This window comes from Neoarius graeffei, chromosome 9 (assembly GCF_027579695.1).
Source record: "Neoarius graeffei isolate fNeoGra1 chromosome 9, fNeoGra1.pri, whole genome shotgun sequence".
NCBI classification, from domain to species: Eukaryota; Metazoa; Chordata; class Actinopteri; order Siluriformes; family Ariidae; genus Neoarius; species Neoarius graeffei.
Window position 1 is genome coordinate 60,919,937 of NC_083577.1, and position 120,883 is coordinate 61,040,819.

At 42.6% G+C, this 120,883-nt stretch overlaps 2 protein-coding genes across 5 annotated transcripts; one reads left to right on the top strand and one right to left on the bottom strand.

Moving 5' to 3' along the window:
- The first annotated feature begins 11,477 nt into the window (after positions 1–11,477).
- Positions 11,478–26,456, top strand: pdk1 (pyruvate dehydrogenase kinase, isozyme 1). The gene is made up of 11 exons (XM_060930012.1): positions 11,478–12,041; positions 12,119–12,260; positions 19,791–19,862; positions 19,945–20,129; positions 20,320–20,415; positions 20,566–20,643; positions 20,733–20,809; positions 21,001–21,099; positions 23,654–23,764; positions 23,868–23,981; positions 25,733–26,456. Exons 1-11 carry the CDS (start codon positions 11,933–11,935, stop codon positions 25,871–25,873), a joined length of 1,224 nt encoding a protein of 407 aa, XP_060785995.1. The 5' UTR covers positions 11,478–11,932; the 3' UTR covers positions 25,874–26,456.
- Positions 26,341–120,188, bottom strand: ppp1r9ala (protein phosphatase 1 regulatory subunit 9A-like A). 4 transcript variants are annotated; one of them, XM_060930007.1, is made up of 20 exons: positions 119,993–120,188; positions 110,088–112,024; positions 51,149–51,281; positions 50,924–51,044; positions 44,542–44,646; positions 43,895–44,024; positions 42,631–42,786; positions 42,356–42,409; positions 40,631–40,860; positions 40,443–40,539; positions 40,241–40,346; positions 38,439–38,590; positions 38,011–38,299; positions 37,761–37,812; positions 37,602–37,673; positions 37,132–37,327; positions 34,432–34,476; positions 33,058–33,174; positions 32,113–32,301; positions 26,341–27,780 (listed from the first exon to the last, which is right to left on the bottom strand). In XM_060930007.1, the coding sequence occupies exons 2-20, from the start codon at positions 111,864–111,866 to the stop codon at positions 27,622–27,624; spliced, it is 4,182 nt and encodes a 1,393-aa protein (XP_060785990.1). In that variant the 5' UTR covers positions 111,867–112,024; positions 119,993–120,188; the 3' UTR covers positions 26,341–27,621. The 4 variants fall into 4 exon arrangements, with proteins under 4 accessions (XP_060785990.1, XP_060785991.1, XP_060785992.1 ...); XM_060930008.1 differs by lacking the exon at positions 34,432–34,476; XM_060930009.1 differs by lacking the exons at positions 33,058–33,174; positions 34,432–34,476.
- Between the last annotated feature and the right edge of the window lie 695 nt (positions 120,189–120,883).

The window sequence follows — 120,883 nt, forward strand, 5'->3', positions numbered from 1 at the left end:
AGCCATATCCTTTGTAAAAACATAAGTGTTAAATAAACATTGCGGTCATGCCTGTTTCTTTCATATTTCATTGTATGTCAATATTTGTAAATTTTTATAAAACAAGCACATATCTGTTAAGTACAGTATTTTTCATATTTTTTAAGAAAACGGGGATCCTATAGTTCAAAAACTTGACGTGATAGAGAAAAACTGAGATCAGTTTTGGATTCCGCACCCAAAAATCAGTTAAAAACAGCTGTCAGAACTAACTCAACAAAAATTGTGTTCCCCAGTGTTATCATTCAGTATGCAACAAGTGTACACCAAACGAAATTTTGTTGCAAATTGGCTCAGCAGAAATAAATATGAAGAGTATTAAATTAAGTCTGAGTGTTTAGTCTATGTCTAGTTCTTATCTAGTGTTTATACTGTTTATATTTATACTGTTTATATTGTTTGAGTGGCGGCACGGTGGCGTAGTGGTTAGCGCTGTCGCCTCACAGCAAGAAGGCCCGGGTTCGAGCCCCGTGGCTGGCAAGGGCCTTTCTGTGCGGAGTTTGCGTGTTCTCCCCGTGTCCGCGTGGGTTTCCTCCGGGTGCTCCGGTTTCCCCCACAGTCCAAAGACATGCAGGTTAGGTTAACTGGTGACTCTAAATTGACCGTAGGTGTGAATGTGAGTGTGAATGGTTGTCTATGTCTATGTGTCAGCCCTGTGATGACCTGGCGACTTGTCCAGGGTGTACCCCGCCTTTCGCCCGTAGTCAGCTGGGATAGGCTCCAGCTTGCCTGCGACCCTGTAGAACAGGATAAAGCGGCTAGAGATAATGAGATGAGATGAGATATTGTTTGAGTGTTTAGTCTATGTCTAGTTCTTATCTAGAGTGTTTATATTGTTTGTTTTTTTTCAATTATTCTATTTTTATTTTTTGCATTGCCTGTTTGCACCGTGGGTCAGAGAGGACTGAAATTTCATCTGTGCTGTATGTCGAGCATGTATAGCATATTTGACAATAAACTTGACTTGACTTAATTTATGTAGCAGCAGAAATATTATAAAGTGACCTGTGAAATTTGGAATGTTCAAGTTATAAATAGAAGTTTAGAGTTTGGGTTTGGAGTTCAGCAGTCTGGTGACCTGGGGGAAAAAGCTGTTACAGAACCTGGTGGTCCTGCACCGAATGCTGCGGAACGTCTTTCCGGAGGCCAGAGGGGAGAACAGTCCATAATGAGGGTGTGAGGGGTCACTGATGACGTTTCTGGCTCGAGACATGCAACGCCTTGGTGCAAAGTCCTGAATGGAGGGAAGAGAAGTCCCAATGATTTTCTCTGCTGTCCTCACCACTCTCCTCACATTCTTCCAGTCAGAGGCATTGCAGCCTCCAGACCACACAGAGGTGCAGCTGGTTAGAACGCTCTCTATGGTGTTTCTGTAGAATGTAGTGAGGATGGGTGGGGGCAGGTGGGCTCTTCTCATCCTACGCAGGAAGTGCAGACATTGCTGTGCCTTCCTGACCAGTGACGCGGTGTTCACAGACCAGGTGAAGTTGTCTGTGATGTGCACCTGCAGGAACTTGGTGCTATTGACCACCTCCACGGCCATGTTGCTGAGGAGAAGTGGAGCGTGGCTGGGTTGGTTTTTCCTGAAGTCAACAATGATCTCTTTAGTTTTGTCCACGTTCAGGATCAGGTTGTTTTCCCTGCACCAGCCCAGCTGCTCCACCTCCTCTCTATAGGCCAGGCCGTTATCGTCCCTGATGAGGCCCACCACTGTTGTGTCGTCCGCAAACTTCACTGCTACTACTACTACTACTACTAATAATAATAATAATAATAATAAGCAGAAGAAGAAGAATCTAAAAAGTTTCATTGCATATTTATTTTTCATGACCATAAGAGTTTTGTTGTGCAAAAGAAACCATTCTTATTCTTGGAAATTTTTATAAAACACAAAATCTAAGATAAGATAAGATAGCCTTTTGTTATCCCACAAGGGGAAATTTACATTGTTACAGCAGTAAAATATATAAAGAGAAAAAGATAAGGCAGTGAAGGAATAGTGCAAAAGTACTAAGTATACAAAAAAGGATATATATAAAAGAAATAAACTACAAATTTAGAGATAAAAAAATTAACAAATTTGCATAAATTAACAGGTTTGCAGATATACAGTTAACATAAGTGTATTACAAAGATGGAATTGCACGTGTAAGTATTGCACAGGTATTATTACCAGTATTACCCAGGTAGTATTGCACAAGTAAGTAGGTATATTGCACAAGAGCCATTTTAACCATGTGTAGCTAGCAGTTCGCTGTAAAGTACTGATGCTGATAGTCAGTGCACACAGTATACGTTCAGAGGGGTTTCTATGGATCTGGACAGTATTGTTCATTATTGTGAGGAGTGACTGGTGCTGTGCTTGGTGAGGTGCCGGTTGTACAGTCTCACAGCAGTAGGGAGGAAGGAGTATATGAAGGGGAATGCTAGTTTTTTTTTTAACCATAAGTTTCTTTTGTGGCGGTAAAAGAAACTTACTGTATTTTGTAGTGTAGTGTAGTGGTTATCACTGGGTGACATGGTGGTGTAATGGTTAGCACTGTCGCTTCACAGCAAGAAGGTCCTGGGTTCGAGCCCCGTGGCCGGCGAGGGCCTTTCTGTGCGGAGTTTGCATCTTCTCCCCGTGTCCGCCTGGGTTTCCTCCGGGTGCTCCGGTTTCCCCCACAGTCCAAAGACATGCAGGTTAGGCTAACTGGTGGCTCAAAATTGACCGTAGGTGTGAATGTGAGTGTGAATGGTTGTTTGTCTCTTTGTTAGCCCTGCGATGATCTGGCGACTTGTCCAGGGTGTACCCCGCCTCTCACCCATAGTCAGCTGGGATAGGCTCCAGCTTGCCTGCGACCCTGTAGAACAGGATAAGCGTCTAGAGATAACGAATGGATGGTTATCACTGTTGCCTCACAGCAAGACGGTTCTGGGGAGTGGGATAGAGGAAATAAGGGTCGATATTACTACAGCATTCAAAAGAAAGTAGAAGAAATGAGAGGAAGACATATCAAGGATGAGGTTTGGTCACACTGGTCTGAACAGTACATTAAACATAATGGATAAGCATGTTAATGATAAATGTGAACATCGTGGACTACAGGAAATGGTGGAGCATGCGATGTTGGATTGTCCTAGATATCAACAAGAGAGACAGATACTTAAAGAGACGCTTCCAAGAAATCATACGAAACTAGGTATCAGAGAGATGTTGCAGATGAGGTTAGATAATGTGGGATATAGGGCTATTTTTAGGTTTTTAAATGATACAGGAATTATTAGGAGAATTTAGTACAACAGGGTAGTAAACTTCTGGCTCACACTCCAGTCCAGAAGGTGGTGGTAATGCACCTAAAAGCTGTTTGCCAACCGCCATAAAACAATATAAAAGAAGGAGGTTCTGGGTTCGAGTCCAGCAGCCGATAGGGGCCTTTCTGTGTGGAGTTTGCATGTTCTCCCCGTGTCTGTGTGGGTTTCCTCCACAGTCCAAAGACATGCAGGTTGGGTTAATTGATGGCACTAAATTGACTGTAGGTGTGAATAATGTTGTTGGTCTCTGTGGGTCAGCCCTGCGATGATCTGGGGACTTGTCCAGGGTGTACCCCGCCTCTCACCCATAGTCAGCTGGGATAGGCTCCGGCTTGCCTGCGACCCTGCACAGGATAAGTGGTTATGGATAATAGATGGATGGATGTTGTAGCTCCCCCTGCTGGTGACTGTGGATGCTGTTCATTAATCCGTTTCACAGGAGCGGATTTGTTTAAATATTAGTTGTTAATTTTTACTGTTATTAAGAATAGAAAATCGACAGTGAAAAATGAAAAAAAAACTCAATAACATCTTTTTTTATAGAATTTATGTTTCATTTGCGGAAATAATCTCTAATCGTGTGGTGCCATCTATTACTCATCTCATCTCATTATCTGTAGCCGCTTTATCCTGTTCTACAGGGTCGCAGGCAAGCTGGAGCCTATCCCAGCTGACTACGGGTGAAAGGCGGGGTACACCCTGGACAAGTCGCCAGGTCATCACAGGGCTGACACATAGACACAGACAACCATTCACACTCACATTCACACCTACGGTCAATTTAGAGTCACCAGTTAACCTAACTTGCATGTCTTTGGACTGTGGGGGAAACCGGAGCACCCGGAGGAAACCCACGCGGACACGGGGAGAACATGCAAACTCCACACAGAAAGGCCCTCGCTGGCCACGGGGCTCGAACCCGGACCTTCTTGCTGTGAGGTGACAGTGCTAACCACTACACCACCATGCCGCCCGCCATCTATTACTGTATAAATAAAACATATATGGTGATAATTTGCAATCATTTTGTGTACAGTTTTTAAAATTACAAGCTGTACACATGCAGGGTATGGTATGGCGTTATTAAAACTAAAAACTGTCAACAAATGCAATCACAACCATCAAAGTGGTCAATAAAATGATAAAACATGGTGTGAAAAGTGTTTTCCTCGACTTTTTAAATTAACCATCCATCTTATTTACTGGGCGGCACGGTGGTGTAGTGGTTAGCGCTGTCGCCTCACAGCAAGAAGGTCCGGGTTTGAGCCCCGGGGCCGGCGAGGGCCTTTCTGTGTGGAGTTTGCATGTTCTCCCCGTGTCCGCGTGGGTTTCCTCCGGGTGCTCCGGTTTCCCCCACAGTCCAAAGACATGCAGGTTAGGTTAACTGGTGACTCTAAATTGACCGTAGGTGTGAATGGTTGTCTGTGTCTCTGTGTCAGCCCTGTGATGACCTGGCGACTTGTCCAGGGTGTACCCCGCCTTTCGCCCGTAGTCAGCTGGGATAGGCTCCAGCTTGCCTGCGACCCTGTAGAACAGGATAAAGCGGCTAGAGAAGATGAGATGAGATCTTATTTACTGATGTGCAAAACATCTGTGCACATTTTAGAAGGTAAACACAGTGGTGCTTGAAAGTTTGTGAACCCTTTAGAATTTTCTATATTTCTGCATAAATATGACCTAAAACATCATCAGATTTTCACACAAGTCCTAAAAGTAGATAAAGAGAACCCAGTTAAACAAATGAGACAAAAATATTATACTTGGTCATTTATTGAGGAAAATGATCCAATATTACATATCTGTGAGTTGCAAAAGTATGTGAACCTTTGCTTTCAGTATCTGGTGTGACCCCCTTGTGCAGCAATAACTGCAACTAAACGTTTCCGGTAACTGTTGATCAGTCCTGCACACCGGCCTGGAGGAATTTGAGCCCATTCCTCCGTACAGAACAGCTTCAACTCTGGGATGTTGGTGGGTTTTCTCACATGAACTGCTCGCTTCAGGTCCTTCCACAACATTTCGATTGGATTACGGTCAGGACTTTGACTTGGCCATTCCAAAACATTAACTTTATTCTTCTTTAACCATTCTTTGGTAGAACGACTTGTGTGCTTAGGGTCGTTGTCTTGCTGCATGACCCACCTTCTCTTGAGATTCAGTTCATGGACAGATGTCCTGACCTTTTCCTTTAGAATTTGCTGGTATAATTCAGAATTCATTGTTCCATCAATGATGGCAAGCCGTCCTGGCCCAGATGCAGAAAAACAGGCCCAAACCATGATACTACCACCACCATGTTTCACAGATGGGTAGGGGTGACACGAGATCTCACGAGATTAAAACATGACGATATTTCTCATCAAGCTTGAACCTGTCTCGCGGGAACAAAAAAAAAAAACCAGTTATCAGTTACAGAGGATCTTTGCTAGTAGGTAGTAGCAGCCAGTGTAATGTCGGAGTTGGAGGAAATTCGGGTAGAAGATGCTCCTGCTACTTTTAAGTTGTATGTCTGGCTGCATTTTGGGTTCCCAGTGGAAACAATAAACGGCAATACAGCGACAGACAAGACACGAACCATTTGTAAGCACTGTAAGAAAATCACGCCGTACACTGCGGCTAATACAAGCACTATGCAAAAACACTTACAGCACCACCATGGCTCTCTACTTAAGCCAGTCGTGGCTGTAAAGAAAATGACGAAAGGACAGACAACACTTAAAAATGCCTTTGGACCTCAACTTCCACAGTCAAGTGCCATGACTGTAACCAGAGCCATGGCAATAACAAGAGACATAGGCGTTTTCATTGCAGCTGATATGAGACCATTTTCTGTAGTAGAAAATGCAGGATTTAGGCGACTCATCCACACTTTGGAACCAAAATACACCATACCATCACGTTCGCATATTGCTCGCACAGTGGTGCCAAATATTTAAGAAGAGACCAAGGCTATGATTAAACAGACTCTAAAAGAGGCAGAAAGTATCGCCATAACAACCAATGGTTGGACACCTAGAGGTACGCTGAGTTATATCACAGTTACGGCTCACACAATTACTAGTGACTGGAAAATGGTAAATGTTGTACTTCAGACTCACCCGCTTTTCGAGTCCCACACAGGGACAAACATAGCCGAAGTTTTACAAGCAGCGATCACTGACTGGGAGCTTACAAGGCCAAACCATGGCATCGCTATTGTAACTGATAATGCGCGTAACATGGATGTGGCTGTATGCGAAGCAAGATTGGAGCTGCACATAAAGTGCTTTGCCCACACTATAAACTAAGCTACGCAGGCTGGTCTCAGTGTAGCGCGCGTCGCTCGTTTGCTCGGGCAGGTGAGACATGTGGCTGCTTTTTTCCATCGGAGTACTACAGCTACCACGGTGTTAATGTCAAAGCAGAAACTGCTGCAACTACCACCACACAAGTTAATCATGGACGTCACCACACGATGGAACAGCACCGTTGATATGCTGGATTGTTACCTGGAGCAGCAAGCCGCTATCGCAGCAACTCTTACCAGCCCAGAGATAAGACAAAATGCCCGAACCATCGATACACTTGACAGCTCCGATTTCAGAGATGCCGAAGACCTCGTGAAGCTGTTGCATCCTTTGAAGACAGCCACCACTGTCTTATGTGAGGAGAAGAGCCCCACAGTGTCACTCATTGTTCCACTGAAGAACATGATCGAACAGAGCATGACACCAAATGATGGCGATTCCACCACTGTGGCCGACACAAAGAGCGCAATCCTCAGTAATATTTCAGGAAGATATAGTGGAGATGCATACAACTTTCTGCTGGAGTGCACAGCGCTGGACCCAAGGTTCCGGACTCTACCTCAGTTAGACTATGATCAGCGCAACACTGTTTTCATGAGGGTACAGAAGAGGATAAAACAGCTGCAGCAAAATCAGGCAGATCACTTTAAATTGCTTCTTCCTATTGTATGTGTAACAATTTTCTGTCTAAATGTATGTTCTCAGTTCCAGCTGAAAAACAGAGTCATGGTGTGTGCATGCGCACTTATGTATGTGTTTAGAGGAAGAGGGGGTATTTTCTGGTTAAGATTAATGCCAATGTTTCTGCTGTTTAAAGGAACAGTCCACCGTACTTCCATAATGAAATATGCTCTTATCTGAATTGAGACGAGCTGCTCCGTACCTCTCCGAGCTTTGCGCGACCTCCCAGTCAGTCAGACGCAGTCAGACGCGCTGTCACTCCTGTTAGCAATGTAGCTAGGCTCAGCATGGCCAATGGTATTTTTTGGGGCTGTAGTTAGATGCGACCAAACTCTTCCGCGTTTTTCCTGTTTACATAGGTTTATATGACAAGTGATATGAAACAAGTTCAGTTACACAAATTGAAACATAGCGATTTTCTATGCTATGGAAAGTCCGCACTATAATGACAGGCGTACTAACACCTTCTGCGCGCTTCGGCAGCGCATTGATATCTGAGCTCCGCATCAATGCGCTGCCGAAGCGCGCAGAAGGTGTTAGTACGCCTGTCATTATAGTGCGGACTTTCCATAGCATAGAAAATCGCTATGTTTCAATTTGTGTAACTGAACTTGTTTCATATCACTGGTCATATAAACCTATGTAAACAGGAAAAACGCAGAAGAGTTTGGTCGCATCTAACTACAGCCCCAAAAAATACCATTGGCCATACTGAGCCTAGCTACATTGCTAACAGGAGTGACAGCGCGTCTGACTGACTGGGAGGTCGCGCAAAGCTTGGACAGGTACGGAGCAGCTCGTCTCAATTCAGATAAGAGCATATTTCATTATGGAAGTACGGTGGACTGTTCCTTTAAAGACCACTGCTGAGGAGAGGGCAGAGGAGGCAACCACCAGTGGAGCTCACTATCCCACACATGGAGGAAAAGGGTATCTGGGAGCTGATTCAGAAGTGACAGAACGTGCTTCCAAGAAGACTGCACTTGAGAATCTGCTAGGGGACTCTTTCTCTACAGAGACAGAACAGTCAAACAGATCACAACAGATTGATAGAGAAATTGAACACTACAGAAGAAAGGCCTCTATCCCACTCAGAAGCTGCCCTCTGAAGTGGTGGAGAGAAAACTGCACTCAATATCCTTTGTTGTCTCCACTTGCCAAAGCACATCTCTCTATCCCTGCTACCTCTGTCCCAAGTGAGCGAGTTTTTTCAACTGCAGGAGACATAGTTAGTGCCCAAAGGTCTCAACTGCTTCCAGAAAAATGTAGACATGCTCATATTCTTAAAAAAGAACATGACTTTATCTTAGGCAGTTGTACCAGTCTCTTAGCTCTGTGTTGTGTTGTGTTTGAAGAAAATGTTGTTCTCTGTTTGCACTTTAAGCATATGACTGGTTGTGGTTTCTACTATATAGGACAAAGAAAAGTTGTATTTATTTTTGTTATTTATGTTTCTATTTTTTAAAACATTTTTTTTTAATAATTTGTGGAAAATGCTTCAACACTGCTTCAATTAAAAGCTAGAAATTACATTTCAGGAGACTAAAGGAGAGAAACCAGTCTGTTGACTGAGTTTTTTGAGTTTGTCAAATAAAACTCTATTTTTCCAGACATATTTTTTATCTTTGAAGTTTTCTTAAAAATATTTTAAAATCTCGTCTCGTTCTCGTGTCTCGCCTCGTCTCGTGAGATGAGTGTCTCGTGACAGCCCTACAGATGGGCTAAGGTTATTATGCTGGAATGCAGTGTTTCCCCTTTCTCCAAATGTAACAGTTCTCATTTAAACCAAAAAGTTCTATTTTGGTTTCATCTGTCCACAAAACATTTTTCCAATAGCCTTCTGGCTTGTCCACGTGATCTTTAGCAAACTGCAGACGAGCAGCAATGTTCTTTTTGGAGAGCAGTGGCTTTCTCCTTGCAACCCTGCCATGCACACCATTGTTGTTCAGTGTTCTCCTGATGGTGGACTCATGAACATTAATCAATGTGAGAGAGGCCTTCAGTTGCTTAGAAGTTACCCTGGGGTCCTTTGTGACCTCGCCGACTATTACACGCCTTGCTCTTGGAGTGATCTTTGTTGGTCGACCACTCCTGGGGAGGGTAACAATGGTCTTGAATTTCCTCCATTTGTACACAATCTGTCTGACTGTGGATTGGTGGAGTCCAAACTCTTTAGAGATGGTTTTGTAACCTTTTCCAGCCTGATGAGCATCAACAACGCTTTTTCTGAGGTCCTCAGAAATCTCCTTTGTTAGTGCCATGATACACTTCCATAAACATGTGCTGTGAAGATTAGACTTTGATAGATCCCTGTTCTTTAAATAAAACAGGGTGCCCACTCACACCTGATTGTCATCCCATTGATTGAAAACACCTGACTCTGGTTTCACCTTCAAATTAACTGCTAATCCTAGAGGTTCACATACTTTTGCCACTCACAGATATGTAATATTGGATAATTTTCCTCAATAATAATAATAATAATAAACAACTTTATTTGCCAGGTATGTGAACACACACGAGGAATTTGACTCCGGTTTCACTTAGCTCTCTTAATACAAACAGATAAAAAGCGTAGAAAAAAACAAAAAGCTATGTACATGTAGAAGAGTAAATATATGTATAGACAGCATAGTGCAAGGACAAATTAGTAAATATAAATATACAGTGTGCACAGAATGACGGTATGAGTGTGCAGATATTTCACAGTTGATGTTACTGATATTTGAGTCAGTTTTAGCTTTTCATCACAGAGACAGCCTGAGGGGAAAAAAACTGTTCTTGTGTCTGGTTGTTTTTGCGTACAGTGTTCTGTAGCGTCTCCCAGAGGGGAGAAGTTTAAACAGTTTGTGACCAGGGTGTGATGGGTCTGCAGAGATGTTACCTGCCCGTTTCCTGACTCTGGACAGGTACGGGTCTTGGATGGAGGGCAGGCTGACACCAATAATTTTCTCTGCAGACCTTATTGTCCGTTGCAGTCTGTTCTTGTCCTGTTTGGTGACTGATCCAAACCAAACAGTGATGGAAGAGCAGAGAACAGACTGAATGATGGCAGAGTAGAATTGTGTCAGCAGCTCCTTAGACAGGTTGAGCTTCCTGAGCTGGCGCAGAAAGTACAACCTCTGCTGGGCCTTTTTGATGATGGTGACTGTGTTGGTCTCCCACTTCAGGTCCCGGGAGATTATGGAACCCAGAAACCTGAAGGTCACAGTGTTGTTGGTGTTGCTCCTCCTAAAGTCCACTGTCATCTCCACAGTAATAAATACACTACCGTTCAAAAGTTTGGGGTCACTTTGAAATGTCCTTATTTTTGAAAGAAAAGCACTGTTCTTTTCAATGAAGATCACTTTAAACTAATCAGAAATCCACTCTATACATTGCTAATGTGGTAAATGACTATTCCAGCTGCAAAGGTCTGGTTTTTGGTGCAATATCTCCATAGGTGTATAGAGGCCCATTTCCAGCAACTCTCACTCCAGTGTTCTAATGGTACAATGTGTTTGCTCATTGCCTCAGAAGGCTAATGGATGATTAGAAAACCCTTGTACAATCATGTTAGCACAGCTGAAAACAGTTGAGCTCTTTAGAGAAGCTATAAAACTGACCTTCCTTTGAGCAGATTGAGTTTCTGGAGCATCACATTTGTGGGGTCGATTAAATGCTCAAAATGGCCAGAAAAATGTCTCGACTATATTTTCTATTCATTTTACAACTTATGGTGGGAAATAAAAGTGTGACTTTTCATGGAAAACACAAAATTGTCTGGGTGACCCCAAACTTTTGAACGGTAGTGTAATAAATGACCAAGCGTAATATTTTTGTCTCATTTGTTTAACCGGGTTCTCTTTATTTACTTTTAGGACTTGTGTGAAGATCTGATCTTGTTTTAGGTCATATTTATGCAGGAATATAGAAAATTCTAAAGGGTTCACAAACTCCACTGGAGATGTAACATAAATACTGTTGTATATTTTACTTCATTGAAATATATTAATGTTTATTAAAATAGATATTTTTATAATTATATTATTTTTTAATAAATATGTAACATCTATTTTAAATGTTTATATAGAGTATATTTGGTTTTTGTTTTCAGGCATTTTATGGGGCTGACCGTGTGATGACGCAAACACTTGTGGGCCCTATTGAGTGTGTGCGCCGCTAGCTTACTAGCATACTAAATAGTGAGCTAGAATACTACAGGCGGCGTGGGAGAGCGACTATCGAGTATGTTAGTATGCAGTGAGAATACCTTCGACGTAGGATTTTATTAAAGCTGTTTTTTTATATTGACATTTCCGGAAATATTAAGGACATTTCCTTCCGTTACTGGAGATAAATGAGAGAGTTTTATAACATGTGGTAGTCGTGGTCAGTTTGTGGCTTGTTGTTTACCTGGGGATGTAGAGGCTCCTCATATGGCATACAGACAGTTGTATCCAGAAACAAACACACTACGTAGTTATCAGTTTATTAAAAGTTCAGGTTATCTCTAAGAACATGGTTCGAGCTGCTGCTGTATAGGATAGAAAGCAAATCTGTGCGACTGTGAGTATTTTCCCCGTGGTGGAGTGAATAGCATGCAGCTGTTGGTGTCATAGCTGATAAAACAGAAAATAAAATCAGACAAAATGAGGATTTTAAGGGCTTTAATGAGCAACGCATCAATCGGGAAGCTTGTTGATCACTACTCCAGGTTTTCCCCTTCACCTCTCTCTATGAAACAGTTCATAGACTTTGGTAAGATTCTGCATCACTAAACACAGTCCTCAAATACGACAAGCTGTCTGCAACACTCGCCTTTCCCCCCTCACCAGGTTCAGAAAATGCGTGTGAGAAGACCTCGTTCATGTTCCTGAGAGAGGAGCTGCCAGTTAGGTTGGCTAATATTATGAAGGAGATCAACCTGCTGCCTGATAACCTACTGAGGACGCCTTCAGTGCGCCTGGTGCAGAGCTGGTGAGTGCAAAGCTCATGTCGAGTCACTACACACTCAAAGGTCATAGAGATCTTGCAGTCACGTGACCGGAAAGTACACAACCGCCATCTTGTCGGTCAAAAACACCGCTGAATACTGCTGCACTCGTGTACAGAACGGATCAATTTCAACCGACGGACTACACGGCTCATTTTTCTAATAAACAGATAACTAGATATATGTCTAAAATAAACGATCTACAGATTAGTGACCCTTATGGCTTTCCGGACGGAGTTTTCACGACCGGATGTTGAACTGCCAGCGGAATACCCAGACGTGTATAATTACCTCATCAACTTTCCCTCGCTGTTCAGTGGTGAAGCACTGCGTGCCTATACATCTCTGGACAGTTATCTTTACAGAAATTCAGGATTTGTCAGCGACTCAGATGTGGCATCTTGTAAACAAGAATCCTCATTGGATGGGTAAGTCACTTAAGTATTGAGTATAGCACTGACCAGCCGATTATAGAATAGAATAAGGTAATTCCAGCTGTAATTCCAAATCGTCCGTCTTGTTTACCATGGATCTGGCGTTGGAGAGGTAAAGGCTTAGCAGTGGAGGTTTGAGTGGCTGTTTTCTGAGCTTAGTCAACAGGCCGGCTCTGCCTGCAGCCTCGCTTTTGCTTCCGCTCCCGGCGCCGCCTCCTTCGCTTTGCTTCCGATAACAATCCACGGAGACCTCGCTGGTCTCGCTATCTAGTCCGGAATGTTGTGCATGCAATGGAAATCGCTACAAACCGTCATTTTCTGCTGGAAACCAATGTCCAGTAAGTCCATACGGTTGTAGTGGATATTGAAGTCCGGTACAGACGAACAACACGCAAAAATACACACAAAAAACATAAAAAACGTGCACAGGTAGGGAGAGCTTGTAGCCACAGCCGTTGTAGTAGAATTGTATATCGTAGGGTTTTCCAGAAGAAAAGGCAGAAGTAGAAGGCGGAATATGGCGTTTGACCGACAAGATGGCGTCTGTCACAATCTGGATCGGCTGTGACGTCACATGCAAGTGCTCCATAGGCAAGGGCATACCTGTCAACTTTGAGGTTTGAAAAAAAAGGTATATTTCCCAGATTTTTAACTCAAAATAAGGGAAAATTTCGGAAAGTCATACCCTTCACCAAAAGTGGGTGTGTAGTTGAATGGGGGGCAATTTTCTATCTAGTATTTGTGATTTCCTGTACTCTGGTGCATGTTGGTGATAGCCAAGACCCAAACTCAATATGCTTATGGTTTATAGAGTGCATTTGTGAATAAACTATACATTTTATTTTTATTTGCTTTCAGTGGTACCAGTTATTTCCCAAATTAAGGGCTAAAATACGTATCTTATGTTAAAATAAGAAAGGTCATTATATAACCAGTCAATAAATTCAATTCCATTGCAATTTATGGTTTTACCATAGTCATGGCCTCGGAACACTAGATAGATAGATAGATAGATAGATAGAGTAATAAAGAGTAATACAAAATATTAAACCAAGAGTGATTTAAAATGGGTAAGTTTCAGATAGAAAATAAAATGGACAATGAGTGGATAAAACAGTTAATACACCAATTAGTTTACACTAGGCTATTTATGAGGTCTTAGCCAGGACATACTTGATGTAAACATGTGTAGCTTACCTTTGATTATTTGGGAGGCTTTCGTTTTCCCCATGGAAAATTTCTTTGCGAGGGAAGAGTCTGGGAACATTCCAGCCACGCACTTGTTGAAATCATCAAAGAAAGAGAGGCTAATTTTTTTCTTAGCTATTAGCATCGCCATCTTCACCTCAGACCTAATCAGTGTTGCCAGATACTGCTGACGTTTTCCAGCCCGAAATATGTTCAAAACCTGCCAAAATGCACTTGAAACCGCCCAATCTGGCAACACTGGACCTAATCATTTGTTCAGCCTCACCTCTGGACGTAGTTCTGTAATTACTGATGCCTGAGAGGGCGGGGACGGGAATTCATAGCCCGACTTCCTGCTCAGAGGCGCGTCATGAATTCTGGACCTACTGACTTTTTTTTTTATATTGTGAAAATACGGGATATTTTCGGGAAAATAAAAAAAACGGGAAGACAGCAGGAAATAAGTCAAAATAAGGGATTTCCCGGGAAAAACGGGAGGGTTGACAGGTATGGGCAAGGGTCGGAGGTGAAACGTAGAATATCAACTTTATTGTCTAGAAGAATGACCCAAAAAGCGAGTTCAATCTTCCTGGTGTCTAATTTGCACCCTAAAATTGAATAAGACGGTTAAAATATACTGTTTTGCTAGCCTAGTAAACTAGACCCACCCACCTAGCGGCCAAAAATATTTTTGCCTGCGAGTGGGTCTAGCCTCGCACCATATCAACAAAACACCCCGGGCATCAAATCGTGCCCGCCAATCACAACGCAAGGTTTCTGTTTGGATTCTTTGGGCAGGCTTTTGCAGGAGTGACGACAAAGCTGCGCGACGCTGGAGAAAGCACAACAGGAAAGATGGCTACCGCTAGTGAGCAGCGCACGTTTGACTCCGCTTTGGAATCAGTTTTAGAAGAATTAGACTTGGAGTTTTCGTTGAAACATGAGCAGGAAGAGGCTCTCCGCTCATTCCTTTTCAAGAAGGACGTTTTCGCTGTTTTGCCGACCGGCTATGGCAAAAGTCTGATCTACCAGCTGGCTCCGCTCGTAGCCAAAAGGATGGGGCTAGTTTGTGCAGTACGAAGAATTAATAAACAGCTTTGAAACATTACTTTTTGATTGTTTCTTATTTTCCCGTTATTTTAAATTTAAGGGAAATTATTTCACCAAACACCACTAAATAAAAACTCTCAAACAGTTTAAGCAAACCCTTGAAAAACCCTTGAAAAAAATGTGTATGTGGTACAGACTCCAAACTTGTGGTCATTATCTCCAAACTTATGAATATCTAGAACCTGTTTATTAATTAATACACATTTTGAAAAATTATTTATTTCAAGGCCTCCCCCACTGCTTTCTGTCGTTCTGACTACGTCACAGTCACTGTTGCGCTGATTGGTCAGAGCGTTGGCCTATACGCACAGAGACAGTTTGAAAGACAGCGGGTTGTTCCTCCCACACCCTTCGGAAATGTCTACGGATCGAGGCCAGACTAAATATTCACATTTAGTCTGGCTTGCCAGGCTACTGTTTTGCCCAATTTTCGAAGGTTTGTTTACATCTCACTTATGCGCACTTTCACCGCCAGGGGGCAGTCGTCATGACGTCATTTAAGCCAAACAGACCAGGAGCAGGTCTGTGTTTACCTGCGAACCGAGCACACGTGTACGGACTTTGGTCGTGAGAGGTTGTGTAAAATGTCTGAAAGCGAGAGTGATTTTGAAGTAGGAACTCTCCAAATTGAATATCGAGAGGTGAAACCATATATGTATGAACCTCTGGCCGTTGCAGAGCAATCGGTGAATGTGGCTCACTGGTTTGACCGTGCGGCCTCGGAATCGGACAGCGACTCGGCCGACTCTGATCACGGTGACCCCGGACCTCAACAAGACTTGCACCCAAACGGTTTATCCTGGTAGTTATGATAAATTCTTATTTTCGTCGTAATACCAAATAAGAGCCCTTTTAAAGAATAATTAAACCGCCCTCCCTAGCGGATATAGGGAACGATTACTGGACAGTGCGCTAAGCGAGGAAATATCCCCTTGTCTCATTTCCACAATGATTGTACAAGATCCCTCAGGATTCTTGACTTGTCAATTGCAAGCAAAAGTAAAAATGTTTACCTCCAATCTTCTCCTTTTTGCTTGAACATTGCTGCTCCATTTCTTCTTTGACTGCTCGATTTTGTTTCACGTGCATAATCCACTCTCTCCGCCTCGTCTCCTCTTTTGGAAAACGCCAACCCTCTGGCTTCACGCGCACAATCCACACACTCTGCCTCATCTCCTCTTTCGGAAAAAGCCAACCCACTCGCTCCGCCTCTTTCGGGGGAAAAACGCCAACCCTCTCGCTCCGCCTCTTTCGGGGGAAAAACGCCAACCCTCTCGCTCCGCCTCTTTCGGGGGAAAAACGCCAACCCTCTCGCTCTGCCTCTTTCGGGGAAAAACGCCAACCCTCTCGCTCCGCCTCTTTTGGGGAAAGGTAAAAACTTCTTCCTGAACCGGTCCCATTGTTGCAGTTCACTGCACAACAATAAGGCATGGTTTTTCTTTGGAAATTCCTGAACGCACGTCTGCACTCAAGCTGAATGGCAATGTAAGTAAACGGAAGTGGACTCAACTCAAGCAGTTTGTTTGTCTTAAATGATGTTACGCGCCAAGTGGTCACAAAAATAGCCAAACAGAAATTTGCCACGATCCACGCTAACTTATTTTATTACTTATTAACAATACTTCTTGGGACCAGAAGAAAATTACAGAGGGTTTTTTAACATATAAAGTTTAAAATGTGCATAAAATTAAAACCGTTGCCTATGACCTTTAATGGGAATCAGGGGTGAAGTGCTATTAAAGCTAGCCGCACACTACGCCGATTTTCAGCGTACCGAGCCATCTGAAGTCGCGAGTCAGGCGTAAAGACTAGTTTTCGATGGTACCGACTCATCTCACAGCCGATTCGAAAAACTAATCGGGAGCCAGACTGATCGGCGAGAGTCGCTAGCAATAGCCAATCATATCTTTCGCATATAACACGTGACATCATTAAACACAATTTCTAGCGCGAGAAATACGTGTTGGTAGCACCTAATGCAGGTATATACTGTAATTCCATAGACTGAAGCTTTATCCATAGACACAGTGGGCTGGAAAGCCACTCTGCTCAAGTTGTGTGGCTGAATTCCAAATCGCTTTCACTCCCCTATATAAGTGCACTATTTAAGGTTGGAAATAATAGCTCATGTAGCCTAGATAGTGTGCTACATATTCCATGTTGTCTCATTTGTAATTCAGCCTGTAGCATCTTCAAGTGTTGGATTTAACAGTAACTATATCCAATAGCCAATCACAAAGCTATTAAGTTGTCACGTGATATTTAGCGGAATGTTTATGATGCTTAGTTCGCATAATCTCGTTTGGTGTCGCTTCAATCGCGACTGCACTCGTCAACAGTCGGGGGATATGTGCGTGCCCTGTCGGGAGTCGGCTCTGAAATGGGTCGGTTCGGTACCGCGTGGATCGGCGTAGTGTGCCACTAGCTTAACACTTCCCTGTACCATAACCTGCCTAACCTGGCTTCACAGACTACACCACCTGTACAACGCTGGTGTGAAAAGCTGGATCAGATCAGGGGTGGGTTTCCCAAAAGCCTCTTAACTAGTAGAGAGAGCGTACATTGTGCTGCTTGCGCTACCATTTAACGATGATCTTTGTGATGCTTTTGGGAAACTCAGGCCAGATCGGATCTGGTTTGGTTTGACATATGGAGCAATCCACTGATCGATGACATGACTGAAATCACAGCTCTTGCACATGAACAGGATGCCAGTGATGTTCTGCACATGTTTGCAACAGAAGCATGCAGAGAAGGCCACTGTGTTATTTTAGTTAGTTATTACTGTGTACTACCAGTATATTGTCAAACCCCCCAAAAGCAATATGTTTAATTATTCTATCCACATTCACTGGATATGACCAATTGTGCACTCTGATTAGTAGAGTAGCCACTCTATCAGCTCATATACCGTGAGTAGAGAACAAAAAATGGCGGCACATGTTGCTGAACCAACCAAAGATGAAATAAAAACTCTACTTGAAAATAAAATCCCCCAAAGTATCAAATATTTAAAAGAAACAGAGGATAGTTTGCACTTTAGCTGGTGCAATTCTGCCATGTTGTTTACAATAGCAAATTTAAGTGGGGGTTTGGGGGCCGTAGTCCCCGTATTATCAATAATAAATAAAGAAAAGCTTACCTTGTTCTATTATATGCCAAAGTCATCAAAACTGGTGTTTGTCTGTGCTTTGGGATTGGTTGTTTGAGGGTTAGGGTTAGCGTTAATTTTCATGTATTTTAGCACCCACGAAAGTGCAGTGGTCCCAAAACAGAAATGGCTGAAAGAATTATAAGGTTGTTTACGTTGTGGGTTTTTTTTTTTTTTGGTCCGTCCCACCACCCACCGTCTCCTGTTCCACACTCCAGCCCAGTCGGATGCGATAAATAATGCACCTTTAACTTGGTTTGGCAACTGCCAAAAAATCCTGAAAAAGAAAAGCCCCAAAAATACAAAAAAACAAACAAACAAAATATAGAATGAGAGTATTTGATGGTAAAAAGGTCCCCCCCCCCCCCCCCAGAATTATTACAGCATTTTTCACAGATTACTGTCATTTCGCTGGTTTTTTTACATTCTAAGCAGAAATGATTTTGTCTGACGTTTTGCACAAAGTTTTTATTTATTGAATTTGCAGAAAATAAAAATGCTCCATTTCTCAAAATCCAGTGAATGTGGATAGAACAAAAGTTATTCCACTCAATCTCGTCATACATGGCTCATAGCCAACTCGGTGCTACGCGCCTCGTCGGCTATCAGCTCATATATATGACTCGATTTCGTGGCATAACAGTTAATTATACCCCGGTACTGTTGAATATTCTACAGGGTGTCCCAAAAGTCTCCATACATCGGGAAATGAACACTTTTTAGCAAAATGTCTTCCAAAATGATCAGTTGTTCACATGGTAAGATTTTAAGTGAAGCTTAGATGCTTTATATATATATATAAAAAATATGGGTCTGTCTCAGAAACTGGTCTCTCATTTGGGACATTATGGTCAAAAAATAAATTTTCTAATTTTACTTTTTTTTTTTTTTGCATTTGCCTAACACTCAATGTTTCTTTTGTCGTGTTTAATAAGAATAAAGATAGTATCTTGCTTTATCTGGCCTTTCCGTTTAGATTAAAACACACGATCGTATTGGTTTTGCGGAAAATGGAGTTACAACGGTGATCAAATATTTTGCATGATGTTTTATTACGGTTATGATTATTCTGTGAGCGCGCCAATCCTTAGGTGTATAAAGTTACAACTTAAAATACAATTAGTGATAACTGTAGACTTTCCAGTGGACTACAACCTTTTTACGGGAACGCGATGTAGTCAACCATTTATCACGTCCCAGATCAAGCCGCCATTTTTCCACAAATTTGCAGAATTTTGCCAAATTCTGAATAGAGTATTCACCAAGATTTAGTTTTATCTGTATTATTTTTATCATTTTATTTCAAATTAAAACCAACATCACCATTCAAAACCATATAGTTTATTGACTGAGTATATTTAGTGGGGTACCCCCACAGTACCCAGTTTCTGAAACAGACCCATACATGTAACACAAGTAAAGCTGTAACTTTGAAGGTCTTCATGGCAGAGGGCTTTGTGCTTTCCAGTTTCCTGGTAACATGACAAGCTGCTTTCTTTTTATTTAATAACTTTGCCAGACTTATTCACAACTCTGTTATAATGCAAGTGATGACCGGTACCACCTGTTTATAGTAATAAATGTGTCTGGTCTTCTATTGTTTGAACAACATATGTGATTTTTGTTGGCAGGTACATTCAGAGTCTCCTAGATATATTGGAGTTTAAGGAGAAAAATGCAAACAATGGAAAAGTCGTTTCTGAGTAAGTATTTACATTGTGTGTGTGTGTGTGTGTGTGTGCACGTGTTTCCCAACTTGATATGAACATTTCATTATGCTTTTAGTTTCACAGATGCAGTGATCAAGATCCTTAGCAGGCATAATGATGTCGTCCCCACAATGGCCCAGGGAGTGGTAGAGTATAAGGAGGCGTATGGTACGGACCCTGCAACCAGCCAGAACATGCAGTATTTTCTGGACCGCTTTTACATGAGTAGAATTTCCATAAGAATGCTCCTCAACCAGCATAGTAAGATTTTTTTTTTTTTTTTTTAAATCTGTTAGAATTGTCATTTTAATATTTTCCTGTTTCCCAGAGCATTAAATTATGCGGTTTTATAACATTTTAATTATACACACCTCCGCTGAAAACAGATTCACTTCAATATTAAGTTTTTCCTTTAGGGTTTGTTTATCTTTTTTGTTTATGTTCATTGTAGCACTGCTGTTTGGAGGGAAGATGCAGGTGAACCCAGCTCATCCTAAACAAATAGGCAGTATTGATCCTTACTGTCGTGTCACTGATGTAGTTAAAGGTAGGAGGCTTTAGAGGATATTGTACCATGCCAATGGGCTACGTCACCTGTATTTGGGACTGACGTCATTCATGCCTTGTTTAGCTGTTTTAGTCTTTAAAAAAAAAAAAAAAATCACTTTCATTTAAAGTGCGTTTTTCCCCCCTCCAGATGCATATGAAAATGCTCGTGACTTATGTGAACGCTACTACATGAACTCCCCAGAAGTAAAACTAGAAGAATTCAATGGTAAGGCAGAAATCTATTTCACCATCTGCCTTATAATGAGAGGTTGACTTGAGTAAAGCAAACCTTTCTTTCTAAAATTCTCTGTACAGGTAAAGAACCCAACAAGCCCATAACTGTGGTTTATGTGCCGTCTCATTTGTATCACATGGTCTTTGAATTATTCAAGGTACTGTGTACAGTAACTGGCTTATGCATATGCAGCAATTAAAGACATTTATGTTGAATTTATAATTAAGTCAAACAAAACTAAGCACAGGGCAATAATTGAAATCCTATGCTGTGTCTGAGGTCAGTATGTTAGTCCTCTGTGCCAGTTAAAGGGTTCTGATCTAATAATATGCCCCGTGACTCCTTTAGAATGCCATGCGAGCCACCATGGAGCTGTACGGCGATGCTATGGAGTACCCTGCAGTTCATGTTAAGATCGTCCTGGGTAGTGAAGATCTCACTGTGAAGGTACACACACCTTTTAGGCTTTTATTCATCTCTCTCTTACAGTTTTATCTGTCAATGTTTACATGCATACAGTGGGGCAAAAAAGTATTTAGTCAGCCACCAATTGTGCAAGTTCTCCCACTTAAAAAGATGAGAGGCCTGTAATTTTCATCATAGGCATACCTCAACTATGAGAGACAGAATGGGGGGAAGAATCCAGGAAATCATATTGTAGGATTTTTAATGAATTAATTGGTAAATTCCTCGGTAAAATAAGTATTTGGTCACCTACAAACAAGCAAGATTTCTGGCTCTCACAGACCTGTAACAACTACTTTAAGAGGCTCCTCTGTCCTCCACTCGTTACCTGTATTAATGGCACCTGTTTGAACTCGTTATCGGTATAAAAGACACCTGTCCACAACCTCAAACAGTCACACTCCAAACTCCACTATGGCCAAGACCAAAGAGCTGTCAAAGGACACCAGAAACTAAATTGTAGACCTGCACCAGGCTGGGAAGACTGAATCTGCAATAGGTAAGCAGCTTGGTGTGAAGAAATCAACTGTGGGAGCAATTATTAGAAAATGAAAGACATACAAGACAACTGATAATCTCCCTCAATCTGGGGCTCCACGCAAGATCTCACCCCGTGGGGTCAAAATGATCACAAGAACGGTAAGCAAAAATCCCAGAACTACACGGGGGGACCTAGTGAATGACCTGCAGAGAGCTGGGACCAAAGTAACAAAGGCTACCATCAGTAACACACTACACCGCCAGGGACTCAAATCCTGCAGTGCCAGACGTGTCCCCCTGCTTAAGCCAGTACATGTCCAGGCCCGTCTGAAGTTTGCTAAAGAGCATTTGGATGATCCAGAAGAGGATTGGGAGAATGTCATATGGTCAGATGCAACCAAAATAGAACTTTTTGGTAAAAACTCAACTTGTCATGTTTGGAGGAGAAAGAATGCTGAGTTGCATCCAAAGAACACCATACCTACTGTGAAGCATGGGGGTGGAAACATCATGCTTTGGGGCTGTTTTTCTGCAAAGGGACCAGGACAACTCATCTCATCTCATTATCTCTAGCCGCTTTATCCTTCTACAGGGTCGCAGGCAAGCTGGAGCCTATCCCAGCTGACTACGGGCGAAAGGCGGGGTACACCCTGGACAAGTCGCCAGGTCATCACAGGGCTGACACATAGACACAGACAACCATTCACACTCACATTCACACCTACGGTCAATTTAGAGTCACCAGTTAACCTAACCTGCATGTCTTTGGACTGTGGGGGAAACCGGAGCACCCGGAGGAAACCCACGCGGACACGGGGAGAACATGCAAACTCCACACAGAAAGGCCCTCGCCGACCCCGGGGCTCGAACCCAGGACCTTCTTGCTGTGAGGCGACAGCGCTAACCACTACACCACCGTGCCGGGACCAGGACAACTGATCCGTGTAAAGGAAAGAATGAATGGGGCCATGTATCGGGAGATTTTGAGTGAAAACCTCCTTCCATCAGCAAGGGCATTGAAGATGAAACGTGGCTGGGTCTTTCAGCATGACAGTGATCCCAAACACACTGCCTGGGCAACGAAGGAGTGGCTTCGTACAAAGCATTTCAAGGTCCTGGAGTGGCCTAGCCAGTCTCCAGATCTCAACCCCATAGAAAATCTTTGGAGGGAGTTGAAAGTCCGTGTTGCCCAGCGACAGCCCCAAAACATCACTGCTGTAGAGGAGATCTGCATGGAGGAATGGGCCAAAATGCCAGCAACAGTGTGTGAAAACCTTGTGAAGACTTGGAGAAAATGTTTGACCTCTGTCATTGCCAACAAAGGGTATATAACAAAGTACTGAGATGAACTTTTGTTATTGACCAAATACTTATTTTCCACCATAATTTGCAAATAAATTCTTTAAAAATCAGACTGAGATTTTCTGGATTTTTTTTTCTCATTCTGTCTCTCATAGTTGAGGTATACCTATGATGAAAATTACAGGCCTCTCATCTTTTTAAGTGGGAGAACTTGCACAATTGGTGACTGACTAAATACTTTTTTGCCCCACTGTATGTATTCACCTCCTTTAATTTTCCCATATTTTGTACTGTTACGGATTTAATGTGTAAGAAGTCTACACAAAATGGTCTATAACATTAAAATGACCTGGTCAGTGACTTTTGGTGGACAGCCATGGTTATGCCATATTCTTTCGATTTGTTAGTAATGGATTTAATTTTGCTCTGTGGGACGTTTTAAAGTTTAGGATTTTATTTATTTTTTAAACCGAACCCTAATACTTTTCCTAGACTTTTTCTGAGGACGTTTTTGTTTAGGTATGTTCTTGAACAAATTCTGGAGCCCTCCAGAAACAGATGCTTTTAATTTCATATTCATGATACATAATCCTGACTCAGTCCATTTCATATTCAGGTTGTAACATTACAAAATGTGGAAAGGTTCAAAAAAGGGGTGGGTGTTAGTTTTTGATTTTCCGATACATTTTATTCATTCAAATTTGTTAGATTAAATATATGGTAAATGAAATGCATCATTTCCTTGCACTTGTAGGTGAGTGATCTTGGAGGTGGGGTACCACTCAGGAAAATTGACAGGTTATTCACATACACGTACTCCACTGCCCCAAGGCCTCGAACTGACACATCCCGCGCTGCACCACTGGTGAGTTTAATCTGTAACTGTCCTATTTTGACTAAGTGTATTTTGGCTGTATCAGTTAAGTGCATGTAAGTATTACATTAAAATCGCACAACTCTGCCCTTAGGCTGGTTTTGGCTACGGTTTGCCCATCTCCAGACTGTATGCCAGGTACTTCCAGGGGGAACTGCAGCTCTACTCAATGGAGGGCCATGGAACGGATGCTGTTATATACATCAGAGTAAGCGTAAAAATACATTGTGTGCTTGGGAAATATTTAAAAGTCTAAACCCTATTTCCAGAAAAGTTGGGATATTTAAGTGCAACAACAACAATCTGATTTGTTAATTCATATGAACCTTGATTTAACTGACAAAAGTACAAGTTGCTTTGATAGCAGCCTTCAGCTTGTCTGTATTTCTGGGTCAGGTGTTTCTCATCATCATCTTGACAATAACCTATAGATTCTCTATGGGGTTTAGGTCAGGTGAGTTGGCTGGCCAGTCAAGCACAGTATCCTCATGATCAGCAAACCATTTGGTAGTGGTTTTGTCATTGTGGGCAGGTGCTAAGTCCTGCTGGAAAAGGAAATCGCCATCTCCATAAAACCTGTCAGCAGAAAGAAGCATAAAGTGCTCTAAAATCTCCTGGTCGATGGCTGCGTTGAATTTGAACTTGCAGATGAAATGGCAACCCAAATCATCACAGACGGTGGAAACTTCACACTGGACTTCATTTACCTTGGGTTCTGTGCCTCTCCACTCTTCCTCCAGATTACAGGACCTTGATTTCCAAATGAAATGCAAAATTTACTTTCATCTGAAAAGAGGACTTTGGACCACTGAGCAACAGTCCAGTTCTTTCTCTCCTTAGCCCAGGTAAGACACTTCTGACGTCTCTGGTTCAAGAGGGGCTTGATATTAGGAACGCGACAGTTGAAGCCTCTTTCCTGAAGACGTCTGTGTGGTGGCTTTTGATGCACTGACGCCAGCCTCGGTCCACTCCTCATAAAGCTCTCCCAAGTTCTCGAATCGACTTTTCTTGACAGTCCTCTCATGGCTGTGGTCATCCCTGTTGCTTGTGCACCTTTTCCAGCCAGCCTTTTCAGCAGTGAACTTTTGTGGCTTACCCTCCTTGTAGAGGGCGTCAATGATCATCATCTGGACAACTGCCAAGTCAGTCATCTTCCCCATGATTGTGGCTGCATGTACTGAACTAGAATAAGATGCACGGTATTTATACTGTTTGAATAGTAATTTACTCGAAATTCTAATATTTTTAGGTTTTTTTTTTTTGCCCTGTAGGCCATAATCATAGTTAAAATAGAAAAATGCTTGAAACATTACATGTAATGAGTCTAGAATCTATTAAATTTACACTCTTAACTGAAATATTGAACTTTTTCACAATATTCTAATTTTGAGATGCACCTGTACTTTTCGGGTGGCACAGTGGTTAGCGCTGTCGCCTCACAGCAAGAAGGTCCGAGTTCGAGGGCCTTTCTGTGTGGAGTTTGCATGTTCTCCCCGGGTGCTCCGGTTTCCCCCACAGTCCAAAGACATGCAGGTTAGGTTAACTGGTGACTTTAAATTGACCGTAGGTGTGAATGTGAGTGTGAATGGTTGTCTGTGTGTCAGCCCTGTGATGACCTGGCGACTTGTCCAGGGTGTACCCCGCTTTTCGCCCGTAGTCAGCTGGGATAGGCTCCAGCTTGCCTGCGACCCTGTAGAACAGGATAAAGCAGCTAGAGATAATGAGATGAGATACCTGTACTTTTCAGTTAAAAAGGTTCATGTGAATTAACAAATCAGACTTTTTTTTCAAAATGCAATCAAAACAAAACAAAAAAATCCCAACTTTTCAGGAAATGGGATTTGTAGCACAAAATACTGATCAGCAAGGAATCAGTTGTGAATGTTTTAGATAGAAGAAATGCATACTTGTATTCTGGTCAGTAAGTGGGGATTAAAATTCATACTCTTCTTTTTAAAGGCACTTTCTACAGAGTCTATTGAAAGGCTCCCAGTATATAACAAATCAGCATGGAAAAATTACAAGACCATCCATGAGGCAGATGACTGGTGTGTGCCAAGCAAAGAGCCCAAAGACATGAGTACCTTCCGCAGCATGTAGAGGCTCTGCACGAATGGTGGCGCACAAGACGCATGCTGAGTTTATAGTTAGAATAGACATTAGGATTATTTCTATAATGTATGAACAAGAATCACTACTAAATTAGTGTTTCACTGTTTAAATTAGTGTACTGGTAAGTTAGTTTGAGTGAGTTATTGATTATCAAGTGTCATAAATCTCAGTGTGAGATCCTATATTAGTTCAGTGTTTAAATGCATTTTGATTAGGTATTGGATGTTACAGTATTTGCCAATGTGTATGATTTGACTTGCAGCCTTTTTTTTTTTTATTTAATTCTTGACAAACTTGTAACAAGCAGCTCCTAAGTTTTACAAAATTAACAACACTTAAGTACATGAGTAGTTGTAGCCTTCGCTGACTGGTGGTCAGGATTAGATGGCAGTAGCTAATCACTCTACAATGTACGTAACTTTACGGAATGCTAAAAACACTAAAACACACCAAAAAAAAAGTGAAAAATTTATTGGTGCAGCTTGTACACTCGTACCAGAGAAATAACTATTAGGCTTTCCTCATGGTCTGACAAAGTCCAGTATTGAAATAAAGTCCATTTATACAGGAACTCTGTGGTGTGGCTTGGTCAATTGTACAACTAATATTCAGGAGGAATCAAAGCAGGTGGGATCAAGACAATAGGATGCAAATAAAAAGTGAAAATTATCACATATTACATCAAAATTTAGCATTCTCGCTCTCTTTTACCCCCCTCTTAAAACCAGCTGAAATTTGAAGTCTTAACTCCATACCCTTGCTTACCTTTTAAGATCTTGAGCAGATGGTCAATTAAGATAGAAAAAGTATTACCATAACCAACGCAGCCAAACAAGCTGCAGCACCTAAATAATTTCACTTTGTTTATAAATCGCAAAATGGTCTTCCACTATGAGCTATTCTACTCAGTAGAAAATGTGTCAAATTTTAATCTATAATGTTTTTCTTTTGAAGTTAACGTGTATAAAATTTTCATTTGTACATTTAAAAACCATATCACCACTTGCCTCTTAAGACAAATATAGTGCTTTCACTTAAAGACTGTACAAAGTTCCAGCAAAGAAGGTTTATACAGGGGGACAGGAGACAGGTTTACTATTAAAAATAGATTGAAAGATGTTTTAAAAAAACATTTGTTCCAAAATTAAAGGCACTTTTAAGAGAACAAGATGTTCCCATACAAGAGTCAAGAAATATTCTTTTGTTGTGCACATAAAATACAATAAAATCAGTTTGGTCTGCTAAAGGTAGCACAGAGAATTCACAATCCTGTAGATGCTCCACACGTTTCTCTAACCAATGCACCATGGCCCAAGATAGGTCTCAGTTTTGTCAGTGTGTTTTAAGAGTCCTGTTTAAGAAATTGTCTAATATTTGGCAAGAGTTGTACAAGGAGCCCTTTAGGTTTAAGGCATCAGCTGAAGAATTTGGCGGTGTGGTAATTCTTAAATCTGCTATTTTCTGTTATGAACTGTGCTTCTTTTATGTTAGGGTCAGGCAAGAGACAGACCTAATATACACCTGCTCTGCACATTAGTTCCTACTAATTAATGATGGATTGACTTTACATTGCCATATTGACTGCATTAACATGTCTCACCTGCACATAACTGTAGAATTAAACAGCAAAGAGTCATCAGCTGCCTGCTTGACACAAACCAGTGTGCGTCAATGCTTCGGAGAAGTAGAAATAAAGAGGAAGAGAGCAAGAGACCTAGAAAGAGAGGAGGGTGGCCTCAGCAGATAGAGTCATTGTTGCCTGGCAGTCTCCCGCTTCGTCTTGCTTCTTTGTCACGTTTCTCACGCTGTTTTTCCAGTTTCTCCTGGGCTTTTTTCATGTCCTTCAGCTTCTTCTTAATTAAGGCACGGTCAGTTTGGCTAGACACTCCAAGCACCTGAAGCAGAAAGGCAGATAATTTAAAAAAGGACCAAAATTTAGATTTTACATTTGCTTTGTGATGTTTAAAGGTCCCCTTGCATCGTTTTTTCATTAATTGTGCGGTGGTCTCTAGTATGAATGAATGCCCTGTGAGCCAGTTTTGGTGAAAAAAAAAATGCTGTGGTTCTCCTGTTTCAGGCTGTTCTAGTTTGGTGGAGGAGTGGGCGGCGGGAGAACGACAGGATTTCAGCTCTTACTCATTAATATTCATGACATGTAAAAGTGCTACCGCCAGTGGGTCAGAACAAGCGGACGTGGGTGTCTTTGTAAAAACTGTTTCGATTGGCTATTATGGTCTCGACATCGATGTTTTGACCAATAACAATGTAGATGTGGCAGCGGGGGCGTGGCCGAGCATCGGTCTGTGAATGGAGGGCGGAGTCAGGGAAGGTAAGTAGCAGAATCACTGCACCTGACGGGAATTAACGTGTGTTTGTGTGTCTTCCCCAGTGACCGCGCCCTATAGGAGGAGAGGGAGAGCAGAGGAATGGAGTTCTCTCCCCAACCAAAACGCTTGTGTGTGCGCACGAGAGACTGGGAGGGAGTCATTCATTCATTCACTTATTTATTTAATTGAATACTCCCTGCGGCTCTCATCGAGGCACAGAGCGGAGCTCGCCTCGGGGTGTGTGGGGGGAATGACGTCCTCTGGCTGGGAGCTGACTGGCCCTGGCAGCGCTGGTTCATTTGGGAGAGGGCAGGGGTCGCTGGCTGCCAAGTCTGGGGAGGCGGAGAGCTAGCCTGCCCAGGGAGCACTCTTTTGTTCAGGAAAGGGCAGAGGCCACTGGCTGCCAAGTCTGGGGAGGCTGGGACCTCCCCTGCCCGAGTTACGAGCGTGCAAAGTTGGGCTGGAGCCGCTGTTAAAAACGAAACTGATGCGGAGCACCGCGCCTCGGGGTGAATTATGTCCTGTGGCGCGGAGGCAGCACTGGTTCCTTTGGGAGGGGGCAGAGGTCGCTGGCTGCTAAGTCTGGGGAGGCTGGGACCTCCCCTGCCCGAGTTACGAGCGTGCAAAGTTGGCCTGGAGCTGTTGTTAGAAACGAAACTGATGCGGAGCACTGCGCCGCGCCTCGAGGCGAATTACTTGTCTCTCCTTGCACTTTCTTCCCGTGGGCGGTCGCAAGCCAAGGTGGGTGAGGCCATGAATACTAATTTTCGAAGTGATGCAACTTCGTATGGCTTTTGCTGATCCGCTCGTTTTTCCGACTATTTTCTTTCATAAGCTAATACAGGGAATGGGAGGAGAATTACATTTTCACATGCATATGCAACTCGGAGTGAACTATGGTATTTCAAAAAGAGCCAGTATTAAACGTTTTTGGTGGAAGGGCACCTTTAAAGCCAAACAAGAATATGTAAATCAAGGGATTAATAGAGGGAAATCTATGAAGAACTGAACTGCTGCAGAATGTAAAGATGTGACTGAAAATGGTGTCAAATTTACAGAAATATTAAACTAAAGCAATGAGCCCTACCTGAGCAGAATAATTAATCATGTTTACCACTGATAATCACTTTAAGAACCTCAGAATAGATGACTGTTTTTATGAAACAGTACAAAATAAATGATGAAACTTGTTCAATAAATAATTTAATATTCACAAGTAAACAATTCTATCAGTGTAATGTAGTCTGTTAACATTAAAGTGTATATCACGGGTAAATTCAGGAGCAAGATCAGTGTAATTCTCCTATTTTATATTAAACTTTGGTCAGATATCTGTCACAGTTTGCATTTTGTGCAATTTTTTTACCTTGCGCAATACCAGATAAATTCAGTTGAAATCAAGCCATTTGAGGTGAATTGGTCCGCCTCTGAAAAAACTTGGCATTTGGATTTCCTGGGAAACATTGATTTTCGTGACGTCACGTGCGGGACGCCTCCTTCTGAATCCTACGTCAGCGCTGGTTTGTTTATGAGAAAACGACCTGGTGGTTTTCTGCAAATTTCTTCAACGTTATCGCGTAATTATTAAAATGGTTAACAGATGTATCGTAGGAGGGTGTAGCAGCACCAATCTTGATGGGATTAGTACTCATCGTTTCCCAAAAGACCGGACAATGAGAGAGAAATGGGAGCGCTTGGTCTACACAGGCTGTGCACTGAAACCGTGCAAAGCTCGTGCAGCCTGCTGGCGCTTCCGCAGATAACGTCACGAATCTGGCTCCAGACTCCCTTGGGATTTTTCCAGACGCGTTTTTTTTTTTTTTTGCTGTAGACAGATGGCCTTGTGCAAAATTACCCTTCTGGATGAGTGTGTTAAGGGACATACTTTCATATAAAAAAAAAAAAAAATGAAATTGGTCCAGAATATGCCCTTTAAGATTTGCTTGCTAAGCAACCTAACAGGCAAAGATTAGGGTGTTATATGGATAGAGCAATGGGTTAAAAGGATAGTTCGGGATTTTTGACATGAATCTGTATGGCATCCCCATCAATAGTGTCGTGCAAACACACTGACTTACCCCCGACAGCATCCTGTGAGTCCAGTTCTTGTCCAGTTTTGGTCCAGACGAAAGTAGTCCGGCAAGTTTGTTGGGGTCACGAAAGTAAAACGTTTTTCGTCTCAAAACAGTATGTGTTCAAAAGAGTGATATATATTTGCATCACAAAACCGTTGCCAAATAAAAAGTCAGACCTCGAAATCGCTTGGCACTATTTTCTCTCCCTCGGTATCACTGCGCACTGCCGCCAGGTGACAGCCACGGCTGTTTCATTCATTGTTTTAGTGATGGGAGTTTCGGCTCTTTTGGCTCCCAAACAGCTCCTGAGATTTTATTTTTGATTCAACTGCTGCAATTAACTAGTTAATTAATTACATTATTATTTATATTTTATCAATAGGATGTTTTCCATTTTATTTTTGTAGCCATTGTAAAGCTTTGTAAAGTATAGCAGTGTAACAATCTTCTAGCTATAGAAATAAAACTTACCAATTAATAAATTTTCTCTCAAACAATGCAAAACTGTGTTATATTACCAATATAAAATACACAGAAGACATCAACTGTTTATCCTTTATGGCTTTATTTCACACTCGACCTTGAACAAAATGCCACAAAATAAATTATGAAGTATAAATCAGGAATAAGAAACTATGAAGCAAAGTTGGAAATTATTTTAACAAACACAGAACAATGTGCAACAAAATATGTGGCACCTTGAGCGCATGGAAAAAGAGAAAAAAGTGCCGCACTCTGCTCCACCAGTAATGAGAAGCCGCTGGAACAGCAAATATGCTCCTGTTATAATGACTGCTGTCTCGTTGTATACCGCAGATTAATCTGGCCATGCCAAGGCGGTTGCCGACCGAACCTGTCAATTTATGAGCGACAATTTATATCATGAGCTTTAGGAATTCACGGCAACAAAACAATGATCATGGTTGTCAAATAGACAATCATCCTTCAGCTGAGCTGAACTCTCTCTCTCTCTCTCTCTCTCTCTCTGAGGCACCTAAGGACAAAAAACTGCTTCGGCTCCCCAACTCGGCTCCCACCGAAGAGCCGGCTCCCGTCGTTCACTTCAAAGAGCCGGCTCTTTGAACCGGATCGTTCGCGACCGACACATCACTACATTGTTTACTGCTAGCAAAGTTAGCGACAACATGTCTGACTATGACAGTGAAATGTGTGCGGAGATTCAGCCACATCTTTGTTGCTACAGCCTGGATAGTCGCAAGTGCGCACCATTTTCACAAATATATTATTGTATAGGTTATAGAAGGTGATAAATTTGTCGCTGTTCTTGCTCTCAAATTAGCTTGTTAGCGCCACTGATCTGAACTCCTCATCACTGCCAAACAATGGGAAAGGTGTTGATTCCTGCGCAGATGTCAGCATGACAGCACGCAGTGACACCGAGGGAGAGAAAATAGTGCCAAGCGATTTCGAGGTCTGATTTTTTATTTGGCAACGGTTTTGTGATGCAAATATATCACTCTTTTGAACACATACTGTTTTGAGACGAAAAACGTTTTACTTTCGTGACCCCAACAAACTTGCCGGACTACTTTCGTCTGGACCAAAGCTGGACTCACAGGATGCTGTCAGGGGTAAGTCAGTGTGTTTGCACGACACTATTGATGGGGATGCCATACAGATTCATGTCAAAAATCCCGAACTATCCCTTTAAGTGTAAAGATTTTATTGGTTTAATACAAATTCAATTATTGTGATTCTGTCACAGATGCGTGTATATTGTGGATTGTATAATGTCTGACGCATCTCAGCCATTTTATAAGTGTTTTTACTTATTTAATTTGTTACATTTTAAACATACACCCACTTTTAGCCTGTCACTGTCCAGATTCATCAGCTGCAGTCCATCAACCCCCTGCACTGTAAACTCAGGAGTGTACTGGTCCATGTTCATGCCCATCAGCCAATGGCACACCTGCTGAGTTGTCCACTCAGAGACTGGTCGATTCTGCCACTGGTAGTCTTTCCCCAGTGAGCAAGGCTCATTTTCCAGCATCTACAAGGATCAACACGTGCATCCACCGACACACACACACAAAATATTATGGCTTTGCGATTTCAGCTACACTCTTAGGAAAAGAGGTTCCATCTAGGTTTCCATTAGAAACCCAAAACTATTAACCATCCAAAGAAACTCTGAGGAACCCTTTTTTTTCTAAAAGCGTAGTGATCATTCCAAGACTTTACATTTTCTCCATAACTATTACAGTCAGACTATTTCAGCCACACGTGCCTAAAAATACACACTTCCTGATAACCACAAAACAATGCACAATAGCATAGCAGCCGCAGCAGGAACAGATTTTTCCTTCTTCAAATGTTTAGTGCAAACAAAATATTTTAAAAGTAAAATTATACATGCCTACTTCAACTATTTCAAGCCTCCATGGCATGCAACATTTGATATGGAAAAACAAGACTTAAAAACAACATGAAGGTCATAAATAAATCAATATAGAATAAATAATTTAGGGAAAAGTTAAATAACAACCAGACAGATTCTCACTGCACATCAGGCCACTTTAAAAAATAAATGGCACAAGCAATATTGATCCAGCCCTTCAGATCTCACATGCAGCATCACACTTCATTCATAACTGGGGGAGGGAAAAAAACCCACAGGCAGAAGTCATTATGGGGCGTATCTTCCCCTTTGAAGACAACTGATGACCTTGACAGTAATTTTGTGTGACAGGCCTGATGCAATACAAACATACAGTATTTAGTTTGGTGGTCGCAGCGTGCCACTCACCTCACTGGAAGAGAAGATTAAAGTGTGAGCTCGGCCTGACAGGTTGGGCTCTGCCACTAGCCCTGCTAACTCTGAACTCGGACTGTCCGGTTTTGAATCATCTAGCACTGACATGCTCTGGAACGAGTGGGGAAAACATAACACACACATATAATGGCTAGGCTAATGACTTGAATGCAAAAATAGCAGGCGTTTTTCACTCAATGTGGGACTGACTCAGCATGACACAGAAGTGAAAATACCCAGACTATAAAAACATGCTGGCCCCGCTGATGTACTGCAAAACAGAGCAGACAGAACATCCAGACTTGAGTCACACATCCACTCAACTCAAATTTACGCTCAACTGATTGACAGTAATATAATATTTCATGGTTGGTTTGTTTTTTCCTGTTCTGTAAAGATAATTTTCAAGAATCTGTACAACCAGTGCTGTCCACAGAGGGCAATGTTCAGCGAGACCAACCAGCATGCACCAAACTAAAAGTACTCTCGTTTCCATCAACAAATATACAACTACTCGAACATTACAACGACCACACAAACGCTAACACATTGCAACTCGTGATCACAGCACAGACATGTTCTTGGGAGGGAAAAGCATTAAAAAGGGAGGACACCCACTTAGGATCACTACAGCAATGTAGAGTGTGGACATGCTGCTAAGTAAAGCTGGGCATACACTGTGCGATTTTTGGCCCGATTTTGACACGATTTTCACTCGTGCGACTATTTTAGAGATCGGGCCGAGTTTTGGCTCAATCGTGCATCTCGGATCGTGTAGTATACATGGGGTAACGACAAGCGATTAACACCTCACGACCTCCTCCCGATCGATCGGATGAAAATCAAACCTGTTTGAAATCCTGGTGGCCCATCGTGAGGCTATCGCACTGTTGAAGCAGTGTCACGAGCCGATTGACCTCAACCTGTCACACTACACATGCGCGAACACAGATACGGAAGAGAAAACAGAGACTTCCGGTCTCCTCTTCTTCTTCACGTTGCAGTTCCGGATACAAGAATCCGACGAGTGGTGTATGGAAGTACAGTGTGAGCAGTCAGATCGCGTGAGAACAGGAATCGTAAGCTGCGTGCTGTTTACCCCTGCGATTCACTCGTACAGTGTGAGCAGCAGCTGAATACCGCGATTGAAAAAAATCGCAGTGTACGTATGCCCAGCTTAACCAGATTTTATGGACATTCAAGCAATTTCAGACATGAACTAAAGGATAACATGGTCCTAGTAGCATGCATTAATTAAAACCCAACACAAACTACAACCACCATTCTAAGTGTATAATTAGGGAATAATAAATACTCCTCTAAATGTTGTTAGCTTGCATCTAGAAGTCAAGGTGAAATATACTGTACCAAATCTAAAGATCGAGTGAACAGAGAGGACCAGGAAAGATTTGTCTGTTTGGAAAAAGGGATAGTCAGTCAGTAAGAGCACTGCAATTATCGTGGCCAGACAGTTTCCCATATATTTCTGAAAAGCAAGAAAACGTTCCCAGAGTCATAGATTTCAGCAGCTTGATCTCAGGCCTTGAATCCGAGCTGATTGGTTTAACATGGCTGATTGCCTGTGAACCCTCCTCCTCGGTCTCACTTTCATCTAGCTATCCTGCTCCTGCCAACTGGCCTCCTCCTCTTTCAGCCTCGGCTTTCTCTTTGCCTCATCATCTCTCAGCCTCTCTATCCCTTTATCATGTTTTTTCTTCTCACCATTCTCCTCTTTTTCTTTCCTCCTCGTTAGTGACGTCAGATCCATTTGACACCTCTCTTCATTATACATCGCCCTGTTCTCGACCACACCATCTTTCTTTTATGTATTTATCTAAACTGACCAAGGTCACATACTGCCAGAAATGGGGAAACAGTGTTTCCTATTTTGGCTATGAAGCAAACTGGAGGCTGGGGTGGTCAGGGATAAACACAGAGCTACCAATCTCACATTCCATTATAAACATTGAACTTTTTATCTATATTTAGATGCTAACATTAACTGGAGAAAACCCACGGGGGTAATATTGTACCGTGACTCAAGCTTCTTTCCAAGTGAAGAAAGTCATTGTACTATATACATGTAGTCATGTACGCATGTTGAGAATAGTGTTTAACCGTGTATGGATTAGGAGATAAACTGAGACTAGGTAATATAGACTAATAGTAGTCCTTACAGAACTATTTAAAGCCCAAACAAGGAAACCAAATCACAAAGCTAGTTAAGCGAAAGCAAAGCAAGTCTTGCTATATCTTGATGTATTGTCTGATTTAGTGTATTTTGTGTGATTGTGGTACACAAATATCCTTAAAAGATTTTTTTTTAAAATTAAAATCTAATCTAGGGCGGCACGGTGGTGTAGCGGTTAGCGCTGTCGCCTCACAGCAAGAAGGTCTGGGTTCGAGCCCCGTGGCCGGCGAGGGCCTTTCTGTGCGGAGTTTGCATGTTCTCCCCGTGTCCGCGTGGGTTTCCTCCGGGTGCTCCGGTTTCCCCCACAGTCCAAAGACATGCAGGTTAGGTTAACTGGTGACTCTAAATTGACCGTAGGTGTGAATGCGAGTGTGAATGGTTGTCTGTGTCTATGGTGGTGTTTACATTAGACCGTATCAGCGGATCATCAGATTAACGTTTTTAAAACGATTCGCGTGCACACAGCATCGCCAATACACGATTCGCGTGCACACAGCAACGCCAATACACGGACACGCTAATCACATGACTAATTAGACGGCACGCAAGTTGAAATGTGTCAGTGCGGCTCAGCGCTTCCTCCTCAGCGGCTGCGCTCCAAATCACTCCGCCCTGAACAGCGAGTGCCCTCTGGAGGGTGCGCACTCCGGCCCTGCGCAGCTCACAGAGCGCGCGAGTGAAGCGCACGAGCAGTGATTCGGGACTGAGCCGCTGTGTGTGTGATCCCAGTGCATATCGGGCATGCGCAAGTCACTCACCACTTGCAAGTGGAAGGATGGCAAGCCTAAAGACAATCATAACTACACAATGGGCAGTATTTGCATCTTACCATGAACAACATTAAGAATGACAAAGCAAAGCATTATATTCATACTTTTATACTCTTTAATGAAAAACAAAAAGGTGATACAAGGCGGAAACAATAGCAGGAAGTGAAGTCCGCGCCGTTTTTCAGCAGTCGCGTCACATGACCAACGTGGCATGAACAACGCCAGCGAATCAGGAAGGTGGATGTCACAGTGACGTTGTCCAATGATGACGTCAGCTAGAGCTCAGCACTGCGTTTCCTCGTATCTCAATGTTTACACAGCACCGGATCAGATACGAACTGGGTTGAATACGTGGGTCCTGGCGGATTCAAGTTGTTCCGCCTGTGGAGTCGTTTCCCGGCGTTTTAATGTGAACGGACAGTGCATCCGCGACGAAAACGAGACGGATACGGTCTAATGTAAACACCACCTATGTGTCAGCCCTGTGATGACCTGGCGACTTGTCCAGGGTGTACCCCGCCTTTCGCCCGTAGTCAGCTGGGATAGGCTCCAGCTTGCCTGTGACCCTGTAGAACAGGATAAAGCGGCTAGAGATAATGAGATGAGATGAAAATCTAATGTGATTTCTTCATTATTCAAATAACCATTTACTTCTCCATAAAAGCTAACTTAGCACCTCTACAGCCAGTGCACGCTTCCTTTTGTACTTGTATCTTGTGTAGAACTAAACAACTACTGGAATACTGGAGCAATGAGCACAGTACAGGTACAGTTGGAAAGCTATAGCTACTGCTGCTCAGGATAGGTTTTACTTTCCTTCACCAAGCCAAAGCTGTTTGGATGGATTCCAAACCACTGATTTTCCCAATTTTGAGAAAATTAATGCAGTATATTAATGACTACAAAGCCTTTATTAAAATAAGGCTCTGGGACAAGTGATAGCATGTCAGATTTAGGTGGACAGTTAGCTACAATGGCAGTAATAGTGTCAGTGTGATATATTCACACATGTTTTATGCTAAACAACTCCACACTACACTGTCCTAAGCTTAACAAAGCTCATTATAGTAAAAATCAGTGAAGGACAGCAGAAGAATCTGCCTGCACCTTGTTCTTGCCGTCCTGCTGTTCAGTGGGTTCTGCTGCAGTTTGAGGGAGACTGCTGGTAGAAGACGAAGGCTCTTTGTCTCTCTCTTTGTCCTTATCACTGAACCACGAGAAAGGCATGCAAGTAGGGATGGACGCCAAGGACTCCGAGGGCGAGATGTTTGGCCCCGACTCTTCCAGCAGCTCTGCTGAGCCTCTGGACATGAGAAGAGAAAGCAAATTGTGAACAAAAGCAAAGATTACAGTGGATAAATTGCATTGGGGAAAAATGTTAATGAAAGAAAATTAACTGTGCAGATTTAGTTGTGAATTTGTGCATTCCGTACAGGATTCAGAGAGAAATTTAGGGGAGAATTGGGCCTTTGGAATGAACTGCATTTGCCGATAAGTTCAGCAGTTCAAAAGCATCATCAAGAAACTCATTATAAAAAGTGGTTTAATATGACGCAGATACAAGGCTGGTCCTCTACCTGCTGTCCAGTGACGCTCTCATTGCTTCTTTGTCATGTTTCTTGCCTTTCCCACCAGACTTCCTGAGACCACTAGATAAAAACAGAGTCCAGATTCACAGGAAATCCATTACTCACTGCTGATTACGTTAGAGACTGTTGTAAACATACTCCACTTACCCAAAATCAGGAAATCGCCTTTTAGATTTTCCTGCTCCATCACTGGAGTCTTCTAAAATAAAAAATAAAAAAAATATATATATATATATATATATATATATATATAAAGTTATGTGCAACCTTCAAAAGTTACAATTTTAATACTTTTTCAACATGGAATACACTAGACAGTATTGCAGAGAGTGGTTCCATACAGTACATGGAATCACATGGCTCAAAATCACATCTCTGTTTTATATGCAACATTTACCTTTAACCTCTTTGCCTTTTCCTTTGGACTCTCTCTTCTTGACATTTCGGAGAAAGCCAGAGGAGGAAGAGTCTTTTGTTAGGGAAATGGAGGGGCTCTCTGTACTGGTTCCAGTGGAAGACTGAGGGATGGAGAGCTCCATGGTGCTTCTGGAGGTGCCCAGAGCCTGGGCAGTGCCAGGTTCCTCTTTCTGGCTATTAGATGGCTGAGAGCTGGACAGTGGCATGGACAGACTATCCTGTAGTGACCTCCTACGATGCGGAGGACCCTGAGACTCCTCTTCTTCAGCCTAGAGATCAGACAAAGGCTATATCAGAAATAGTGTGTTCTGTATTTCATAATCAATCATTATTTGAAATTCTGCCATTCATGCATGGTATTGCTTTATAGCGTTCGAGTCATAATTTATTAGGTCACATGTTTCAGACCTGAGGAAGGCATGCTGGCGAGTTGCTAGTCTCTCTGAGTTTACTGCGAGATGGTGGCTGCCGTTTGGACTTCTGGGCTAGCAGGCCTTTGGCCCGATGGGCACTAGTGTCCAAAAGCTTAGTCTCTGGCACAACTTCATTCCAGTCAGTATCTGAAAAGAATGTTGTGAAATATGAATGGCACATTTACTTCCAGTATATTCCAGCACTTCACAGAAACTGTTTTTGTGGGACAGAATAACTCATCTCATTATCTCTAGCCGCGTTATTCTGTTCTACAGGGTCGCAGGCAAGCTGGAGCCTATCCCAGCTGACTACGGGCGAAAGGCGGGGTACACCCTGGACAAGTCGCCAGGTCATCACAGGGCTGACACATAGACACAGACAACCATTCACACTCACATTCACACCTACGCTCAATTTAGAGTCACCAGTTAACCTAACCTGCATGTCTTTGGACTGTGGGGGAAACCGGAGCACCCGGAGGAAACCCATGCGGACAACATGCAAACCCTGCACAGAAAGGCCCTCACCAGCCACGGGGCTCGAACCCGGACCTTCTTGCTGTGAGGCGACAGTGCTAACCACTACACCACCGTGCCGCCGGACAGAATAACTGATTCCGTTTAACTAGAGCATCTTAAAAGATGTTAACTGCATCAGCTGCTAGTCCAAATGTTTTTGGTACTATAGTTATTGCATGATGCAACTTAACTCCATCACCACATTTTATTTTTCTGTAGCAGCAAAGATCATCCCAAATGCAGGCTTAACAAAAAAAAAAAATTTAAACGAAGATATAAACAACCAACAACAACTATTATTATTATCAGTGCATAACACTGAATTTCTTTGGGTGTAGTCTTGCCACAACCCTATTTGAATAAATGCATGAGCAAAGTCTCAGTAAGACTCAAAGAGGCTTTGCAGATAACCCATGATTCACAACTGACCCAACTGACTGTGTACTATGCAAAATTTAACATGTACTGTATACTTATCAGCATTACTTTTAATATGCTAATGTTCCAAATAGGAAATTCTATTACCAAATTCTTCAATTTCTGCTGACTGACTTATTTGAACCATAAAAACAAGTAATTTATGCATCAAGTACTTCAGTCTTAATACCATATCATTATCCTAATTCCGGCCACATTTCCATAGTGGACCAAGTTCTGCTTCTGAGCAGTGAAAACACTCTTTTAAACCTTTCAATTAATAACCTAAGCCTTCTTCCCATGGTTGTGACAAATGAATTAAATAAATTATGTTTTGAATTGGGCGGCACGGTGGTGTAGTGGTTAGTGCTGTCGCCTCACAGCAAGAAGGTCCGGGTTCGAGCCCCATGGCCGGCGAGGGCCTTTCTGTGTGGAGTTTGCATGTTCTCCCCGTGTCCGCGTGGGTTTCCTCCGGGTGCTCCGGTTTCCCCCACAGTCCAAAGACATGCAGGTTAGGTTAACTGGTGACTCTAAATTGACCGTAGGTGTGAATGTGAGTGTGAATGGTTGTCTGTGTCTATGTGTCAGCCCTGTGATGACCTGGCGACTTGTCCAGGGTGTACCCCGCCTTTCGCCCGTAGTCAGCTGGGATAGGCTCCAGCTTGCCTGCGACCCTGTAGAACAGGATAAAGCGGCTAGAGATAATGAGATGAGATGAGTTGTTTTGAATTGTGTTTTGCACTGGAAACCAAAAATGGCTAAAGTTCTTTTTTACATGCTGATTAATTTGTACTCATGCAGTACAAAAGGCAGATACTGGTCCTTACAACTAAATGCAAATGGTGGCAAATTCATGTTTACCTAGTAGAAGCGAGTCTACAGGTTTATTGTCTAAATCCATAGACCCTTCACTGCAGCTTTCTGCTGCAGGGTCCTGAGGCTTGGTTTCGGACTCCAGAGCCTCGACCTACAAAAACAACAAAATCGATCAGATTTGGAGAGAAAATGGTTGAGAGTAGAGGTACGGGGGTAATTCCATACCTCAGACTGTATCCATCCTTACCCTCTTCTGCAAGTTCTCTAGCTGGGCTTTATAACAGCTTTCCTTCTCCTCCAGAATCTTCTTCAGTTCCTCCTCCCGCTTCACAAACTCTGATTCTCTGCGGAACAAAATAATTGAAATGCCGCAAAACCTCTGAAAGCCTCTTCCTCCATACACGTCTCTACTGAATGCCAGTGAACCATGCTTACTTTTGCTGGTGTTCCTTGAGCAGTTTCTTGGCTTTGCTGTATTTCTTGTCCAAAGCTTCAACCTGGCTCTGAGAGTCTGAGAGTTGCTCGTTGAGAGCTTTGCAGAGAGCCTGAGCATCCAGCCAGTTCTTTTCCATATAGTTGATTCTTTCAGAATTCTCCTCAATACATTTCTCCAGCTGCTCCTGCCGTTCCTCCCATGCTGTTCGCGCCTTCTCAGACTCCTTCAGCTAAACAGCAGCAATTCGTGTATTGTTACAAAAGTGTAAAATGCAGTTGTGCCCATTACATGATTCAGAATACTCCCACACCCCCTGAACTCCAAGATATGTCCAGTTCATTCCAGGAATTTCAAAATATGCGCTACCAAGAATGTGCATAATCCTATAGCTTGGAATTCAAAACAAACTAAGACTACGTTCAGACTGCACCCTGAAACGACCCATATCCGATTTTTTTGCCCATATGCGACCTGTATCCGATTTGTTACTGACAATCTGAACGACACAGATCCGATTTTTTTCCACATGCGACCCAGGCCGCTTGGATATGTGGTCCTAATTCCGATGCATATTCATTATTTTCACATGCGACTGCAGTCTGACCGGACAGGTCACATTCATGCGACATACACATCATCAACAAGAGACAAACGTCACTATTCTGCACTGGCTAATCCCGCCTCTTTGGTGGAAAACAACAACAATGGCGGACGACAACTCGGCAGGCGGCCATGGAGATGCTGCAGAAACCTCTGAGGGCACCCAATGGAGGGACTGTGAGGTGCTTGAATTACTTAACATTTGGGGGGATAAAACTATGCAGGCGAAATTGGAGGGGTCATACCGAAATCGCGCTGTTTTTGAAACAATAGCGAAAGCACTGGCCGAGCGCGGGTACACGAGGTTCTTGCCCTCCTGCTTCTCAATCGCCTCCACAATACCAGGTTATTGTGTGAGTTCCGCCGCCGCCACAAAAACCACATCGCCAGGTCTCGCCTCATCTCCATGCTTTACTTGCAAACTTGAAGAGTGCGCTTTTTTTTGGTTTACGTATTACGTAGATGTGCTTATTACGTGTCAATTTGCGCATGCGGTTCACTTTTGGGTCGTTTTCCATTCATATTACCGACTAGTGGCCTAGTGGTAGCGTGTCCGCCTCTCGATCGGGAGATCGGGAGTTCTATTCACGGTCGGGTCATACCAAAGACCATCATAAAAATGGTACCTACTACCATCTGGCAAGGCACGCTGCAATACAGATGTGCATGGGGAGTTAAACTCTTGTGGTTACCAGAGGACTAGCCCCCCACTGTAACCCTAGCTATATAATAGGCGAGAGGCCGAGGGCTACTGAAACGGAGATCGGCGCCGCCCGATGCGCCACCATCAGAGTTGGGCCTGGTTAGTACTTGAGTAGGAGACTGCCTAGGAATACCAGGTACTGTAAGGCGCGGGAAGGACTTTAAGCTTTTTTTTTAAGCTCCGTTCATATTGGAGATCGCATACAAGTCTCATATAATTGGTAATGTGAACGGCCTAACAAAAAAATCGGATTTCACAACAAATCGGATACGGGTCGTTTCAGGTTGCAGTCTGAACGTAGTGTAAATGCCAAATTAGTCTTTATTATGTGATGTGATATGCATGTACTTTACAAGAATGTGGATGTCTATGAATAAAAATAGAAATAACAGGTAGTAAGAATTTCATGGACAGACGGTACCTTTTCTTTGAGTTGATCGACTTCAGTTTCGGCTATGCTGTGTTTTATCTGGAGCTGGGTGATAAAGGAAGCTTACTGAAAACTGAATTTTAGGAAAAACTCACATTTCAGGATGATTCACTGTGTTTAAATTGAATATGCAAACAAGCTTAACCATTAAATAAAACTTATTATAAAAGAATACCACAAGGTGACCAAGATTGTAAGTCATGCCATAAATGTTACAAGTACTAGATTTAGCTTTCTTAAATGGCTGGTTTAGTTCTCTTGGTTACCTCTTTAAATTTGAAGCTGAGCTGAGTGGCATCCATATTTGATGGCAGGAACATCCTTTCATTCTCAGGCAAATCATACAGCTCCACAGACCTCCTTCCAAAACTTGAGCTTACAATCCCATCTTCGTCTCCTTCGTCCTCCTCATAGTGTTCATCCTGAAACAAGCGCACAGCAACGTCACCGGGTGAGTCACTCTCCAAAGCAATGACAAGGGAAGAGCAAATAGCAGGAAATGCATAATTCCCCAGTGGTAAACATTGAATATTTCAAAGGCCTACATACTCAATTAGTAGCTTACTGATAATTCCCCATCACTATATCTAGATTTACATACTTTTTACCAGAACACACACACACCTGATCAAGTATTCCAAATATTTAAAAAGAAAAGCGAGTCAAAACCTTCCTCATGTTCTATTCCTAATGCCTCGGTCACAACCGGCCGTACGTGCTCCTACGGCCGGTCTACGTGCAAAAAACGCAAGAAACGCACGGAGGGCGCGCGTGTGACGTGCCGATTTTCGAGCCGTAGACTGGCCGCAGAGGTTCTTTGTCATGTCAAATAAACTCTACGGGCGCTTACGGTTTTTTCAGGTTGCAAGACAAACTTACGGCCAACGTGCGTCTTTCTCCACGAACAAACAAACAAAAAAAAGCAGCGATTTGGGAAACGCCAAAAATCGCACGGCCAAAAAAAACGTAAGTCCGGTTGTGACCTAGGCTTAAGTGAATCTATCAGGCTTCAGATAAAAGCTTACAGGAGGAGAAACCTACGCAAGAGTAGCTTGTTATCTGAGCACAGTGAGCTAGTGTAATCATCTGAACTCAAAGAAAAATAACAGCATACATTCCTGCCCTTGTGCTTTGCATATGCCACATGACTACAGTGCAAAGAGCCATCTCTGTATAGACATTCACGCAACAGAAACCAACTTCACCTCAACCAGTCACTCCCCATTCAAATAGATCACAATATGCAAAACATTTGCTCTCCATTTCTGAATGAAAACTACCAGGCAACCAACACATTTATCTAAACAAAGACCTTTAGACATTCAGCGTTTAAAAATTTGTCAAGCCAAGAGTAACAGTAACCTTACCAACCTTAATCAGCACAATAAAGACAACATTACAAGCCAACAAAGAACCAATGTTACATCTGTGAGTCTGATGTGTGTACCGTATGCACTAAAGTGGCTATTAGGTGAAACAAGCTCCCTGAACTCTGTCTGCTTAATTTAAACTCCAATCCTCCTGACGCACCTCCTCTGTGGACTGTTCATACGGATCCTCAAGTCTCTGCTGCTGCTGGTGTCTCTCCTGCTCCAGCGTCTCACTGATCAGCCGGGCCACCTCACTCTGGGTCCCTGGTTTCTCCCGACCAATCAGGAAGCTGCACATGGCATGACTGATAGGTTAGCAGGAAGCAAGTAGGTGGGTTTGACCTACTTATCACTACAAGGTGTATGGTGGCCATCAGGTAACGTTACCACCTCTGCACACGGCTGTGAAGGTTAGAGGTGTATGTGCTTGTCTGTGTCCATGATGCTGGAGAGTGACCGTTGTCTTAGAATGATGCAATGGTGCAAACAAGGCTGCCTTGTTCATTATAGTTAGCTAGACTGTGTGCGCATCCCTCATTTGCCTGTGGTCAACTATTAACATACCAAGCTGAACTCCACAGATTACTGAGGCAGCGTGGGGGTGGCTGAACAGCCCGGCAATTCCGTTAAGGTAAACTATAATTATATAAAGTAATCAGTATTAAAAGTGTCTCTGCTAGCCCCACCTGTCTGTCTTCCATGCAGTTACTGTTTTACACATGATTACTGTGGCATGTGTGAGTCAAGGTTAGTGCTCACACTGAGCTGTCTGTTGCGGTCTCATAGAGGCACAAGCTCAGCACTCACCGAACTGTTCCCTTTGTGTTCTTCAGCACCGTAGCAGCAAACAGCTGGGTCACTCCTACCAAACTGATACCATCGACTTCTACAATCTGATCGTTCACTTGGATCCTGAACAAAATCGCCATCATTAAACACATCCATAGAGTAAAATGTACACTACAATGTGTATGTAAGCATTCATATGGTTTCCAACACTCAAAATGTAATATTAAGTTGGCTGTTAAAATTCCCCCTGGATGGCTAATTATGACTGCATAGGTTGGTATGTGGATGAAATTTGTTAAAATTTAAAGCCTAATGTTTTCCAATCAAAAAAAAAAAAACCCAGTAATTATCTGCTGTTTTACAAAACACAGTATTTGGACACTGTGCCCAGTCATTAAAGAAAAATAATAATGATTTCATTGGAACAAAACCAAAGTGAAATAATCCAAATTCAGCCAGTCATTAAAACAAAATAAACCCCTCCAGGATGTTACAAAATGTTTCTGCTTGCTGCTGTTGGTGCGAAAAAAAAAAAAAAAAAGAAGTTTGCATGGCTTAACATTAACCAGCTCATTGCATTGGCACTTACTAAAGAAACCCCTAATATGGCAGAGAATATTGATCTGAAGTGATAGTTTGCTTATGTATTATACATTTAATGTTTCAGTAATATTAAAAATGTTATACAAAAGATTATATCAGTAGTGGTTAGCGCTGTCGCCTCACAGCAAGAAGGTCCTGGGTTCGAGCCCCGGGGCCGGCGAGGGCCTTTCTGTGCGGAGTTTGCATGTTCTCCCCGTGTCCGCGTGGGTTTCCTCCGGGTGCTCCGGTTTCCCCCACAGTCCAAAGACATGCAGGTTAGGTTAACTGGTGACTCTAAATTGAGCGTAGGTGTGAATGTGAGTGTGAATGGTTGTCTGTGTCTATGTGTCAGCCCTGTGATGACCTGGCGACTTGTCCAGGGTGTACCCCGCCTTTCGCCCATAGTCAGCTGGGATAGGCTCCAGCTTGCCTGCGACCCTGTAGAAGGATAAAGCGGCTAGAGATAATGAGATGAGATGAAGATTATATCAAATTAAACGTTGAGAAAGAAACGTGTTGAACTTTTCTAGGAGGAGTCTCCAGTGTCAGAGCTTTGTAACACAAAGTTTTCTGCCATGGAAATGTCTAAGGACAAAAAAAAAAAAAAATTGTCCTTTGTGTTTTTTCTTTTCTTTTTTTTGGTAGAGAGCTGCATTTTTTTATTAACTTGTTTCTCTGACATCCCACAAGGTTAAACGTAAATAAACCATTACAACGTGAGGCACTGTTTTTCTAATTAATGTAAAACTGTAATCATTGAAAGCTACTGTAGTAGAAGAGGAATAAATCACTTTGGGACATGCTGTTTTGGGAGAATACTTTGGAACGGTCATTGATTAGTTTCCTATAACTAGGGGTGGGCGATATACACCGTCTGCGATAATATCGTCATTGTTATTTTAACGATGTGCAAATTTACGTTATCGAGTATTTAAATGACTTCGCCAAAAACAATGAAACGCACGGCGAAACTGTTCACATAATATACGGCGCAGCAGCGCTCCCCACAGTACGGCAGTATTCAGTCACACGACTAGTGGGCCTACGCGATCACATGACCTCTCACCTCCATTTTGCAACAGGTCAGCAGCGCATGGTGATGAGAAAATGCAGGCATCTCCAGTCCCTGAAGCTAATTCAGATGATTTAGTGCCGAGGCGCAGGTCTACCTCTCCGGCATGGAAATGGTTTGGTTTCAAAAAGACAGACGTAGATCAAAAGACAGTCATATGCAAGATTTGTCAAAAATCAATCAACGTGAAACAGAGCTCCACAACGAACATGTTTCACCACCTCCGAACCAATCATAGGAAGGAGCACGAAGAATTCGTACATAATTCGCCCCGAGGCGAGCCGTGGCGCTCCGCTTCGGTTTAGTTTCTATCGGCGGCTCCAGCCCGACTTTGAATGCTCGTAACTCGGGCAGGGGAGGTCCCAGCCTCCCCAAACTTGGCACCCTGACCCCCATGCCCTCCCACGAACGAAAGAGCGCTGCCAGGGTGGGCTATCTCCGAACCAATCATAGGAAGGAGTACAAAGAATATGAGAAACTTCAAGACTCTGCTGCTCAAGAAAAACCAAGCACAAGCAGGCCACCTAGTCAGCATACCCAACAGACGTTTGCTGAATCGTTCAGCAGAAAAGTGCTGTATGAGGAAAAAAAGTCAACGATGGCGAGACATAACAAATGCCATCACCAAGTTCATAGCCAAAGAGATGTTACCGATGCAGTTGGTGGGGGGACAAGGCTTTATAGAACTTGTGAATGTCTTAGACGCGTGATACAGTGTGCCTAGTCGTAAATATTTCAGCGAAACTGCTCTCCCCACTCTGTATGATTCAACTCGCAAAGTTGTGATGAACGAAGTGCAAAAGGTGACACACTTCGCAACAACAACCAATTTATGGTCGAGCAGAACATCGGAGCCATACCCCTCTCTGACCGTGCATTTCATTGACGAATCTTGGCTACTTCGGAGCTACTGTTTGCAAACGTCCTATTTCCCAGACGACCACACAGGAGCCAACACTGCCCTTGGTCTGAAAGATGCCCTCGCATCATGGTCGTTGAGTGAAGAGAGCATGGTTTGCATAACTACCAACAACGGTGCAAACGTCGTCAATGCACTCAGAATTAACAACTGGAAAAAGGTTACCGTGCTTTGGTCACTGGCTTCATATCGCAATTGGTGAGTTATCATTTCAATATTCTTATCTATTGCAGTTGATATGAAATAGCAATGTGTCATCAATGTCGAGAAAAGTGAAAATATGTATACAACATTTTCTTATAATGTATTTTTTATAGGCCTAGGTTTTTTGTTATTGGACACTCATTAAGCCTATATGAAATTAACTGCCATTTTAAACTGCAATGCATGGTATTACAAGGTCAACATACATGGGACTGAATGTTACATCATTACACTGTTAATTGGCTAATAATGATGTTCCATTTCAAATATTTTCCAGAGAGGAGCATGCATGATACTAGGATAGACCGAGCCATTGGTGTCTGCAAGAAGGTGGTTGGAACCTTTCCCAACAGCTTTAAATTGAGGAAAGCTCTGGATGATGCTCAAAATCAGCTGAAGCTCCCAGAGCATAAACTCATCACAGAATCACCAACAAGATGGGGCTCAAGACAGCGTATGATCGAGAGATTTATTGAGCAAGAAAAGGCCACTCGTCATGTGCTAAGTGCAGACAAGACGCGCAGACATCTTATCCCAACATGGCAAGATGTTGATGTGCTAGAATCAGTGAGCAAAGCATTTAGTCCGCTGCTTGAGTTTACAGATGCCCTTTCAGGTGAGCAAGTAGTAACAATCCCCTACCTGAAACCCGTCCTGTCATTATTTAACTCTGAGGTCCAGGCAGTGAAGTCTGATGTAGAGCCCTGCACTCCCGCGGGAGTCCCGCGGGACCCGGCGCAAAGCAATGCGGCGCGGGACAAATTTTGAAAGCTCATTGCGGGCGCGAGCGGGAGGGGGAGTGCACAATGCGGGCGCGGGCGGGAGAGGTGATAAGCTGCAGTCCCGCTAACTAAAAACGTGTTTAAAATAAAATTTATAAATTATTAATTTATGTCTATCGTATATAATTTGTGCTGGATATTTTATTTGGCATTAATAAAAACATTTTAAGATGCCTAAATTTGCGGATGTGGTCTAATCTCGCGTACGTTTCCGATTCCTTTCCGCTCTTCCGTGTTTGAGATCTCTGATCATGGCAGAAGAGCAGAGCTCCTCTAGTGAAGCTCACAGTGCTTCAGAAGTAAGTGCTGCTTTAAAAAGAGGTACATTTACCGTTAAAAAGTCAAGAGTATTAGTCCTAAGTATTAAAAAGTATTTTAAAAAAAAGTATTAAACAGTATTAACTAGTATTAAAAAGGACTGTATCGCACAGATTGTTCAATTTAAAGCTAGAAATAGTGTATAATCTGAGGAGCTGGTTGTGGTTGCGCAGCACTTCATATGAGAGGAGAATGAAATCGCGGTTGGAATCATAACACCACACACTCGGAAGTGGGAGTGCGCAAAGCGAGAGCTGTCAATCAAAGCGAGAGCTGTCAATCATGAGCACATGCAGCGCTCAACTTGGAATGTGTCAGCAGAATGTCAGAGTCTAAACAATAAACTTACAATAAATGAAGGATCGGTCAGTGGAGAGCTCAGCATGTTTAATTCCCCAAGCCAATGACAAGAACTTTCGTGAGAAATAACGCGAACGTCTGCATCATGCGGGATTTGCGGGCGGGAGTGAGACAAAATATGGCAGGCGCGGGCGGGAGCGGGACTGAAAATCATAATTCTTTGCGGGAGCGGGACTGCACAATGCGGGAGCGGTCCCGCGCAGACCTCTAGTCTGATGATACAGATCTCACAAAAAAAAAATATATATATATATATATATATATATATATATATATATATATATATATATATATATATATCAAGGAAACCACTCTGGATTACCTAAATACAAAATACAGAGATGACAATGTGGATGGCATTTTAAGTGTGGCATCCACACTTGATCCACGGTTTAAAAACCGTTACAATGATGATGATCAGATGATATCAACAATTTCCTCTGAACTTATGGCTATGGCAACTCAGGAAGAGCGCGATTCTCCAGGCACCTCAACTACCACAGCTCAAGGTGCCGCCGCTGAAGATGGAGCAGATGGTGGTGACACCAGTGAACCAGCCAAAAAGATGAAGTCTTTTGGCAGTTATTTCAAAAGAGAGGGGAGTCACAGGCTACTGCCATAGAAAAGGAGCTCAAGAGCTACCTTATGATACCGGACGTGGACAGTGATGTCAATCCACTTGAATGGTGGAAAACACAAGAGATAAATTTCCCTAGACTGGGAAAGTTAGCTAAAAAGTATCTGTGCATCCCTGCCTCAAGCAGCCCTTCAGAGAGAGCATTCAGCGCAGGAGGAAATATTGTGACACGTCACCGGGCTTCACTCAAGCCTGACAATGTGGACAGACTGGTGTTTTTGGCACATAATTTGAAGTAAAAAACCTGTTGGCCAAGAATGTTCAAAGTTCTGGCATCTGTCCTTAACTGTGATAATACTGGGTATTTTTACTATTTGAGAATTGTGGATTTTTTTTTTCTTCTCAACATTGTATTTTGGGCGGCACGGTGGTGTAGTGGTTAGCGCTGTCGCCTCACAGCAAGAAGGTCCGGGTTTGAGCCCCGGGGCCGGCGAGGGCCTTTCTGTGTGGAGTTTGCATGTTCTCCCCGTGTCCGCGTGGGTTTCCTCCGGGTGCTCCGGTTTCCCCCACAGTCCAAAGACATGCAGGTTAGGTTAACTGGTGACTCTAAATTGACCGTAGGTGTGAATGTGAGTGTGAATGGTTGTCTGTGTCTATGTGTCAGCCCTGTGATGACCTGGCGACTTGTCCAGGGTGTACCCCGCCTTTCACCTGTAGTCAGCTGGGATAGGCTCCAGCTTGCCTGCGACCCTGTAGAAGGATAAAGCAGCTAGAGATGAGATGAGATGATATTTTTGTACAATCCTGGACAGAACTTTAAGTTTAATAAGGCCATAAGCACTTGCTGCTGTTGATGTGCAATAATTCTCATGGATGCATGGAGCACTTTATTACAAGAGTTCAATATTTCTGCATTGTAGTTCAATTAAGTTGTTTTTGTTTAAAGACAATAAATGTTTTCCTTAAACAATGTGCCCATTATTGTAATCTCCAAGTAGGTATAAATCTGAGAATTCCAATCACATTTTTAAAAATATTGACTAATTATCGTTATCGTCAAAATCCAAAAAAAATATCGAGATGATATTTTTTGCCCATATCGCCCACCCCTACCTATAACACCATGTCCTGTTATGTTTTATACCCAACATAAACCACAGTTAAATATCTCACTTATTATGCCTCATTATAGTCCCTAAGCATGCGGGGTGGTTGTGTCCGTTTTGCCCAGCACCTACACAATCACTATGTGGTAAATCAGTGTTCTCTTCCAAACCCTTTCCCTCACCCAGACGCCTGCATTATTTATCCCTACAACCTGAAATAAAAGCAGGCAAAGCTTTAATCTGTTTCCCTTTGTAGATATGAGCGCGTTTATTCTGCTGCTGCTCTGTATGTGTCAAATACAGCTGTGTGTCTGGAATCAGTTTAAGCCCAGCAAGGTATTAAACATATCAGAGGCTTGGATCCACATGTATAAAGAGTGTTATGTTGTTAACTGCTGATAGTATTACCTTCAACCCATTAAGATATGAAAGGTGAAAACTAATCCCGATCCTCCGACAAGCCATCACACTGTGTCTCACCTGCCATCTCTCTCAGCCGCTCCTCCTTCTGTGATGGTCTTCACAAAGATGCCGAGTTTTTCCAGACCCTGATCAGCTCCCACCCCCATGCCTATGATGCTGATGCCCAACCCATTATCACCTGCAGGAAGAGAACTTCAGTCCTGATTGGAGAGCTTCTCCTTAACTGAAATAATACAGAGCATTTAATGTCATTCTACGAGGCAAGCTGTGGGAGTAAACTACCTTTCTCCATCTCCACTGGAAAGACATCCATCTTCTCCACACGCTTCTCCAGCTCGTACTCCGCAGAAGCTGCCACAGGATCCACCTCGTCATTGCGTCGGTCATAGTCTTCATTTGAGTATGTGGTATAGACCTAAAGGAGACGCACACCAACATGAGTATCTGTTTATAGAACATTAATCTGCCACAAAAACAATCCTTTCAACTATCATAACCTTAGGAGTAAAGACAGACTGTATTTACCTACCATTTCTCCCTCACCTTTAAAGGATATGGGACATGAAACATAAAAGCACACTATATCAGTTTCTTTCCATTAAAAATATGAATTAATTGCATCAACAAATACAAAATCATCTATTAAATTCAGCAAAATCGTTATATTCGTGATGATATGGCATTTCTGCTCGACTTCCGATATGCATTTTTTGCAACCGGAAGAGCCGCTGTCACGTGATCATACGTCACAAAAACTTTCGGGCACAGCACAAGCGGGTAGATGAATGGAGAAATGGATGACAAGAAAATTGTTTTTACAGTCTTTAAAGTACATTGGACATCATGGTGTATTGTGCTGCTTATGGTTGCAATAATTCCAATGGGAAATGCCCTGGAGTAAGTTTTTTTGCATTCCCCAAGGACCCGAAGCTGAGGAAAGTGTGGGCTCACCTGCGCATGCGCAGTAGGCTTCGCGCATGCGCAGTAGGCTTGGTAGGACAACTTTACAGAACACCTGTTGAAAAAAAAAAAAAAAAAAAAAAAAAAACTTTGCACCTACTGTTTCCCACAAACTGTATCCGGACCATTTCACTGAGGATTCTTTCAACATTAATACTCAGGTACTGAGCGATATTAATTCATGAAACAGGAAGCATAAGGATGAGAAAAAAAAAAAAAAAAACGTTCAAATCGGGAAGCCGCACACACCTGCGCCAGGCTGCACAAATGCGCGCAGCTTCCCGACCCAAACCGCCTCTCTCTCATCCTTACACTTCATGCCTCATGCTCTATGAACCAACATCGCTATTTTTTTTTTTAAAATCGGATCTGCGCGATTCAGCCGTGAAAAAGGCGGCATCCGCCGAAAGGCGCGCCGTTTGCATCCCTGCACGGAGGCCAGGGGACAGGGCAGGAATATTTTTGTTGATATGAGTGATCCGGTGCGATTTCGCAACCCCCCTGTTGAAGACCTCTGCGCTAAGTGACTGAAAGCCGAGGTAAGGATTAGTATTATAATTTTGGGTGTATCAATTATTGATTATCATAATTCTGACTCGTTTCGCCATTTTGAATGTTTTCATCTCGGACTCTGGAAGCATTGTATCTCAATCAATCTTGAAAAATATCAGCAAAAAAAAAAAAACTAGCTTGCAACGGACTTTAGCTAGATCTATGATGAACTTTCAATGTATGATACAAAAATAATACTTCTTTCAACAGATCATTAGCCTTTGAGCAGAATTGTTTTTAACTTACCAGGAAGTGTTATCGAGCCGACCGCTTTCAGTTTCATGGGGATTGAATGAACTCTCACTCTCAGAATCATCTGACTCGTCAGAATAAAGACAAGATCCATGTTCATGTGAATTTCCAGCTATCGGTTCGAATTGATAGGGTCTACCTTCACATCTCTGTGAAACATCGGGAATGTCACTGTCGATGGTGTCCATTTCGGTAACCTGTTTACATTAGATTCCCAAGCGCTGGCTCCTTGGAAAGTTTTTGTGACGTCACGGGTCACGTGACCACCTAGCTCATTAACGAATCCTTGTTTTACGCTGATGTATAAAAAAGTTGAATAATGTGATGATTTTCACATTTTTGACGCCCTGCAGTGATTTAGATGGCATTTCTTATGTCCTTTATACATGATTATGCCCAGGTAAAAATCCATGTCCCATATCCTTTAATATCATGAACAGTAGCCACTCACACAGACAGTACCAGTCAAAAGTTTGGGCACACTGTCTAATTCTATGGTATTTTTTTCTTCATTTTTATTACTTAAAACAAGCCACTTCATGTCTTGTAGGTGGTGTAGTGGTTAGCACTGTTGTCTCACAGCAAGAAGGTTCTGGGTTTGAGCCCGGTGGCTGACGGGGGTCTTTCTGTGCGGAGTTTGCATGTTCTCGCGTCTGCATCGGTTTCCCCCGAGTGCTCCGGTTTCCCCCACAGTCCAAAGACACGCAGGTTAGGTTAATTGGTGGCTCTAAATTGAGCATAGGTGTCAATGGTTGTCTCTATGTGTCAGCCCTGCGATAATCTGGCGACTTGTCCAGGGTGTCCCCTGCCTCTCACCCATAGTCAGCTGGGATAGGCTCCAGCTTGTCCGCGATCCTGCACATAAGCGGTTACAGATAATAGATGGATGGACTTCATGTCTTAAAGTAACAATGGATGTCGTTTCTCTTTACTTAGTTGAGCGGTTCTTGACATATGAATTACTACAGTTGTGGTATAGGGATAGTTCTTGTATTTTAATTATTTACTACTAACGGTTTGATCTCAAATGCATTAAGAGAGCATGAAATTCCACTAATTAACTTTTGACGAGGCACACCTGTTAATTGAAAAGTAAAGTATTCTAGGTGACTACCTCATGAAGCTGGTTAAGATAATGCCAATAGTGTGCAAAGTGTCATCAAGGTAAACGGTGGCTACTTTGAAGAATCCAAAATATAACCCCGGCTGACCCCAGTAGTGGCGTTGTGACATGGGAAAGGGGGCCGTGAGACAAATTTTGATGATGCATGAGGCGGCGAGGATCTGCATTAGTGTAACTATTGTTTTTTGGAATTTTAATTCATTTTATTTATTTCAATGTTAGAATATATAATTTTTTGACGGCACCCTGGTTGAGAAAGGCTGTCCTACAGGATTGATCGGATTTTGATCAAACTCGCATACAAATGTTCCCCAGGTGGGTGTGCGCAAAACTTGTCATGATGGCGCCACCTATCATTTTTACGATTTTATGGGCGTCTGAAATTTCAAACTCATACACAACAGTGCCTGGTATGAGCTACAGCCTCATTGACACTTTTTTTTGTACACTTTTTTTGCTGACCACATAATTCCATATATGTTCCATATGTTATTTCATAGTTTTGATGTCTTCAGTGTTGGTCTAAAATGTAGAAAATAGTCAAAATACAGAAAAACCCATAAATGAGTAGTTGTGTCCAGACTTTTGACTGTTATTGTAAGTTCAACATATAAACAAGACCTTAGATGATCATTTTATATTAGATTAGATAAAACCTTATGGAGCACTTGCATGTGACGTTGCAGCCGATCCAGATTGTGACAGACGCCATCTTGTCGGTCAAACGCCATTTTCCGCCTTCTACTTCTACCTTTTCTTCTGGAAAACCACACTATATACAATTCTACTACAACGGCTGCAGCTACAAGCTCTCCCTACCTGTGCATGTTTTTTATGTTTTTTGTGTGTATTTTTGCGTGTTGTTCGTCTGTACCGGACTTCAATATCCACTACAACCGTATGGACTTACTGGACATTGGTTTCCAGCTGAAAATGACGGTTTGTAGCGATTTCCATTGCATGCACAACATTCCGGACGAGATAGCGAGACCAGCGGGGTCTCCGTGGATTGTTATCGGAAGCAAAGTGAAGGAGGCGGCGCCGGGAGCGGAAGCAAAAGCGAGGCTGCAGAGCCGGCCTGTTGACTAAGCTCAGAAAACAGCCACTCAAATCTCCACTGCTAAGCCTTTACCTCTCCAATGCCAGATCCATGTAAACAAGACGGACGATTTGGAATTACAGCTGGAATTACCTTATTCTATTATCAGCTGGTCAGTGCTATACTCAATACTTAAGTGACTTACCCGTCCAATGAGGATTATTTTCTTGTTTACAAGATGCTGCGGCTGACAAATCCTGAATTTCTGTAAAGATAACTGTCCAGAGATTTATAAGCACGCAGTGCTTCACCACTGAACAGCGAGGGAAAGTTAATGAGGTAATTATACACGTCTGGGTATTCCGCTGGCAGTTCAATATCCACTGACACGGTCGTGAAAACTACGTCCGGTAAGCCATAAGGGTCACTAATCTGTAGATCGTTTATTTTAGACACACATCTAGTTATCTGTTCATTAGAAAAATGAGCCGTGTAGTCCGTCGGTTGAAATTGATCCATTCTGTACACGAGTGCAGCAGTATTCAGCGGTGTTTTTTACCGACAAGATGGCGGCTGTGTACTTTCCAGTCACGTGACTATTGATCCCTTTGGGAGCGTTCCCTCAGGGAAATTAAGATTCCAGCAGTATCATTACAGATAAACAGAGAAAAGAAATAGAGGAAAACTTCTAGATAATTTATATACGAATATAAAAAGAATAAGATATGGGGAAGAGAGGAAGGGGGAGGCGGCAGGAGAGATATTGCACTTTATATTGCACATTGTCCGGTATTGCTTATTGTTAGGCTAGGCTACTGCTCCTCCCTGTCCTCGTCCTCCTGTTCCCCCTCCTCCCCCCCAGAGAGGTGTTGTACAGTCTGATGGCGTGAGGGACAAAGGAGTTTTTGAGTCTGTTCGTCCTGCACTTAGGAAGGAGCATTCTGTCACTGAACAGGCTCCTCTGGTTGCTGATGACGGTGTGCAGAGGGTGACTGGCATCGTCCATGATTACAACACTTGGCACATAATTCAACTTACTGCTACAATATACAGCGGTTAGGGAAAGTGACCCTTTTACAGAAATCTGAAAGCATTCAAACTCAAAGTAAAGTGAGGGTTGACATATAAAGCCCTGTTAATTTCACTTAATCAAAGGAGCTACTGTCCTTTAAAGTTATCCATGTTGTGACAAGACAATATCCTTTAACATTTACTGCAGTGTAGCTGCTGAAGCATGGAGTTTTGCACACAGTAAAGGCTGATGTGTGCTACTGAGAAAATATATGTAAATATAGCAAGATAGTGTGACGTCCATCATGATGATTACTCCGATACTGAAAAGTCACTGGAACAGTAACAATGTCAAAAGTTTTCCTTTTTTTTTTTAAATTAATTTTTAAAAATATTATAAATTCTTGATTATCAGTTATCATTAATAATAATAATAATAAATAATAAACACTCTCAGTCATCAGACTTTTGTACAGCGCAACTGTGAAGATGCTTATCTGAAATTGCAGCTTTTAACTAATAGAGCTGGGCAATAGGACAATATGATACTGATATTACGATAATGAATCATAATACACTTCTGTGAGTATTTTCTACAGTGTCAAGCATCCATGCTTCCTTGTTACTCATTGTAACATGTATAATATCTAACTGGACATTAAAATACACTTTTGAAACTTTTTCATGCTTCCTTTTCTTCAGTAGGTGTGCAGAAACTATAGAACAGCCAGTTCCGGTTCAGTAATTTGATTGGTCGAGCAGCGTTCCAAAAGTTCTTATATTTAGTATATCTGCACTGGCACATTTTCCTGTGTGCATCACTCCACCAGTATGTGTTCACCATGTAAAATTCCACTTCCTAGTTTGAAACACTTATTACAGTAGAGTTATCGAAATCATCATCATCATCAGAGGCAGGGCTTTGAACCGGTTCAAGGAACGAAAACGAAAACCGGGAACTTTTTCCATTTCACGTGGAACAGAAATGAAACCAGAAACTTTATTATTTTTTATGTTCCGGAACAGAAACGCTTATTAAAAATAATGGTAACCGGTTAATACCGGTTTTTATTTCGTTCCTCAAAGTTTCCGTAGCCTACAAATAAAAAAGTCATTCTTCTCCTGCGCAAGTTTCTATGACCCGCTGGGGTTCACTTCCTGTGTGACGTTCGCTGACTGAATGGAGAGAGCGGGAGGGTGGACTACTATCACGTCTCCACATCTTAAATAAGAGGTAAATATTGCAGTCTATCGTTATTCAAAAACGTCAATTTCAAACACGATATCAATATATTTGTCCACGTTAATGAGAGGCTCGCGAACATTAAATGACGTTAACCTCTGTTAGCCTATCAATGCATAGGGCCTGACTAGCCTTTGGTAACACACTAAACGAATTCTTTCATTTTTGGCACTTTTTCTGTTTGTGTAGATGGGAAGACATACTAAGAATCCAAATCGCCAACATTTGAAATAATAATTGTTTTGAATTATTTCTTGTCTTATTTAATGAAGGTTGTAATAGAATTAGCCTACATTTGGCTTAAGCTGGATGAGACAGACATAATTTTATAGCCATTTGTTAAACAGCTGACAGGGAACATAATAACCGTTCCGGGAACGAAATCTTTTTGTTCTAACCGGTTCGGGAACGTCTATTTAATGGTGGAACCCAAAATCGGAAACGTTAAAATTCTGTTTCTGTTCGGAACGAACCAATAGGAAAAAAAATTCTGGTTCAAAGCCCTGATCAGAGAACATGGTAAATTATACTTTTCAGGAATATAAATTTTGAATTAAAATATCAAGGCTTATCAGCTGAAGATGAAACAGAAGAAGGGATCCCAATTTTACCGGAAGTGTCTTTACCAGGTGCTTTTATTTGCATGCAATCGCCTCACAAGTACAAAGAGATGCACACACAAAGCGCAAATCCATAATATGCCGAACCTGAAGTAAGTTAATTATGTTCTTTTATGTCCATCAATGTCAGCATCAAAGACGTGTAGAGTTAGGTTTGGGGAGACAAATTCAATGATTATGCCAGGAGCAGAGGAAAAATGTGACCAAAGCTCCATTCTGTGTTTTTGAAGTCTTTTTTCGTTCAAAATGGGAGTGGCTATTTTGACTAAATTGAAGCCTGAAACCACACAGCAGACACCTTGGAGCCAAAGTATTCACAGCAGATACGGCCAGACTGATCACCCCCTCTCACCTGTCCAGATTAGTGACAGATACTCGTATACGAGTGTGCACGCTATCCTCTGAACTGCAACATAACATGGCACGTCAGCTAACTCAAAGTGGTGAGTACAGCATTGTTAAAGGAGAACTGAAGGCAAATTTTTTATCATCAAAATTCTATTTCTCATTTTATTAAATATAGGAATGCATTTTTGATAGCTATTTTGTCACTGCTATAGCAAGTTATGAGTGTTTGAAATATGCTCTGTAATATATCAGTCCATATGTCAAAGCAATGGCCGTAAACGAGATTCGCTGAGACCTGTGCGAGACATCGTAGGACAGTAAAACGTACAGCGGAAATCAAAGTGACCAATGTGGTCAAAAGACGCATGCGCCCTCCTTCGAATGCTGATCTAATCAAGCCGGAAGTTTTGTTCGTTTTGATAGCAATCAGGAAAGTTTGAAAAAAGCAGGCAGTAATCGTCATTTAAACTCGTTTTTGTGCAATATTTCGTTTGGAAAACAGTTCATTTGGTGGAATAAATGTGACAAGATGCCGAGTACGTGTTTTGCACCTAGGTGTGGTCTGGCTGACACTTCATGTTTCAAAGTCTCGCACAAGTCTTGTGAAGATCACACGGATAAGCGACGCCTGCCGTGGACCAAACGAACTAAATTCAACATGGCTAAAAACCGAATAGGCTGATAAGTATAATATTTAATTGCAATTAGTTGCTAATACGAGTCACGATATGAGGTTACTAAAACCGAAAACGTAACTGAATAACACGTTAATTAAGAAATAAAGCAAGTTTAAAAATGACTTCAGTTCTCCTTTAATATGCAAAATGGTAACTTAAGGTCATAATTTTCACAGCTATATTGATTTTACTGTTGTCAGAAAAAGGTTTTAGAGCTTTGAGGGCCCGTTTACACGAGGACGCTGTCGGGTAAAAACGACTAAATATTTTATCGGAAGTGCCTTTTGTCTACACGGGGACGGCGTTTCCGAGGCTGAAAAACGGAAAGAATTGAAAACGCCTTCCAGAGTGGATAAGTTGAAAACAGCCCCCGTTGCATATCCGTCTAAACTACCCAATACGCGAAACTCTGCTCGGATCTGCTCACGTCGGGTACGCGTTTACGTCATACATGTGTCATATACTGTACATGCCAGCCCGGGAAGTAAGAAAGTAAGTAAAAAAGTAAGAGCATGTCTGATTACGTCGATCCAACGGACCTTCAAGCTGCTCTGGCAGCTTTAATAAACGTCCAGGAGTCCTTCAAACATCTATACCGAATCTGCACATATACCAAGACAGAGGCGGGTATAGTATGCCCTTACCTTTTTACTTACCACAGCCAGAGTAGTCAAAGTTTTCGCGGCGCAGATGTGCAGATCAGACAAGACGTTGCGCATGCGTGCAGACATAGCGGAGGTCTTTCACAGCACCACCTAGCCGCCTGGCATGCACATCCAATTGAATTCCACACATTTATGCGTCACCGTATAGACACAGATTTCCTCCTTGAAAACGGTCGTGTAGACGCGGAAAAAAGTGAGAATGAAAACGGACTTTTGAGTTTTTGTTTCAGACCGCCCCCGTGTAAAGTGGGCCTGAGCTACCATTTGCTAGCTGACATCCATCATTTTAATCAAAGTATTGCAAGTATAAGTAGCTAATGCATGGTACCAACTGAAGAGATACTGCTAAACAGCAGTCAACATTTACACTCAATACCACCTTTTTTTTTTTTTTTTTGAGGAAATAGGTCACTGCTCTTCTTGATGTAAATCCGACACCTGTAGTAAGGTACCCATCTGAATGGAGAAATGCTCTTGTACTCGCCACTTGTTCTGTCATTGCAGTTTCTCTAAAAAGGCGTGGCTGACTAAACTTACCAAGATTTCATGAGCGTTTGAAGGGTCATACAGTAAATTGTAGACTATTAAATTAAACTACTGTGAACTGTTTCAATGCCATCATTTTTTCCTCCGATTCATGTTGGTTTGCTAGTTATAATATCAGTACAATGAGCTAGCTTAGACATCAAAATGAGCAAAATACTGAAAAAACTCCAAAGAAGCACACTGAGGGCCTGTTTACATCAGAACAAGACACAGCTTTGCTACAAAACTGTAAAGAGCTTCAGGTCCGTGTTGTAAAGTATGTGCACATTCACAAGACTCATATCTGTGAAGATACTCAGTCATCCAGGTACATAGTAATCTGTGGTTGGTAGAAGAGAACAACTGGACTTGCTTGAAAAGTCTTGAAGATGTTTCGCCTCTCGTCCGAAAGGCATCCTCAGTTCTGTCTGTCTAATAGGGAGTATCAAGTATTTATCCTCTCATGGATCATCATAGAATCCGAATGCTGATGGCTGCATTGTAGGTGGTTGAAAGATGTCATAGACACCCACCTCGGTTCTACCAACCACAGATTACTATGTACCTGGATGACTGAGTATCTTCACAGATATGTTTCTACGCACTTTGGGATGAGTTCCCTTCGACTGGTGCGGGAGTATGAGAGGACTTCCAGAAAACTGGCAGACATCTTAGCCAGAGGGGATCGTTCATTTTTGTCAACCTGGAACGACCATCACTGAACAGAGGTGGGTGTCTATGACATCTATCAGCCACCTACAATGCAGCCATCAGCATTCTGATTCGGATTCTACGATGATCCATGAGAGGATAAATACTTGATACTCCCTATTAGACAGACAGAACTGAGGAAGCCTTTCGGACGAGAGGCGAAACGTCTTCAAGACTTTTCAAGCAAGTCCAGTTGCTCTCTTCTACCAACCACAGTTCACAAGACTCTGCTTCCCTGTACAAAACTGTCCATCGCCTCATTAACCACACCCTTTCATCATCAAATAACTCCGATAAAACGCATTTATCATGAGGAAAAATATTGGAGATATCCGGGTCAACCAAATTTGTAAATGCGACAAAACACCTTCCTGAAAATAATTTGTGGAGCTGTAACTTGTAGCGAAAGACTGCCACCTGTCCATTTCACTAACCCGAGAATGGGCAGGTCAGAAATGAGACTGCAGGCAGCCATTAGAGGGCTTCAGAGATATTTTGGCTTCACTTTTTTAATCTGTGCTACAATGTCCACCATTATACACTGCATACAGTTATCCATTTCCATCCAAAATGCTGATGAACTCACTGATGGCATGCCAGGTGAACTCAACACTTGCTTCATGTCTTCCTAAAAAGAGCGAAGCAGAATCATTTTAGTTCTTTAGTCTGTCCAGCTCGCTCACCTCCTCATTTATACACTCTGCTCAAAGAGATAAGGGTTGTTTTACAATCAGGGTACGCAAGCTAAAAATCACATTTAACACTTAGGATCTTCAATATCAAAAGGCTTGACTTATGGCCCTTTTCCACTACCCTTTTTCAGCTCACTTCAGCCCGACACGGCTCGCGTTTCGACTACCTCAGAACAGCACGACTCAGCTCGCTTCAGCCCTACTCAGCACCCAAAACTCGCACGGTTTTGGAGTGGGGCTGAAGCGAGCCAAACCAAGCCGAGTGGGGCTAGGGGCGTGAGGAGACACTCCCCTGTGCACTGATTGGTGAGGAGGAGTGTCCTCACATGCCCACACACGCCCCGCAAGCACCCTGGGATCTGTAAACACCGTAAACCCAGAAGAAGAATTACTACGAATTACAAGAATTTCTGAAGCCTTATGCGCCTCGCCTCATCTATACGCTCTTGCCAGTATCTGTTGGCGTTGTCGGTGACAACAAGCCACAGCACCAAGACCAGCAACACTAACGACTCCATGTCCTCCATGTTTATTGTTTACTATCCGGGTCGTGAGACTACCGCTTAAAAGATCACTGATGTCACTGTTTGCGCCGCTGAACGACATCACGTGACGTCCACCCACTTTCGCTAACTCCACCCAATGTGTCCACCCACTTCCAGCCAGCACGGTTCAGCGCGGTTGTAGTCGAAATGCAACTCCAACAGCCCCACTCAGCTCGACTCAGCACCGCACGGCTCAGCCCGACTCAGCCGCGTTGGTAGTGGAAAAGCGGCATAAATAAACTTGGTTGTTTTATTGTAGCCCTGTGATAGCTCCATTTACCATGCAAAAAAAATTTGGTGATAGCGTTATTTTTGGTGAATGTATGGCAATATGTGTCATATTTAGCAAAATTACTCGTGTCATTTAGAAAAAGTGCTTTTTTGACCACAGGTAGCTCCAAAAGGGATGCACTTACATCATTCTTTATACCATAAAACAAATATTTGGTTCCATATCATTGGAAACATACCGTAGTTAAGTTTTAATGTTGAATGCCAGTAAGTTTTCAGACTATTTTGATCAAATTATTATGTAATTGCGTCCAAAAAAAAGTCCTCTCCGAGACAGCTAATTTTTCAATATAAAATAACATATCTAAAATGATTATTTTCATCCTAAAATGTGGTCAAGATATTGGGACATAAATATTAGAGACAACTAACACAAAGCTTACAGCCTTATATTTAAAAGCACTATGGAAGTAGTGGATTCTGAATTGTCAAAAAAAAAAAAAAAAAGTCCTCTCCGAGAATCACTTCATTTGTTTCTCCCAGCCCTGCTTAAAGCTACACTTAATCTTCTTTATCTTATAGCAGATTACACAAAACTACCATACACACATGTCAAAAAATTACCTGAAATCTGTTCTTTAACTTGTCCTTCACTTAAAAACCGGTACAAGAACCAGTTTAAATCAATTTGAATTTTGGACCCCTGGGACACAAACTCTGTACCCTGATTGTAAAACAACCCATAAGGCTGCAAAGCTTCAACTTTCAAGCCAATATCACAGTCAATGCCATCGTGCTGATCATCGCTAACTAGCCGACCAAAGTCTCTTCTGTAACTCAGCAACAACTGTGCTGTAGTGCTGCTTGGAGTGATTGTTGTCTCCAGCATTTAGTAACATGGATTTTCTCACAAAGCGTGCGCGCACGCACGTGTGTGCAGACGTGAGTGTTTTATTGGGAAATACACCACTCGTATTTTTCATACGAACTACATCCGTGACACTGAGTGACATTTTTCAATGTCCTCACTCGTGAGGATAGCAATGAACTGTTTTGATAAATTTGGGTAATTTTTCTTATTATATAGACACATTCACAATCAATCACATGTTGGCTTGAAGACAGGAAGTTTATCTTCTTGTGCTGAAAACCTTTTATTTTTCATACAAAATACATCGCGGATCTCAGTGATATATTTCCCGATATTTCACTCAGATGACATCACTCCCAATGTTTTCCACCTAGCTAGAGGCACGCTGTCAACATGGCGAACTGGTTCAAGATTTAAATTCTTTTGATTAACTTGCGGTTTTTTGTGGATGTGTCTATATAATATAAAGAACATTACATGGTGGCACGAAAATATGAAGTTTATCTTATGCATGGGTTTCCCCAAAGCGTTTTAGCATATCGGGCCCGATACGCTTGCTCTGCCTGCCGATACGCTTATGCCGCTTTTCCACTACAAACGCGGCTGAGTCGGGCTGAGCCGTGCCGTGCTGAGTTGGGCTGAGTCGAGCTGATCGGGGCTATTGGAGTTGCATTTCGACTACAACCGCGCTGAACTGTGCTGGCTGGCAGTGGGTGGACACATTGGGTGGAGTTAGCGAAAGTGGGTGGACGTCACGTGATGTCATTCAGCGGCGCAAACAGTGACATCAGTGATCTTTTAAGCGGTAGTCTCACGACCCGGATAGTAAACAATAAACATGGAGGACATGGAGTCGTTAGTGTTGCTGGTCTTGGTGCTGTGGCTTGTTGTCACCGACAACGCCAACAGATACTGGCAAGAGCGTATAGATGAGGCGAGGCGCATAAGGCTTCAGAAATTCTCGTAATTCGTAATTATTCTTCTTCCGGGTTTACGGTGTTTACAGATCCCAGCGTGCTCGCGGGGCGTGTGTGGGCATGTGAGGACACTCCTCCTCACCAATCAGTGCACAGGGGAGTGTCTGCTCACGCCCCTAGCCCCACTCGGCTCGGTTTGGCTCGCTTCAGCCCCACTCCAAAACCGTGCGAGTTTTGGGTGCTAAGCAGGGCTGAAGCGAGCTGAGTCGCGCCACTCTGAGGTAGTCGAAATGCGAGCCGTGTCGGGCTGAAGTGAGCTGAAAAAGGGTAGTGGAAAAGGGCCATTAGTCGCTTTAGTTAAAATCCGATACGCTAAGATTTATACAGATGCATTAAATTTCCTACCCACAAGTAACTAGATACATAGGAGAGCAAATAACAGATCTATTTACATACTGATTGATATTTGTGTTAAACAAGCGGTCTTTTTTTCCAATGTTTGTGTTGAGTCTGTCAAAATAATATGTCCACGTGGTATGATGTAAACAAACTAATCTGTTGGCTATGTCAAGATCACGTGTTCAAACCGTCCAATAAAAATATCGAAAGAAAACAGACATCCCGGAAGTTTCCGATTCATTATAAGCGATCTCATTGGCTGCCCATGTTGTCCCCCACCAGACGGACAAAGCCGACTGACTTTAATAAGCTAGGAGAAGACTCACTGGACAATTTGATCAACATCAGCATGGATGACAGCGAGATGGACTATGAGAGGGTCGCCCAACATTGGGCCAAGCAAAAGCCAAGGAGAATTAATCTGCTTTAAAGGAGTAGAAAACTTAATTCATGAGTTTGGGTTTGCAGAAAGATTATATACTTATAAACACTCTCACAAAGTGAAGTTGTCCAAATGTGTCAAATACAGCATAATTTCAAATAATCATCATAAGCATTTTTGGCAGTGTGATGTCCCTGGGATCCATTTAACAAAAGGCGGCTCCGGATTATTCTTTTGTTAAAGGCTCACAGTGACATCACACTGCCAAATATGCTCATCATTATTAATCGAAATTATGCTACATTTAACACAATCTCTTCATTAATGTTTTTATAAATACATAATCTTTCTGCAAACTTAAATGTATGAATTAAGTTTTCTTTTCCTTTAAATATGTTTTAATCTTAATCTAGTCCATTTAATAAAGTGCCAAAATTTAAACTTTATAATATGCAGTTGCCTTACTTTTCTTTTCAGTGCATCTTAGTTATACAAATATTGTATATTGTAATTGCATCAGAAACTTTCTAAATCATTACAGTTATAGTAAAACAGCAACTTATTTTAAGGTGGCAGTTCTTAGGTTCAGATCCCTTTGTGATCAACAGGAGATCATGATGATCGATTCTCTTCATTGGATTGCATAAGATGGAGCAAAACCACTGTTTGTATTTTCATGCACATTTTTGTTACAACACTACTTGATCATAGATAATTAAGTGCAAGGTATCCCCATAGATTTTCAAATCTATCGTATACCTAATACCCCTTTTCCACCAAATCAGTTCCAAATCAGTTCTGGTTCGGGGCCAGTGCTGGTTCACGACTCGTTCAACTTGCGAGCCAGCTGAGAACCAGTTTGCTTTTTCATAGCTCGTGGTGCTAAGGGAAGCCACGTCATTACGTCGCTGTATACGTCAGTTATGTCGTTGTATACGTCAGTTACCTCGCTGTATACGTCAGTTACCTCGCTGTATACGTCAGTTACGTCGCTGTATACGTCAGTTACGTCGCTACGTTTGCATAAACCTTGGTGCGAATATCAAAGCAAAAAACACAGAAGAAGCAGCAGCAGCAACAACAACAATAATGGATGACTTCGCGTTTGTACAGCTGCTGCTTTTCGTCGCTTAAAAATGGCGATCTTTCGCGGTCTTGTTATTGTTGTTGGTCTTAACAACTCCGCCCCCCCCCCACTGACGTAAGCGGTTCTTTCCTCTGGCCCAGCAGAGAGTTGGTGCTAGCCTGGAACCGGTTTTTCTGGCCCCAGAGCCAGTTCTTTGTCAGTGGAAACAGAAAACCCGGTTCCAAACTAAGCACTGGCCCCGAACCAGCCCTGGAACTGCTTTGGTGGAAAAGGGGCATCAGTAAGGCCACACCAATTTAATTAGTTGGTTCTCGGGTTTTTTCAGGAAAAATATGAAGCGAGCGAGCGAAATAAAAATAAAATTAAAAAAAAAATGCTCTGATGGTAAAATTAGCGGTGGAAATAGAGGGCTTTCATAATAGAGAAACAAAAAAAAAAGACAATACATTATTGTTACACATTTCATATGGCTCTTTTAATAGCTTATCTTATTTCCACCCATATGCATTAAGGATAACTGAAAATAAAAGTCTGAAACAACAGTCTTCATTTTTTCCTTTGTCTAAACAAGCCCCCAAGGGGAACTCAAACAACTGTGCCTGACAAGTCAGAATGCCATCTCTCTGCACGTCTTTTATCAGGCAATCCAGTAAACAGATAGGCTAAATAAACGATTGAATTATAGTCAATTGAACATCTACAATGCACAGAAAAAAAGATTTGACCAGGAGTAGGCTACTTCTGATGGCTAAATACTTCGACTGATTTTTTGTTTGCCCCTCATATCAATCAGTGAAATATATAAATCAAACCCACCTCCACAGAGTTGTAGTCCAAGTTGGCACATCGCACGGAAACAAGCTCACGGCATCTTGAGTACAACTGTGCAAAGTTTCCCCCCTCTTGAATTTCGACACACTTGTCAAAGATTTTACGCTTCTGTTCGCTGAATATCCTAACAATCACAAACACAGGCTTTGCAGGATTCCCCTCCACAGGCATATTTCTTCCACAAGTCTTTATCTAAAGTGAAAGGGGCGATTTGATTGGTTTTCGATGTCACGTGACCTCAACCTGCAGTCTTCAGTATTTTTGAACCATCAGCCATGATGTTTTTCTGTTGGTGGGAGTTTGATTTCGATTTTTTTTTTCATTTTGCATTTTCTTCAAGCGGCAATTCTGAGAACCAACTAATTGAATTGGTGTGGCCTAATCTATAACAAAACAGCATAACTTGCATGTTGAACTTTAAGGTGAAATTTCAAATGTGTATACATTAATACTATTTAGGTCAGAAATCATTGAAGCACTGGTAAAATCTATCCTATAATCATGTATCTAAAACCTCTCAGAGACTCTGAAAATGCACCTGAGAGCATCTATTTTCAAAAAATTTTCCAGGGGGGGCATTCCCCGGATCCCTCCAAGTTTCGCTTCGCGCCGTTGGCGCTCAATTGTCTGTGTTTTATCATGCCAGAATTTTTAATGCCAGGCTTTAATTTTTTTCTGGGGAAAACACTTTTGTGAAAAATATTTCACCCATTTGCTTCGTTCACTCGTGAAATACGCATTCACCACTTGAAGATAAACGTCATATCTTCGTGAGACTGTTTAATATCCTCCACACACACACGTGCATATTTTAGACAAACAGAGAGGCCCTGCCTAAAAGCAGAGCTCCTGAAGAGTGCATGAACAAAATATTTACAAGGGCACAAAATCAATCTGGACAGAATAATATTATAGCACATTGATGAACCATCGAAGTGTATTTCATGTCAATAAATTGCTGTATTGTCTTGGGACAGTGAGACCAATAATGAGATATGCATCGCAGTTATGAATACATATTTATTCCTTTCTTCAACACCACCACATTTATTATGGTGCGACACTGCTGGGTGCCTGGTGGACAGCAGTGAACCAGCGCTTTCACTTTATATCATTACTATATAGTTACGATAGAATGTTATTGGACATAAGAACTAATCGATATCGATCCGCAGTAGTTTTAGATGATCTAAAACAAAGGAAAGATGCTCATATTTGCTATTGAACTATAGGATAATTACGTTTACATGAGTGTGCAGAGTAAGAAATCATTCAGTTAACCCCCCCACATACAATGCAAAAGATATGTTGCCCACTCGGCACGGTGGTGTAGTGGTTAGTGCTGTCGCCTCACAGCAAGAAGGTCCGGGTTCGAGCCCTGTGGCTGGCGAGGGCCTTTCTGTATGGAGTTTGCATGTTCTCCCCGTGTCTGTGTGGGTTTCCTCCGGGTGCTCCAGTTTCCCCCTCAGTCCAAAGACATGCAGGTTAGGTTAACTGGTGACTCTAAATTGACCGTAGGTGTGAATGTGAGTGTGAATGGTTGTCTGTGTCTATGTGTCAGCCCTGTGATGACCTGGCGACTTGTCCAGGGTGTACCCCGCCTTTCGCCCGTAGTCAGCTGGGATAGGCTCCAGCTTGCCTGCGACCCTGTAGAACAGGATAAAGCGGCTAGAGATAATGAGATGAGATGTTGCCCACTATGGAGAAGAAAAAAAAAATCCCCCCATCAATATTTTATGTAAAATGTGTTAATTAATAATCCCGCATTATTATTTTTAAAAAACAAACTAAAAATAAGTGCTGGATAATACCCCATCTATCTTATGTAAATAAAGATACAAATTTCGTTGTCTGGTGGTCAAATGTTTATGAGATACGTTGCCTTGCACTTATGATCAGGTTCCCTGTGGTGGTACACGTTCATCGTTTGTACAGATGTACATACAGACATTGTATGGCCGCAAAAGCCATCAAAAAAATGGTGGTGATTTGGGGGGGGGGGGGGGGGGGGGACGACACACTCTTGCCCCTTTATTTTCTGTAGGATCTGACAGCGAAAGCTCACTGTTTTTCCTAAAAAGATCTAAAGCATAAGGGAGAAAATTTCTTCTTTTAAACAGCATCGTCACTGTACAATGTGCAAACAGCGTACCCTGAAGATGCAAAAGCAGCACACAACCGCTAACCTCTCAGAGGAATAATGAAAAATACAGCTCCAACCAACAAGTTAGCAGCAGAAGCACTAAGAATATGCCAAATATTTAAAAATAATATAAACTAAAACAAGTTATTGCATTTGAGGGCGAAGGTTTCCTTTAAAGGAGAACTGAAGGCAATTTTTTATCATCAAAATTCTATTTCTCTCATTTTATTAAATATAGGAATGCATGTTTGATAGCTATTTTGTCACTGCTATAGCAAGTTATGAGTGTTTGAAATATGCTCTGTAATATATCAGTCCATATGCCAAAGCAATGGCCGTAAACGAGATTCGTTGAGACCTGTGCGAGACATCGTAGGACGGAAGTAAAACGTACAGCGGAAATCAAAGTGACCGACATCTGCCAACGTTGTCAAAAGACGTGCGCGCCATCTTTCATGACATATGCTGATATAATCAAGCCGGAAGTTTTGTTTGTTTTGACAGCAATCAGGAAAGTAGGCAGTAATCATCATTTAAACTTGTTTTTGTGCAATATTTTGTTTGGAACAGTTTTCAAAATAGCGGCACTGACGCCTGGCTGACACTTGACGTTTCGAAGTCTTGCACAAGTCTCGTGAAGATCGTGCAGATAAGTGACACCTGCCGTGGACCAAACGAACTAAAATCAACATGACTAAAAACCAACTAGGCCGATAAGTATAATATTTAATTGCAATCAGTTGCCAATACGAGTCACGATATAAGGTTACTAAAACCGAAAACGTAATTGAACACCATGTGAATTAAGAAATAAAGCAAGTTTAAAAATGACTTCAGTTCTCCTTTAAGCTTACAAAGGCTTTAGGAACCCAGATCTCTGAACCAAACCAAAGCCCAGATCCCTGCCTAGCCTCTCATTTCAGCACAGTGTCTCTGATAAGATCAAGTGCTCTCCAGTTGCTCAATAACCTCTGCTAAAGTAAATAAAACTCTTAACCGCATGTTACAAAGAACACAAGGGCAAGAAAGGAGTATGCATGTGTGAAAGAGAATGAAACCCAAATACTAAAGAGAAAAAGAATTAGTAGGAGTACAGGATGCGTTTGGAAGCTTTCAGAGGAATGATGTAATTCAGTAAAAAAATTTTCCCTCCAAGTCTGAGGGAGAGTTCCTTGGGCATGCCACGGCTTGAGCAATGCTCCACGTACACACCCTTCAATCTATGGAGCTTACCTGCTGATCTGAAGCCTATTTACCCATGTGGTTATAATGCTCACACGGACTATAGCGTTTTCATGGAACGGATTCTAGACCAGTCTGCAAGAGCACCTTTAATCTGCCTACTAATCCTCCTGCAGTGTACAATCAAAGCCCATGCTGACAAAGGCAGCCATGCTGAAGGAACAGAGCAGCTCACACACTGCCCGGTCAAGCTGTCTCTGTCCAACCCACTTGGCTGCTGATCCAAGAGCATTTTTTGTCCAAAATCAGGCCATGATGAATAATTTGCTTGTTAAAGATGAGGCCTAATGTTGTTCCACTGAACTGAAGGCTATGATTTGAGGGGTGGAACTGGTCCTGGATCAGCTGCCGTTTACAAAACTGAACTCTAACCGCACTAATCCATGTGAAAAGGAGAATGAATGCACTGGTTCAGAAAGAGAAAGAAGGAGAGAGACAGAGAGAGCATGAATAGTATAAGAGTAAGGCAACCCGAACTCAAAAATGACTTTTTTTTTCTTAAATTTTCATTGCTTATGTGCATAATTTACGAATATCCAGCTCTTTTTCTGTAGTCTTATCAAAAGGCAAGGATTTTTACATTTTGAAAGATCTGCTGATTTTGCAGCATGCGTGCGCACACAGAGGAAAAAAAAAATATGCATGTCATGTATCAGTCAAATGCTGTCAGATAAAATGCATTTTTCGATGTGTAAAATCTCCTTTTTCTCTCGTTAATACAAAACGGAGAATAAAAACGTGCCAAGCTTTCAGATTCAGTTTTCCATTAAATAACACTTTAAATGAGATGCATCAAAAACTCTCCTGCAGTCTTAGACTTCTATCTTAATGCTGTTGCTTCATTTCCTGCTCATTTAACTTACACTTGTGTTTGGGCCTGTACACATGCAAAATATTTGACAGGCAAGGTAGTCAATCAATCGTGTGGAGACGTTTCCTGACTGGTTGAAATGTTGTACTTGCTTCTGTACAGAGCCTGGTACAGTTACAGTAGCTTTAACTGTAGAAAATATAAGAGCTGTGAATATGAGCGCCTGATGATTCCCAGGCCTTGGCTGAACTCTCAGTAGCACAGTGGTTATGCTTGGCCTCACTCTTCCCTTCTACACTCACGCTTTCTTTCATTGCTTTCTTTTTTCTCCTCTTTGACTTTCCGGTTGCCATTGACTACTTCAGTAAATTGGAACAAATGTCCTTTTCTTTTTGGTAACCTAATCGCTGAGACTGTGTTCACAGAACGAAATGTGTCTCTTTATACGAAACTGAGTGCGTGAAAGAAAAAAAAAATCAAAAAGAGAGAGATGCAGGTTATCTCTAGCTCTAGTTACCTTTGAGGAAAACTCTCTTTTCAGTCTGTACAATTCTGGCCCCTGAGTCCATCCTTCCTTCCCTTGCACTGTGTGTGTGTGTGTGTGTGTGTGTGTGTGTGTGTGTGTGTGTGTGTGTGTGTAGCCTGCTGTCTTGCACAGTTCTGACAGTTCAAGAGGAAGTCTTTCACGTTGAATGTATTGCGTGAGTAATGATGGGCGGAATGCACCGTCCCCAAGATCAAAAGTTACATTTTGACGCACATGAGGTGATTCCATCATTTTGCCCATCAAGCACAAATTATGCATCACAGACATCATTACATAACAGTGCAACAACACGGAGAAGTTGTTTTATCCATACATCTGACATAATGAAGACAAAGAGCTGGATAGGAAATAACTAGCGTGGAGTGTGTGTTACTCCATCTCCTGATGTTGCACGAGCAACAAATCGAAAAGATACAGATGACTGGCTTCACATGCCTCAGAGGAAGACCTGATAATCTGTGCCCTCTGGTTGGTAGCTGATGTGAGATTGGGAGAGATTCATTATGCATTTTTCACCATTTTGTTATTAATCTGACATTAACTTGTATGGCAGATGCTGTACACAATGTGTATGAGCTGTTACTGAGCAATTCCAGCGTTATGGACGTGACACTTGAACTCAAAATGGCAACAAATGACCCAGTGCATGTTTTATTGTCTCCCAGTATTTAAACAGGTGTTGCATATTTTAAGGCTGTACCATACTGGAGAAGTGATAGAACAAGAACAATTCCCATAGTACATCTAGGGCATGCCAGAAAACGCCAATAAAAGATGTGTTATGGATGTGACAGAAAAAGTATCACTTTTCTTGGGTGACTGTACATTTTTATCAAACTCTGTGAAATTGTAAACCTAATGTCGAAATGGAGATATCCGTTTGATAGAGGGGTCCAAGGTGAATATTAAAAAATCTTTGTTTAAAATATTTTGTATTTCATGCAGAGTTTCGGAAGGAAAAGTCAGCGTTATGGATGTGACGAAATTCCGTTATGGATGTGACGCGTCTGAAATAGACATGGCATATGTTTAGAAAATCAGCAATTTAACCACCATAACCCTTTGAAAAACTCTCTAAATATCAGCTAAAACTATCAAAGTTCTTAAATATTTAGGATGGCTATTGTTTTGCTGTTTTGTGGATTTTAGCATACATTTCTGTGGCTTGTGGCAATAATATAGAATTGTACATGATCAAAGTTGATTTTAGCTTGGGTTTTACATTATAAGAAAGACTGACAGTGACATATTAGGTTGGTTACAAATTGGTTCAACTTATTCACATCTGTAAAATACAGGCCTAGGTGATATCTCTGGGAGTGGTTTTGATGTATTACATGTTGCTTTATTTTTGCATGGTGAGGTTGACATTTACATGGAATTGCCCTACTATAGAAACAATACCAGAGGAGAACAAGCGCATAAGTCACGGTACAGCCAGAACTACTGTCAGAGTTGTGTGGTTATAGAAAACAGTAACATTTTCTGATCAATCAGATTCAAGAATTCAACCATGCTGTGGTACCAGGACATTTATATAAGAATTTCAGAATCTTGGTGACAAATTTGAGACATCACTTCTTCATAACTTAATCAAGAGAAGGCTTGTTTTAAAATGTTGTAATATCAACTGTATGCAGTATCAGCCCCTCTTCATTTCAGGAGATAAAAGTTACACATCAAGGATGGAGGCACAGTGGTTAGCACCGGCATGGCCATAGCCAGCTATGAGGCCACCGAGGTCCGGACCTCGGTCATTTTTAAGAGCTGAAAATACATTTGTACGCCAAATATTCAACTGGATTAAAAAAAAAAAAAAAAGAATAACTGTGGCAGGGGGGCGTGGTCAAGCGGCGGTTTGTGACCGGAGGGCGGAGTCAGGGAAGGTAAGTGGCAGAATCACTGCACCTGATGTCAGTTAACGTGTGTTTTCCCCAGTGACCACGCCCTATATAAGGAGAGAGAGAGCAGAGGAAGGGAGCTCTCTCCCCAACCAGATGCCTTGTGTGTGTGCATGCGTGCGTGGCTGGGAGAGTGGAAAATAAGTACACTGAAAAGTGGAAAATAAAAGAGTTTTGTTGAACTCAGTTCTGGCCTGCCGTTCTTCTGTGCTCCACCCACCCGTCAGGATTGCTACAATAACTTTAAAACGTCTCCGTAAAAAGTGCATTGTTAATTATGTTAAACGTTGAATCTGTCTTCTGTGTCTGTTTCGTGCACGCGGCTCTGAGACCAAGAACACAAAAGCGAATGGGTGCGTGACTCGGGGGAGGAACGCAGTGCAGGAGACACGGGTTTTTCATGGGAACCATCAGTGCACTTTCATGAAGCTGTTAAATTTACATTTTCGAAGCAGCGCAGTTGTAGCCTACTTTGTTTGTAATTTTAAAAATAAATCATTCGATAAGCCAAAGCAATAGAGGGGAAAGTTTCAACTTATGTTTGCCTTGGATAACTTTGCCTAAAACATGGTGTATACTGATTTTTTTCCCAGAATTTTTTGTGTGTGTAGGTGTAACGGATGCCAGATTGTTAATGTATCTTAGTTCCATAGGCTACATGGTTAGGGTATCTTTTGTCCTCATAGCTTGGGCCAGATCAAACCATTAAACAAGCTTAAATTATTCTTACTCTTGCCACATACATGATTTTTTTTTCAAAACTGATGATATTCAGTTCAAACACCATTCAAAGTAATTTCAGGAATAGATCTCGTGTGACGTGTAATTCACCCCTCTCATTTAAATATGTCGAATATTTTTCAGCGTGCGCTTTGCGCACATCACGGACCTCGGTGATTTTAAAATGCTGCTGCGGCCCTGAGCACCGGCACCTCACTGCAAGCAGGTTCTAGGTTGGAACCTGCTGAGTGACCGAGACTGGGGTTCAGAGTGTACCCTACCTCTCACCTAATAATCTCCAGCTCTCCGTCGACCCACAACGGATAAGTGGTAGAGAAAATGAGAGTGAGTGAACATCAAGGGTTTCCTGATTTAGTCAGGTCATTTACATTCCTTGAGCTGAAATATCAGGATATACGTAGATTCCACACTTCTGTCAAAATTGACTGCATGGCAAGGAGCTCGCTTTGTGCACAGGAGCATCGTCGTGCTGGAACATGGTTGGGCCACTTGGTTCCAATGAAGGGAAATTGTAATGCTACAGCAGAGAAAGACATCCTATACAGTTGTGTGCACCTATCTTTGTGACAACAGTTTGGGGAAGAACCACATACAAGTGTGATGGTCAGGTGTCTACACACTTTTGGTCATATGGTCTAATTTAATAACTAGCTAACGAGTTCTCCATATGCTACATGCATTAATAAAGACCACGGAAAATGAGTTAGAGCTAAGAATTCAGACAAACAATTTTGTTACAGTGGTGCTTGAAAGTTTGTGAACCCTTTAGAATTTTCTATATTTCTGCATAAATATGACCTAAAACATCATCAGATTTTCACACAAGTCCTAAAAGTAGATAAAGAGAACCCAGTTAAACAAATGACACAAAAATATTACACTTGGTCATTTACTTATTGAGGAAAATGACCCAATATTACATATCTGTGAGTGGCAAAAGTATGTGAATCTCTAGGATTAGCAGTTAATTTGAAGGTGAAATTAGAGTCAGGTGTTTTCAATCAATGGGATGACAATCAGGTGTGAGTGGGCACCCTGTTTTATTTAAAGAACAGGGATCTATCAAAGTCTGATCTTCACAACACATGTTTGTGGAAGTGTATCATGGCACGAACAAAGGAGATTTCTGAGGACCTCAGAAAAAGCGTTGTTGATGCTCATCAGGCTGGAAAAGGTTACAAAACCATCTGTAAAGAGTTTGGACTCCACCAATCCACAGTCAGACAGATTGTGTACAAATGGAGGAAATTCAAGACCATTGTTACCCTCCCCAGGAGTGGTCGACCAACAAAGATCACTCCAAGAGCAAGGCGTGTAATAGTTGGCGAGGTCACAAAGGACCCCAGGGTAACTTCGAAGCAACTGAAGGCCTCTCTCACATTGGCTAATGTTCATGAGTCCACCATCAGGAGAACACTGAACAACAGTGGTATGCATGGCAGGGTTGCAAGGAGAAAGCCACTGCTCTCCAAAAAGAACAATGATGCTCGTCTGCATTTTACTGAAGATCACGTGGACAAGTCAGAAGGCTATTGGAAAAATGTTTTGTGGATGGATGAGGCCAAAACAGAACTTTTTGGTTTAAATGAGAAGCGTTATGTTTGGAGAAAGGAAAACACTGCATTCCAGCATAAGAACCTTATCCCATCTGTGAAACATGGTGGTGGTAGTATCATGATTTGGGCCTGTTTTGCTGCATCTGGGCCAGGACGGCTTGCCATCATTGATGGAACAATGAATTCTGAATTATACCAGCGAATTTTAAAAGAAAATGTCAGGACATCTGTCCATGAACTGAATTTCAAGAGAAGGTGGGTCATGCACCAAGACAACGACCCTAAGCACACAAGTCGTTCTACCAAAGAATGATTAAAGAAGAATAAAGGAATGGCCAAGTCAAAGTCCTGACCTTAATCCAATCGAAATGTTGTGGAACTGCTCGCTTCAGGTCCTTCATGTGAGGAAACCCACCAATATCCCAGAGTTGAAGCTGTTCTGTACGGAGGAATGGGCTAAAATTCCTCCAAGCCGGTGTGCAGGACTGATCAACAGTTACCGGAAACGTTTAGTTGCAGTCACAAGGGAGTCACACCAGATACTGAAAGCAAAGGTCCACATACTTTTGCCACTCACAGATATGTAATATTGGATCATTTTCCTCAATAAATAAAATGACCAAGTATCAGGCCTGGAATTTCGTCATTTTAGGGGCAAGGCCACTTGGCCTTTTGTGCTGTCAATTTTTTGAGGGCACGAAGGCCAAAAGCCAGGGCACCAAGGCCATAAAATAAAACAAAACAATGATTTTAAGTTCACGTCTATAATGAATTTAATTTAAGGACTAATGACTCTTCTGAGGAAGATTGGAGTCTCAGTCGAAACTGTCAAGCAGGTAAAGAAACATCTACACTTATGTCTGAAGATAAGAAAATCTTGAACACATCTAAACTTATCAATCCATCACTCACTTCAAAAATTGTAAAACTTATTAAACCTCCCATAATTTTTGTTCAATTGACACCAAATGTGCAAGAGCATCTTCAGACTGTACTACTACGCAGATTTTTGATTAATCAAAATTGAGCCTGGAGTCCATCAAAATGTTTGACTGTAAATGGAACATATACTCGCATGCAGGCTACTGATTAACCCATAAGAGCCCAGACTGATTTCTCAATCAAGGAAAATTATTGAGGAAATAAAATGAACTAAATAGACGACAAAGAAAACATTTCTGACCTTTTATTTTTTAAAATAGCACTTTCATGTCTCAAGATCTGAAATATTAAATTGCAAATTTGCAGAACACTGCAACACTATTACACTGTTAACCCGAAAGTTCAAAAGAAACATACAATACTAGTAACAAAACAATGCTAACTGCATAGATTAAAAAAAGTGGCTATGAACAGACAACAGCACATATCACATATCATATTACAGCAGGAACAAGCAGTAGTAACATCCATGACCTTACGCTTAAAGCTCGACAAAGGAAAAACTTGACAGCAAGCTAATTAGCATTTGTTACCGGCTACAGTCGGTACTCGGCACGTTAAAAGTGGGTCAACGTTGTAACGACATAACGTTACTGTACAAGCAATGCTTATTTAACGGTAACAAACTTAAGCTCTATATGTTGAAATTCCTCTCTTATTCGTTCGTTAACTTATCACACAGTCTTACCTCAGTCAACTTCTTCCCTCCTTCTGTGAAAATTCAACGTCTCAGACGCGGACACAAGTGGGCGGGGGATGCGTTTGATTAAGTCTCCTGGTTGGCTGGTGATAGATTGGTGTCACTATAGCACGTCGGAGCGGTTCATGCCAGGCTCGAGTCCGATCCACCACTGATGAGTTGCCCAATAAGAATCCAGAATGTCATCAAAAGACGTATTTTTTTCTCAGTAGATGCAGGTGATGTTAAAGCCTATTGGCAGTCACGAAGCAGACTACAAAACCGCAGGGCATCAAGGCCACTGTGGCCTTACGGCAGATATTTTTTTTCCAAGGGCACAAGGCCAAATTGAGAGGGCGCGAGGGCCATGGCCCTCGTGAAATTCCTGCCCTGCCCTGCCAAGTATAATATTTTTGTCTCATTTGTTTAACTGAGTTCTCTTTATCTACTTTTAGGACTTGTGTGAAAATCTGATGTTTTAGGTCATATTTATGCAGAAATATAGAAGATTCTAAAGGGTTCACAGACTTTCAAGCACCACTGTAGATTAAGATAATGACAACGCTACACAAAGTTTCTGAAGCAGCACACAAATTCAGCAAGGTACTGGCCAGGGTTTCAGCTATGAGATATGGTGTTGTTTCCTTGCATCTCAAATAAATTATATTATACGAGCATGACCAGCATCTATTTTCTCCATCATGTTTTTTTTTTAAAGATATTTTTTGGGCTTTTTTCACCTTTATTGGATAGGACAGCGTAGAGACAGGAAATGAGCAGGAGAGGGAGAGAGACGGGGAGGGATCGGGAAATGACCTCGGGTCGGAATCGAACCCGGGTCCCCGGATTTATGGTGTGGCGCCTTATCCACCTGAGCCACGACGCCCCCCCCCCATCATGTTTAACTGCAAGTTGACTGCATGCAACAGCAGCTTTGTGTACACACACACACACTTTTTAGGTTTTATAGATATTTTTATCACAAGTGTAAGTAAAATTCACATTTATTATTTTATTTACTTCTAATAAATTGAAGACCAAGATCATTTTCACACCCAAAACAGCCTCAGTGAAAATCCCTCAGTGAAACTATGCAGAATCCAGACATCATTGCAAAACTCAGTGTCTGGGAACCTGTAAGAAGAGCAGCAGCACAAACCCTCAGTGACGTGACCATGATGTGGTGGTGACTCAGCTGTAACACCGAGCTGCAAAAGGCTAATATAGAGTAGAGTGGAGAAAAGCTGTACCATAACTCTTTAATTGGTTGCTTGATTCTTCTTGAATTCTAACCGTACATGGCAAATTTATGATGTGGCTAAAAAACCCACAGCTCCATCTGGTTCAGATCTGTAGCCACTGTGCTACTCCACAGAAATCCCCCTCTATCCATTCCACTCCCTGTAAGGTCAACATTACTCATCACTGTTCATCTTTTACTACAAAGACAATTCCTTACACACACACACACACACACACACACACACACACGCTAGTCAAGCTAACCAGGGAAATGCTGCTCCAAGAGGCAGAGCCAGCAGTAACAGTGCCACAAAAACAAGCTGAAATGGGAGTAGGTGAGAAAATAGGAGTTATATACACTACACTGGGTGGCTTTCTTTCCCTTTCTCGGTCTGTCTCCATTTCAATCTAGGGGTCCCTCTGTCACATTCTTCATCTCTCTCCATTTTGGCCTCAATCTTTCTTTCGATTGTCTTCATGCTCCTTCTGTCCCAATTACAGCCTGTCTCCATCTTGATCACAGTCTCCCTGCCCGAATTTCAATCTCTCTCCGTTTGTGTGCGTCTCATTCTCTGCTCTCTCTCAATAACAGTATCTCTATCAGTCTTGATCATGGTCTCGGTCTCAATCAGCGCCTGTTGCTCTCATTCTGTTGTGCCCTTGAACTCACGCTCTCCGTGTGTCTAGCTCAGTCTTACACAATCCCTGGGCCTCAATCATGGTCTCTCACTCTTTTGAGCAAAGTCTGCTCCATCACTATCTCCCTCTTTTGTGATCACAGTTTCTCTGCCATGATTCACTCTCTCTCTCTGTTTACCAAGTCTCAATCTCTCTCTCTCTCTCACACACACACACACAGTTTTACAGTCTGATTGCAACTTGCAATGGAGAAAACCAAACCTTTACATTCCTTATATTTGGTTTTATGCGAATAGACAATTACAGTAGAATTCATGAGCGGTTCAAGTAAAACAGTCAGATTTTTCTTTAATAGAGGAAACTGTGGTGGCATGCCGGAATTTGCCACAAAAATGACGATTGGGGGGTTTAGTACAGTCATGGTTATAACCAAAATATATACCGACCACTGCAGAATACTTTTAAATTGAAATATAGGTGTGGAAGATAACCACTCATACCATGTAACATGATTGAACCAATCATGTTCATTTGCAGGTACTCCTGCATGATGTCATGCATTCAAAAAAGCGTGCTGCCCCCCCCCAGTGGATGAACCCAGAGCCAATCTTTTTGCAAATCCACGTGCACAACACTGATGTATGAAATATTCTGATCCATGGTTCAGAATAAATTCTATGTGAAAGCCCCCACATCACCATGTGTTCTTAGTGTACGCATGGTCAGAATGTAGTTCTGAGTAAATACTCATTTTGATAAACAATAACATTTTATATTCAGGCGGCACGGTGGTGTAGTGGTTAGCGCTGTCGCCTCACAGCAAGAAGGTTCTGGGTTCGAGCCCCGTGGCTGGCGAGGGCCTTTCTGTGCGGAGTTTGCATGTTCTCCCCATGTTCGCGTGGGTTTCCTCCGGGTGCTCCGGTTTCCCCCACAGTCCAAAGACATGCAGGTTAGGTTAACTGGTGACTCTAAATTGACCGTAGGTGTGAATGTGAGTGTAAATGGTTGTCTGTGTCTATGTGTCAGCCCTGTGATGACCTGGCGACTTGTCCAGGGTGTACCCTGCCTTTTGCCCGTAGTCAGCTGGGAGCTGCCTGTGACCCTGTAGAACAGGATAAAGCAGCTAGAGATAATGAGATCTAATAACATTTTCTATTCAAATGTTTCACATAAATGGTCCTCATTTATCAAGCTGAATACAAATTGATTTTTTCATAAATCGTCTGTACGAGTACTTACACGAGTAACAAGTGTTGCCAGGCAAAACAAGCCTCGCCCGGTAGCACTTATGATGAATATGAAGGACGATATCGCGAAAAAAAAAATAGGTACCCTTTGGGTACATGTGGCTACTGCTTATAAATAAAATTGTTTTCTGATACCATGTCCATACAGTAAGTATAGCATATATATTTACTCTATGAAGCAGTAGCCACAAAAATGAAGCGTAATCCAAAAATTAACAATTTAAAAATCACAAAAGTAAAATATACCAAGTGTCTGTACTTTATATTATTCTACTCTTACCTCTTACAGTTTTCGAAACGGAAACCTCCAAACCGAGGCTGACATACACACGCTGTCGCCATGACCCAAACTCTTATTTCCTGGAAATGGCCCGGCGCTAGAGCTCAGTGGAACGCACTTAATGGAACTCAGTGGAACGCTTTGTAATAAGCATAAACACGTCTGAAAGTGATTTCTTTAGTCCATTTATTTCGAATGGTGAACCGAATTGTATACAGTCACCAACTATTTTAATCGGAACACGTGTATGCGCATGCGCAGTGCACAACTGTTACATTCTTACAGCATGATGACACAGTGGCTAGTGCCTCTATATGAGGCAGTAGTCACGACAAAAACGATTTTGACCTTTGGTGACCTTGACCAGAAGACCCTCAAAATGGTGGAGGTTCTATTTGAGACCAGTGCCCATCTATCGTGAAAGTTTCATAAAGATTGGTCCAGCTGTTTTCCCATAATATCGTTAACAAACAAAAAAAAAAAAGAAACAAAACAAATTAAAGCCAGTATCTCACTGGGCTGTGACAGCTTGCGACAAATTGCAAACGTCATTCGCTAGAGAGTTTCAAAAAAGTGTCTTGAAACATTCGCGGGGCTTCTCAATTTCCTTGCAAAGTGTCGCTCCTTCGTCGCTGAAATTTTGAACATGTTCAAAAAATTTGTGCGACAAAATTTCTCTCAAAATAGCCACAAATGTGTCGCTGGTGTCGCAAAGCTGTCACGAACCCTTCTCAAGTCAGTTTCCGTGAGACAGGAAGAGCGAGTGTATCTTACTGGGCTGCGACAGCCTGCGACTAGTTGGAGACACCAATTGCAATAAATGGGGCATCGTGGCTCAGGTGGATAAGGCGCCATACCATAAATCCGGGGACCTGGGTTTGATTCCAACCTGAGGTCATTTCCCGATCCCTCCCCGTCTCTCTCTCCCGTTCATTTCCTGTCTCTACACTGTCCTATCCAATAAAAGGTGAAAAAAGCCCAAAAAAAATCTTTGATTCCAAGTGAAAACTGTGGCTAATTTGCATATTTTATAGCAATTGTTGTGTCTCCGATCTGCTTGTCGATCTCATGCTCCATCCTTCCCTCACTCGTGAAAAAGATCCCGAGATACTTAAACTCCTCCACTTGAGGATCGGTGATGTGGTCACTTTACCGGTCCGTTGTGGTGAAGGAGCGGAGCCAAAAGGCAAAGCTCTCGATTTACCGGTCAATCTATGTTCCGACTCTCACCTATGGTCATGAGCTTTGGGTAATGACCGAAAGAACAAGCTCGCGAATACAAGCGGGCGAAATGAGTTTCCTTCGCAGGGTGGCTGAGCGCTCCCTTAGAGATAGGGTGAGAAGCACAGTCACTCAGGAGGAGCTCGGAGTAAAGCCGCTGCTCCTCCACATCAAGAGGAATCAGCTGAGGTGGCTCGGGCATCTCTTTCAGATGCCTCCTGGACGCCTCCCTGGGGAGGTGTTCCAGGCATGTCCCCCCAGGAGGAGGCCCCAGGGAAGACCCAGGACATGCTGGAGGGACCATGTCTCTTGGCTGGCCTGGAAACACCTCGGTGTTCTTCCCGAGGAGCTGGCCGAGGTGTCTGGGGAGAGGGAAGTTTGGGCTTCCATGCTCAGACTGCTGCCTCCGCGACCTGGCCCCGGATAAGCGGAAGAAAATGAGATGAGATGTTGTGTCTCCAACTAGTCGAAGGCTGTTGCAGCCCAGTGAGATACTACCCTAAGAAATCCCACCGAAAACAATACCTCGCCCCCTGGTGGACTCCATCCCAGGCGAGGTAATTAGGTATTCAAAAAATTCATGATGTTTGTATGCTACTCCTGAATGTGTATAAATTTATGCACAAGACGAACGTTAACTTTGATTGGTCAGTGTAAAATCATAATTCACAAAGGAGTTTTCTGCATTTCATATACAAATTAGACCATCAGTTATTTATTTTATTTGAACATACAAAGTTAATATTTTATGATGCCATGGTTTCATATTAATTGTTTTAAAGAAATCTCATCTCATTATCTCATCATCTCGTTATCTCTAGCCGCTTTATCCTGTTCTGCAGGGTCGCAGGCAAGCTGGAGCCTATCCCAGCTGACTACGGGCGAAAGGAGGGGTACACCCTGGACAAGTCACCAGGTTATCGCAGTTCTGACATACATATGGCCCTTTTCCACTACCCTTTTTCAGCTCACTTCAGCCCGACACGGCTCGCGTTTCGACTACCTCAGAACAGCACGACAGCTCGCTTCAGCCCTACTCAGCACCCCAAACTCGCACGGTTTTGGAGTGGGGCTGAAGCGAGCCAAACCGAGCCGAGTGGGGCTAGGGGCGTGAGGAGACACTCCCCTGTGCACTGATTGGTGAGGAGGAGTGTCCTCACATGCCCACACACGCCCCGCGAGCACGCTAGGATCTGTAAACACCGTAAACCCGGAAGAAGAAGAATTACGAGAATTTCTGAAGCCTTATGCGCCTCGCCTCATCTATACGCTCTTGCCAGTATCTGTTGGCGTTGTCGGTGACAACAAGCCACAGCACCAAGACCTGCAACACTAACGACTCCATGTCCTCCATGTTTATTGTTTACTATCCAGGTCGTGAGACTACCACTTAAAAGGTCACTGATGTCACTGTTTGCACTGCCTAACGACATCACGTGACGTCCACCCACTTTCGCTAACTCCACCCAATGTGTCCACCCACTTCCAGCCAGCACGGTTCAGCGCGGTTGTAGTCGAAATGCAACTCCAACAGCCCCGCTCAGCTCGACTCAGCCCAACTCAGCACGGCACGGCTCAGCCCAACTCCGCCGCGTTGGTAGTGGAAAAGCGGCAATAGACACAGACAACCATTCACACTCACATTCACACCTACGGTCAATTTAGTCACCAGTTAACCTAACCTGCATGTCTTTGGACTGTGGGGGAAACCGGAGCACCCGGAGGAAACCCACGCGGACACGGGGAGAACATGCAAACTCCACACAGAAAGGCCCTCGCCGGCCACGGGGCTCGAACCCGGACCTTCTTGCTGTGAGGCGACAGCGCTAACCACTACACCACCATGCCGCCGGTTTTAAAGAAATGATCAAAATAAAAAATAAAAGACAGCAAGCCAACACAAAATAAAATTAAAAAAAAAATAAAATCAGACAGAAAGACAGAAATGTAGAGAGGTGTAAAAGGATAGAAGATATAAAGGGAGTGAGGAAGAATGATGAATAGAGAGTGGTTAGCCAAGTGAACTGCCTAAAAAAATCCAACCCCCCCCCCCTTTTTAAGGAGTTCCTCCCCCAAAAAAATCCCTTTCAAGGTGGTCAACCTAATTGACCTAGGTACATCTAGAATCTCCCAATTTCAAAAATCACCTGTAAGAAATGCAAAAATTTACACAAACCTTTACTAAAAAAAAAAAAGAATAAAAGGTTTTACTCAGTGTATGCACAAATTATTGATAAATGTGAGCCCGGGACCCGACTGTACTCTTGTTTACAGTACAGACAGCCACATCAACCTAAACAGGAAGTCTGGCAGCTGTACACAGTTTGGAATATATTGCAGCATCTGGAATAAAGCATTTCAGTATCTATACAACAAAATGTTTCTTGGTTTAGGGAACGGGATACCGGACTGTGCGTTTTTTCTTAAAATTCTATCAGGACCTACCGGTACAGTGTTAAAACAGATTAAATGCATAATAATGAGACAATACAAAAAAAAAACAAAAACCCTAGTTAATTTAATAGCAGTCTGGTCTGTAATAATGTCTGGTCAGTTTCCTGTGTGTGTCCTCCACCCTCATCTTACTCAGACCACAGTTGAGCCTGAAACACTTTTCCATTTCATGTTATGATGCTACAGTAATGTGTCACACAGACCAGTGACAGAATTTACACGACTGCTATATTACTGTTTTAATATAGTAATAAATGTGCACATAATTTAAAAAAAAAAAAAAAAAAACTGTATTCTTTCCTGTTCCATGAAAATGTAGTAATCTTTAATTCTTGACCTGTTGGCACACCCGCCTCTGCACAGTGTATGCAGCCTATTACTGGATCTTTTGAATCATCAGCCTTGTCACGTTGCCGACTATGACAGACTTCATGCTGGCAACAGATCTCTGCTGCTTTTTCAAAATGACAAGACAGAAAGAGACACAAGATTAAGCCTTGGTGTGTAAATTCATGTTCACTGTCAGCAGATTGTGTAAATGTTTTATTACACCAAGCACAATCTGCCTACAGGCTGCACTGATCCTACATCTATAAAGAAAACATGCACAGCCATAAAGGATATATTCCACACGCTTTTCTAACATCCAGGGTTTTTTTCTTTTGACAGTCCAACACAGATCATTCCATCACTACTAAAGGTTCAAAACGTTTGCTTTTGTCAGGAGATCACAAGTTTGAATCTTTACAACGCCACAGCTATACATGAGGCCATCCTTAAAAAAAAAAATCTGTTTCCTGTCCACCGGGTGAGCAAAAAAATTTTCAGTCGGGAGGGAGGGATTTTTTTTTTATATTATATATGGATGGATAAGAAATCGCAATGCTGTGTTTGCTTTTTCTTTCAGTACTTTTTTATTACAAAAGCAGACACATTTAATAAAATATGACAGTTTAATCAACTGAAACTTGTACAAAAACACAGTTTTTAATTCTGTCCAGCCAACCTGCATTAGTTCCGTAAACGCATTTTTTTTGTTCAGTTCCGTTCTCATTTTGAATAGATCTATTAGGTTCTCCTACAGATCTGTCAGGGTCATTAACAAAGTAGGTAATGAATTTCGCATAACAAAACTCAAAAGCTGTGTTTGTAACGTCTCAGATGGATCAAGATCAAACGAATTTTCCAGTAACGGTTTGTGATGGTCCGACACACGGACTTTTTGTAGTTCTAAATCGAGCGTTAGGCCTAGTTCGGATGAAATTACACTGTTAAAATGATCACTGAATGATTTGTTTTTCTGAATCTTTACTATTTTGTTGTTCGCTAGAATACCATTTTGCGATTTCACACTTAAGCAAATGTTTGAAAACTCCGGATCTCCTTCCTTCATGGGGGCTGCCATTTTTTTGTGCCGCACGGCGCATGCACAGAGCTGATTCAATTCTATACTCTGCGCGGAATGCGTAAATGTCAAGTTCGATTTTAGATTTACGAACCCGAAAAAAAATGTCGAAAAACCTAGCCTGGCAAGCCAGACTCAATGTGAATATTTAGTCTGGCCTCGATCCGTAGACATTTCCGAAGGGTGGGGGTGGAACAACCCGCTGTCTTTCAAACTGTCTCTGTGCGTATAGGCCAACGCTCTGACCAATCAGCCCAACAGTGACTGTGACGTAGTCAGAGCGACAGAAAGCAGTGGGGGAGGCCTTGAAATAAATAATTTTTCAAAATGCGTATTAATTAATAAACAGGCTCTAGATATTAAGAAGTTTGGAGATAATGACCACAAGTTTGGAGTCTGTACCACATACTGAACATACACTCTTATTTTTTTCAAGTGTTTTTCAAGGGTTTGCTTAAACTGTTTGAGAGTTTTTATTTAGTGGTGTTTGGTGAAATAATTTCCCTTAAATTTAAAATAACGGGAAAATAAGAAACAATCAAAAAGTAATGTTTCAAAGCTGTTTATTAATTCTTCGTACTGCACAAACTAGCCCCATCCTTTTGGCTACGAGCGGAGCCAGCTGGTAGATCAGACTTTTGCCATAGCCGGTCGGCAAAACAGCAAAAACGTCCTTCTTGAAAAGAAATGAGCGGAGAGCCTCTTCCTGCTCATGTTTCAACAAAAACTCCAAGTCTAATTCTTCTAAAACTGATTCCAAAGCGGAGTCAAATGTGCGCTGTTCACTAGCTGTAGCCATCTTTCCTGTTGTGCTTTCTCCAGCGTCGCGCAGCTTTGTCGTCACTCCTGCAAAAGCCTAGCCTGGCTAACGCGACTTCAAAGCTCTGTGAGCATTTGTCTGGCCAAGCTATTAAGCCCAACCGTTTCCCAAAGTGCGTGGTTGACCTGCCTCCCTGAAATGCCTCAGTTTGCTACTGGTCGAAGCCAGAAAAGGCTGTGACGAAGCTTAAACCAATCACATCACTCTTTCCTCTGACGTATGCGACGCGACGGGGCTAACTGGTAGATTAAACTCTTACCGAAGCCGGTCGGGAGCAAGGCGAAAACGTCCTTCCTTTCAATAAATACCTCCAGGGCTGCTCTTTGCTCCGTTTTCAATGAGAACTTCCCGTTGAATGCTTTCAATACAGCATCTACCGCTGTGTTAAAGGCTTGCCGCTGCTCCATGTTCGTGATGTGAATGAAGCGCTTCCGGCATAGATTCTGTAAACAATCTATGGCTTCCGGTCGCAGTTCTACTACGTCAGTGCCTTGAACACGCCTCTACCCAGGGCCGTTGGAGATGCTCAAAGTTGATTGGTTCCCGATTTTTCGGGAGCTTGGAAATGCTGTAGATAGCCTGCCTGGCCAGACTAAGCTCGGAACAGGCCCTCGTGTTGCGTCACGCTTAGGATCGGCGGGCCCAGGCTAGCAAAAGCCCGCCCAAAGAATCCAAACAAAAACCTTGCATTGTGATTGGCAGGCACGATTTGATGCACGGGGTGTTTTGTTGATATGGTGCGAGGCTAGACCCACTCGCAAGCAAAAAATATTTTGGGTGGGTCTAGTTTACTAGGCTACGAAAAACCGGCATTAAAAAAAAATAAAAAAAATTCAACCGCACAAACGGCACTCACCCGGCCGGTGGACCGGAAACAGAACATTTTTTAATAATGGCCTGAGCACAATCAGCCATGCTCTCCTGGTGGGAGGGGGTGACATTACTCAGGCTCTGATTATTGTGGTTCTGATTGACAATCATGGGCATCTGCGAGTCCGTGTATGTGATAAAGGGCGCTTGATGCTTTCCACCAAGTGTTCAGCTGCTCTGTGGTGCAGCGTGAGCAACAGTCTGAAAAGTTGAAATAGCTAGCTTCGTGAGTCTCCGAGGAAGCGTATGTTAGACTTTTGTAGCCGACACTTTATATGGGAGGGCTAGCTACAGAGAAAAGGACTGACAAATGGCTGAATTGGGAGAAAATGGCAAAACAAAAAAAGTTTGTAATGTTTGTTTTATAGACACACATAAGATAGAAAGTCAGATAGAGAGTGTCTTAGCAGGGTTAGCATGTGGAACACATTCACAGAGCTCTTCTGATTCCTAATATTATTCTGGTTGGCAAATAATTTCATCATAATGACTTTCATTCAATCGGAGTGATAATATAGCCAACTTAGCAGAATGCCCCAGAGTGGGTATTATTTTTGCAAACCAGGAGCTACTGGAGGCGGAGCTTGCCATATTGAACATCACTGGTTGGTCAAATGTAGGTTCTGTAGAATGAATAACCCACCATTACCAAAAGCGTATTTTATAATCAAAAAGTGGTAAAGCATGAGTAGAATAAAAGAACACTTCCCGGATGCTTTTGTTGTTAAATAAGCAGTGAAACCAAATCTTCATGGGAGCATATTTTGTACGTGCGGCATGCTGCTTCTGAAGTGTGAATTTGTGCTTTGAGTCATGACTGCTGCTCAGCTGCATGCCACGTGCACCTGTTTTACAAACTACACATTAACGTCATATTCACGCCACCAAGCAATAAAACTCTTCAGGCATTGTGTTGCTCTCGCTCAGGGTCATTTTGGGGAGTTTTCACTTCCTCGGAAGGTTAAGAAACCTTGTTGGAAACATGCCTGAAGTGTCCTTTTCACCTCGGAAACCAAACCTACACCATTGTGCGCACCTTTATTTAGGCAAATCCTTGTTAATACAGGAAGAACACGCCTGAAATTGTTTAAGAAAGCATGTATAGAACAGACTCTAAAGACAGAGTAAAAAGACAAAAGCATAACTGGTTAATTTGCTCCAAGTTACTGATCCGTGTAAGCGATTAGAGCATTCAAAACAGAAGCGAGAAGTCAAACAGCAAGAGAGATGAATTAGTATTCATGCTGGCAACTCCTGCGTCACGAGTCCAGGTGTTTGGAACAAACCCAGAAACTGGTGGAGAGACAGAGAGAACAAGACACAAGGGCTGTGCTACATTCCACAGGATGGAACAGAGATAGGGAAATGGAAAAGACAACATAAGCCAGCTACAGTGGAACAATCTGAATAAGTGCCCTACTTCTGTTTCCTCCCTCTCTCCGTCTGAAAAAGGGTGGAGGCAAGGATAGAGAGACATTTGGAAAATGACAAACAGGTGAGAAATCAAAAGAATCTGGTGAAGGAAAAAGATGACCGAAAGACTCCCAAGAGCACAACCTGTTTACAGTTACAGTGTAGACTTAACCCACATACACGCTCATGACCACCATGCTTGTCTGCCCTCTCTCTCTCTCTCTCTCTCTCTCATGGCACTGAAAAACTAACACTGCCACCTAATTCCTGATCAACAGGTCCAATCTTCTGTTTGTCTGCCTCCAGGCCTGAGGACATATTCAGAGGTAGAGGTAGTATGTAATTCTTGGCTGTGTACACCTACTGTTCTGCGACAACGCCTGTGTGTGTGTGTGTGTGTGTGTGTGTGTGTGTGTGTGTACACACATGTAAAGCCAGGCTTTTATGTGGCTTTAGGGTGGGCCAAGCAAATTACCTCAAGTGGGCAGAGTTAAGAATTAAGAACAGATATATCCACATGCATTTATCTTACTACCCTTTGTGAGGATGTTCCACTGTCCATTATTAATCTCATCTCATTATCTCTAGCCGCTTTATCCTGTTCTACAGGGTCGCAGGCAAGCTGGAGCCTATCCCAGCTGACTACGGGCGAAAGGCGGGGTACACCCTGGACAAGTCGCCAGGTCATCACAGGGCTGACACATAGACACAGACAACCATTCACACTATCATTCACACCTACGGTCAATTTAGAGTCACCAGTTAACCTAACCTGCATGTCTTTGGACTGTGGGGGAAACCGGAGCACCCGGAGGAAACCCACACGGACACAGGGAGAACATGCAAACTCCACACAGAAAGGCCCTCGCCGGCCACGGGGCTTGAACCCAGACCTTCTTGCTGTGAGGCGACAGCGCTAACCACTACACCACCGTGCCGCCCGTCCATTATTAATCTCATCTCATTATCTCTAGCCACTTTATCCTGTTCTACAGGGTCGCAGGCAAGCTGGAGCCTATCCCAGCTGACTACGGGCGAAAGGCGGGGTACACCCTGGACAAGTCACCAGGTCATCACAGGGCTGACACATAGACACAGACAACCATTCACACTCACATTCACACCTACGGTCAATTTAGAGTCACCAGTTAACCTAACCTGCATGTCTTTGGACTGTGGGGGAAACCGGAGCACCCAGAGGAAACCCACACGGACACAGGGAGAACATGCAAACTCCGCACAGAAAGGCCCTCGCCGGCCACGGGGCTCGAACCCGGACCTTCTTGCTGTGAGGTGACAGCGCTAACCACTACACCACCGTGCCGCCTGTCCATTATTAATAATAAAGCTTATTAATGCTATGCCTACAACTAAATCCTAGTAAACAAGTAGAACTCGATGACAACAGCACGGACAGACAAGCCTTTGCAAGGAGTCTAGTTCTTCTCGTTACTAATTTGTCTGCATGAAATACCCTTAAAATATTCTTCAAAACAGGAAGGAAGCTGTTGAAAAATACTATTTCAGACATTTGACCTTGCTGTGAACTTAACCCAATTTAGATTTATTCCAAAGTCTAATTGGTTCATTTGCTGGTGATGAGGAGCTTTCCATATAAATCCTACAAACATTCAACCATTTGTTCTTGGGATATCACGCAACAAGAACCTCAGAGATGCAATGAGAAAACATTTATGTCTTTAGCGGTAGAGGCATACTGTAAGAACAGGAAACATTTTGACTCAGAGTTTTGAAATTAAAGCTGCTTTATTTGGTCCATCCATTATATATCGAGGACATTACACAGCTGTGCGAAGATATGAAGTTCATCTTCGAGTGGTGAACATATTCACGAGTGAGCAAAGCGAATGAGTGAAATTGTTTTCAACACGAGAAAAACTTCATATTTTCATGCCACAGTGTGATGTTCTTTATATTATATGGACACAGCCACAAAAAACAACCCCAACCTTACGCAAGTTAATCAATAGAATTTTAATTCTGAACCAGTTCGCCATTTTGACAACATGTCAAGTCAGCAGGAAAACACTGGGAGTGACATCATCGGAGTGAAACATCGGGAATTATTATACATACAGGACACTTTTCCCGTGGAATAAAAACATGTGTTCTATTCCCTTCTAGTGGGTTTATTGATGATATGCAATACTATGTCGCTTATCCTCCATGTATTACGCCACTCTCCCCAATGGGGAATGAGCATTGAATATTGTTATAATATTGCGCACTGTCAAGACAACACGAGCTGATGCGAAAATCCAGTGAAAACACTTTTCTGCTGCGCATACGCACAATTATTTCTTTGCCGGCCAGGAAAGAGCGAAGATCCAGTGCTATGTTTAAGCACTAAACAAATAAATAATACATAATAATAAACTGAAACTAAAAGACGTTTTGTACACCCGAAAGGCCATCAAAACTCCACTAGATATTCTTCACACAAGAAAAAAAACATACCAGCAGACATCGAAAAACTGGAAGAGACAGCAATAGTGGAAATATTGTCAAAGTTCTACTTGGAGGTGAGGAAAAGTGACAGAGACTTTTACAAGAGGACTTCATTTGTGGACGTCACTGAGCAAAGCCCTTTTGTTTTGTACAACTGCAATGTAACAATTAACTACGACCAAAAGTAACCTTGAACTTGAGTTCTCAACCTGTATATAGCTTGTATACAAGTTGGGTTATTGTTCAGGCTTTTTGGACTTGTACCATTTTTATTGTTAGAACCAGGGATGGCGAAAACTAAAAAAAATCTTGACCGACCACCGAGCCTCATTAGCCGGTTAAAGTCGGTTAACCTATGAGTTTAACAGGGATGCAAACGGCGCGCCTTTTGGCGGATGCCGCCTTTTTCACGGCTGAATCGTGCAGATCCGATTTTTTTTAGGGGGGGCGTTGGAGTGTCTGAATAATTTCAACGGCATTTGCTTATTTAGTAATTTTAATACAGAATTTACTCTGATGAAATTATTCAGATTCAGACACTCCAACGCCCCCCCCCAAAAAAAAAAAATCAGATCTGCACGATTCAGCTGTGAAAAAGTCGGCATCTGCGCCTTTAGTTTGTGTGGAGAGATATGATCTGCAATAACATGCATTGTTGGCTACAGACCGAAACATACTTTCAGAATGCACTGGCCAAGGCAGGACTAAACTCGATGTGCCTTCTAATAATTAAAAAAAACAAAAAAAACAATAGTAATTTGTAAGCTAAAAAGCCTGTGTCTGCACTTTTCTCTCACCGAGTGGCAGCTGTTTTCAACTGGGGCGGGAGGGCGGGACATGACTGAATGGGTGTTTCTGATTTGTCAGCTGTCTTCAACTGGGGCGGGAGGGCGGGACATGACTGAATGGGTGTTTCTGATTTGTCAGCTGTCGTCCTTACACCGCATGGCATGCCCCAAGCGTTTACAACACAGAATTCCAGGTTCTCCGCTCCAAAATCGGCAGCTTCAAAACGATTGATTTTTTTTTTAACCGACAACCAAAAAAAAATTAACCGGTTGACGTTGATTCGGTGAACCACCGGTCAAACGGTCATCGGTTAACATCCCTAGTTAGAACTCTGACTTTGTACATTGGATTGACAGAACATTGAATTACATTGGATCAGAATCAGCATTCAATATTGCTAAGTTACCACTCTGTTCTTAACTTTTTGTAAAATCTATAATTGTTCCATCAAATGTATAATAATAATAATAATAATAATAATAATAATAATGGCTGTGGTTTTTTTTGGTGGTACATCAGATATATTCCATTCAGCTAGCATGATATTGAACGAGTCGAAGACTTGTTCAATATCATGCTAGCTGAATGGAATATATCTGATGTACCACCAAAAAAAAAAAACACAGCCATTATTATCTAATTATTATACATACAGGACACTTTTTTATGGAATAAAAAAAAAAAGACGTATTCTATTCCCTTATTGCAGGTTTCATTCATTTGGTTTGATAGCATGCAATATTGTTAGCATATTGCTTATCCTACATGTATTACATCACTCTACCCAATGGAGAGCAAGCATTGAATATGGTTTATGATACTGCGTGGTTGTCAAGACATGATGACGTCACATGTCAGAGACATAAAACTTACACGCTAGTGAGGGATTGTCATGATTTGTAAAAACACACATGGCCACCAGGTGTGCTTCATTAAATACGGAAGATTTTGAGAGAGTTTTTAAAGAGAAAGACGCGTTGAACACCTGAAACGAATGTGTATTTATTATAATATTGGCTGGCTTTTTTACGTGGTATGTCAGATATATTCCATTCAGCTAGCATGATATTGAACTCGTCTTCGACTCATTCAGTATCATGCTAGCTAAATGGAATATGATATACCACTCAACGCCAACCAATATTATTTAAATATGTCACTCAGACCTGCGATGTATTTCGTATGAAAAATGCAAGTTTTTCCAACACAAGATGATAAACTTCATATCTTCAAGCCAATGTGTAATTTTCTTTTTATTATATAGATACAAACAGCAAGTGTGAAAATTTATTTAACTTTTTTTTTTTTTAAATCATCGTGTTCCTCACAAGTGACCTATAGAGAAAGGTCACAGTTTTGGGTCTCCATGCACACACACACTTCTCTAAACAGGAAGAATACACTTTACACAGCCATTATCTTGCTAATCATCAATTCTGAAAGTGAATGAAACGTCAGTAGCCTGTTCAGTTGGCTGATGCTGTGTGTGTCAGAGTGCACAGAAGATCTCAGAAATGGATCAAAGCCAAATAAATGACAAAGAAGGAAAGAGACCCAACATGCAACCTAGAGGTCTCTGTAGAGTCTCATCTCATCATCTGTAGCCGCTTTATCCTGTTCTACAGGGTCGCAGGCAAGCTGGAGCCTATCCCAGCTGACTACGGGCGAAAGGCAGGGTACACCCTGGACAAGTCGCCAGGTCATCACAGGGCTGACACATAGGCACAGACAACCATTCACACTCACATTCACACCTACGGTCAATTTAGGTGGTGTTTACATTAGACCGTATCCGTCTCGTTTTCGTCGCGGATGCACTGTCCGTTCACATTAAAACGCCGGGAAACGACTCCACAGGCGGAACAACTTGAATCCGCCAGGGCCCACGTATTCAACCCAGTTCGTATCTGATCCGGTGCTGTGTAAACATTGAGATACGAGGAAACGCAGTGCTGAGCTCTAGCTGACGTCTTCATTGGACGTCGTCACTGTGACATCCACCTTCCTGATTCACTGGCGTTGTTCATGCCACGTTGGTCATGTGACGCGACTGCTGAAAAACGGCGCGGACTTCACTTCCTGCTATTGTGTCCGCCTTGTATCACCTTTTTGTTTTTCATTAAAGAGTATAAAAAGTATGAATGTAATGCTTTGCCATTCTTAATGTTGTTCATGGTAAGATGCAAATGCTGCCCATTGTGTAGTTATGATTGTCTTTAGGCTTGCCATCCTTCCACTTGCAAGTGGTGAGTGACTTGCGCATGCCCGATATGCACTGGGATCACACACACAGCGGCTCAGTCCCGAATCACTGCTCGTGCGCTTCACTCGCGCGCTCTGTGAGCTGCGCAGGGCCGGAGTGCGCACCCTCCAGAGGGCACTCGCTGTTCAGGGCGGAGTGATTTGGAGCGCAGCCGCTGAGGAGGAAGCGCTGAGCCGCACTGACACATTTCAACTTACGTGCCGTCTAATTAGTCATGTGATTAGCGTATCCATGTATTGGCGTTGCTGTGTGCACACGAATCGTTTTAAAAACGTTAATCTGATGATCCGCTGATACGGTCTAATGTAAACACCACCTTAGAGTCACCAGTTAACCTAACCTGCATGTCTTTGGACTGTGGGGGAAACCGGAGCACCCGGAGGAAACCCACGCGGACACGGGGAGAACATGCAAACGCCACACAGAAAGGCCCTCGCCGGCCACGGGACTCGAACCCGGACCTTCTTGCTGTGAGGCGACAGCGCTAACCACTACACCACCATGCCGCCCCTCTGTAGAGTCATTATCTGAAATGGGATTGTATATTAACACTAACCCAGGACTTATCCTCTGGACTAAAATGCTGAATTGGTATTCAACGATGCAAGTTTCGTGCAAGTGTTGCATTAACTGAGTCAAACCAGACACAGGAGGCAAATTATCTTAAAAGGACGCTGCCATTATGCTTCGTCTGTCTGTTGCCGTCCTCACAGTTGAGGGTCGGCGATCCAGGAAGCCATCGACTAGCTTCCTTGAATTCTCTTGGGTGATTATAGCACACCAGAGAGACCCAAACCCTCATCTGGTGGCAGGTACACATAAGGGGTGTTCACACGGCACATATTTGCATCGATGCTGCACCGATGTATTTTGTAGCGATACATCTTACACCGGTGTAAATTTTGTGGAGCGTTCACACGTCACAACCCTGCTTACTAGAGAGAAGCGTGTTAGCACCGGTGCAGCCCCACTTGCGTTCACACGGCAGTTTTTGCGACCGTGCTATACAATAGTAATAATGCGGAAATGAAATATGCGCATGCGTGAAAATGTACTTCCTTTTCCCGGTTGTCATGGCATCACCAAGCGCCGGGAAAACAACGTGGATGAAGACACCAGTGTTGCCAGATACTGCTGATGTTTTCCAGCCCAAAATATGTTCAAATCCACCAAAATGCACTTAAAACCGCCCAATCTGGCAACACTGGAAGACATACAGTTCTGTTGTTGTTGATATTCTCCATTTTGGAAGCGCAAAATACCAGGATGCAAATTATGCAATGCCCGTATGTAATCAACTCTCCTCACGCGTAGCGAGTCTACCCCTGTAGCGTTCAGACGTCCCATTTTATATCGGTGCTGCCCCGCAAACTAGCATTTACTCCGGAGTAAATTTCTTAAACCACCTCCCGAGCAGGGTTAGATTTGCACCGGTTTAAGCAGCTTTCAGGGGCTACACCGGTATAACTTTGTACCGTGTGAACGCTCTACCGGGGCAGCCCCGGTGCTACACCGGAGTAAAAGTTGCCGTGTGAACACCCCTATACACACCTATGGGCAATTTAGAGTAACCAATCGACCACATGTTTTTGGACTGTGGGGGAAACCGGAGCACCCACAGGAAACCCATGCAGACACGGGGAGAACATGCAAACTCCACACAGACAGCCCCCCCCCCAATCGACCACTGGGCTCAAACCCAGAACCTTCTTGCTGTGATACGACAGTGTTAACCACTACACCACCGTACCACCCTCTGATGCTTTACACTTCTACAAATCTAGCTTGGTTACTGAAGCAATGTTGATATAGGACCAGTCTCAAGAATTGAATTGGCCAGTACACCACGCTCTGAAATCAGCACTGAATCCAAAAAGAAAAAAGTGCATCTTTACTGACAAGTGACAACACCGATCGTGCATCTTTCTTCTCTCAGCAACAGACAGTGTGCAGGTAATAGATCCAGTTACAGTACATCAGTATCAGCTCAGTATCAGGTACCGAATGGTAACAATATCTACCACAGCGTTGTTGAATTCTGACTGGCCATATAATGCCGATTGTGTTTGTATAACAGCAGCGGTTCTCACAGTAGATCACAGGTTTATATTAATGCACTCGTCCTGACACGTTATTGTTTCTATCTGTATAACTTACACAGGGACCTCCACATAAGAGAGTGTGTTTTGCATTTCTGTTAGGAGTCTCCAGTGTCAGCACTTTGAAATTGTTAAAGAGGTAAAACTGTAACTAAGTTCAGACAAGTCTTCAGGATGGATGGATTTCCTTGTTGGGAAGTTTCTCCAACATGACCAGCGGCACTTCTGTATTATTAACTTCAAGCGACCAAAAAATTAAAAAAAATTGAAACTGTTTATAGCTGTTATAATGCAAGTGAAAACAGGAACTAACATGTTTCACGTAATATTTAAAAAAAAAAAATCTGGAACATGGTCTACAGGGGAACAAAATGTGCCGTTTTCGGAAAATAACTTCAGGGTGGTAACAGATCACACTGTTGACTATTTTCCTAACACCGCACACCACCTTGTTTTATTCCATACAAATATTTTTTAAATGGGAGTGGTGCATCGCTAACAAACTCGCAGCTCCAACACTGTAAATAACATGAGATAAACCATTAAGACACATTCCTGACAGTCCCTGAAGGCCCCCAGCCATTCCACGTTCTATTATAGCTCCCTGCACAGGTTATCTAGATTTTATACCTCTCTCTGTGGTGTGCTGGGCCTGTTATAGAAAGCAATATGTAAAATTTTCACATTATATCAATAGGGTCCCATAGTGCTAACTACACAGACTACCACATCAACTCAGACTGCAGTTTCTATGTTCCTTATGCTCTAGTTTTGAATCATCAGATTTTCAACATGCATCAAGCACATGTTGATTCATTCCAGAACGAGGAAGCAAGTTTCTCGAACTTTAAAAAGGTGCACGCTAACGGAAGCAAGTCCGTCTCAGGAACACAGTGTGATGAAAAATACAGAAACAACATTTCCACTCAGTAAAATAAGAACAATCCACTTCCTTATCTAAATTCCATTTAAATGACCCACAGCCATGCAAACTACATCAACAAATTATTATACATACGGGCCACTTTTCCCATGGAATAAAAACATGTATTCTATTCCCTTCTAGTGGGTTTATTGATAGCATACAATGTGATCATATCGCTTATCCTCCATGTATTACCCCACTTTCCCCAATGGAGAATGAGCGTGCAATATTGTTATAATATTGCACGCTGTCAAGACAACGCGACATCACACTTCCGAGCTCACGCAAAGATCCAATGACAAAACTTTTCTGCTGCACATGCGTTCTTCGTCGGCCGGGACAGAGAGAAGACAGGGTTAATTCAGTGCTAGGTTTAAGCACTAAATAAATAAACTGAAAACTGAAACTAAAGACAGCTGAACGAACACCCGAAAGGCTACCAAAACTTCATTACTTATTCTTCACACATATTTACAAGAGAAAAACATACCAATGGACATCGAAAAACTGGAAAAGAGACATGTTGGAGACATAAAACTTCTGCACTAGCGAGTGACTGTGACAGTTTGTACACGAACATGGCCACGAGGTTTGCTTCATTAAAAGCGGAAGATTTAGAGAGAATTTTGAAAGCAAAAGACGTGCTGAACCCCCGAAAGGCTACCAAAACGCCACTGGATATCCTTCACGCATATTTACAAGAGAAAAACATACCACCGGACACAGAAAAACTGGAAGAGGGAGCAATAGTGGAAATATTGCCAAAGTTCTACTTGGAGGTGAGGAAAAGTGACGGAAACTTTTACAAGAGGACTTCACTCGTGGACGTCACTCAGCAAAGCCCTTTTGTTTTGTACAACTGCAATGTAACAATTAACTACTATCAAAACTAATTTTGAACTCAAGTTGTCAATCTGTATATAGCTTGTATACAAGTTGGGTGGGGGGCGGCACGGTGGTGTAGTGGTTAGCGCTGTCGCCTCACAGCAAGAAGGTCCGGGTTCGAGCCCTGTGGCCGGCGAGGGCCTTTCTGTGCGGAGTTTGCATATTCTTCCCATGTCCGTGTGGGTTTCCTCCGGGTGCTCCGGTTTCCCCCACAGTCCAAAGACATGCAGGTTAGGTTAACTGGTGACTCTAAATTGACCGTAGGTGTGAATGTGAGTGTGAATGGTTGTCTGTGTCTATGTGTCAGCCCTGTGATGACCTGGCGACTTGTCCAGGGTGTACCCCGCCTTTCACCCGTAGTCAGCTGGGATAGGCTCCAGCTTGCCTGCAACCCTGTAGAAGGATAAAGCGGCTAGAGATAATGAGATGAGATAAGTTGGGTGGTTGTTCAGGCTTTTTGGACTTGTACCATTTTTATTGTTAGAACTTTCACTTTGTACATTGGATTGACAAAACACTGAATTACATTGGATTAGAATCAGCATTCAATATTGCTAAGTTCCCCCCGGTCTTAACTTTTTGTAAAATCTATAATTGTTCCATCGAATGTGTATGCATAATAATAATAATAATAATAATAATAATAATATTGTCTGGCTTTTTTGTGGTATATCAGAGAGATTTAATTTAGCTAGCATGATACTGAACGTGTCTTTGACTTGTTCAATATCATGCAAGCTCAATGGAATGTATCCAATATACCACTCAAAGCCAGCCAACATTAATTATTTTAAGCCTAACTCTGCAATTAAAGGTTCTGACTGCAAAGATGAATTCTGGGCAAAATGTTCTGTTTCTATTGCTGTTGGAATTTCGAGATGTTTCGCTGCTGCACACACCGTGTATCCTGTGTGTGAATGTTTTGCCAAGATAAAACATGTCCCGCGTTTTACAATTCCGGAGATTGCTGAAGCAAGTGAGCAACAATATCACATGACCACCGTGGGGCGCGTTTGACCTACTTTTAACCAAAACAAATCGGCATGGGCAAACATGGCGGACTCCGCACTCCCACGAGCTAAAATCCAGTGGAAAAGAAAAGAAAAGGAAAGCCTGCCTAGTGAGTGCAACTGCAACATAGAGCAAGGTTAGATGACGTCATTTTTCTGGACCAATAACAATCATTCTAGCTAGCGCTTAGCTATCTTAGGCTTAGAACGCATGGGCTCAACTCCACAGTAGCAAGGATGGAGTTATACACAATGTTTTGATCTTACAGAGAAAGAAACGATAACACAAAAGCAGTAGCAGAGAAAAGATATATTCGTCTTTTGTTTCACGAATCTATTCGTGAATGTCAATCACAAATTACATACCTGCGACTCAAAACTCTCCGAGGTTGATGCAGAGTCATGATGTTTTCTGCACATCGCAATCTTGGTGTGATGCAGTTCCATAGTTATGCTAATTAGTTAAAGCTCCTCCTCTTTAGCTGTGACCATAGGGCCATACTGATATTGTTCTTGCAAGACATCGGAAAATGCCATGCATAATAAAAAATTTGAAAATTTCAGATGACTTTGTAGTCAGTACCTTTAACAACTATTAGCTTCAGACTCCATGAATATGTGACCCCTCACCGAATCCAGGGATGCATGTCGGCCAAAACGAATCAGAGATAATCGCAAAAGAAGCATTTTTTTTTCGAAATTTGTGATTTTCGTTTTTTTCCATCATGTGCAAGTTGAGATCTTGAAGAATGCAATCAGTATTTCAGATAATAGATTGTTTTGTTGGAAAAGCATACATTTTTTGTGCAAATTGTCTCATTTTTGTCAGGACTGTAGCCTGCTGGGGGGTGTGGGTAAATTACCATATGGGCCAGTCACATGATGATTTAAGTCTTTTGTTTTTTTTCTTCGCCAATCAGCTGTATGATAAGAGCTGAGCTCGTGGCTATTTAAGCTGCATACAGGCATGTAATTTCACTATGGAATGAGCAAGCTAAACAGAGCGCAGAGGAGCAAACACCGCGAAGCAAACAGACACATGGTATTTACATCGGAGATAACCATTTCTAGCAAAAAAACCCCGCAACCTCGTTTTCCAGATTGAATGGAATACTTGAATGATCGGATGATACACGGACCGTTCTAGGACTGCATTCCATTGGAGGCATTGATGTGTGCAAGGCGACGTTTCTCTTTCTGATGGGGTAAGTTTATTAATCTAAGGCTGTGTGGTTATTTTTGCATGTGGCGGAGTGTGTTGTGGTTTGGTTAAGCCTAGGTCACAACCGGACGCACGATTTTTTGGTCGTGCGATTTTTGGCGTTTCCCAAATCGCTGCGGTTTTTTTTTTCATGGAGAAAGACGCGCGTTGGCCGCAAGTTTGTCTTGCAACCTGAAAAAAACGTAAGCGCCCGTAGAGTTTGTTTGACATGACAAAGAACCTCTACGGCCGGTCTGCGGCTCGAAAATCAGCACGTCACACGCGCGCTCTCATGTGTTTCACGCGTGCCCTCTGTGCATTTCTTGCGTTTTTTGCATGTAGACCGGCCATAGGAGCACGTACGGCCGGTTGTGACCGAGGCTTTACATTAAACTAGCGTTGTGTTAGTTGTGTCATCATCGTGCTATCTTTCTTATGGTGTGAGTAATTTTTCAACCACAAAACGTTAAAGTATACTTTAGGACTTATTTTTGCACTTCCTAATTGTTTTGGGCATACTTTGTATGGAAGGAAAATTGACGTGGTGATCTTTGTTTACATGAAAGTAGTATCGTGCTAGCTAGTAGGGGGTAGGGCTTTCCTTAATGTCATGCAAATGAGCAGCATTATGTGCCCACCCTGCACCCAGAGTAGCTGAGATGGAAAACTTTGAGGGCGATTTTCTCCCTTTTCTGTTTTAAGAGGTATGCAGTTTCAAAAGGCCACATATTCTTCAAATATTGTCAGATCTCCACATGGAAGGCATCATTGGAAAGCTTAGAAACTGTACTTTCTGAATCTGTCAATAACTCAAAATGCCCCCGGGCGGACATGTGTCCCTGGATTCCGTTATGTGAAACATATTGGTGAATAATAACCAAGACAAAGGTTATTATTATCTCTGTAGGTTATCTCTGTAAGAGGTTATTATTCACCGATATTCACTGAGCCTGAGGTGGATAATTGTTTTAGTATAAATACACAGGTGATTATTTTTTAAATACGATTATAAAAAAAAAAATTTCAAACTTCAAAAGTGGCATGCAAATGTAATGCGTGCAGATGTGTTACTTATCTATGCCGACGTACATAAAATACATTGTTTTGAAATAGATAAAATAAAATCACAATTCCGCCTTACTTTTGAATAGTTTTAGACCAAACTTCATAGCATCTTTAGTGCTTTTAGGAACAGCACTTTCTTTCATAATTTGTAATTCCTCCTCACTTACGGTGACGAAGCAATTGGCTGCCATTTTGACGAGTTGCTCGAGGTGATTATTGAGAAAGAGAGTCCGTGTTTCTCGACCAATCAGTGCGTGATTTTCTATAATCACCTCCTTATTTATACTAATATTATTTAGGACACAATCCCAGATTGTTCAAAGAGGTAATAACAGAAACAAAATTGTCTGGACCGACAGTAACCGGGTTTCCTCTACATAATTAAATGCTGAACTTCTGGAGCAATTAAAGAGAGAGAGGGAGGGAGAGAGAGAGACACACACACACAGCAATTCAACTAATTAATCCTGTGTGTGTGTGTTTTTATATAATACTGGGGACCAAATGTTCCCAGAAGGACAGTAAAATCTGACAATGTCAACCTTGTGGAGACATTTGGATGGTCACCACAAGGAAATTGCTGTTGTGTTTTTTAAACAAAAATTAAAAAAAGAGCCAAAAAAGTTCCCTTTTCATTACTGAGCTTAAGGTTAGGTTTAGGTACAGCGTTAGTTAACTGCAATAATAATTATGTCAGTGGAAGGTCCTCGCAAGGATCGTGAGACAAACGTACGTGTGTGCACGCATGTGCTTGTATTTTCAACTGAATACATCTGTCTTTTTTTAAAGCATTCAAAACATCTTGCCTCAGGGTGTCTCTGTCTGTCTGTCTGTCTGTCCGTCCGTCCTCTGAGGCCTTGCGAATGCTACTTGGACACTTTGTAAAAGACCTGCATTTTTGCTGTATTGCTTCTCGCTGTACTTTTATCCTCACAGTCTTCTTGATATGACCATCATGGCCTTTTTGTAAAATTCCTGGCATGGTTGGAACATTTAGGAGTACAGTACTCTTTATCTCAGCTGTCAGCCAACACCAGAGCCGCTGAGGTTTTAAAGACTATTTTCAACATTGTCTGGGACTTTCAGCCTCCACGCTGATTTTCCAAAAAATACTGACTAAAGCACAACTAAACATTATTCCAGGATACTTACAAGTACTAGCTGTGCAGCTAGCATGCACTGGGCCTTACACTACCATACTGCTTGTTAGGCTGCACTCAAATGCCACCAAATCTTTTCAGAGCAAACATAACTGATGATGAAACCGTGTTCACAGTCCCTCAAACTAAGAGGCTGAGAAGTGGCCAAGCTGCACGAGGCACGAAACCAACTTTCATGTTGGGACAAGAACTGTCTCTGTTTCACAACATCAGAGAGAACAAATTGAGTGCAGAAGAGCTGCATTTCATCAACTGTGTATGGAGATGACAAAAATGATGTTCATTATGGGGAATAAAGCAGAGCCGTCTTTAAACCGCACCTTATTGACACACCGTCATGTCATAAACACTTCACTCAGGACAGCCTCGGACACGTCTCATGATACCTGTAAGGAAAAGACTGAAGTATCAACCTACTGTGCGCCAAAAAAATGATTTAATATACAGTTACCTCTGAAGTACCATTTGTATAAAAGTGCATCAGAATGATAGAGAACAGTTATGTCAACAAAACTTTTTGATCAAAGGTAACGGATTTGCTCTTTATAAAGAGCGCGCATGTGATGCCATGAGGTCACGTGATTTTGCCTATCCGCCATTTTGGACGGCAAGGTCGCACATAGACGAACCCGTTCTAATTATCAAGTGTGTGGGAGTAGATCTTTCGAGAATGGCTATATCTTGTTCAGCATTTGGTTGTACCAATACACAGGGCCAAAAGGAGGGCCTGTCATTTTATAGATTCCCCGCAGACACGGAGAGACGCGCAAAATGGGTGTCCGCTGTGCGAAGAGAAAACTGGTACCCCAGTTCTACCAGCCGAATTTGTGGTGAACACTTCATATCAGGTAGGTGTAATCTTCTAATTCAATACTCCTAGTACATCTGTTAAGTTGATTTTCGGATTGAATGATAACTGCATACTTAGAAACTAGACAGTCTCTAACGTTTAAAATGGCTATGCCTAGCCCTACTACCCTGGCCTAGTCTATGACAATGTTTTATCTTTTTGGCTCATATATGCCTTTGAAAGGCCAATCCATAGTAGGGATGGCGAAAACTAAAAAAAAAAAAACCTTGACCGACCACCGAGCCTCATTAGCCGGTTAACCTATGAGTTTAAACAGGGATGCAAACGGCGGATGCGCCTTTTTCACGGCTGAATCGCGCAGATCCGATTTTTTTTTTTGGGGGGGGGGGGGGGGGGGGGGGCGTTGGAGTGTCTGAATAATTTCATCAGAGTAAATTCTGTATTAAACCGAACACCGAGCCTCATTAGCCGGTTAAAGTCGGTTAACCTATGAGTTTAAACAGGGATGCAAACGGCAGATGCGCCTTTTTCACGGCTGAATCGCGCAGATCCGATTTTTTTTTTTAGGGGGGGCGTTGGAGTGTCTGAATAATTTCATCAGAGTAAATTCTGTATTAAACCGAACACCGAGCCTCATTAGCCAGTTAAAGTCGGTTAACCTACGAGTTTAAACAGGGATGCAAACGGCGGATGCGCCTTTTTCATGGCTGAATCGTGCAGATCCGATTTTTTTTTTTTAGGGGGGGGGGCATTGGAGTGTCTGAACAATTTCATCAAAGTAAATTATGTATTAAAATTACTAAATGAGCAAATGCCGTTACAGTCCATGAAACATAGGAAGTATTAGTATGAGAAGAAAACAGTAACTCAGAAAGCTGCGCACATTTGCGCAGCTTCCGCGCAAACGTGCGCAGCTTTCTGATTTTCAGACAAAAACATACATATTTACAACCCTGTCATTATCTGGAACTGAGTTTAGATTTCGAACATTCTTAAGATAAAACGTCCTGCATAGTCTCTTTATGATAAATGTCTTAATGCCACTTACCCGTGAGGTTATCAAGTAGACATTCTTCTTCGGAACCTTCCAGAGGTATAGCTGGGATACCCATCCCGCAACAAAATATTTATAAGCTTCCAGGCTCTTGTAAGCTTTGAGGGCTTTGCCAGTGTAACACGATTCACGATTAACGAGAAAATTGTAAAATGTCGTGGTAAGCCAGATTGGGCAAATCGCCGGCACCGCAGCTCCGAATTTCCCTGAACAAGGATTGCGGCAAGTTATACGGATCTGCAGTCCCCAACCTGGAACACTTTTCCACGTAACGCTGCCTCACGTCACCTTCAAGATGCTGAACAAACTTAGACAAGTTATCGTGCGATGTAGATGGGGTATTTTCCAAATTTTCTTGGGGATTACTGCATGGATCCATTACGCTCGCGCAAGGTAAACTATCCTGATGCCGTCCAATATGGCAGAGTACACACGTGCGGGTCACGTGACTGCACATCCTCTATACCACGATTCTTTTGTTTATTAAAGAAACAACTGTCATATAATCTTTTGTTTATTCAAGAAGGTGAACATGAGGGGACGCCATGGCCTAATGGTTCGAGAAGCAGCTTTGGGACCAAAAGGTTGCCGGTTCAATTCCCTGGACCAGCAGGAATGGCTGAACTGCCCTTGAGCAAGGCACCTAACCCCCAGCTGCTCCTCAGGGTATGTTGTACGTCACTCTGGATAAGAGTGTCTGCTAAATGCCTGTAGTGTAAATGCTTTATCCACTTATAGTTACATTTACTATTGTGGAACATCCCCACACAAGTTTATCACCTACGTTCTAACAGCTATAAATAGTCCTTTCCTCAACAGTCTCTCTTTTTTCCTCTCTCAAAGTCAATAAGACAAAAAAACAACAACACAACAACTTTATCAAGAAAAGCACAAACTCCTCTGTCCTGAAGATTTTTCCAGACCTTTATAAAGTCCTGACACTGGAAACTCCTTCCATAAATGTTCAATAAACATCGTCTACAGAGACTTCCACCAGAAATGAACCTTGGCTTATGTCAAGCATCCACCGTACGAGTCCCTGTAAATGAGCCGTCACTATAGAAACGATCAGAGGTGGACAAAGTACCCAACTTCATTATTTAAGTCAAACTACAGATCCCACTGGTCAAATGTGACTCCGATACAACTGAAAGTTGTACAGTCAAATTTTTACTTAAGTTAAAGTACTGAAGTACTTGCCTTTAAAAATACTTAAGTATTAAAAGTACATTTGTCAACGCATTGTTGTATTACTGCCACAACGCTTACAAAACCTAACAGCGTTACCAAAGACAGAAACGTGAATTCTCAAAATGAACGCATGCTGTGCATCATGGTGGTTTAACATTAAGCTAGCTAGTCAGTGAAAGTCCACCTGACATGCTAGCAAACTTTTCAAACTCAAAATCATATTGGGTAGCTAATGCTACTAGAAAAAAAAAAGTCTACATTGTTTATTTGGCAAGATTATGCTAAAACATATTTCTGAAAGGACTTCAGATACGTTAACGTTATTCATGTTAGCGTAACTCTGTTTTTACATGCTAACTAACAGTGTCCAAGTTAACTAGCTGTGTGTTAACGTTAGCCGTGGCCAAGACTACGGCAACTTGGTGGGCAAATCCATAGAAAGTCATTTGACTAACCAAACCGCATAGCTATTGCAACGTTACCGCTAGCTCTAAAAGCACAGACAACTTCACTGCAAGCTTTCTCTTGGAATAAAACGTTTATATTCCTCAATATGCTTCCGCAGGTCGGACGGCGAGTTTTTGTAGGCCGTGATGTGGTTCGTTTTCGACAAACAAAGCAAACGTTTAAAACGAAACGAATCTTTAATCCTTTCAGAAAACTGAAACATGGATTCGAAGTGTGGCCCTGGGGGCATGTATTCCCCAAAAGAACCGCCTCCTTCTATTGTGCCATCAACTGATCGTGTTCAAATAATGCTGCTGAGAAATCATTGATCTTGATTTTATACAGTCTATGGATGTGACCCTAGTGATTACTGACAGGCTGTCTCAGTGTCGCCTGCGGAAAAAAAAAAAAACCCAATCACGTTTTAGAAAAGAAAAAAAAACAAAACATCCACTTTCAAAGCTACTTCATAGTAACGAGTAACGAGGACCTTGATAGAAATGTAGTGGAGTGAAAAGTACGATATTTGTCTTTCAAATGTAGTGAAGTCATAAGTTTCCAAAAAAAATACTCAAGTAAAGTACAGATACTCAAAAAGTGTACTCAAGTACAGTACTCAAGTAAATGCACTTCGTTACTGTCCACCTCTGGAAATGATAACATGGGTTACGAGTGCATTAACATACACCTGTGATTCAAAGGACAGCTGGCTCTACTGCCAGAATAGTGCTGTTTCAGAAAATGAATCAACCTTCTGACCAATCAGATTTGAGAATTCAAGAGCGCTTTGAAATACAAATACTGCGCTAAAGGACATCACATAATAAGATACGACTTTGCAGGACTTTTACACCACCAACTGACTCTTTTGGTACTCGCAGGAAAATACAGCAGATTATATTCATTTAGCCCTGTGATGACCTGGCGACTTGTCCAGGGTGTACCCCGCCTTTCGCCCGTAGTCAGCTGGGATAGGCTCCAGCTTGCCTGGGACCCTGTAGAACAGGGGTAGGCAATTATTTTTTCCATAGGGCCACATGAGAAACAGGAAATTGTGTGGAGGGCCAGACCATAAGGCTGAACTAAATTCTGCATAATATTAATTGTATTTCTTTATATAAAGCAGTAAATAACACTGTTTTTACAAGCTGCTAAGACTGGTAAGAGTATGGAAAAAACGAGGTTGCCTTACAAAAAAAGTGTCATTTATTCAATCAAATTTCCCAAAACAATGGTTAACAAAATGTGAACGTTTGTACCATTTTTTTTTCAGGTCACATTCACCCCAAAACACAATAAAGAGACATCACAATATTGTCTTTCTACTCCAAATATCAAGCAAGATACATCATATTATAATAATGATGCCCACATTTTTAGTCTAATCACCTCATTTGGTGTTTTTCAGTTTATTTGTTCAGTGAGAGAAACCTAGTCTCTGTTGGTCTTTAACGAGTGCATCAGAGTCAGGTTGAATGTCTGAGGTGGAGATGTGAAGCACAGCTGACAGATGATCATCAGTCCATTCGGTGTAGGAATCAGATCTACAGATCAGCTCGGGCTCCGGCGCCTGCTGGTGACGTCACACTATGTGATTGGCTGGACCGTTTGAAGGATGACGTACAAGTTTATGGTTGGTCTGGACAAATTACGGAAGTAGTTATCGCGAGATTAGGTTTCGTGGGATTTCATGTCATGTTCATATCGCGCGCATTGCGTTTTTGTTGAACACAACTTCAAAATAAAAGCAATGCACAGTCAGTCCATGCATGAGGTAAAATTAGAAAATACGTTTATTTTGTAATTTCTAATTAACCTTACGCGGGCCGCTCAGAATGAACCAAAGGGCCGGATGCAGCCCGCGGGCCGTAAAATGCCCAGGTCTGCTGTAGAAGGATAAAGCGGCTAGAGATAACGAGATGAGATATTCATTTATGACTTTAACAGGTTTTTGGAGCCAAACAAACTGCCCAAAAAATCATAACCAAGGTAAAAACGTTCAAGCATATCATGATCACTTGGCCACACCACCTACTGCAACTCGCAACCTGTTTACAGCAGAGCCCACAGAAAATGGTGTTTTTCATATTTCCACCCCAGTAAAGATGAGATGGAAAGATAGTATGTGAGGCACATTTGTCCACAAAGAGACACACAAGCACCCCAGCCACGCCTGTTTGTAGTGTGGAATGTCTGCTTCAGGTGCAGGTACCTGCTTGTAGTTTGGCATCACATGCCCACTGCTGCCTTTAGTAAAGCTTCTAACCGTCAGGGACAAACAGAAACCAGAGTTGATCATTAACAACAGCCAAAGTGTTTAAAAAAAGAAACACACACTTGCACAACCATGGAATGTGAGCAACAACAGAGTTGTTCAGTTGTAACAGAGAAGCAGACAGGAAAATTCCATCGGGACAGGAGAAGTACAATACCAGGCCTTCAACACGAGGTGTGGTGGAGTGAATCCACCATGTGCTTCACTCCGAATACGCTGATATATTACAGTGCACTTTGTGTTTCAAGATGCCTTTGGGAAATGTAGAGGAATTAGAAAGAAGAGGATAATCAAAATACTGACAGAAGCCACTAATCACTTCAGAAAAATCTTATGATTCCTCTTGACACTTCTTCCTCATACACCATCACACAAGCGTTCTGTGAAATCAGGCATGACGGACAGAAAAATTTCCGTATGAGAGAAAGGAAAAAGAACTGAATTTGGGGTGGGTAATATGACAAAAATATCGTAAGACGTTTCTACGATACGTGACGTGCATTACAATGTACACAATTACAGTGGCACAAAACAGTAGTGTTAGCCTAGTAAACTAGACCCACCCGCCTAGCGGCCAAAAATATTTTTTGCCTAGCGAATGGGTCTAGCCTCGCACCATATAAACAAAACACCCTGGGCATCAAATCGTGCCCGCCAATCACAACGCAAGGTTTTTGTTTGGATTCTTTGGGCGGGCTTTTGCAGGAGTGACGACAAAGCTGCGCGACGCTGGAGAAAGCCCAACAGGAAAGATGGCTACGGCTAGTGAACAGCGCGCGTTTGACTCCGCTTTGGAATCAGTTTTAGAAGAATTAGACTTGGAGTTTTCGTTGAAACATGAGCAGGAAGAGGCTCTCCGCTCATTCCTTTTCAAGAAGGACGTTTTCGCTGTTTTGCCGACCGGCTATGGCAAAAGTCTGATCTACCAGCTGGCTCCGCTCGTAGCCAAAAGGATGGGGCTAGTTTGTGCAGTACGAAGAATTAATAAACAGCTTTGAAACATTACTTTTTGATTGTTTCTTATTTCCCCGTTATTTTAAATTTAAGGGAAATTATTTCACCAAACACCACTAAATAAAAACTCTCAAAAACAGTTTAAGCAAACCCTTGAAAAACACTTGGAAAAAAATGTCTATGTGGTACAGACTCCAAACTTGTGGTCATTATCTCCAAACTTCTTAATATCTAGAACCTGTTTATTAATTAATACGCATTTTGAAAAATTATTTATTTCAAGGCCTCCCCCACTGCTTTCTGTCGCTCTGACGATGTCACAGTCACTGTTGCGCTGATTGGTCAGAGCGTTGGCCTATACGCACAGAGACAGTTTGAAAGACAGCGGGTTGTTCCTCCTACCCGCTTCGGAAATGTCTACGGATCGAGGCCAGACTAAATATTCACATTTAGTCTGGCTTGCCAGGCTACAGTAGTGTTATATTTTATACAAAATCAATAAGTGAATAACCCCTTGCTTGTTGATACTTTGATTTAATACCTACAAAAAATTAACACAAAAAAACCTAATTTTCAATATTTTGAAATTTCAAATATTTAAAAATGTTAAATCTTTTTTAAAGCTTCAAAACAGTACAAACCTTTATCAAATCAGCTGACTGAAGAGCAACTGTTATATAAATAAACAAACAAACATGCAATTTATATCATTATTGCCCAGACATAACTGAAGTCGCCAAGCATTTCCAGTTTTCATTTTATTAGTTTTCTAAAAACTTTCTTGCTTACCCGTATCGGTGCACTAGAGAAGCAGATCTTCCTTCTGGGTGAACATTCTTCATCCTCTGAGAGACCAGCAATTTCATCATACTCCTCATAATCCTGATCATCCTCCTCTTCGTCGTCGTCATCGTCCTCCTCCTCCTCTTCTTCTTCCTTCTGAGCAGAGCCTGTGTCCTTATCATCCACAAATGCTGCATTTTCAAAGCTATAAAACACTGGCGACATCTTTCCATATTCATCCTGATCATCTTGCTCGCTCCCTTCCTCTTCATCATCATCACACTGTTCGTCACTCTCCTGCTTTGCCAGCTCCGTTCTCTGTTCCTCTAGCTGTCCAGCCTGTGACTGAGAAACTGCCTTTTCCTGCTGCTTGACTTCTGTGATCTTCTGAAGGTCATCTTGAGATGATGGAATTGAAGCTCTGGTCCGACCTCCTCTCGGAATATCAGGACTGAGCTCCCTTTTCAGCTTTAGTTCCTCAAATACAGAGTCCTCCTCGTTCTCCTCGCTTTCGGACGATTCATCCTGGACCCTGACTAGCTCTGCACGGACCACTCCTGCCCCAGTAGGATCCAAGTTTGGCGGGGACTGAGGAGGTAACGTGTCTTCAGACAAACTCCGCAATGTACTGGACTCACGCCTAGCCGCCTCTGGACCTTTGACTCTGTTGTAAAAACTGCTGATAAAAGCTGAAGACTTTTGGTCCCTAGGAGAAACAGTGGTGGGTTTGGTTTCCTCAGTGCCTGTGCAAGATTTATTAAAACCATCGACTGATGAGGACGGATGTCTGGAAGCAAGGACGCAGGGCTCATCGCTGCCTTTTGTGGTCGGGGAGGTGGGCTTAGAAGATGCTTGAGAGGCTGATGAGCTAGATTTTGATGCCAAGTCACTGGTTGGTGAAGTTGGAGAGTGAATTGGTTTGGAATGATTATCGGGGGAAGTTGGTTTCTGGAAGTGGTCATTAAAAGGTGAAGTCGGTTTGTGCGCAGCGTCTCGTAAAGGAGACACGGGTCCTGATCTTTCTGCAGGGCTACACACCTTCTCTGGTGTTTTAGCGGACGTTTTTAGTGATTCTTCGTGATCGCTATCTGCCATGAAATTCTCTAGTCTTCTCGATATAGGTCCTGCATTTAATAATCGATTGACCTCAGCGTCCTTGCTTTCCGGCGAGGCAGGGCTGCGATCTGTTTTAATAACGCTGTTGTTGCTATTTTCAGAGGACCCTACAGGTTTCCTGCTCGTTCTCTTTTCTTCACACACATTACCTTGGGAGAGGCGTCCAGAGGCCCTGCCTGGGGTTTGTTTCTCTACTGTAGTCTGTTCCTTTAGACCCCTCTCAAACAGTTTTCTAGTTACAGAAAACTTCTCTGCCAAAGCTGCTTTGTCGATCTCATTGTCCTCCCCTTTTGGGGTCCTGTCACTCTGGGGATCCAAGTTGGTTGGACTGGTTTTGTGCGTGCCACTAACTGGGAATTTCACTGGCGAGGAGATCTGAGGTGCATCAGCCTTCACGGTGGCTTTTCCATCCTGATTCTCCTGCTGTTGCTGGCTGTCCAACTGTAGAAAAATGTTCTTGATCTTGTTGACCCGGTTGCCAAAGTTTCGTCCCCTGGTGATGTCCTCGCGAGGCTCAGTGGAGGAGCCGTTAGCACAGGACTTGGACGCAATGTCGGATTTGTTTCCGTCAAAGGAGCACTTGATGGCGTGGAAGTCCGTCTTGTATGCGTTTCTGTGAGGAGATGCGCTCCTCAGAGTCCTCTCGCCTTTGCTCTCGGTTTTGATCATTTTTCCACACACGGTCCCTTGTGATCTGAAGGAGTGGAAACGCGGATCCTGATTGGGGTTAATGTCTGGAGCTGAGGAGGTTTATCCTACTCGGACGAAGCCATAAAGGTCCTGAGTTTCTCCGGGGCATTGTTTTAGACCAAGCAGGCAGTGGACATCTGCAAAAAAAGAAAGAGACAAATTCCCTGTAGATGGAGGAACAGTCCACTACCTAAGATAAGATAGCCTTTTATTATCCCACAAGGGGAAATTTACATTGTTACAGCAGCAAAATATATATAAAGAGAAAAAGATAAGACAGTGAAGGAATAGTGCAAAAGTACTAAGTATACAAAAAAGTATATTATATATATTCTACAATCATTTGCACTACTATTCATGTACACCTCATAAGCTACTCTTCTAAGCACCTTCTCCGCTGCATGTCTCGAGCCAGAAGCGTCATCAGTGACCCCTCGCTATAAACTGTTCTCCCCTCTGGCCTCTGGAAAGATGTTCCGCAGCATTCGGTGCAGGACCACTAGGTTCTGTAACAGCTTTTCCCCCCAGGTCACCAGACTGCTGAACTCTAAACCCAAACTCTAAACTTCTATTTATAACTTGAACATTTCCTAATTCCACAGGTCACTTTATAATATTTTTACTGCTGCATAATTTAATTTAATACACTTCATGTTTAATTCTGTGCTGAGCCAAATTGCAATGAAATTTCGTTCAGTGTACACTTGTTGCATACTGAATGACAATAAAAGCTGTCTATGTCCGTTATGGTTATTGTACTGTATTTACACTACTGCTATTTTGTACATTGATTTTAGAGTGTATTTTTACCTAATATATCCATCCATTATCTGTAGCCGCTTATCCTGTTCTACAGGGTCGCAGGCAAGCTGGAGCCTATCCCAGCTGACTACAGGCGAAAGGCGGGGTACACCCTGGACAAGTCGCCAGGTCATCGCAGGGCTGACACATAGACACAGACAACCATTCACACTCACATTCACACCTACGGTCAATTTAGAGTCACCAGTTAACCTAACCTGCATGTCTTTGGACTGTGGGGGAAACCGGAGCACCCGGAGGAAACCCACGCGGACATGGGGAGAACATGCAAACTCCGCACAGAAAGGCCCTCACCGGCCACGGGGCTCGAACCCGGACCCTCTTGCCGTGAGCCGACATCGCTAACCACTACACCACCGTGCCGCCCGCTCTAGCATGTATTCTATAAGTCTATAAATGATACTTTATATAGGTACACTGTCAGAAACAGGGGTACAGTAAGAGTCCATTTCTGTCCCCCAAGATACAATCTGTACTAAGGTACCACTCCCCAGGGCTCATTATTGGACTTCAAGGTAACTGTGTGTCCCTTTTTAGGGTCAAAAAGGTACATATATGTTCCCAATCAGTATATAAATAGTACAAATAAGTACCTTAGAGGGTACTGCCCCAGTGACAAGCCGACGTACAGTAACATACTTTATTTTCTGAGAGTGTCGGAGATGACACCTGTTTATAAGTTCTTGACGCCACCAATCAGCCCAACTGTGGGGGAAACCCATGCGGACACGGGGAGAACATGCAAACTCCACATAGCAAGGCCCTCGCCAGCCGCTGGGCTCGAACCCAGAGAACCCAGTTAGCACTGTTGCTGTGAAGTGACAGTGCTAACCACTACGCCACCCCACCATGTAGTCTATAAATTATACTTTATATAGGTACACTGTCAGAAATAGGGGTACAGTAAGAGTCCATTTCCGTCCCCCAAGATACAATCTGTACTAATGTACCACTCCCTAGGGCTCATTATTGGACTTCAAAGTAACTGTGTGTCCCTTTTTAGGGTCAAAAAGGTACATATATGTTCCCAATCAGTATATAAATGGTACAAATAAGTACCTTAGAGGGTACTGCCCCAGTGACAAGCCGACGTACCTCTAAAGGTACAGTAATGTACTTTACTTTCTGAGAGTGTCAGAGATGACACCTGTTTATAAGTTCTTGACTCCACCAATCAGCCTAACTGTGGGGGAAACCCATGCGGACACAGGGAGAACATGCAAACTCCACTTCGCCGGCCTCGAACCCAGATATACACACACAGTACCAGTCAAAAGTTTGGAAACGCCTCTAATTAAGTGGTTTTTCATTATTTTAAAATTTTCTGAATTGTAGATTAATACTAAAGTCATCGACATTATGAAGAAATATATATGGAATTATTTGGTGAACAAAAAAAAAAAAAAAAAAAAAGTGTTAATCAAACCAGAATATGTTTTATATTTTAGATTCTTCAAAGTAGGCACCTTTTGCTTAGATGACAGTTTTGCACATCTTGGCATTTTCTCAGTCAACTTTACGAGGTAGTCACCTGGAATGGCTGTTCCATTCCAGTATATAAATGGTACAAATAGTACAAATAGTCAAGAGTTAATTTCTTGAGTTTCTTGACCTCTTAATGTGTTTGAGACCATCAGTTGTGCTGTGAAGAGGCAGAGTTGGTATACAGTGAATGGCCCTATTTGAGTACTGTTCTAATCCATATTATGCCAAGAACTACTCAGCTAAGTAAAGAAAAACGACAGTCCATCATTACTTTAAGAAATGAAGGTCAGTCAGTCCGAAAAAGTTTGGGATGAGTTGGACCGCAGACTGAAGGCAAAGCAGCCAACGAGTGCTCAGCACCTCTGGGAACTCCTTCAAGACTGTTGGAAAACCATTTCGAGTGATTACCTCATGAAGTTAACTGAGAGAATGTCAAGAGTATGCAAAGCTGTAATCAAAGCAAAAGGTGCCTACTTTGAAGAATCTAAAATCTAAAACATATTTTGGTTTGATGAACATTTTAAAGTTTACTAAATGATTCCTTACGTGTTGCTGCATAGTCTGGATGACTTCAGTATTAATTTACAATGTGGGAAAAAAAATAAAAACATCGAATTTGAAGGTGTTTCCAAACATTTGACTGGTACTGTGTGTATATATATATAATTATTTTTTAATTATATTTATAATCGGGGCGGCACGGTGGTGTAGCGGTTAGCGCTATCGCCTCACAGCAAGAAGGTCCTGGGTTCGAGCCCCGGGGCCGGCAAGGGCCTTTCTGTGCAGAGTTTGCATGTTCTCCCCGTGTCTGCGTGGGTTTCCTCCGGGTGCTCCGTTTTCCCCCACAGTCCAAAGACATGCAGATTAGGTTAACTGGTGACTCTAAATTGACCGTAGGTGTGAATGTGAGTGTGAATGGTTGTCTGTGTCTATTGCCGCTTTTCCACTACCAACGCGGCTGAGTTGGGCTGAGCCGTGCCGTGCTGAGTTGGGCTGAGTGGGGCTGTTGGAGTTGCATTTCGACTACAACCGCGCTGAACCGTGCTGGCTGGAAGTGGGTGGACACATTGGGTGGAGTTAGCGAAAGTGGGTGGACGTCACGTGATGTCGTTAGGCGGCACAAACAGTGACATCAGTGACCTTTTAAGCGGTAGTCTCACGACCCGGAGAGTAAACAATAAACATGGAGGACATGGAGTCGTTAGTGTTGCTGGTCTTGGTGCTGTGGCTTGTTGTCACCGACAACGCCAACAGATACTGGCAAGAGCGTATAGATGAGGCGAGGCACATAAGGCTTCAGAAATTCTCGTAATTCGTAATTCTCCTTCTTCCGGGTTTACGGTGTTTACAGATCCCAGGGTGCTCGCGGGGCGTGTGTGGGCATGTGAGGACACTCCTCCTCACCAATCAGTGCACAGGGGAGTGTCTCCTCACGCCCCTAGCCCCACTCAGCTCAGTCTGGCTCACTTCAGCCCTACTTCAAAACCGTGCGAGTTTGGGGTGCTGAGTAGGGCTGAAGCGAGCTGAGTCGTGCTGCTCTAAGGTAGTCGAAACGCGAGCTGTGTCGGGATGAAGTGAGCTGAAAAAGGGTAGTGGAAAAGGGCCATATGTGTCAGCCCTGTGATGACCTGGCGACTTGTCCAGGGTGTACCCTGCCCAGGGCCGTACCCAGGATTTTTCAAATACCGAGGTCAAACATGGCTGACAGCACTGAAGCCCCCCGGCACAACTTAAATAAATAAATAAATAAATAAATAAAGGATAGATTTGGTGGAGGACACATTTATTTTAACGATTCTAAAACTGTGGCACCATAACTGTGGTATTTTATCTGACGTAAAAGTAGAAAAGTAGTAAACTCTTGAACTGAGTATACATACCTAAAGTACTGGCATTATTTACATTGCAGCATACACATGACAGAAAGGGTGTGAACTGCTGAATTGTAAGTTTTAGTATTACACCTTATAATAATAGTGTGAGTGTGTGTGTGAGAGCGAGCGTGAGCCCATGTTTACCTTAGACCGTATCAGCGGATCATCAGATTAACGTTTTTAAAACGATTAGTGTGCACACAGCAACACCAATACACGATTTGCGTGCACACAGCAACACCAATACACGGATACGCTCGGCTCCGCAGGCATCCTGCGCTCCAAATCACTCCGCCCTGAACAGCGAGTGCCCTCTGGAGGGTGCGCACTCCGGCCCTGCGCAGCTCACAGAGCGCGCGAGTGAAGTGCACAAGCTGTGATTCGGGACTGAGCCGCTGTGTGTGTGATCCCAGCGCTTATCACTTACCACTTGCAAGTGGAAGGATGGCAAGCCTAAAGACAATCATAACTACACAATGGGCAGTATTTGCATCAGTATTTTCATACTTTTATACTCTTTAATGAAAGGTGATACAAGGCGGAAGTCCGTGCTGTTTTTCAGCAGTCGCGTCACATGACCAACGCCAGCGAATCAGGAAGGTGGATGTCACAGTGACGTTGTCCAATGACGACGCCAGCTAGAGCTCAGCACAGCGTATCCGCGTATCTCAATGTTTACACAGCACTGGACCAGACACGATCTGGATTGAATACGTGGACCCTGGCGGATTCCCGTTTCCCGGCGTTTTAATGTAAACGAACAGTGCATCCGCAAAGAAAACGAGACAGATACGGTCTAATGTAAACTTGGCCTGAGAGAGTTTGTGTGTTATTTGTGGGTGTCTGTATGTGTAGAGACATTCTGAGCAGTAATGTAAAGGCATCAGTCTATCTAGCTGTCTTGAATTGAGATCCATTTGCATGCATTCTCTGAAACAGTGTGTTCTCACCATTGCCTGTAATGCAAGTTTGGCTCACAACACATTTACTTTAACAATTCTAAAACTGTGCCATCATAACTGTGGAGTTTTGTCTGACATAAAAGTCAAAACTGAACTGAGTGTATTGCTCAGCTACCTGAAGTATTGGCATTATTTACATTTCATTATCTTAAATTACATTAGAATGTAGAGTTATTAGTTCTGTGTGAAGACTATGCATTAGAGAGAGTGTGTGAGAGTGTATTATTTGTGTGTATGTGTCTGTGTGTGTGAGTGAGTGAGAGAGAGTTATGAGAGAAAGAGAGAGTTACTCGAACAAGCCTGTTTAGTCAGCCCTGCACAGGGCTGCCTGTGACAACTTAGTTTTGAATGTTTCTCGAAATGCTAACTAAAATGTAATAGGCAATGACAATGAAACGTTTCCCCTTGGAAAGTTAGCATGATACCGCTGAACGGTCTGCCACTGCACTGACAATATTTTCTCACCTTCCCTCCTTCTCTTTCTCTGCTCTTCTGTTGGCTGTCCAAACCTTAATTTAGTTTGTTGCAACTTTTTCATTTTGCACTCAGGTAAAGCTCTATAATGCTATGTGACTATTAGCCTACGTTAGGTTAGGTAGGCATATGTGATAGAGCGTACACTACACCCTGGCTGTTTTATCCAAAACCCAACTTCCCCGGCCGACACTAGTATAGGCTATGTCGCGTGACGCTGCGTTAGACACGGCAACGATAGAGATAGAGGCTGAGAGATTTCAGATGACATTAGACAAATGTGAATTTTATTGGGGGGAAATACAGATGACATGTGGATGCGGACGCTGCGTTTCACATTGATCACTGCTTGAATTCAGCGTAGTCCAATTTGAAATTTCTGAAAAAAATACCGAGGACATGACCTCGGTGTCCTCAATGGTAGTTACGGCCATGACCCTGCCTTTCGCCCGTAGTCAACTGGGATAGGCTCCAGCTTGCCTGCGACCCTGTAGAACAGGATAAAGCGGCTAGAGATAATGAGATGAGATATTTATAATCTGATTTTACAAGTAAGGTGAGAAAGAAACTTCGATTCTCCTATAAGGGTTGTTTTACAATCAGGGCACAAAGTTTGTGTCACAGGGGTCCAAAATTCAAATTGATTCAAACTGGTTCTTGTACCGGTTTTTAAGTGAAGGACAAGTTAAAGAACAGATTTCAGGTAATTTTTTGACATGTGTGTATGGTAGTTTTGTGTAATCTGCTATAAGATAAAGAAGATTAAGTGGAGCTTTAAGCAGGGCTGGGAGAAACAAATGAAGTTATTCTCGGAGAGGACTTTTTTTTTTTTTGACAATTCAGAATCCACTACTTCCATAGTGCTTTTAAATACAAGGCTGTAAGCTTTGTGTTATGGCCCTTTTCCAGCTCACTTCAGCCCGACACGGCTCGCGTTTCGACTACCAAAAAACAGCACAACTCGGCTCGCTTCAGCCCTGCTTAGCCCTTAAAACTCGCACCATTTTGGAGTGGGGCTGAAGCGAGCCAAACCGAGCCGAGTGAGGCTGGGGGCGTGAGCAGACACTCCCCTGTGCACTGATTGGTGAGGAGGAGTGTCCTCACATGCCCACACACACCCCGCGAGCACGCTGGGATCTGTAAACACCGTAAACCCGGAAGAAGAAGAATTACGAATTACGAGAATTTCTGAAGCCTTATGCGCCTCGCCTCATCTATACGCTCTTGCCAGTATCTGTTGGCGTTGTCGGTGACAACAAGCCACAGCACCAAGACCAGCAACACTAACGACTCCATGTCCTCCATGTTTATTGTTTACTATCCGGGTCGTGAGACTACCGCTTAAAAGATCACTGATGTCACTGTTTGCGCTGCTTAACGACATCACGTGACGTCCACCCACTTTCGCTAACTCCACCCAATGTGTCCACCCACTTCCAGCCAGCACGGTTCAGCGCGGTTGTAGTCGAAATGCAACTCCAACAGCCCCGCTCAGCCCGACTCAGCACGGCACGGCTCAGCCCAGCCCAACTCAGCCGCGTTTGTAGTGGAAAAGCGGCATTAGTTGTCTCTAATATTTATGTCCCAATATCTTGACCACATTTTAGGATGAAAATAATCATTTTAGATATGTTATTTTATATTGAAAAATTAGCTGTCTCGGAGAGGACTTTTTTTTTTTTTTTACACAATTACATACTAATTTGATCAAAACAGTCTGAAAACTTACTGGCATTCAACATTAAAACTTAACTATGTTTCTTTGTTTTATAGTATAAAGAATGATTTAAGTGCATCCCTTTTGGAGCTACCTGTGGTCAAAAAAGCACTTGTTCTAAATGACACGAGTAATTTTGCTAAATATGACCTATATTGCCATACATTCACCAAAAATAACGTTATCACCAATTTTTTTTTTGCATGGTAAATAGAGCTATCACAGGGCTACAATAAACAACCAAGTTTATTTAGTCAAGCCTTTTGATATTGAAGATAATAAGTGTTAAATGTGATTTTTAGCTTGCGTACCCTGATTGTAAAACAACCCATACTGTAAGTCCTGGATATACACTGAAGTGACAATAAAAATCTTTGAATCCTGAACTCTAACTCCGAGCTCCCAGTCACTTCTACAGTCCATTGTTAACAGTCCAGTCCTGCAAGTCTGGCGACACATCATCCAGGCTAAAGTTCCATATTTAATTAAAATCCAGTGCATTATCTTGCGTTATTGTTTACATGTTCCTTGTGTAACAGCGTGTGGTTTGTGTTTATACACGGTATGGATGTGTACAAGCTACGGCTGAGAAGTTAAACCCTGTAAACAACGGCGTTTTTAAAACAAAGTCAGTAGGAATATCTTGCTTTAACCGGTGTGAAGAGCCACAAATAGTATTTGTTGCTAAGTCGGAAATCTCCCAAAAAAAAACCTCTCCAGGCCTCTCGCGCGCGCTCTCTCTCTCTCTTTCTTGCTCTCTCTCTCTCTTACCTTCAGTAAAGGGGCTTTTGTTCCGGACAGCCAGTCGACTTTTTTTTTCCGGTGTAACACACACTTTCAAACTTGTCATTCCTTCGCCGCCATCGCTGTCGCTACCTCCCGCCGCCCCGCGCTTCTCCTCCTGCCGCCTCACAACTCTCGACCTGTCGCAGCTCCACTCCACCGCCGCTCGTGCTCGTATGGAAGAGTGCGCGTGCAACACGGTCGGAGGCGGGCGCGAGCATAGGCGCGTGCACGCTCGCATTCCAGGACCGCTTGTAAAATTCCCAACCCCCCCTCCGCGGGCGCGCGCCGGGAGAGCGGAAGTATCTGCTATCAAAGTATCCGGGGACAAGTGGGTTTACCACCTTACATAGGTTCAGAGACCAAACAGTTATGGCAAAGAGGAGTCAAGAACTTATAAACAGGTGTCATCTCTGACACTCTCAGAAAATAAAGTACGTCGGCTTGTCACTGGTACCCTCTAAGGTACTTATTTGTACCAGTTCAAAAGTTTGGGGTCACTTTGAAATGTCCTTATTTTTGAAAGAAAAGCACTGTTCTTTTCAATGAAGATCACTTTAAACTAATCAGAAATACACTCTATACATTGCTAATGTGGTAAATGACTATTCTAGCTGCAAATGTCTGGTTTTTGGTGCAATATCTAGCCTGGGCCCGCCCATCCTAAGCGTGACGCAACACGAGGGCCTGTTGCGAGCTTAAGGCCAATTTATGCTGACAACGCAGTCCTCGCAGATGGCGTCTGCGTAGCCCCCCCACCTTCGCAGACGCTCTGTGCGCACCTCCCAAAAATTGTGACCACCGCAGACAGCGTCGCAGACAAGAGGGCTCTGATTGGTCCACTCTACATCCGCTGTACACGCACTTCCGCTTCCCTAC

Bases quoted from the DNA above. Each gene is read 5' to 3' on its own strand.
- pdk1 (XM_060930012.1), top strand. From the start codon at position 11,933: ATGAGGATTTTAAGGGCTTTAATGAGCAACGCATCAATCGGGAAGCTT. The intron at 19,863-19,944 runs GTAAGTATTTAC...TTATGCTTTTAG, and splicing joins AATGGAAAAGTCGTTTCTGA to TTTCACAGATGCAGTGATCA. The intron at 20,130-20,319 runs GTAAGATTTTTT...TGTTCATTGTAG, and splicing joins AATGCTCCTCAACCAGCATA to CACTGCTGTTTGGAGGGAAG.
- ppp1r9ala (XM_060930007.1), bottom strand. From the start codon at position 111,866: ATGATCAAAACCGAGAGCAAAGGCGAGAGGACTCTGAGGAGCGCATCT. The intron at 40,347-40,442 runs GTAAGGATGGAT...TTGTTTTTGTAG, and splicing joins TAGAGAACTTGCAGAAGAGG to GTCGAGGCTCTGGAGTCCGA. The intron at 38,300-38,438 runs GTCTGAAACATG...TCTGATCTCTAG, and splicing joins CGCCAGCATGCCTTCCTCAG to GCTGAAGAAGAGGAGTCTCA.